Here is a 137,264-nt window from a genome sequence, read left to right as displayed (position 1 = left end):
TATCAAGAGTCCATCTTGATTGTCCCCCTTCTTTAATTTTTACATCCAAGTAGCTCTCAAATTACAATAATTATTCCTTTCCGTAATCCCCCTCATCCCTCCCTTCCCTGCGCTTTCCTTCCCCCTGCTACTATGCACCTGAATTCATTCTCTACAATTGCAGTAACATACTCACCCAGTGATTTTTTTCAACTCGTGGTAAGAAGATGGCTTCAGGACCATATTCATTTACTGAAGAAGTATCAGAATTTCTTGGGGGAAGTTTTAAGAACCATATAGAATATTCTCATTTTATTTTTAGGGAAAATGCCTACTTTGTCAGAATGTAAACTATAGAAAGTAAAACTTGATGAAATCTTCTTGAGTGATGGATCATGGTTAAAAATGGTAGTGAAACATTGCTCAAATTTAGAAATTCCTGAAGTGTGTAGTGCTTACATTTCGTGATGCTTAATGTGATGTTAGGTGGAGCACAAACACTTTAAATATTAATATGTATGTTTTTATTTTAAAGTGTATTAGGAGAAAATATAACATCAAACTCATAATGTCACTTATTGTTTATTAGGATGAAGCTGAAGCAAGTATTTAAGGTTTCAGAAACTGTGCACATTCAAAGAAAAAGTTAACAATATTGCAGGCAGAATACAGATATGTTAAGGTACTAGAATATCTGAAGTTTGAAAATCACTTTCCCTCCAGTGGTTTCCATTATAATATATTTGTCTACTAATTACAGATCAGTCTCATAGGAGCATTTTCATTTCTCTTTCCTGATGAAAACCTTCAGGGGCTCACCACTACCTGCCAAATAGTCAGTCAAACTATTAGCCTGAGATCAACGTCTTCTAAACATCGCTTCACCCTTCTACTTTTCCTCTACCTCAAGGGTCTCCCAAACAATGCTCAAAATATGGTTGCATAAGATTTAATAGATGCTCTAGAAAAAGAAGGTTTCATGGTCAAAAAAGTTAGGGAAAGTGCTACATACTATACCCCTCTGCAGTATATTCACAAGGAATTACACCACATTAAAGCCTTTGAGAAAATGTGAAGAAACCTGTTCATGTTTATCTATTTATTTGATCCTAGAACCCTTCTTTTGTGGAACCAATATTTGTGTTTCCCAGCTTATTTGGTCATCTTTGGCAGTAACCTTTCCTCATAGATTGTGCATTAATGTCTTGTGACTCTAGTGAACTACAGAGATTGGTTTGGAAAATGCTATTCTACATCCATGGCCCCTATAGCCCCCAAACATACCAGCCAAACTGAACCACCAGCAGTTAGTCATATAGGCATTTCACTTAACACCCCTGAGCCTTTGCTAATTATTCACTCTACTTGGGATGCTTTCTCTTCTCTGCCCTTGTTCTCTGAAATCTTTTCAATCAAACTAGCTGAGTTGCAGCAACAGAAAATGTTCACATTTCTGGGGTCTTACCACTACCTACTCTTCTAGCATTGCTTATAATAGGAATCCAATAAATATTTGTTGAATGAATAAATAAATGAATGACAATAAGGTGAAATTTTAAATAAGTTATCCATAGTAAATTATAGAATTGGAGTTTGAAGTATCCACATGGGGAGTAGTGTTAATGGGGAGGGATCTCTGAAAGGCTGATACATATATATGGTTTTTTAAAACAGCTTTATTAATTGACATAAAAGTGCACAATCTGAAAAACACACATGAATATATATACACACATGAAACTACCACCACAATCAAGAAAATGAACATATCCATCACCCCCCAAAATATCCTCATGCCCCTTTGTAATCTCTCCATCCCACTCCTCCCCACATCTCCTCCTTGCCCCACCACTGCACCATCTCACGCCCTTCAGGTTGAGACAACCACTGATCTAGTCACTAAACACTGATGTTCATTTCCTAGAATTTTATATAAATAGACTCATACGGTGTGTACTCTCTTTGGTCTGGCTTCTTGGACTTAGCATAACTTTTTTTTTTTTTTTTTTTTTTTTTGCGGTACGCGGGCCTCTCACTGTTGTGGCCTCTCCCATCGCGGAGCACAGGCTCCAGACGCGCAGGCTCAGTGGCCATGGCTCACGGGCCCAGCCGCACCGCTGCATGTGGGATCTTCCCAGACCGGGGCACGAACCCACGTTCCCTGCATCGGCAGGCGGACTCTCAACCACTGCGCCACCAGGGAAGCCCAGCATAACTATTTTGAGATTCATTCATGTTGTAGCATATCTGTTCCTTTATATTGCTGAGTAATATTTCATTATATAGCTATACAAGTTTGTTTATCCATTTAACTATTGATGGACATTTGGGTTGTTTCTAGTTTTGGGCTATTAGAAAATTCCTATGAACATTTGTACATAAGTCTTTGTATGGATATATGCTTTCATTTCTTTTGTGTAAATTCCTAGGAGTGAAATGGACAGATCATAACTTACTAAGAAACTGCCAAGCTGTTTACCATAGTGGTTGTACCATTTTACATTCCTACCAACACGTATGAGAGTTCTAGTTGTTCCACCTCCACACCAGCACTTAATACAGACTTTTAAATTTTAGTTATTTTAATTGTTATGAGTAGTATCTCACTGCATTTCCCTAATGACTAGTGATGTTGAGCATCTTTTCATGTGCCTATTTGTTACTGATATATCTTCTTTGATGAAATATGTGTTAAAACATTTTGCCTATTTTATAGTGAGCTGTTTGTTTTATTATTGAGTTTTGAGAATTCTTTATATATTCAAGATATAAGTCCTTTATTAGATACATATTTTGTAAATATTTTCTCCCAGCCCATGACTTGTCTTTTTATCCTCTTCACAGTTTCTATGAAGAGCAGACATTTTTAATTTTTGAAGTCCAATTTGTCATTTTATTCTTTTTATGAATTTTTGTGTGTCATATATATGTAATCTTTGTCTAGTCCAAGGTCACAAAGATTTTCTTATAGAGGTCTATGTTTCATTTTGAGTTAATTCTTGTACATGCTGTGAGGTATAGATCAAAGATTTTTATTTTGTTTTGTTTTGATTTTACACGTGAACATCCAGTTGTTATAGCACCATTTGTTGAACAGACTATGAATTGCCTTTGCAGCTTTGTCAACATGCAATTGTTTATGTATGCAGGCATCCATTTTTGGACTCTCCATTCTGTTCCATTCATCTATTTGTCTATCTTGACAGCAATACCAAACTGCCTTGGTTACTATAGCTTTATAATAAATCTTGATAAAAAGTTGTGTTTGTCCTCTGACTTTGTTCTTTTACAAAGTTGTTTTGGGTGTTCTAGGTCCTTTGAATTTTCATATGAACTTTAGAAATAGTTTGTTGATTTCTATTTAAAAAAAGAAATGCAAGGACTTGGATTGGGAAGGCTTTCAATCTATAGATCAACTTGTGGAGAATTGACATCTTAATAATATTGAGTGTTCCAACCCATGGACATGGTAAATGTTTGTCTTCTTTAATTTCTCCCAGCTATGTTTTGAAGTTTTAACTGTGCAAGTCATATTCATCTTTAAATAAATAATGCAGCTTTATTACTTATTTCATATTTTGATGCTATTGCATGTAGTATTGTATTTTCATTTCAATTTGCTAATGTATAGAAATATAATTTTTGTATAGTGCTCTTATATTCTATAACCTTGTTCAACTCGCTTATTCTAGGAGATTTTCTTCATATTCCATCAGATTTTCTACACAGATGATAATAGAGGTATACTGTCTGTGACTTAAGACAGTTTTACTTTTTCCTTTCTGATTTGGTTGCCTTTATTTCTTTTTCTTGATTGATTGCACTGGCTAGAGCCTCCAGTACAATGTTAAATAGAAGTGTTGAGAGTGAACCTCCTTGTCCTTCCCTTAGGGGAAGAGCCTTCAGTTTTTCACTAATTTAGCTGTAGGTTTTTCACAGGTGCCCTTTATCAGGTTGAGGAAGTACAATTCTATTACTACTTTGTAAGGATTTTTTAAAATCAGAAATGGATATTAGATTTTGTCATGTTCTTTTTGTGTGCTGATCAAGGTGATTGTACAGTTTTTCTTTTTTAGTTTATTAATGTTATGAATTACATTGACTGCTTTTTGAATGTTAAACCAATCTTACGTTTCTGAGATAAACTCTACTTGGTCATGATGTATTTTCCTTTTTATTTATTACTGGGTTTAATTTGCTAAAATTTTACTTTAAATTTTTGCATCTATGTTCCTGAGGCATATTGATCTGAAATTTTCTTTTCTTGTAATATATTTGTCTTGTTTTGATATGAGGGTCTCATAGAATGAGTTAGGAAATATTCTCATTTTCAATTTTCTGAAAGAGGTTGTATGGAATTGGTATTATATCTTCCTTAAATATCTGGTAGAATTTACTATTGAAGCCATCTAGGCCTAGAGGTTTGTTTTTTTTTTTTTTTTTTGGCCTAGAGGTTTTTATTTGTTTCTTTTGTTTTTGTAAGGTTTTTAAAATACAGATTCAGTTTCTTTAATAGACATAGGGCTAGTCAGGTATATATTTTTTCTTCAGTGAGCTTTAGTATTTTGTGTCTTTAAAGGAATTTTTCCATTCATCTAAGTTGTCAAATTTATTGGCATACATGTTCATAACATTCCCATATTAATCTTTTAACATTTGTAGAATCCGCAGTGATGGTATCTCTCTCATTCATGATATTGGTGATTTGTGTCTTCTTTCCTTTTTTTCTGATTAGTCAGGTTAGAGATTTATCAGCATTATTGGTCTCAGAAAACCAGGTTTTGGCTTCATTGGTTTTTCTCCATTTTTCTACTTTAATTTGTGAATTTAGCTTTATTATTTATTTTATTCTTTTCTTATGCCTACTTTGAGTTTAATTTGCTCTTCCTTTTCTAGTCATTGAAGGTAAAGCTTAAGACCATGATTTTGAGATTTTTTTACTTTACTTTTCTAATACAGGCATTTAATGCTATAAATTTCCCCATAATGCCTGCTTTAGCGGCATTATCCAATTCTTGTATGTTGTCTTTTTATATTCATTCAGTTTAAACTACTTTCAAATATCCTTTTTGATGTCTTCTTTGACCCATGGGGCTTTTTTTTTTTTTGGAAAAATGTTATTTAGTTTCTAAATATTTGGACATTTTCCAGATATCTTTCTGTTACTGATTTATAACTTAATCCCTTGTGGTCATAGAATGTACTTTGTATGACTTGAATCCTTATAAATTTACTGAAACTTGTTTCATGACCAAGGATAGAATCTGTCTTAGTTAATGCCCATATGCACTTGAAAAGAATGGATATTCTATGCTTTTTGGTAGAGTGTTATAGTAAATGCCAAACCAAGTTGGTTGATGATGTAGTTCAAGTCTTCGGTATCCTTTACTGATTTTCTGCCTACTTGGTGTACCAATTATTGACAACAAGGTATTTAAATCTCTGACTATAATTGAGGATTTGATCATTTCTCCTTGCAGTTTCATCAGTTTGGGGTCTTATATATTGAAACTGTTATTAGGTATATTAACACTTGGGATAGTTATGTCCTCTTGAATAATTGACCCTTTATCATAATGAAATGACCTTCCTTATGGTAATATTCTTTACTGTAAAATCTACTTTGATATTAATATAGATACTCCAAGTTTGTTTCTGACTAATTTTAGAATATTATTTTCCATTCTTTTACTTCTAATCTTACTGTCTTTGAATTTCTTATAGGCAACATATTGTTGGGTTTTGCATTTTTATCCACTCTGTCAATGTCTTTCTCTTAATTGGGGTGTTTAGATCATTTACATTTAATGTTGTTATTGTTATAGTTAGATTTAAGTCTATCACACCTTGCTATTTATTGGCTATTTGTCATAGCTGTTCTTTGTTCCCTTTCCCCTCTTTTTTCTATTGGATTATTTTTATGACTATATTATTATCTCCTTTGTTGGCTTGTTACCTGTAAATCATTATTTTAATTTAATAGTTGCTGTAGTGTTTATACTATACATTTTTAACTTATCTCAGTCTACCTTCAAGTAATATTATACCATTACACATACAGTATAAGAACTTCACAGTTCCATCCACCCCTCTTAGTCTTTATACAACTTTGGTCATACATTTCACATATATATATATATATATATATATATATATATATATACACACACACACATATATATATGTTATAAGCCCCATGGTACATTTTTTTTGTTTAAATAGTTGATTATCTTTTTATTTTTATTTTTCATTAACATCTTTATTGGAGTATAATTGCTTTACAATGGTGTGTTAGTTTCTGCTTTATAACAAAGTGAATCAGCTATACATATAAATATATACCCATATCTCCTCCCTCTTGCGTCTCCCTCCCACACTCTCTATCCCACCCCTCTAGGTGGTCACAAAGCATCGAGCTGATATCCCTGTGCTATGCAGCTATTTCCCACTAGCTATCTGTTTTACATTTGGTAGTGTATATATGTCCATGCCACTTTATCACTTCGTCCCAGCTTACCCTTCACACTCCCCATGTACTCAAATCCATTCTCTACGTCTGTGTCTTTATTCCTGTCCTGCCCCTAGGTTCTTCAGAACCACTTTTTTTTTAAGATTCCATATATATGTGTTAGCATACGGTATTTGTTTTTCTCTTTCTGACTTACTTCACTCTGTATGACAGACTCTAGGTCCATCCACCTCACTACAAATAACTCAATTTCGTTTCTTTTTATGGCTGAGTAATATTCCATTGTATATATGTACCACATGTTCTTTATCCATTCATCTGTGGATGGACACTTAGGTTGCTTCCATGTCCTGGCTATTGTAAATAGAGCTGCAATGAACATTGTGGTACATGACTCTCTTTGAATTATAGTTTTCTGAGGGTATATGCCCAGTAATGGGATTGCTGAGTCATATGGTAGTTCTACTTTTAGTATTTTGAGGAACCTCCATACTGTTCTCCATAGTGACTGTATCAATTTACATTCCCACCAACAGTGCAAGAGGGTTCCCTTTACTCCACACCCTCTCCAGCATTTGTTGTTTGTAGATATTTTTGATGATGGCCATTCTGACTGGTGTGAGGTGATACCTCATTGTACTTTTGATTTTCATTTCTCTAATGATTAGTAATGTTGAGCAGCCTTTCATGTGTTTGTTGGCAATCTGTATATCTTCTTTGGAGAAATGTCTATTTAGATCTTCTGCCCATTTTTGGATTGGGTTGTTTAATTTTTTTATATTGAGCTGCATGAGCTGTGTGTAAATTTTTGAGATTAATTTTTTGTCAGTTGCTTCACTTGCAAATATTTTCTCCCACTCTGAGGGTTGTCTTTTCAGCTCGTTTATGGTTTCCTTTGCTGTGCGAAGCTTTTAAGTTTCATTAGGTTCCATTTGTTTATTTTTGTTCTTATTTCCATTTCTCTAGGAGGTGGGTCAAAAAGGATCTTGCTGTGATTTATGTCATAGAGTATTCTGCCTATGTTTTCCTATAAGAGTTTTATAGTGTCTGGCCTTACATTTAGGTCTTTAACCAATTTTGACTATATTTTTGTGTATGGTGTTAAGAACGGTTCTAATATCATTCTTTTGCACATAGCTGTCCAGTTTTTCCAGCACCACTTATTGAAGAGGCTCTCTCTTTTCTCCGTGGTATATTCTTCCCTCCTTATCAAAAGAAAGGTGACCATATTTGTGTGGGTTTATCTCTGGGCTTTCTATCCTTTTCCATTGATGTATATTTCTGTTTTTGTGCCAATACCATGCTGTCTTGATTACTGTAGCTTTGCAGTAGTCTGAAGTCCGAGAGTCTGATTCCTCCAGCTCCATTTTTCTTTCTCAAGATTGCTTTGGCTATTTGGGGTCTTTTGTGTTTCCATACAAACTGTGAAATTTTTTGTTCTAGTTCTGTGGAAAATGCCATTGGTAGTTTGATAGGGATTGAATTGAATCTGTAGATTGCTTTGGGTAGTATAGTCATTTTCACAATGCTGATTCTTCCAATCCAAGAACACGGTATATGTCTCCATGTGTAGTAGTATCCTGCTACTTTACCAAATTCATTGATTACCTCTAGTAGTTTTCTGGTAGCATCTTTAGGATTCTCTATGTACAGTATCATGTCATCTGCAAACAGTGACAGCTTTACTTCTTTTCCGATTTGGATTCCTTTTACTTCTTTTTCTTCTCTGATTGCTGTGGCTAAAACTTCCAAAACTATGTTGAATAATAGTGGTGAGAGTGGACATCCTTGTCTTGTTCCTGATCTTAGTGGAAATGGTTTCAGTTTCTCACCATTGAGAACGATGTTGGCTTTGGGTTTCTCATATATGGCCTTTATTATGTTGAGGTAAGTTCCCACTATGCCTACTTTCTAGAGGGTTTTTATCATAAATGGGTGTTGAATTTTGTCAAAGCTTTTCAGCATCTATTGAGATGATCATATGGTTTTTCTCCTTCAATTTGTTAATATGGTGTATCACGTTGATTGATTTGCGTATATTGAAGAATCTTTGCATTGCTGGGATAAACCCCACTTGATCATGGTGTATGACCCTTTTAATGTGCTGTTGGATTCTGTTTGCTAGTATTTTGTTCAAGATTTTTGCATCTATGTTCATCAGTGATACTGGCCTGTAGTTTTCTTTCTTTGTGACATCTTTGTCTGGTTTTGGTATCAGGGTGATGGTGGCCTCACAGAATGAGTTTGGGAGTGTTCCGCCCTCTGCTATATTTTGGAAGAGCTTGAGAAGGTTGGGTGTTAACCTTCCTCTAAATGATTGATAGAATTCACCTGTGAAGCCATCTGGTCCTTGGCTTTTGTTCGTTGGAAGATTTTTAATCCCAGTCTCAATATCAGTGCTTGTGATTAGTCTGTGTATATTTTCTATTTCTTCCGGGTTCAGTCTTGGAAGGTTGTGCTTTTCTAAGAATTTGTCCATTTCTTCGTGGTTGTCCGTTTTATTGGCAGTTGCTTGTAGTAATCTCTCATGATCCTTTGTATTTCTTCAGTGTCAGTTATTACTTCTCCTTTTTCATTTCTAATTCTATTGATTTGAGTCTCCTCCCTTTTTTTCTTGATGAGTCTGGCTAATGGTTTATCAATTTTGTTTATCTTCTCAAAGAACCAGCTTTTAGTTTTATTGATCTTTGCTATCATTTCCTTCATTTCTTTTTAAATTTATTTCTGATCTGATATTTATTATTTCTTTCCTTCTGCTAACTTTGGGGGTTTTTTGTTCTCCTTTCTCTAATTGCTTTAGGTGTAAGTTTAGGTTGTTTATTTGAGATGTTTCTTGTTTCTTGAGGTAGGATTGTATTGCTATAAACTTCCCTCTTAGAACTGCTTTTGCTGCATCCCATAGGTTTTGGGTCATCGTGTTTTCATTGTCATTTGCTTCTAGCTATTTTTTTATTTCCTCTTTGATTTCTTCAGTGATTTCTTGGTTATTTAGTAGTGTGTTGTTTAGCCTCCATGTGTTTGTGTTTTTAACATATTTTTTCCTGTAATTTATATCTAGTCTCAGAGCATTGTGGTTGGAAAAGATACTTGATACATTTTCAATTTTCTTAAATTTACCAAGGCTTGATTTGTGACCCAAGATATGATCTATCCTGGAGAATGTTCCATGAGCACTTGAGAAGAAAGTGTGTTCTGTTGTTTTTGGATGGAATGTCCTTTAAATATCAATTAAGTCCATCTTGTTTAATGTATCATTTAAAGCTTGTGTTTCCTTATTTATTTTCATTTTGGATGATGTGTTCATTGGTGGAAGTGGGGTGTTACAATCTCCTACTATGAATGTGTTACTGTCGATTTCTCCTTTTATGGCTGTATTTGCCTTATGTATTGAGGTGCTCCTATGTTGGGTGCATAAATATTTACAATTGTTATATCTTCTTCTTGGATCGATCCCTTGATCATTAGGTAGTGTCCTTCTTTGTCTCTTGTAATAGTCTTTATTTTTAAATCTATTTTGTCTGATATGAGAATTGCTACTCCAGGTTTCTTTTGGTTGCCATTTGCATGGAATATCTTTTTCCATCCCCTCATTTTCAGTCAGTATGTGTCTCTAGGTCTGAAGTGGGTCTCTTGTAGACAGCATATATATGGGTTTAGTTTTTGTATCCATTCAGCCAGTCTGTGTCTTTTGGTGGGAGCATTTAATCCATTTACATTTAAGGTAATTATCGATATGTGTGTTCCTCTTCCCATTTTCTTAATTGTTTTGGGTTTGTTATTGTAGGTCTTTTCCTTCTCTTGTGTTTCCGGCCTAGAGAAGTTCCTTTAGCATTTGTTGTAAAGCTGGTCTGGTAGTGCTGAATTCTCTTAGCTTTTGCTTGTCTGTAAAGGTTTTAATTTCTCCATCAAACCTGAATGAGATCCTTGCTGGGTAGAGTAATCTTGGTTGTACGTTTTTCCCTTTCATCACTTTAAATATGTCCTGCCACTCCCTTCTGGCTTGCAGAGTTTCTGCTGAAAGATCAGCTGTTAACCTTATGGGGATTCCCTTGTGTGTTATTTGTTGTTTTTCCCTTGCTGCTTTTAATATTTTTTCTTTGTGTTTAATTTTTGCTAGTTTGATTAATATGTGTCTTCGCGTGTTTCTCCTTGGATTTATCCTGTATGGGGCTCTCTGTGCTTCCTGGACATAATTGACTATTTCCTTTTCCATATTAAGGAAGTTTTCAACTATAATCTCTTCAAATATTTTCTCAGTCCTTTTCTTTTTCTCTTCTTCTTCTGGGACCCCTATAATTCGAATGTTGGTGCATTTAATGTTGTCCCAGAGGTCTCTGAGACTGTCCTCAGTTCTTTTCATTCATTTTTCTTTTTTCTGCTCTGTGCTAGTTATTTCCACTATTTTATCTTCCAGGTCACTTATCTGTTCTTCTGCCTCAGTTATTCTGCTATTGGTTCCCTCTAGAGCATATTTAATTTCATTTATTGTGTTGTTCATCATTGTTTGTTTGCTCTTTAGTTATTCTAGGTCCTTGTTAAACATTTCTTGTATTTTCTCCATTTTGTTTCCAAGATTTTGGATCATCTTTGCTCTCATTGCTCTGAATTATTTTTCAGGTAGACTGCCTATTTACTCTTCATTTGTTTGGTCTGGTGAGTTTTTACACTGCTCCTTCATCTGCTGTGTGTTTCTCTGTCTTCTCATTTTGCTTAACTTACTGTGTTTGGGGTCTCCTTCTCACAGGCTGCCGGTTCATAATTCCCATTGTTTTTGGTGTCTGCCCCCAGTGGCTAAGTTTGGTTCAGTGAGTTGTGTAGGCTTCCTGGTGGAGGGGACTGGTGCCTGTGTTCTGGTGGATGTGGCTGGATCTTGTATTTCTGGTGGGCAGGACCACGTCTGGTGGTGTGTTTTGGGGTGGGGTGTCTGTGGCCTTATTATAATTTTAGGCAGCCTCTCTGCTAATGGGTGGGATTGTGTTCCTATCCTGCTAATTGTTTGGCACAGGGTGTCCAGCACTGTAGCTTGCTGGTTGTTGAGTGGAGCTGGGCCTTAGCGTTGAGATGGAGATCCATGAGAGAGCTTTTGCCATTTGATATTACGTGGAACCAGGAGGTCTCTGGTGGACCAGTGCCCTGAACTCAGCTCTCCCAGCTTAGAGGCTCAGGCCTGACACCCCACTGGAGCACCAAGACCCTGTCAGCCACAAGTCTCAGAAGAAAAGGGAGGAAAAAAGAAAGAGAGAGAGAGAGAGAGGAAGGAAGGATGGAAGGAAGGACAGAAAGTTATTAAAATAATTTTTTTTAATTATTAAAAATTTTTAAAAAGGAAGAAAGAAAGAAGAGAGCAACCAAACCAAAAAGCAAATCCACCAATGATAACAAGCACTAAAAACTATACTAAAAAATCAAACCAAACAAAAAAGAACCAGACAGACAGAACTGTAGGACAAATGGTGAAAGCAAAGCTATACAAACAAAATCACACAAAGAAGCATACACATACACACTCACAAAAAGAGAAAAATGAAGAAAAAATATATATATATATAAAAGAAAGAGAGCAATCAAATCAATAAACAAATCTACTAATGATAATAAACTCTAAATACTAAACTACAATAAACATAAAACCAGAAACAAATTAGATGCAGAAAGCAAACCCCAAGTCTACAGTTGCTCCCAAAGTCCACTGCCTCAAGTTTGGGATGATTCCTTGTCTATTCAGGTATTCCACAGATGCAGGGTACATCAAGTTGATTGTGGAGATTTACTCCACTGCTCCTGAGGCTGCTGGGAGAAATTTCCCTTTCTCTTCTTTGTTCACACAGCTCCTGGGGTTCACCTTTGGATTTGGCCCCACCTCTGCGTGTAGGTCGCCTGAGGGCATCTCTTCTTCCCCCAGATAGTATGGGGTTAAAGGAGCAGCTGATTAGGGGACTCTGGCTCACTAGGCCTGGGGGAGGGAGGTGTACGGAATGTGGGGCGAGCCTGTGGTGGCAGAGACCAGCGTGACTGTGCAACAGCCTGAGGCATGCTGTGTGTTCTCCCAGGGAAGTTGTCCCTGGATCACGGGACCCTGGCAGTGGCGGGCTGCACAGGCTCTGGGGAGGGGAGGTGTGGTTAGTGACCTGTGCTTGCACACAGCCTTCTTGGTGGCTACAGCAGCAGCCTTAGCTTGTCATGCCAGTCTCTGATGTCCACACTGATAGCCGCAGCTCGCACCCATTTCTGGAGCTCATTTAGGCGGTGCTCTGAATCCCTTCTCCTCGCGCACCCCGAAACAATGGTCTCTTGCCTCTTAGGCAGGTCCAGAGTTTTTCCTGGACTCCCTCCCGGCTAGCTGTGGCACACTAGCCCCCCTTCAGGCTGTGTTCATGCAGCCAACCCCCGTCCTCTCCCTGGGATCTGACCTCCAAAGCCAGAGCCTCAGCTCCAAGCCCCCACCAGCCCTGGCGGGTGAGCAGACAAGCCTCTCGGGCTGGTGAGTGCTGGTCCACACCAATCCTCTGGGCGGGAATCTCTCCGCTTTGCCCTCTGCACCCCTGTTGCTGCGCTCTCCTCCATGGCTCCAAAGGTTCCCCCCCACACCCCGCGTCTCTACCAGTGAAGGGGCTTCCTAGTGTGTGGAAACTCTTCTTCCTTCACAGCTCCCTCCCAGAGGTGCAGGTCCCATCCCTATTCTTTTGTCTCTGTTTTCTCTTTCTTCTTTTGCCTTACTCAGGTACGTGGGAATTTTCTTGCCTTTTGGGAAGTCCAGGGTCTTCTGTCAGCATTCAGTAGGTGTTCTCTAAGAGTTGTTCCACATGTAGATGTATTTCTGATGTATTTGTGGGGAGGAAGGATGATCTCCATGTCTTACTCCTCTGCCCAATTATCTTTTAAAGAGATTTAAATAATATGAAAATATATGAAATATGAAAATATATGAAATAATATGAAAATATGTCTTACATATTTGCCCATGTAAGTATCTTTTTCATTGTTCTTAATTCCTTTGTGTAGATCTATATTTCCATTTGTTATCATTTTTCTTCCTTTTGAAAGACTTCACTTAATATTTCTTGGGAACATTGGGGTGCAAATCTGCTGGTGATGACTTTTTTTAAATTAATTAATTTATTTATTTATTTTGACTGCATTGGGTCTTTGTTGCTGTGGGTGGGCTTTCTCTAGTTGCGGCTAGTGGGGGCTACTCTTCGTTGCAGTGTGTGGGCTTCTCATTGCAGTGGCTTCTCTTGGTGTGGAGCACAGGCTCTCTGCATGCAGGCTTCAGTAGTTGTGGCACGCAGGCTCAGTAGTTGTGGCTCATGGGCTTAGTTGCTCTGCAGCATGTGGGATCTTCCTGGACCAGGGCTTGAACCTGTGTCCCCTGCATTGGCAGGAGGATTCTTAACCACTGCGCCACCAGGGAAGTCCCGCTGGTGATGATTTCTTTCAGATTTTGATCTTGAAAGATATTTTCACTGGTACGGAATTCTAGCTTGACAATTTTTTTTCGGTCCGTACTTTAAATATGGTTCTTCACTGTCTTCTCATGTGCTTTATTTCCTCCCAGAAACCTGCTATCATCATCTTTTTTTTTAATACTAATATGTCCATTTTTCTGACTACTTTTAATATTTTCTCTTTATCATGGTTTTGAGCAATTTGGTTATGATGTATCTTGGTGTAGTTTCCTTTATGCTTCTTGTGTTTAGTTTTCATTTAGCTTCTTGAATCTCTGGGTTTTTACTTTTCCTCAAATTTGGAAAAATTTTGGCCGTTATTTCTTCAAACACTTTTTTTTGTCCCCACTACAATCTTCTTTCCTTTAGGGACTCAAATTATGTATATATTAGGCAATTTGAAGTTGTTTCACAGCTCACTGATTTTTTAAAAGATTGTTTCTATTGCTGTGTCTGCAAGTTCATGCATCTTTTCATCTGTAATATCTAATCTCTCATTAATCTGTCTAGTGTATTTTTCATCTCACGTATAATTTTCTTATCTAGAAGTCCATTTTGGGTCTTTTTATAGTCTGTGTCTCTAGTTAACTTCTTAAACATATGGAATACAATTATAATAACCTTTAATATTCTTCTCTGCTAACTTAATATCTGGGTCAGTTCTGGGTCAGTTTTGACTGATTATTCTTCTCATTATGGGCCATGTTTTCTTGCCTATTTACATGCCTGGTGATCTTTCTTTGGACGTCAGATTATATGAATTTTACCTTGTTTAATGCTGGCTATTTTTGCATTCCTATGAACATCCTTGAGTTTTGTCCTCTGATACAGTTAAGTTACTTGGAAACAGTTTTATCCTTTTAGGTCTTACTTTCATGGTTTGTTAAGTGGATCTAAGCAGGGTTCACTCTAGGGCTAATCCCCATTACTGAGACAAAACCCTTGTGAATATTTTACCGTGTACCTCATGAATTATGAGCTTTTCCAGTCTGGTCAGTGAGAACAGGCACCAGCCTTGGTGAGCACCAGACAGAGGAGTCTTTCTCCAGACTCAAGTAGTTTTCTTACACACATGCTGGTCAGTATTCTCTCCCCATACTTGAGGGGTGCTAATCTCTGGGGTCCTTTCTGTGCAGCTCTATCCTCTCTAGTAATCTGTCCTGTGAACTCCAGCCACCTTGGTCTCCCCAGATGCTCTACTCTATTTCCTCAACTCAGATAGTCCAACCTGCATGTTCTAGAAACTTTTTCAAAGCAATAACCTGGGGCAATCATGGGTCTCACTTTGTTTCTTTTTGCCATTTCTCAAGTCTGTTGTCCTGTCTCTTGAAAACCATTGTTTCATACCTTTTTTGCCTATGGGTTGTTTTTTGTTGTTTGTTAATTGGTTGGTGACTTCAGGCAAGAGGATAAATCTCATCCCTATTACTCCACCTTGTCTGGAAGTGAAAGTTTAACATGTCATTTTTTCCTGTTTTCAAGGCCACGGGATTCAACAGATCTAATCTGAGCTCTTTGAGAACTGTTTAGGCTCAGCTGATTCCTACTGATATGTATACATATACATATATACCATATATAATATATAGATACATATATCATATATAATATATAAAATATATCAGTATGTGTGTATACACATATACACATACATATATATACATATGATATAGAGTGAGAATACAGAATGTTTGGTCTAGTTAAAACTTGAAATCAGTCTGAAAGAAGTTAGTACTAGCCACTAGGATCTTTTTGGATAGAATGCTACTTATTTCAAAGAAGTCATGAGTATAGTGTTGAAAGTTTCTTAGATTCTAGTCTCAATTTCTAGAAAAAAATGTGTATTTCTAAAAGTAACTATGGAAATTATGATTAACACCTTCGTTTCCTTATTTAAAAATTAGAGGATAATGTATATAAAAATATGCAAGAATCAGAGGAAACTCACATATCCAACCACCTGGATGAAATTGTTGCTGCCGTCAGCATAACACCTAGAAAAATGCTCCAAAACAAGCTGCCTCAGACAGCACTGTTTCAGCCTCCTCGCGAGAAACTCCACCTCTGTGAAGAGAAAGCAAAGTCCTATTCTAGCAGTCATGAGGTAAGGAGCCTTTCTTTTTATACCTGTACTCTGGTAATTGAGAAGTAGGATACTTTAGGTTGCATTCCTACTCTCAGGAGTTTGGTACAAGAGAAAATATGACAGTGCCTTTTTCATAGTGTGAGTGGGTGTAGTACCTCAGGACTCCAAGCCCAGCACTTGGCACAGTCAACATTATGTTTGCTGAATGAGTGCACAAATGAAGAAACAAGTTTTCCCTGACCTCTGGCAAGTGTACAGTAGACTGACTGGTTGTGATTTGACCTACTACAGTCATTTTCCATCAATCAGTAAATATTTATTGAGCTCCTCCTGTGTGCCAGGTCTAGGCGCTGGAATACAGGACAAAGCAGATGAAGTTTCTGCTCTCATGGAGCTTATATTTCTTAGGCTCCTAATCTTGTTCTCTGCATACTTCTTTCCCATCTCTCTTCAAAGTTTTGTTCATTTACTCATTCATTCAATGTGTATTTCTCTACCACCTCTTATGTGTCAGACCCTATTTGTCCATTTATTCACAAAAATGTACTGTATGCCTAATGTGTGCCAGGTGCTGTGCAAGTGCTGGGGGCACAGATGGGAAAGCTACAGCCTCTGCCTCAGAGGGATTCATGGTCTGGTTGGGGAGATAGATGGATAATGGTAATCAGCATAAGTTCTGTGACAAACACAAGCTTAGGTGGTATAGATGCAAAGCATGGGGAGTGAGGGGAGGAGGGATGGGCTGGAGTTGGAGGAGGGACAGCACTTAAGGCATGCTTCTTGGGATGGGAGTTATTTGGGCTGCACTGATAACAGTACTTAGGAGCTGGCCCCAGGTAGGAGAGAGGACAATAGTGTTCTGGGCAGAGGTGGCAGATGGGCAAGAGTTGTGGGTCTGAGGGTGCACAGGCTGCTTGGGGAACTATATGGAACTATCTGGGGTGGAGGCTTTAGTTACACAAGGCAGCAAATGAGGTTGGATTTTGGATGGGAGCTGGGACCAGAAGGTGTTCAACACCCAGGAAAAGTTTAGATTTTCTTCTCAGGGTGCTGGAGACTGTCATAGGATTATAAGCAGAAGAGGGCCATGAGCAAGTCTGAGTGTCTGGAATGATCCCTCAGACCTCAGATAACTGGGTGGTGGAGGAAGAGAAGGGAGGTAAACTGGAGGAGGAGGGCCATTTTGCAGGATATTTGCAATAATCCTGGCAAGGGCCTGAAATATGGCAGAGTCACTAGAAATGCTGAGATCTTTTTTTTTTTTATTTGAAGTATAGTTGATTTACAATGTTGTATTAACTTCTGCTATACAGCAAAGTGATTCAGTTATTCATATATATACATTCTTTTTTTAATATTCTTTTCCATTATGGTTTATCATAGGATATTGATTATAGTTCTCTGTGTTATACAGTAGGACCTTGTTTTTTATATTATATATATTCTATATATATATAAATATATATACATTCTATACATATTAGTTTGCATCTGCTAATCCCAAACTCGCAGTCCATCCCTCCCCCAATCCCCTTCCCCTTGGCAACCACCTGTCTGTTCTCTATGTCTGTGATTCTGTTTCTGTTTCATAGATAGGTTCATTTGTGTCATATTTTAGAATCCACACATAAGTGATATCATATGGTATTTGTCTTTCTCTTTCTGACTTACTTCACTTAGTATGATAATCTCTAGTTGCAAAATGCTGAGATCTTTTGATAAGAATTTGGAAATATGAATCAATGAAACCTGGAAACTGGGGGGGACATAGGGGTTGGAGAGGCAAGAGTGAGCCAGAGAGGGGTGTGTGCAATTCCTGACTTAGGGCTCAGCCAGCCTGGGTGACCCAAGGCTTGTCAGAGCCCTTTGTTATTGTAATGAATACAGGAAGAAGAGCAGGATTATGGAGAGAAGGTGTGAATTCGGTTTTGAAGGTGTGCTTATTCATTATGCAGCAGATATTTATTTAGTACCTACTATGTGCCAGGCTGGGTGCTATGTCGGCCTCAGCTGGCAGCCTTTCTCAACCAGAGGTCTGCAAGAGAACTAAGCCTTAATGCCCTAAGGCATTTGGTGTATATATATATATATATATATATACACACACATATATATATAATTATTAATTTGTATTGGAGTATGGCTGCTTTGCAATGTTTTGTTAGCCTCCACTGCACAACAAAATGAATCAGCCATACATGTACAGATATCCCCTCCCTTTTGGACTTCCCTCCCATTTAGGTTACCACAGTGCATTAGGTAGAGTTCCCTGTGCTATACAGTATGTTCCCATCAGTTGTCTATTTTGTACATAGTATCAATACTGTATATGTGTCAATCCCAGTCTCCCAATTCCTCCCACCCCATCCCTTTCCCCCTTGGTATCCATACGTTTGTTTTCTACGTTTCTGCCTCTATTTCTGCTTTGCAAATAAGATCATCTATACCATTTTTCTAGATTCCACATATATGTGTTATTATATGATATTTGCTTTTCTCTTTCTGACTTACTTCATTCTGTATGACACTCTCTAGGTCCATCCATGTACCTACAAATGACCCAATTTTATTCCTTTTTATGGCTGAGTAATATTCCATTGTATATATGTGCCACATCTTCTTTATCCATTTGCTGGATAAAGAAGATAGACATTTAGGTTGTTGATAGACATTTAGGTTGCTTCTATGTCCCGGCTATTGTAAATAGTGCTGCTATGAACATTGGGGTGCATGTGTTTTTTTGAATTATGGTTTTCTCTGGGTATATGCCCAGTAGTGGGATTGTTGGGTCATATGGTAGTTCTATTTTTAGTTTTTTAAGGAACCTGCGTACTGTTTTCCATAGTGGCTGTATCAATTTACATTCCCACCAGCAGTGTATGAGGGTTCCCTTTTCTCCACACCCTCTCCAGCATTTATTGTTTGTAGGTTTTTTGATGATGGCCATTCTGACTGGTGAGAGGTGATACCTCATTGTAGTTTTGATTTGCATTTCTCTAATAATTAGTGATGTTGAGCATCTTTTCATGTGTTTGTTGGCCATCTGCATTTGGTGTATATAAAGAATTAACTTCTCTTCTATGCATGTAGAATGATATCAAAGCATTTTTTGTGTTCTGCCGTTCAGATGAGGAATCCTTGGATTCAGCAGTGAACAGGACAAACAGCTTGCCTGCCCTCATGGAGCTGAGGGGACATTGTAAATAAACCAGTGAAGTAGAGATTGTGCTAAGTGCTATGGAGGAAACAGAGTGGGCCTATCTTAGGTAAGGGAGGGCCTCATTGAGGAGGTGACATCTGAGCTGACACCTAAAGAAGAGAAGGAGCCAGCATGGAGGAACTCAGGGAAAGGAGTTCTAGGGAGAGGGAACAGCAGCCATAAAATTTATAAGTTTGGCATGAGCATGACTATGTTTGAAGTGATGATAGGAAGCTTCAGGCTGACATGAAATGTAGTTGGAGAGGCAGCTTACCTGCCTTGCAGGTCTAAGTTAAGTGCTCTAGGAAGCCTTAATGTTTTTAGGAAAATATTAATATGACATAATTTGCTTCTTAAAATACCATTCTTTGGTAATTTTTTATTTTAAAATACTTTCAGACTTATAGAAAAGTTACAAGATATACCAGTTGTTAACATTTAATTTATTTCTTTATTTCTCACTCTCTCTCTCTGTCATTATTTTTCTGAATATCTGAGAGTAAGTTACAAATGTATGATCCTTTACCCCTAAATACGTCAGTGCCTATTTCCCAAGAATAAAGGATATTCTCCTACATAACCATAGTACAATGATTGAAATTAGGAAATTGATATATATTATTATCTAATCTACAAACATTATCCATATTTCTCTAATTATCTCCATAATATCTTTTATAGAAAAAAAATCAGCCATGGTCCAATCCATGAAGTCATGTTGACTATAGTCAACAGTTAGAGCAGTTACTTAGGCTGTCTTTGTCTTTCACAATCTTAATATTTGTGAAACGTACTGTATTAGTCTGTTTGGGCTGCTGTAATAGAACACCACAGACTGGGTGGCCTATACAACAGAAATGTACTCCTCGCAGTTCTGGAGACTGGAAGTCCAAGATCAAGGTGCCAGCAGGGCTGGCGTCTGGTGAGAGCTCTCCCCTTGGGTTGCAGACCACCACCTTCTAGCTGTGTCCTCACATGGCCTCTTCTTTGTGCGTGTGGGGGACGGGGGAGAGAAAGGTGTCTCTTCTTATAAGTACACTAATCCTATTGATCAGGACCCCACCTTTATAACCTCATTTGACCCTAATTACAGCCTTAGAGGCCCTATCTCCAAATACTACAGTGAGAGTTAGGGCTTCAACATATGAATTTGGCAGGGGCCACAAATATACACTCCAATTATTTTGTAGAATACCTCCCAATTTGAATTTGTCATGTGTTTCCTTATGATTAGATTCAGATTATGCATTTGGGGCAGAAATCCCACAGACCTGACATAGGGCCCTTCTCAGTGCATCATATTAGGAGGTGTACGATGCCGTTTGTCTCATTACTATGAGGCTAAATTTGATCGCTTGGTTTAAGGAGCTATCTGGCAGATGTTTTCACTGTAGAATTATTATTCTTCCCTTTGTAATTAATATTTTGTGGGGAGATTCATTGATACTGTGAACATACCCTATTCCTCATTAAAACTTCACCCCCTAGTTTATAGCATCCATTGATGATTCTCACCTGAATTAGCTATTACTACGATGTTTGTCAAATGGTGATTCTCTGACTTCAGCATTCTTTCAACGTTTGTTTGTTGGCATTCTTTTTATGAGGAAGAGCTTTTCCTTCTTCACACTTTATTGTTCATTTATTTATATCAGTATGGGTTCAAGAAATCCTGTTTTACAAATATGTTACAATCCATTATCGTCATCAAAACTTAAATTATTTTGTATTTGCCAGTGGGAGCCCCTTCAAGCTGGCTTCTGAGTCCTTGATATGTTCCCATGCTTCTTTCTTTAACTTCTGACACAATAAGATTTTTCAGGTTCATCTTGTATTTCCCTGCTCCAGCTGTGGATTCAGGGAATGCTGGTTCCTCTTAGAAGAGAATAGCATTGATATTTAGACACCAAGATCTGGGTATTAAATACCCATTTTAAAATATGTATAGCCAGACTTACTGATCCTCAGAGTTGCATATTTTAATATTAAGAAGGTTAAGAAATTCAGGTAACTCAAGAATGATGTTGTGGGAAGAGACCTGGACTTTGCATCAGGGAGCTTGACTGTGAGTTCTGACTCTACCACTCGGTGATAAATCATCTCACCTCTCTGGCCTTACATTTCTTCTTTAAATTGAGGTGATCAGACTAGATTATTTCCAAGGCTCATCCCAGTTCTGAAATTGTCTTCCTACTGATACCTCTCTTCTGTCTACCTGCTACCCATGCCTGTTGGCTAAAGCCACTGGAACTGGCAGGATAAAGGTTGGAAAATCAAAAGGCAGTATCTGGACTACACATCCTAGTAAATATGAAAGCAGAGGGAGGACAGGCTGCTCTTTCTGTGCACTGGTCCCCGATGCAGGTAGTGAGGACCAAGGCTCTGATCTGGGAGGCTGACTCTCAGACTGCATATAGCCCTTCCTTGGAAACTTGTGGTTGGGACAGATTTGCCATCAGATCAGATCCTCCTCTCTTTTTGACAAACTGTCTACCTAGACTTCTCAATGTTTTCATCACTTCTTTCTTTCTCATACACTGTATTCATTTGCTGTGTGTCTTCAAGGAAGCCATTCCCTAAACTTCCTGTCTCTAGAGGCAATAAATAGATGTTTCCCAAAAGCAGAACTACAAAAAGCCAATAAACACATGAAGATGTTCAGCCTCACTAGCTTTGCGGAAAATAAAATACAAACTAAAACAAGGAGAAATGAGTTAACTGACAAATTGGCAAGTTAGACCCCAACTAGTGCTTGGCTCTGTGTAAGGGGCATTCCCTGCTCACACACCGTGCTGTAAGGGAGGTGTGGATGGAAGCAGCCTCTCGAGGAAGCACTCCAGAAAACTCTAGCAAAGCCTCAGGATTTTGCACATCGTTTACCCTATTGTCACGTTGGAATTCATTCTAAGAAAATGCTTATGGGGCTTCCCTGGTGGTGCAGTGGTTAAGAATCCTCCTGCCAATGCAGGGGGACACAGGTTCGAGCCCAGGTCCGGGAAGATCCCACATGCCATGGAGCAACTAAGCCCATGTGCCACAACTACTGAGCCTGTGCTCTAGAGCCTGAGAGCCACAACTACTGAGCCCACGTGCCACAAATACTGAAGCCCACGCACCTAGAGCCCGTGCTCCACAACAAGAGAAGCCACTGCAATGAGAAGCTTGCGCACCACAGCAAAGAGTAGCCCCTGCTCGCCGCAACTACAGAAAGCCTGTGTGCAGCATCAAAGACCCAATGCAGCCAAAAATAAATAATTAAATAAATAAATTTATATCTATAAAAAAAGAATGCTATAAAGAAAAAGAGAATGCTTATGGATATGAGCAAATCTATCCACACAGGATGTCCAGAGAGAAAAAATTTTAAAACAACCTAAGTGCTCAATAGCTATTGGTTGAGTAACTCACTTATAATATATCCATACAATAAGATACTCTGCAGCCATAAAAAATTATTATCATAGAAGATGACATGGAGAAATGTTCACAAATTTTGAAAAGTTGCAAACCTATATGTAGCTTATAAGCCTATTTTTAAAAGGTGAAAATATGTATAGACAGATTCATAGGAATGAAGGATAGAGAGAAATTTAGCTGCCTAGTTGTCTCTAAGAGGTGAGATGGCAGGTGATTTTTTATTTTTTTTACTCACCTGTATTTTGATAATGAGCATGTATTACTTTTGTAATAAGAAAAATGTTACTATAGGAAAAAACCACACGCTCCATCTTCCTTCATCACTATGGAGTGAGCACAGTGTTCCCCAGCCTCTCTTGCTAGGTCAGAAAAGCAACTGTCCTGTGGTCAACTGTCTGGGTATGCATTTTTTGTCAAGAGGAATGTTGTTTCAAGGTGAAAGTGTTTCTAACTCACATGAGACCTTTGTGGAAGTGCAGGTCCTTTGAGCTTAGGCATTGACCAGGGGAGTAGGGGTGGGGGGTGTACTGGATCTTCTGCTGGGTCTTTTCCACAACTCTGTCCTTGTTCTTACGGTTCTTCCTCTGCTTTGCCCCCTTCAGCTTTGTACCTCCCACCTCCTCTTTTGCTATTCCAGCTCTCTATTACTGTATCACACTCTAAGACTTAGTGGCATAAAACAAAAACAACCATTTATTTTGCTCATGAATGCACAATTTGTGCAGAGCTCAGTGAGATCTGGTCAGCTCTGCTCCATGCAGCATCAGCTGGGCTCAACAGGTGTGGAGAATCTGATGACAGGGTGGCGTAGTCCTGCAGTTGACCGATTGATGCTGCCACCAACACATTTCCATGTAGGCCTCTCCGTGGGGCCGCTTAGGCTTCTTCATGGAATGGTGGTTAGGTTATTAGTCTTCTGGGGTTGCTATATAGCAAAATACCTCAGACTGGGTGGCTTCAACAAAGGAAGTTTATTTTCTCACAGTTCTGGAGCCTAGAAGTCTAAGGTCAAGGTGTTGGCAGGGTTGATTTTATTCAGAGGGCTCTCTCCTTGACTCCCACTGTGTCCTCACAACGTGTTTCTCTGTGTGTGCCCATTCCTAGTGTCCCTTTCTCTTCTTACAAGGACATCAGTCATATTAGATTAGGGCCCCATCCTGACAGCCTCATTTTACCTTATTCACCTCTTTAAAGGCCATCTCTCCAAATACAGTTATATTCTGAAGTACTTAGGACTCCAATATATGAATTTGGAGGTGGGAGACACAATTCAGCCCATAACAAGTTCCAAGAGTGAGTAAAAAGTGGAAGCTGCCAGTTCTTTAAGAACTGGGTCTAAAAAGTGGCGCTGCATCATTTCCTCCATGTTCTTTTAGCCAAACGGTCATAAAACCCAGATTCAAGGAAAAGGGGACATAGACCACCATCTCTGTATGGAGGGAGTATCAAAGAATTTTGGAGCTGTATTTTAAAACTACCAGTCTTGCTTTGAGTGTATTGCTGCTCTAAGCTGACCTGGAGCTAGAATCCATGGTTCACTATTCTCTTTGTCCTGGCTCCAGATGAAAATATGCTTTAATCCCTTAATGAAATCTGTTTGTAAAGTCCTGCTGACCTCATTTGCTGTGCTAATATCCCAGCTGCTAAAGAAGGTGTTTGAATTGAGAACTAAAGGGCGTTATTTGAAAACTATCACCATTCGCCCACTTGTTGTGCCTGAATATGTAGTAGCTGTTCATTGATGGGCAACGTCTTTACTCCATAACGTTTTTCACTATTTACTATAAATTTAAATGTACTATAAATTTTACTGGTTTTTTAATGTATATTGTCTATTTCACCTGACCTGATGAATATCCTGCCATCCAAGACAGATCTTTGTTTTGTTCTCTAATGTATCACAAGTCCTTAAAACCATGCCCGGCCCATAATCAACACTCAATAAGTGTATATTGAATGGATAAAAATACAAGTTGATTTTGTGCTTTGCTGTCTAACTGGTGAGCCCATTTCCCTTCCTCCAGTATAAACAGGCTCTCCAGGAGCTTGTGCGCTGTGTGGCGCTGACAAGGATCTGCTATGGTGACTCACACTGGAAACTGGCCGAGGCGCATGTTAACCTGGCTCAGGGTTACCTCCGGCTGAAAGGTGAGTCTGCCTCAGGCTGAAGAGGATTGGCTGGTTGGTTTCTGCTCTTTTCCTCAAATTTGACTTAACTTTAGAAGGATCAGGTTTTCTTGGACATTCTCCTCTCTACACATTGAGAGCTATTTCCTCTCAGAAAGAGTCAATACGATTTTTTAATACAATATGTAAAAAAGAGAAGGAAGACTTTAGCCCTCTGAGCCTTGATTTTTATGATCTTAAAAGTAGTTCTTGGGAGATAATTAACTTGTTAGCTTTGAAGGCATTGTAGAAATGGCCCAGGGCATAGAGTTGGGGCCTAAAATAGGATCCATTCACGTATGTATTGATGGAAAGTCTCTTGCCTATAAGTGACACCCCCCCAAAAAAAATAAGAGGCTAAATCAAGCTGACAATAAACAAAAGGTAATTCATTGACCCATACACTTAAAAATCCAGGGGTAAAACTTACTGTAGACTTAGCCAGATCCACTTTTTCAAACAGTGTGATCAGATTTCCGTTCCTCCCTTTTCGTACCACTTGACTCTGTTTTTCTCTGTATTGGCTCCATTCTTAGCCAAACTTTGCCCACGTGGTGGCAGCAAGGTTGCCAGCAACTTTAGGTTTCCCTCCTCAGCATTCCCAGGAAAAAAAGAGTGTCTCTCCTCCAAAATCTCAGGGTTTGGGGATTCTTATTGGGCTGATGTGGGTTGTATGCCAAAGAAAAGAAAAGAGTCTGATTGGCTAGACCTGCCTTTTGGCTCCACTGGATCCTTGGGGAGAGGCTGGCCTTGGCTAAATCACAAGGACTGAGTGTGCAGGGGCTGGGCATCCTCAAAAGAAAACAGGGGAAGGGAGAGTGGATGCAGAGAAGGCAAAAACATGGACTGGCAACCTAGGACAAGAGGTACAAGAGTACATCTCTGTACTCTGTTTCTTTAATTGAAAAGTGATGATAATGATGATGATATGATGGCACTGACTTCCCAGGATTGGCCCAGTGAATAAATAAACAAACAGAAATGAAAAACACCACAATGCTAAGCACACAATTGCCACCCAATAAATTTAGCCAAATCTGATTATAGATTGCTCCTACCTGTTAGATCAAAGACTATTAGAGGGGCTTCCCTGGTGGCGCAGTGGTTGAGAGTCTGCCTGCCAATGCAGGGGACACGGGTTCGTGCCCTGGTCTGGGAGGATCCCACATGCCGCGGAGCAACTAGGCCCATGTGCCACAACTACTGAGCCTGCGTGACTGGAGCCTGTGCTCCGCAACAAGAGAGACCACGACAGTGAGAGGCCCGTGCACCGTGATGAAGAGCGGCCCCCGCTCGCCGCAACTAGAGAAAGCCCATGCACAGAAATGAAGACCCAACACAGCCAAAAAATAAATATAAATAAATAAATAAATTAAAAAAAAAAAAAAAAAAGACTATTAGAGCCAGAGGGGACGTTGGAGATCATCTAGTTCAAACCATACCCTTATACCCCCTATTTTCTAGATTCAGAGGAAACAACTAGTTTGAGTTGAAACAGCTTGCCTCAGGTCACACTGTTAATAGATAGCTGATCTGAGACTCAGACCTAGGATTTTGGTTGCCAGTACCAGTGTCCTAGCATCAGGGATTTTTTTTAATGATGTTTTTCTTCTACAGTCTGCTACCTTTCTGCATTATAGTCTTTCTTTCTCAATTTAAAGTAAGAGCAGTATCTACTATTTATTAAGGTCTTATTGAGTGCCAGGCACCATGCTATTTTCCATGTATAATTTCCTTCAATCTTCACTACAGTGCTATGAGGTGGGTAATGTTATTATCCCTGTCTACAGTCGAGGAAGCTGGGGCCAACATTTCAGGTAAGTGGTGGAGCAGGGAATTCACTCTGAGCAGTCTGATTTCAGAGCTAGTGTTCTTGAACCTCAACCCATGCTGCTTCTTGTAGATTGAGTTCAAGTTTCTTGAGGAAATGGACCAGAATTCATCATGTCTTTTATAATGTAGCATACATTATTGGCACTAATAAATTTCTGGTAGGTTGATTGTGTACTTTTAAAAAAAATAAGACAAAATTCTGTAAGTGTTCCTATAGGAATAGCATACCCTGGACTTTCTCCCTCAGAAAATATATTCTGTTTTATAGACATAGGAACAGAATGAATTTCATAATTTGACAGCTCTTTTTAGAGATTTGAGATACAATTCCATGTAATGAAGAACGTAAGACCAGGAGTATTAGGATGTGGGTGGAAGGGTGTGTCATTGTGGGGAAGAAGATGGGGATATGGGAAAATGAAAAAACCTGAGACCTAAATAGTGATCCTCAGTGTCACCTTTACCACAAATGAATATGCCAATGGAAGAACGCTGGAACGCACCGGGAATTAGTTCTTGGTAGTAACTGTTTTTAAACTTCATTTGATTCGTCTCAGTCTATTACCACATAGAAATAAGAGATTGTAGCACATCAGCCCCTTACCTCATTGGAATTGTTTGTCAGTTTTTATAGATACCATCATATTTGTATTATGTTAAAATAACTCTCTAAAGTTATGATTATGGATGGGTGAGCAGAAGATTCAAAATTTTTAGTATTTCATTAAGATTGCTGTCACAAAGCCAGGATTAAAATTCATGAATATTTTATTTCCTGCCCAGAATGCTGTAGTCTTTGTATTCCATTTGTTTTTTTATAATTATTCATAACATTTTACGTCTGATATTGGTGAAGTTTCAAAGCTGTTCATTTCCTGCTCATTCTGATTATTTCTAAAAAGACCATTGTGGGAAAAATTTTTTATCTTGAGTCCTAGGTGTGAAACACTTCTTTGTTTCTTATAGTCATGATCGTATTTCATGCTGTCCCGATATATCTCCATGTACCACTTGATGATATATGAAGGAGACCTCATCAGATTCCCTGGCCAGAGATAACTATATTCCTGTCCAGCTGAAATGAAAGAGAAACTGAGACTTCTTTTTCTTTGTCCACAGGACTGTCACTGCAAGCAAAACAACATGCAGAAAAAGCCAAAGAAATCCTCACCAACTTCATTGTGCATCCCTACAATGACAATACAGATGTTTTCAAATGTTCGGTTGAGTTATTCCATACCATGGGGAAAACCTTACTCTCCCTTCAAAAGTATCCTTTTGCCTCTAATCTTTACAAATAGAAATACCGTTCATAATGCTTATAGTTAATTTTTAAGGCCAAATCAAAAGATGACAGGTGACTCAGGAAGGGTGATGGGAAGTATGAGAGCCAAGGATGTCCAGGAACTAGGGCCCCAGAATGTAGCACGAAGTGTAAAGTTTCCTGAACACAACTCAGGTTTAAGGAAGCTTCAGAGAATTTGACAAAAGCAGAGAGACTTTCAAAGGAGCTGCTGCAATGTGGAAGGATTATAAAGGAAGAATGGATAGAAATTCAAACGCAGATCAAATTGTCATTTGCACGGTAAGTTTTCAGTTTAGGACTTTTTGTATACGTGATTCCTGGAGGTTCTTTGCCAGAAGACTCTGTCTTCAGGCAGGAGGAGATTCTGCATGGTGCTGTGTCGGTGGCTTCTCCATGGCCATTGTCCAGAATTAAAAGAGGAGGACGACAGTCACATCAGAGCAGCCACAACCAAGGCATGTACGTCAGTGGCACTCTTCACTAAATGTGTAGTGCTCTCATACCCAACCCTGGGTCCTAGAGTCCTGATGTCATTCTCTTGACTTCCTATTTCTTGCCTGCTCTCCCTGCCCCTCTCCTCCTGCCCTTGTTTCCTTCCCTCCCCTCCCCACACCCCCATCTTCCTTTTTTCCCCTACTGTTCTAGTCTAAGATATTTCAATACATTGATTTTACGATTAGGGACTCAAAGGAGAAAGATCTTAGAGATATCTGAATCCATGAGAATGAGAAGATTGTTCCTTGTTCTCCCTACCCCCAACCCACACTCACCAAATAAATCCCGGTGGAAGAGATATAGTGGCTGGAGCCTGAGGGAGAAGGGGCCTTGGGTAGTCAGCACATTTATCCCTCGCCAAAGGCCAACTCCAAGCCAATTCCCCAGAGCAGTGGGGTGACAGAGAATGTACCCACTCTTTGGAAGGATGTGTTTGTGGGAGGAAGAGGGCAGAGAAAGGTCTATTCTAGAAGAGGCAGAGAATCCCCAGCAGACCTACGCAGCAGCCTTTAACCAAGCCTGGAAGAATTCAGTGTAAATTAATAATCAGACTATACGTATAGGTTGATTCCCAAGAGAACTCAGGGACACAATGGACTCATTTTAAGAAGGAAAGGGCCCTGAAGGAGCACACCTAATGCTTCCATATGAATGGGAGCTGGGAAGGACTAACTTTGACTCATGCTTTTAAAGATATTTTTGTGATCATAAGTCCACTCTTGTTAATTTGTTTGTTTGGGAGTGTTTTTGGATATGAAGTGCAGAGAATTCATCAGTCCATGCAAACCTTTGGTACACTTTTTTTTTTAACATTTTAAAAAATTAATTAATCTATTTATTTTTGGCTGAGTTGGGTCTTCGTTGTTGCGCACGGGCTTTCTCTAGTTGCGGCAAGGGTGGGGGGGCTACTCTTCATTGCGGTGCGCGGGCTTCTCATTGAAGTGGCTTCTCTTGTCGCGGAGCACGGGCTCTAGGCACGTGGGCTTCAGTAGTTGTGGCACGAGCGCTCAGTAGTTGTGGCACGAGGGCTCAGTAGTTGTGGCTTGCAGGCTCTAGAGCGCAGGCTCAGTAGTTGTGGTGCACGGGCTTACTTGCTCCGCGGTATGTGGGATCTCCCCGGACCAGGGCTCGAACCCATGTCCCCTGCACTGGCAGGTGGATTCTTAACCACTGCGCCACCAGGAAAGTCCCTGATATGCTTTTTTAAATTGATTTTTTCCTTCCATCTCTGATCCTTACTCTCATTCTGTCACATACAGATCATAGATAACCTTTTTAAACGATGATTTATGTCTTTAAATATGTATCTCTGAATAATAAATAGCATTGTTTTCTGTATTTATATGTTTTAGGTTTATATAAATTTGCAGTATGTGTCTCACTCTGTTTCTCACTTTTGTCCACTCAGCACTGTTTTTAGTTGTTGCTGCTGGCTGCTTTGTTGTGCTCCATAGAATGCATCTGCCATCCTGTGCTTGTCTGTCCTCCTAACAGTGGGCATTCAGCTCATCCCCAGCTCCCAGCTCCCACAATGGTGCTGCCATGAACATCCTTGTGCAGCTCCACTTAGGAGGCTCAGAGAGACTTTTCTGAGTTTATACTCTAAGGGTAGGATTGCATGGTCACAGGGTACACTCATACTTCAAGTTCACCACACACTGACCAATTGCTACACCCATCTGCATTCCCACTTGTGGGGCACGTGGGTTCCTGTTTTCTCACATCCCCAACAATGTTTGGCATTGTTGGTCTTTCTAACCTTTGCCACCTTGATGCATATATGTACTATTTAATTACTTTTCAATTCTACTTATGTTTCTCTTATTAGTGAGTTTGGGTACCTCTTCATATACTGCTTAGCCATTGGATTCCCCTTCTGTGAATAGCCTGTTAGCATTCTTTCTCATTTTTCTTTTGGGGTTTCCTGTGCTTTTCTTATTGATAATTGAGATTTTCTTATATATTATAAATTAGCAATATTACGAATATTTTCTTATATCTATCACTCATTTATTAATTTTGTCTATGGTGTTCTTCATGGCATGGAACTTAATTTTTCTAGAGTCAAATCCATTAATTTTAACCTTATGATTTATGCTTTGAGAGTTTCCCACCCAAATATTAAAGATATTCTCCAAAATGTCCATGTGAGTCTTGCTTTAACCTATCCCACATGTTTTAACATGTAGCACTATCACTCACATAACTTAGTTTATAAATTACTCTTTAATCCAGATATTATTCAAATGATATGTGTTCTAGTTTGCATATATATGGGGTTCTTTCAAGATATTCTGATGTTACTGATTTTTAATTTTACTGCATTGTGAGCAGAAACATATTTGTATAGTATCAACTCTCTGAAATTTACTGACGCTTCCTTTGTGACCTAGTCCATAGTCAATTTTTGTGAATGTTCCAAGTATGCTACAAAAGGAAATTGTATCCTTTACCTGTTGTGTTTAAGGTTCTAATAAATCTGTATTAGGGTAACTTTATTAACTGTTACTCAGATTTATATATATTTTTACCTTTTGCCAATTTGATACATTAGCTTTTAAGGTAAGTGTGCTTAAATTTCGAACTATAATTATTGATCCATTTGTAGCTTCCCATGATTCTGCCAGTCATTTTTTTATATATTCTGATATATTCTGTTGGGTGGGAGCAGAATTAAACAGCCTGTCTTCTTAATCTGTTATTTTATTTGTGAGTATATATTGTTCTTCTTTGTCCCCTATGTCTGTATCTATTTTGCCTGATATTAAAATTGATATTTTAGCTCTCTTGGTAACAATTTTCCTATAATACCTTTTTCCATCTCTTAATTTTCAATCTCCTTATTTTTTTTGTTTTAATTACTGATATATTTGAGTTTTTAAATTTCCTTTTGTCCTACCAGTTTTATGTTCCTTGCTTTCTCCTTTCTTGCCTTCCTTTAGTTTAGTCAAATATTTTTGTCATCCCTTTCCCTATCTATTAACTGGTAAGTTATACATTATTTTATTTTTCTTCTAGTGATTACCATAGAATATGTCGCTTGTATCCCTGACCTATTACACTCTAATGCAATTAGCCAATTAACCACTTTCTGGACAATGTAAGGGACTTTGAGTATGTTAATTCTCTCTTCCCTTCTGCTTGATGCTATATTGTTTTGTACTTAAATCACCATATGTTTCATACCACAGACAAGAAGAAAGAGGAAGAAGATATTTGTAATACATATAATTGACAAAGGGCTCATGTCTAGAATCTGTAAAGAACTCCTATATATCAATGAAACAAAGACAAACAACTGAATAGAAAAGTGGACAAGAGACTTTTTTTTTTTTTTTTTTTTTTGGCCGGGCCCTGTGGCTTGCGGGATCTTAGTTCCCCAGCTAGGGATTGAATCATGGCAGTGAAAGTGTCAAGTCCTAACCACTGGACTGCCAGGGAACTCCCTGGCAAGAGACTTTTCACAAAAAAGGATACCCACATAACTAAAAAGATATTAAATGACATTCTTCTCATCAGTCACCAGGGAAATGAAAATTAAAGTCATAGGATACTACTACATTTCCACTAATATTGCTAAAATTTTTAAAAGCCTAATAACATCAAGCTGGCAAGTATATAGTGCTCTCATATGTTTTCTCATATGTGGTTGTTTAGAATATATTTGGTATAACTACTTTAGAAAACTGGCATTATTACTAAGTTTAAATGTTTGAATACCCTATGACCCAGCAGTATCACTCCCAAATATACACCCAACAGAAATGCATACATATGTTCACCAGAAGGCACAGCCAAGAATGTCCAAAGCTACGTGTTATTTGTAATAGCCAAGGACTGGAAACAATCCAAATGTTCATCAGCAGTAGAGTAGATAAATTGTGATCTGTTCATACAAAGAAAATGATGAAACAACTCCTATGCTTAACACGATGGATGACTCCCAAAAACATAATGTTTGTGAAAGAAGCCAGACTAAAAAGAATTCATACTGTATGATTCCGTTTATGTAACAGAGGAGGAAGGGGATAGTGACTGGGAGGGCCGACCAGTCCAGAATTTCTTCCTGCCCAGAAGTAGGTATTCTTCTTATATTGTAAAACAGAAAATATAAAGATATGAGGTCCAAGATATGATATTTGTTGCATATGTTGTGACCTAATGCTATAAGTACTTAATGTTGAGCACTTGCTGTAAAGTTGAGTAAATTATCCTCTGCCAAAATCCACCCCTCCTGAGTGCTTTCCAAATTATCAGTACCAAACCTTGTCAGCAGATGGCGGGCCTTGTACGCATATGTGCTGAATACCCAACAAGAATTTAAGTTAATGTTCCAAGCTGTCCTACAGTTTTGTGTTTAAGGGAGCCGTTTTAAACTTCACTGCTTCTTTTCGTCCTGATTCTTCACTGTAAGATATTCATTGGAACATGCATGTTTAAACTGCATGGTTTTCATGCAATCACTTTGTTTCCTCAGTGAAGTGTGAATATTTTGTCCAAACTGATCTGCTTTAGAAAGTAACAAGGCTTTGGTTTTGTACATTTCTACAAATATGCTCACAACCACAAGGGCTTTTTCTTTTGCCCAGTCTTGGAAGTGGAAGACCAGGATAATTTCTTAGGCAGCTCTCGCGGGATTTGTGTTTCTCTTAAAAGGGTATCTTTCAGTGCATCCTCTTCCTGCTCCTGCCTCGCCTTTTATGGTGCCCATCAGGCTAGGACAGTTCTCTTCTCCTTGGGCGGACAGTTCTCTTCTCCTTGGGCTGACAGATAAGGCCTGCAGGGTGACTCACGCTCCGTGCCTTCCATCCCTAACTGTGGCCTGAAGCTTCATTGCTTCTACCTGCCCTTCTCTGTTCCAGCACTACTTCATTCAGTAATTATTTATTAACTTTGGAGAGTGAATCCAAATCTTGTGTTCCTATGTTGCAGTTGTTTTTTCAAATGGGGCCAAGGTAGTCACTAGTGAAAGCAAGCAAATTTTTTCAGTGTTAAGGATTATTTTCTATCCTGGTTACTGGTAGATAGATTCCCCAGAGACAGATAGGGTCTTTATAAAGGCAGGAGTACACCATTGTGCACATACACACACACACACACACACACACACCTTTTAAAATAATCTTTCTATGTGGCATGATGGTTATGGCCTATTGAGACTGCTGCTCTGGAACATGTGACCTGTCCCCAGCTTTCTCTGTGACTGCTTGATTTGTCATCTTTGGAGTCCTCCACAGCTTACCCAGAGAGCACTTTGCCTGGCCTTGCTTGCTATGCTGAACTAGCTCTCAAGTGTGCCTGTGATAAGTAAATGCTCCTCAGAGCATCAACAGGACACCTTCCAGGTATCTCTAAGGTATGTGACATGATATATTTGACAATATGGACTTAGAATCAGGTCGCTCTTGGTTCGTGTCAGCATCCATTCAACCTTCCCAACTGAAGGACCCTGGGCAAGTCCTTCCTTCTCGTCTCCTGTTGAGGTGGGAATGATCAGCCCCCAGAGGGTTGCTGTGGTGATGAAATGAACCCTACATTAAAGCATCTGGGTATGTGGTAGGCCTAAAAAAGTAGCTATTATTATTGCTACTGTCTAATTGAGCATTTTCCTTTCTGCCATTTCATCCTAGAAATGATTTGATTTTAAAGTATGTAGTACCGACATCACAGAATAAGATAGACTGCCCCTGTCTTGCTATATTCTTTCCTGTACTTTTTTTTCCTATGACTTGAGAAAGCTGTTTTGTTTCATTTTGTTTTTTTGTCTTTGCTCTTACGAACCACCTAAGCTAAAAATCAGATATGTATATATCTGTATGTAGATATGTGTATATACATATACACATGTATATGTTTTAAGCTCGAGTTTGCTTCTTTGTCTTGCTTTCTCTAGATTCACTATAGTCACAAGATTTGGAAAATGATTCTAACACAAGTTTTCCAGAGAGGAAAGAACATGGGAGAGGTTTCTCCCTTAGCCAGTACTTCCTGGGAGGGGGTAGAAGATAATGGAGAAAATAGTGGCAAGGGGGGCAGTGTCTATATCTACCTGCCATCACCTCATTAGGATGGTGGAATTCTACTTAGTTCCACATGTTTCCCAGAATACATTCCCAAGGCTTTTATTGTGAATTTTTGATACTTTGGTAAATAGCCTTTGCTTTTACCATTGTCCTCCCTTAATTGGTCCAGTCAATAACCTCCAAATCTAGCTTTTGCTTGCTCTACTCAGCTTTTATTTTTTTAGTTCATGCCATCACCTAGAGATATGTTTCTTTTTTTTTTTTTTGGCCGTGTTGGGTTTTTGTTGCTGTTTTGGGCTTTCTCTAGTTGCAGCGAGCAGGGGCTACTCTTTGTTGCGGTGCGTGGGCCTCTCACTGTGGTGGCTTCTCTTATTGTGGAGCATGGGCTCTAAGCACGTGGGCTTCAGTAGTTGTGGCACATGGGCTTAGTTGCTCCACCGCGGCATGTGGGATCTTCCTGGACCAGGGCTCAAACCCATGTCCCCTGCATTGGCAGGTGGATTCTTAACCACTGCCCAACCAGGGAAGTCCCAGCGTTTCTTTAAAGAATCACTTTCTCTGCACTTATCTTTTGGGCATAAAGCCTCTGACAAATGCTTATGTGCTCAAAACCCTCCTTCTCCCTTTCCTACTTCCAGGAAACACCCCACTGCTCTCCAGAGGAGATATGTCTCCTGTCAGTTCCTCCCATTCAATGCTATGTGCCTAGAATGTTTTATGCTTATTTAACAAGAAGGAAATAATTTGATTTTTCCTGGCACTCTTTGTCATCCTGTATTCCTGCGATTGAAGAGACGCTCTTACTTTATACAAAATCTGTTTTTTTAATCATTTTTTTAAATGTGGGGAAGCAGAAAAACACATGGCACAGATTACTTTCATATACTTTATCTATTTTCTATTATTTGAATCCTCTAAAGCTTTACTATTTTTATTTTTGTTGAAGTATAGCTGATTTACAATATTATATTAGTTTCAGGTGGACTGAAACTAATTTCATAGTGATTCAATATTTTTATAGATTGTACTTCATTTTAAGTTATCACAAAATAATGGCTAAATTTCCCTGTGCTGTTCAATATATCCTGGTTGCTTATCTACTTTACACTTAGTAGTTTGTACCTCTTAATCCCCTACTCCTATCTTGTCCCTCCCCCCATCCCTCTCCTCACCGGTAACCACTAGTTTGTTCTTTTTATCTGTGAGTCTGTTTCTGTTTTGTTATATTCATTTGATTCTTTTACTTTTTAGATTCCACTTATAAGTGATAGGATAGAGAATATTTGTCTTTTGTCTTGCTCTGTCTGACTTATTTCACTAAGCATAATAATCTCTAGGTCCATTTCATGTTGTTGCAAATGGCAGAATTTCATTCTTTTTATGGCTGAGTACTATTCCATTGTGTGTGTGCGCACACGTATATATTGGGTTGGCCAAAAAGTTCATTCATGTTTTTTTGTAAGATGTTATAGAAAAATCCAAACAAACATTTTGGCCAACCCAATATATATGTATCACATCTTCTTTATCCATTCATCTGTTGATGGGCACTTAGGTTGCTTCTATATCTTGGCTATTGTAAATAATGCTGCTATGAACACTGGGGTGCATGTATCTTTTCAAATTAGTGTTTTCATTTTCTTCGAATAGCTTTACTATTTTAGAGCACTGCATTTTGGTCTTCCCCTTTTCTAATACTCTATCTGTATAATATACATTTCCCTTAAACAACTGCACTTAATAATAATGATTTTAAACAACCACACTAGCTAGCAATCCTTGATCACCTTCTGGTCTGGCTCTTGCTAAGTGCTTTGCAGACCTCATCTCACCATTTAATCTGCAGTCCTCCCTGTGATGTATGTACCCTTCATATTCCCATTTTCAAATGAAGAAAACCGAAGCTGAGAGAAGTGAGGTCATTTCCCGGGGTCACAAAGCTGGGAAGCAGCAGAGCAGAGCCAGGTCTGCATCCAACTCTGGTGTCCACACTCCTCACCACAGCACAGATCCCATTCACTAGCACAGAATGGAAACCTGACAATGCCCTCTACAGAGCACAGCTTTTACCTATGTGTGCCAGATGGTAAAGAGAGACCCAGATGTAAACCTTTTCTCCTTTTGACTCTAGAAAATCCTAATTTTCCTCTTCCAAGATTGATTTTTCATCAGATTTCCATAATCAGCAATGGTCCCACAAGGCTTCTGCTGTTCACTGGTGCTCAATATTCTTGCCAAATTCCTGAGCTTTTAAAAGGAAACCCTCTATTGCCTTAGTAATACCAGAGGAGATTGCACTTGTTTGTTGCAGGTTAAAACAAGTCTCCATCCCTGTGGGATCTTCTGAAACTCATCTGAGATGAGATAGTGTCTTGTCATGTGCTCTGTAGAATTACTGCAGATGTATTTTCATTCAATGAAATATGCTGTGGTTTAGTTGTGGACCTGCCAAATTAACATACTGCCACATTTTGTTGTTCAGAATTCTCTATCTTTTCATCTGTCCAGTGTGTTTCCTAAAGCTACCCAAACACATTATGGGCCCACTAGATAATAAATCCTCAAAGCATCCCTGGCAGGTAGATAGGAAAGGAAAGGAGAAAATGTGGCCCTCCCACACATTACTTATGAGCAAATAGAGACAGACAAGATTGCCTGAAATTGACTGATGGCTTTAAATGAGTTGGAAATGGAGGTAAGACTATAATTTAGTTATTTCCTGATGTAGTACTCCCCCAGTTCCTTTTTTATTAAACATATTGTGAAGCTAAAGTAATTTTATTTCCTATTTTGTCTTTTCTTTTATGTGAACAGTGTACCCTCAATGAGCTCCAGAATGCTCATTGTAGATTGCATTAGCTTGATAGCCTTCATTTCTGGCTGGTTAGTGCCAGGACCCTGGAATAGCATGCAACGACAACTTCAAAGGGTGAGAGTAGAAAGTGCCACATTCTCTGCACACGCTAAACAACAGAGTGTTGTATTTGTTCATCTTTTTTACCAAATATCTCAGGCATATAAAGCTAAAGATATTGTTACGCGAATACTCAAGTACACACTTCCAAGCTTCAAAATAGAACATTTCAGATAAGTGGAAGCCTGTTTATGCGTTTTTCTCAATCTCTTTTCTTCTCCCCATGTTACAGGTAATTGTGATGTTGAATTTAGTGTTTTTCATTCCTCTGAATCTATACATGTATAGCCATAAAAAATATACAGTATTCTTTTTCATTTTTTTACTTCATATGTATGTTTCCTTCTGTACCTTGCTTTTATCCCCCCATTACTTTTCTATTTTTGAGATGTATCCACGTCAGTTGATACACATAGTGCTAGTCTCTTCATTTTAAACCTCCATATTATGTTTAATCCATGTAACTTTCCTCTAATTTAATTATACATTCTGAGGGTGAGCACATAAATTGCTTCCAGTTTTTCACTATTATAAACACTATTTCCATGATCGTTTTTGTACATGTCTTTATGAGCATATGTGCAAGATTATCTCTGAGGTATATGCCCAGGAGTGGAATTGCTTAATTGACAAGTATCCACATCATCAACTTTACTGGGTTTGCTTTCCACCAGTTTATACTCTCACCAGCAGTAATTCCCATTACTCCATGTCCTCGTCAATACTTGATATTGTCAGACTTTTTATCTTTGCCAATCATATAGTTTCTTTAATTGCATTTCCCTGATAGTGAGGTTTGACATCTTTTCATACATCTGCTGGACATGTGGAATTTCTGTTCTGTGAAATGTCTGTTCCTTTCTTTTACTCATTTTTTTAACTGGGCTATTTGCATTTTTCTTATTAACTTGTAGACATTCTTCATATTTCTGATGACAAGTTATTTGCTGGTTACATATATTGTATGTACTCCCAATGTGTAATTTGCCTTCTCACTTTCTTTATGATGAATTTTGATGCACAGGAGTTTTTATTTTTAATGTGACCAAATTTACCTACTTCTTTCATTCTGATTTGTACTTTTTTATCTTATTTAAGAAGTCCTTCCCTACCCCAAAGTCATGGAGTTAATTTTCCTTATATTTTCCCTCAAACGTATCAAAGTTTTGCTTTTTAAATTTAGGCCTCTAAAAGTCACTTGGAACTTTTGTGTACATAGTGTGAGGGATCTAATTTTTTCCCTTTGGATAACTTAAGTGAGGAGGTAAATAGTTTTACCTACAGGTGAAAGAAGGACTCACAGCCTGAAGAGTTCTATAGGGTTTGAAATGTGAGACCAATGATAGGTTGACAAAAATCTTTTAAACTTAGAGAGTTCAGAAATGGCAACAGGTCACCTTCATGTGTGACTGCATCCCTTCAGGGCTGGGCATCCTGCTAACAGCTTGTTGGATGTCATTGGATTCATGAGGTCTGTGCCCTCATGTAGACATGCTTGTAGCAAGGGCAAAACTATGGTCAATGAAAACCATGTGTTTGTTCCTGCTGAAATTGCCTCCTTCCAGGTCTCCTTCTCAGCAGATACTCAAATTAAATTTCCAGGCAGTGAAGTAATGGAAAGTTACCACTTGGACTTGACCACAGTGTGATTTATAAAAGAAAAATTGGTACTTCCATATCTAACTAGCTGCCCTGGGTGAGTACACCCAGTGTTCATCTATTAGGGTGCTGATGAAAGGAAAATCTCTGAGCCTGGAGTCAGCCAGTAAGAGTGATTTAAACAACAGAAAGTTATTCTGAGATGAACGTGTGGGTGGCAATGTTTCCTTCGGGGGACTGTGAGGTGTTCCATGCCTCTCTGCTAACTTCCAGATGTGTACTGGCAACCTTTGGTGTTCCTTGTCTTACAGATGCATCACACCAATCTCTGCCTTTGTGTTCACACGGCATTCTCCCTGTGCCTCTGTGTCCAAATATCTCCTTTTTATAAGGATACCAGTCATACTGTCCAGTATGACATTTTCTTAATATAACTAATTATGTCTTCAACGATGCTATTTCCAAATAAAGTCACATTTTGAGGTACTGAGGGTGAGGACTTCATATGAATTTGTTATGTGGGGACACAATTCAAACCCTAATAGGTTCTTACAAAGTTTCTTTTATTCCGCCTTTTATAAAATTTCAATAATTTCTCCAGCCCTTAATTAGAGCAACAGTCTAATATTTTTGCAATTAAATCAATGTGAAAATACGTTCCTTTCTTGAAGATTTTTTCCCTAAAATTTATTCCAAAATCTGTGAAAATCAAGGTATGAACTATAGCCTCAAAGTCTCTAAGTCAGTGGATCTGCAGGTTGTTTCTTCTGTCTTCCCTCCTCACCTCACCCTCCCTCCTTCCATAGACAGCAGGCACCCACTGTGTGTCAGACACTGCAGGGTGCTGGCGATGTCAAGATGAATGCGGCAGCCTTGGACTCTGCTTTCTCAGAGTCCTGCACTAAAGGGATTGGTGCCAAGTCCCCAGGCACTTATAATTCAATGTGAGAGATGTATCCTGAATGGGGAGGTTCACAGTTCTGTGGGAGCACAGTCAGGTGTTCACAGAGCCGCCCAACCCAGCCTGGGATGTCAGGGAACAGAGCCAGCACTAGGATGAGGGAGCCAGGTGCCCAGACCACACCATTTAAGGAGGCGCTCACACTTGGATGCCAACCCTGCACCTGCCCAACGCTGAGAGTGATCACCTCCTTAAATGGTGTGTCCTAGGTGTCTCAATGGTCTCACTCCAGTCCTGGCCCTGGCAGGGAAAACTACGTAAAGGAGGAGACAGCTAAGCTAAAACTGGAAAAGGAATGATAGAAAGATGAATGGCAGTTTGCCAGGTAGAGATGGAATAAAGAACATTCCAGATAGAAAGACCAGCAAAGACCCAGAGAGAAGGTAGGCATGACACAACTGGGGGGCTGAAAGAGAACTGGCATCAGGGGAGCCAAATGGGAAGGTTTAGATGACTCCCGTGAGTCATCTGAACTCACCAAGTCGAGGGAAACTAGAGTCCCAGCAGAGCCACTGCCACCTATGTGCCATGTTTTTACACAACTGGGTGAGTGAACGGAGCCTTCGTGAGAATTAAAAAAAAAAGTCTCCTTTTCTCCAGGTGGACACAGGCTTGTATCCAAGCACACAGCTCAGTCAGCAGAGCCTGGGCTGGATTGAAACTCCCACTTGCCCCCTTGGGCAGGTTTCCATCAGGATTTAGGCAGAGGAAGGTGCAGGAGTCTGTGGGTGCAGAGTCGGGCCCTGAAGACAAGAGTTTGAGGCCCTTAGTGTTGGATCAGAGCTCCAAAACCAACCCCAGATGGCCTGGTGTGCTTCACTCAGCTCTGAGCTGGAGGATTGGCCTTTCTGTTCCAGCCCCATGTTGTCACATCGTGAATTCTGCTACTCTGGGAGTTGGGAGCTATATTGAATTTATTTTTCTTTTGTAACTCGCCGATCCTCAGGCTAATTTCCTTAACCACAGCTTAGTGGCTTGAATTGATCAGCCGAAGGGAAAAGACTGGATTTATCACCTATTTCTAAATTCTTCTGCATCTGGGATCATGATATGAAATATATTAACATATTTAAACTTACAGTATAATTGATTTACCAGAATATTCCATTAAAAATATTTTTGTATGGCTTTTCTCTCTATGAATTTACTGTTTCTCGTTAAGATTATACTTTTCATAGACCTAGGCATTCCCCTGGAGACCTCCAGGACTTAAAGCTCCTCAGGAGGCATGCCGACAGCTTTGGAAGGTTAGAGAGAGACCAGTAGCTCAGTGTTCAAGCCTGATTTATGGCATCCCCTTGGGAATGCCCACTCTGTTGAGTGTCGGGTGCAGCAAGACCCACAGCATTCTCTGTTCTCCTAACCCCCCCCAACTAAAACATGGGTAGGATCATCCAGTGACGCAACCAATTTAGAGCCAAAGCCGACATCTCTTTCTGACCTGCTTTAAATGAGCAAGTTAGGAATAGTGTCTGGCTCGCAGATGATATTAAAGTTAAAATAATTTGATTTTTGTTTAATAATTATTAATACAGTTATTTCTTTAAACAAAAATGACTAAGTTGGGCTTCCCTGGTGGCGCAGTGGTTGAGAGTCCGCCTGCCGATGCAGGGGACACGGGTTTGCGCCCCGGTCCTGGAAGATCCCACATGCCGCGGAGTGGCTGGGCCCGTGAGCCATGGCCGCTGAGCCTGCGTGTCCAGAGCCTGTGCTCCGCAACGGGAGAGGCCACAGCAGTGAGAGGCCCGCGTACCGCAAAAAAAAAAAAAAAATGACTAAGTTTATGGCTGAGTCTCATCTATATTTCGTTTGCTTCCAAATGTTCACAAACTTTTCAAAAATAACAGATTTATTTAGATATAATTCACATGCCATACAGTTCACCCAATTAAAGTATACAATTTGATGGGTTTTAGTATGCAACATCACCACAAACAATTTTACATTTTCATTCCATTAGCAGTCTGCCCCCATTCTCAAATTCCCAACCCCTGGCAACTACTAGTCTACTTTCTGTCTGTATGGATTTGCCTGTTAGGGACATTTCACGTAAATGGAACCATAGAGTGTGTGGTCTTTTGTGACTGACCTCTTTCACTTAGCATAATTTTTTCAAGGTTCATCCATGTTGTAACATGTATCAATTCTTCCTTTCTGTGACTGAATAACATTTTACTGAGTGGATATACCACATTCTATTCATTCATTCTTCAGTTGGTGCACATTTGGGTTGTTTTTACTTTTTGGCTCTTATGAATAGTGCAGTTATGGACATTTGTGTACAAGTTTTTATGTTGACATATGTTTTTGTTTCTTTTGGGTATATACCTAGTAGTGGAATTGCCAGGTCATCTAGTAATTCTGTGTTTAAACTTTTGAGGAACTGACACTGTTTTCCAAAGTAACTGTATAATTTTACATACCCACAAGCAGTGTGTGAGGATTCCAATTTCTCCACATCTTAGTCAACACTTTTATTATCTTTTTTAAAATCATTATTATTATAGCCACTGTCCTAATGGGTATGAAGTGGTATCTCATTGTAGTTTTGATTTGCATTTTCTTGATGACCAGTGATAATGAACATCTCTTTATGTGCTTATTGCATCTTCTTCAAAGAAATGACTATTAGGTGCTTTGCTCATTTTTTAATTGGGCTATTTATCTTTTTTATTGTTGTTGTAGGAGTTCTTTTTATATTCTGAATGCAAGTCTCTCATCAGAAATATCATTTGTAAAAATATTCCACAAACCATTTTTTTTCACAAACCATTTTTTATATGTCCTGAATATTTTTTTAAATATGTATTTATTCATTTATTTATTTGGCTGCATTGGGTCTTTGTTGTGGCACACAGGCTTTTCATTGAGGCATGTGGGATTTTTCATTGCAGTGCTCATTGCAGCACATGGGCTCTTTGTTGTGGCACGTGGGCTTCTCTCTAGTTGTGGCATGCAGGTTTTCTCCTCTCTAGTTGTGGCACATGGGCTCCAGAGCATGTAGGCTCTGTAGTTTGTGGCACACGGGCTGTCTAGTTGAGGCACGTGAGCTCAGTAATTGTGGCGCGCAGGCTTTGTTGCCCCGCGGCATGTGGGATCTTAGTTTCCCTACCAGGGATTTAACCCGCGTCCCCTGCATCAGAAGGTGGATTCTTTACCACTGGACCACCAGGGAAGTCCCTGTCCTAAATATTTTTGAAGATGAGTGGTCAATCAAACTTTATATGGCACCATTCAGCCACTAAAAGTGATACTATAGCATTTATTGCCACATTTTAATGTATGATTAAGTGGAAGAAGCAGGTTCTAAAACATTATGATCCTTTTTTAAAAATGCGTAGAAAATCATCTGGAAGTATATATATATATCAAGGTGTATAGCAGTCATCTTTGGATGTTGTAATTATATATTTTAATTTTCCATATCTTTTCTTACTTTTAGTGATGAATATGTATTTTTCTGATAGTAAATTATTCTCAATTTTTTAAAAAACCCAATTGTGTAAGAAAATGCCTACCTCACTTGCACATGAGTTTGACTGATTCTCCCTGTTATTTAGACTTCCCAAAATCTCATGCGAGTGGGAACAAGATGAGATCACAAATGAGCCCATTTCAATATAACAACCTGAAACTATGCCTCTCAGTTCCAGAGAGACCACAGGCTGGGAGGGGAAGGAGTAAAAGGTATGATTATGTATAGGGATTTAATATCAATCTGTATGGCTTGCTTCAGTTTGCAAAGCACTTTCAGCCATCTTACTTGATTCTCACAGCAACCCTATTGGACACCAGTGTTCAGATGAGGAAACCAAGGTTCAGAAACATTTTGTTTTTTCCCAAGGTTGTGTGGCCTAGTAAGTAAGTATGCTCAAACTACAGTCTGGGTTTTCTACTCCTGTTGCAGTACTTGTAACTGATTGCCCTGCCTCTCATACTGTACTCTTCTCTATAAAATTTTCTCTGAGAGTCGGATATTTGAAGGATCACTTTTTAATACCTGTAAAGATGCTGTGGTATTAACTTGGAGTGCTGTGCTTCTGGCTAAGATGGCTTCACAAACCCCCAAATACTTTTCTTTAGTGTTCTATCTCAGGAAAGGAAGAATTTTTGATACATGAATTAACTTATGCCTTGTTGTTGTTTACTTTTCTATTTTCTTCTCATTTATCAGCTTTATTGCTAAGCTTCGAATATTGCTTTCTTTTAAAATTGTTGCCCAAATGAGGACATCTTGGCATTTGTACTGGCTTTATTTCTCTTCTATGACTTTTACAAGCAGACTTGGAAACAAAGGATCTCTTCTTTACTTCCTTGGCACACTCTTCATCATTTATGAACATGAAAAAGAAAGATGAATTTTTTCCTTTGCTCAAATAACTATGGCATTGTCTGTGTTATTTAGGCTAAATTAGGTAGAAAAAAATCTGAAGTCATTTTAAAAGTACGTGACTTTCTGTAGATTCTAGACAAGAGGTTGGTTTACAAACATTTTCTGTAAAGACCCAGACAATAAACATTTCAGGCTTTGTAGGCTATACAGTGTCTGTTGCAACTCTTCAACTCTGCCATTGTAGTGCAAAAGCAGCCACAGACAATAAGTAAACAAGTGGGCCTGACTGTATCAATAAAACTTTATTTACAAAAGCAGTCAGTGAGTAGATTTGGCCCACAGGCCAGGGTTTGCTGACTCCTGTTTTCAATTATTTAATTTTTGTCTACCAGGAATCTAATTCTTTGGCTAAGTGATTTGTTACCAACCATATGTTTCAAAGCCTCTTTATATCACCATAGATGCTAGTGGGGTTTCTCTTAAAAAATAAAATGTGATACGTACAAACTCATTAAGAGTTAGAAGGCGAGTCCAGTATTACTAGGTTGTCTATTTACCTCTTCCTTTCCAAGGTTAGAGCTGCTGCAAGTTACAACCTGGACCCTTCTTGGTCCAGGAACATATCCCTGACCTCCTCTTGTGTTTTAACCCTCTTTACACTTATAGAAAGTATCCCAGTTCATAAGCTATTCAGTGAGCATTTTATTTCATTATGGCCATCTGAGCCACAGATCTGAAAAGTAACTCTACTTCTATCAGTCAATTCCTTTGAAATTTATTGGAGAGCAAAATAGTTGTGAAGAGTATCCAATGACTATGTTGACCTAAAAAAAAAAAATAGGCTGCCAGTTATTTCTCTAGGAAAAAAAAAAATTAGGTTCATTCAGGATCGGCAGAAAATTTCCATTTAGGGTCTGAAACCATGGTGAGCCAGGTGCAAGTCCCCACATGGCGAGGGAAGGAGAATGCTTTTATAGAAGGGAAAAGGATTTGGGAGAGCCATAGTACACAAAGAGTCCATGGCTTTTCATTGACTACGTTCTTGCCAGGAAAGAAGAGGAGTCTTTCTTCTTCCTGTTGGTCTCTGCTGTCCTCCCAGAGCAGGAGAGCTCCCGCTTCTGGGTTCCTGACTCTATTTAACTGAGGTTTCTGTTTATTAATTTTTTTACAATTGTTTGTAAGTTTTTACAATTTTTGCAATTGAAAACAAAACCTATTTTTGTGGTCTCTTAGTTACTTTCTCACATTATGTCTCAGTTTGGGGGTAATTTGGGAATCGTAAGACCTTTTTGTAGTAAAGATTCTGGGATGGAGGGAAACATAAGAAGGATTGATTTATTTTATTATGAATTTTGTACATAAAAATTTTCCGTGCGGGCTTCCCTGGTGGCGCAGTGGTTGAGAGTCCGCCTGCCGATGCAGGGGACGCGGGTTCGTGCCCCGGTCCAGGGAGATCCCACATGCCGCGGAGCGGCTAGGCCCGTGAGCCATGGCCGCTGAGCCTGCGTGTCCGGAGCCTGTGCTCCGCAACGGGAGAGGCCACAACAGTGAGAGGCCCGCGTACCGCAAAAAAAAAAAAATTTTCCATGCAAGAAAAGTTTCTAATAGTCTTCACAAGTATTTTTGAGAAGATTGTTTTTAAATGCCTGTTTCTAAACAATATATATAGATACATTTTTTAATATGAGAGAGTCTTACCCCAAGAAACTACAAGAATATTTTCCCACTGCCACCTTTAAATTAATTTTTAAAATTAACATATTTTCTGATGTAAAAGTAATATATTTTTGTAGAAGAAAATTTGGGAAATTTATAAAGCATAAATAAGAAAAGTAAAATCACTCACAATCAACTCCTTAGAGATAACTGTTGCTAACATTTTGGTGACACTTGGGTATCTCTTTATGCATATGTGTACATATAGATTAGATACAAAATTGATCTAATAAGATTATATAAAGTACTTTTGTAATCTGTCTTTTTTACTGAAGAATATATAGTGGATATACTTCTATGTTGATACACACAGATCGACATTAACTTTAATGGATACATGGTGTAGATGTACTTACTATAACCCACTTGGATGATCACCTATTGGGGTATTTTAAGTGCTTTATACTTTTCCACTATTACAAAGAATGCTTCAGTAAACATTCTTGTATATAGTATCTTCTTTTCCTGCCAGAGTACTTCTTCAAGATAAACTATTAAAAGTGCAATTAGCAGAAATACGTGTGTACATACATACGTATAATTTTGATACAGAAAAGTTTGTGCCCAAATTATATTCTTCCCAACAGTTAATGTGAGTGCTTCACACCCTCACCAAACTGGGAAATTTCTATAATTTCTCAACAGATCAGTTATCAGTATCATGGCATCCTTTCTGATTACTATTTTTGTTTTAATATTTTATATTTTTTAAACCAACACCTACACAGCACTTACTATGTGTCAGAGGCTATTCTAGGTGTGTTTTTTTAAAAGTATTAACTAATTTAATCTTTATGATAACCAAATGAAGTGGGCACTGTTATTATTCCTAACTCACAGATGAGAAAGCTGTCAAGCGACTTGAAGGTCCTGTATCTAGTAAGTGGTGGAGCCAGGATTTGAACCTTCCTGATTATCCCTTGACCTTCCTTATTATCTCTTGAACCTTCCTGATTATCCCAAAGTCTATCCTCTTGACTGCTATGCCCTGCTGCTCCTTGGAGGAAAGAAAGGCTTAGCTGCCTAGGAAATGAACCTGGCAACAGGGGTCAGAGAGCCAAATCCATCTATTATTTTCAGTATCTTCTATTTTAATTACTTTAAAGATAATCCCTTTGATTTTTTTAGGGTATATCAAGGTCAGAAGAAATCAAAAGAAGCTCTGCCCCACTACCAAGAGGCTTTAGAATATATTGAGATCAGTAAAGGTGAAAAAAGTCTTGAGTGCGTACCAACATTGAGGGAATTGGCAGGTGTAGAACAAGCCCTGGGATTTCACGACGCATCCATCAACCACCTTTTACAGGTAAGCTGCAACGTACTGGCCACCAAAGCTGTTCCAGTCCACTGCTTTTCACAGATACAGGTGGAATAGCAGCTCTGAGAATTCCTGGCTTTGTTAAGTGCTCTAGATAAGTAGAACACTTGGTCTGGAGTAGAAGTTCAACAAACATCTTCGTAAGTGGGCAAGTGTGGGATACTAGTCCTGTGTTACCTGTGCATCTTCCACAAACAGTCTGAGACTGCCTGAAGGTGGCTTTTCTCATATTAGGTGCATAATTTAAGTCTTGTTTCCCAGACAATGTTTCTTTAGTATTTAATGCTTATCTATTTAGAGCTTATGCTATCAAACTTATTAGGCTTCTTATCTACCACATTCTACAATCTTTACCTGAAGTCACTTAGAGTTGTCATCTGGTAGCTGCTGTTCTACTTTGTCATTAAAAGATTCCTCTGTGAGTGTATCAATTAGGGTTCTTCAGAGAAATAGAACCAATTGGATGTATACATAGAGTGAGAGAGAGAGAGAGATTTACTGATATTTTAAGGAATTGGCTCACAAAACTGTGGGGGCTGACAAGTCCGAAATCTGTAGGGTAGGTGGGCCAGCTGAAAATGCAAGCAGGGTCTCTGTGTTACAGTCTTGGAGCAGAATTCCTTCTTCACTGAAACCTCAGCCTTTTGCTCTGTAGACCTTCAATTGATTGGATGGGGCCTACTCATCCAATTATTACCTCTCATTGAAGGTGATCTCCTTTATTCAAAGTCTACTGATTATAAATGTTAATCATGGCTACAAAGTACATTCATAGCAACATTTAGACTAGTATTTGACCTAACAACTGGACACCATAGCCTAGCCAAGCTGACACATAAAACTAACCATCACAGTCAGTTTGATGTTTTTGTGTGGTATCATCTGCTAAAAACACATTTTAAATTGTTTTCTGAGAATTTTTCCCTGTTAAAGTTGTAAAATATAGACTAACTCATTTCTTATTTCAAATGAGATATAATGATATGGGTTCTTTATTTGGGTTCTTTATATGGGTTCATTTATAATGAGGGTTCTTTATTGCTATTTCTTTTAAAATTTGTATGACCATTTATACTCCCACACACAGTTTATTAGAGTGTGCCATTCTCTCACTTTCTCTGGATTATCTCCCTTAAATATTATTACCACCCCGTGACTTATTATTATTATTATCAGTTTATAGATAAGGAAGTCAAGAATTAGAAAGGTTGAGTGATATGTCCAGGAGTACACAGCTAATAAATGGCATAGCCCAGGTTTAAATGCAGTATTTTTTTTTTTTGAAAGGTAATTCTGGCTGACATGTACAGAGTAGACTAGGGAGGGTGTGCCAAGAGTGGAAGTAGAGTGAAGCACTGAAGGCTGAAGATGGTGGTGGCTTAAACTAGGGTGATGTTCATAAGGATGAAGAGAAGTAGATGGGTGTGACAAAGATTTAGGAGGCAGAATTTATGAGATATGGAGCTTGAGTGGATGCAGGACAAAGAGGGAAGGGGAAGAGTCAAAGATGACTCCCAGGTTTCTGGTCTGAACAGCTGAGTGGGTGTTTGTGACATTTACAGTGGGGGAGCAGGTGTGACTGGGTGATGGAGAGATGGTGAGCTCAGATTTTTTGTTCGTTTGTTTGTTTTTTGTTGTTGTTTTTTGTTTTTTTCGCGGTACGCGGGCCCCTCATTGTCGCAGCCTCTCCCGTTGCGGAGCACAGGCTCCGGACGCGCAGGCTCAGCGGCCATGGCTCACGGGCCTAGCCGCTCCGCGGCATGTGGGATCTTCCCGGACCGGGGCACGAACCCGTGTCCCCTGCATCAGCAGGCGGACTCTCAACCACTGCACCACCAGGGAAGCCCGTGAGCTCAAGTTTTGATGGTGAGTCTGAGATGCCCATAAGGCATCCAAGCAGAAATGACAGCTAGACAGTTATATAATCAGGACTAGAGTTCAGAAAATAGGTCAGCAAGTCCTCCACTTATACACAGTAATTGCCTTGGGAGAGGGTGAGATCACCCAGGCAGGGTTTATGGAGGAACTTTGGTATTCATTGGTCAAGTAAAGAAGGATAAATCGGTAAAGGAAAAAGAAGAATTTGCCAGATAAAAACAAGAAGAAAAGAAAAAGATATTCTCATTGTCACCCCTTTGGATACCTTTTGCTGTTATGGAGGGCATGGAGCTGTCGGGAGAAAAAATGAGTTCATATTTGTAAAGTGTTGAGCACAGTGCCTGCTAGTGCAATATATGAATTTTTGAAAAGTTCTCCCTTTCCTTTTCTTGCTTTTCTTTTTCTTTCATTGATGACCTAGTTGAGGGAAACATTGAGGCACTGTTGAAAACAGAATCCAGATTGTACTGTGAGTGAGATATGAGGAAGCAAAGGTAGTAAATGCAGGTGCCTGCCTCAAAACATACTAAGAGGTGGGGAGGACTGGCCCGGGCAGGGGGCAGAGTACATGGAAAGGTCTGAAGGTAAGACAAAGTTTGACGCATTTGGGGAACTGCAAGAAGTTCCCGATGCCTGGGCAACGGGAATGGGAAGGCAGTGGGTGGGTATCATTCAGATGGGGTGTGGAAAGTCATGGTAAGGAATTTGAGCTTCATCCTAAGGGCAGTTAAGGGTTTTCGAGCAGGGAGATTGACATCACCAGATTATCAGTCTAGAAGGGTTGCTCTGCAGTATGGAGAAGGGACTGGATGGCAGAGAGATAACCAGGAAGGCGACTCAGTAGGTGGCTGCAACAGACCAGGTAGGCATGGTGACAGCCCGGACTCAGGCAGTGTCGTGAGAACGGAGAGACACAGACAAGAGTAGAAATGACAGGCCTGGGAGTTGTGCAGATGTGGGAGAGTGAAGGAGATGGAGGAGTCCAGCTTTAGACCAGTTTTCTGCGTGTGGCTGGTTGGGACGTTTACTGAGTGAAGGAACACTGTGGATTTGCAATTTTTTGTTAGTGTCAATAATTCTGAATATTCTTATTTTTAAAAATGTTTTTTCTTTTCTTGAATTATATGCTGATACACATTTCCAAAAGTTAAGCTGCTGAGGTAAGATATGAACATTTTTATACCTCTTGATTTTTGTTGACATTCTGCCAAAAGGTTGTTTTGAGTTACCTGGCCACCAGAAGTTGGCTTTTCTTTGCTCATAATTGAGCCAGTTTCACACCAACTTTGCGAACTTTTTTATATTATTTTATTCCCATTTTACAAATTTTATAAATTTGAGATTAATCTCAAATTTATTTTAATTTAGAATTTTTGTTTGTCTGTTTTTGGTTTTTCTTGCGGTACGCGGGCCTCTCATTGTCGCAGCCTCTCCCGTTGCGGAGCACAGGCTCCGGACGTGCAGGCTCAGCGGCCATGGCTCACGGGCCTAGCCGCTCCGCGGCATGTAGGATCCTCCCGGACCGGGGCTCGAACCCGTGTCCCCTGCATCGGCAGGCGGACTCTCAAGCACTGCGCCACCAGGGAAGCCCAACAGTATTAAGGCTTTCAATCCATAACCATGGGATAATCTCTTATTTCTTTAGGTCTTCCTTAATTTCTTTCAACCATGTTTTATAGTATAAGTTTTGCACTTCTTTTGGTAGATTTATTCCCAAGTATTTTGGAGTGTTTTATGTTATTACAAATGGAAGTGTTTTCTTAATTTCCTTTTCTTATTGTTCATTGCCTGTGCATAGAAATACAAACGATTTTTGTATGTTAACTTTGTATCCTACAACCTTTGTAAATTTGTTTATTAGCTCTAGTTTGTGTGCGTATGTGTAATGTTTTCTGCCATGCAAAAGTTTTCTTAGTGCTTTCAAGTTTTCAATCTTTTATTACATTTAGATTTTGACTCTGAGAAATATTTCTCTGTATACAGGTTATTGAGGAATTCACTCATTTTTTTAATGCTTCGTCAAGTTTAATAGGTGACTTTTATTGTTTATTCTTGAGGTTAATAAAGATTAGAGAGTGCTTAAATAAATACTTGCCTATGATTATTAAAGAGATAGCTTTGTGAAGTCAAGATAGCATTGGATTTGAAATTAGAAAACTTGGGTTGGAGTCCAGACTCTTCTGTTTACCATTTGTTTGATAATATAAGTCATTTAGTCTCCCAAAAAAAAAAAAAAAAAAGCCTACAAAAGACCCTATCCACTTCACAGAACAGCTCAAAGATTCAAAATGGAAAGTGCTTTGTGAACAACTTGGCATGTTGCCAGTATAAGCTACTTTTATTTATTAACAGTAATTGTTAAACATTTATCAAAGCTCCCCTTTTCTTTAGCAACTTTACCTAAAATACAGAAAGGTATAGCTCTCCAAGGGAGCCCATGCCTAAAAGCCATTTATTAATTACACACAAAGGAAAGGGGTTTTGTTATTTCCCCTCTTGTTTTTTCACTCTTCATTCCTTTGGAGTGAGAGAAACACCCAGGGAGAAAAGACCTTTTATTCTCTGTAGAATGTATAAAAGTTCCAAAGTATTTTAGGAACTAACCCATTAAAATGGAGAAAACTAAAGCCAGCCCCCCAGAGCCATCACAGAGGGAAGGCAGCAGTCCCAAGGACTGATGAAAGAGCTGTCATCAGCCCTGTGGGTCCTCTGCAGCAGGGTTCTGTGAGAAAACCACACAAACGTGATTGTTTCTGAAACTCTTTGTGGCAGATTTTGGCACTAGAACCTTATTTTCCTATCCAAAAGAAAAATCCCAGGATTTCATTTGTGTGAGCAATAGCATGTTTGTGGGTGTGTGCCTTCAAGGAGTACATGTTAACACCGCGCTAGCTTGGATTGCTTTTTCACGTCTCTGACACTGGAATCGCATATCTCTCTTTTCAGTTTTCAGGGCAGCTCTGCCATTCAGCAGTTCCCAAATTTAGAGAAGTTTGATTTGCAAAGTATGATGAAATAATTTATCAGTTACTCTACCTAAGACTTTAAGATCAGAAAATCTGGGTTCATGTTCCTGCTCTGGGTGAGTTATTGGCCTTGGTCAGGCCTAGGTGGTGGCTGATAGGTGCTCACATGTGACTCCTGGCAGGTGCAGACTATTCAGAAAATGGCAGCACTTCTTATTGGCTCTTGTTAATTGCTGTGTATTTACTATAAAGTGTCATTCATTTATTATAAATAATCAGATGAGTGCTATTTTTAATTTTCAAAATCTCTGACAACACTAGCCTATTTTGTTTAAAATTAGAAAAGATGCAGAATGCAGATATGATTTTATACAGTATAAACCTTTTCTAAGAATGACACAAATCATGGTGCCATACTGCTTCTTTTGAAAAGACATCTGTTTTTTATCATAATGATAATGCTTTTTATAAAAAAACAAATCGAGCCATACAGAAAAATACGGAGAAATGGGCTACAAGTCATCTCAGCCCTCCTCCCCCATCCTAGAAGTACTCAGTGTTGTGACACTTGTCGGGCATTTTTCCTCTGCAGGTGTGCAGATAGCTATAGATTGAGAGACAGAGGGACGAGAAGAAAAAAGAGAAAGAAAGATTGATAAACTTGACAGCATAAAAATGAAAAAGTTCTCTATGACAACATATCACAAAGTTAAGAAATAAATGTCAAGGAGGGGAAAGTATAGAAAGAGTTCTTATAAAATCTAGATGAAAAAGACAACTCAATAGAAATATGGACAAAAAACAGAAACAGACATTTTACTGAAGAGGGAATACAATGGCCAATAACCATCCAAAAATAATCCCTAACCTCACTTGTTATTAAAGAAGTGCAGTTTAACCAAGGAGATGCCAAAAACGTTTGGTGCCACTCCATGGTGGCAAGGGTGTGGGGAAGCAGACATCCTCATGCACTGCTGGTAAGACTGGGAATCAGCACCATTTGGGGGGAAAGCAATTGACATTCCCTCTCCAGTTTTATAACACACTGACCCTTTGACCCAGCAATTTCACTTCTAGAAACTTACCTAACAGATAGATGTGCACAAGTGTGCAAAGAAACAGGGTTATTAGCAATAGCAAAAAATTAGAAAGACTCTTAAAACCCACTAGTAGGGGACTGGTTATAAAGCTATGATCTATCCATGTGATGGGATACTGTAGAGCCACTAAAGAGAATGAGATGGATGTCTGTGTTCTGAAGAAAGGTGTCCAAAATACATTCTTAATTTTAAAAAGCCAGATGTAGACCAGAATATTCTGTCAGTCAATGACCAATTAAAGACTACATTGTGCTGGGCAGAGTGTTAGGCCTGGGACTATGATGGAAGGCTCGGATGTCAGAGGCCCTGCCCTCAAGAAGCAGCCTAGTGAGTGAGACAGACCTTAGTGAAGAATCACACAGATGAATGTAAAACTACCACTGTGGAGTGCACCACAGGGGGAGGTACCGGGTGCTGCGAGAGCTCCCAGCGAGGCAGCCTGAGCTGATGTGGGATCTGATAATGAGACACCCCAAAGGTTGAGGAGAGGGGAACCACTGTGTTGAGAGCCCAGAATGGGTGGCAGGAGATGAAGCTGAGCTGAGAGGGGGACAGGGCCAGGCTCTGATCTCATATGTGTGTGTGTGTGTGTGTGTGTGTGTGTATAAGCACATCAGTATTTCTGAGAGGATATGCAGGAAACTGTTGATAGTGGGTAGCTATAAGAAATCAGACTGGAAATGGGGAGAAGAGGGGTTGAGGCTTATAGACACAAAGGACAGGGCATTAAAATTTTTAATTGCTTATTCTTTTCTACTACTTAGGATTTTTAAAAAGTTATATGCAGGTACTACTCTTATAATTTAAAAATATAATTAAGTTTTAAGAAAACACACAGAACAAAAAGACAAAAATATAAGGCCCCAACATGTCTATTTTGGTGCTAACTCTTACAGCGAGTAGGGCCTTTTCTCCCAGCCCTTTGGAGGAGCTAAAATTGACAACTGGAAAGCTGCCACAGAGACTTTCTCTGACTATTAAAAGAAACTGGCTCAGTCTGGGGCCCTCAGAAATCAGTTTTTGAATGCCCTCTGCACCCAGTTACTTCCCTTGCATCTATTTCTCCCGGGGATTCCCAGCTCCATCGTTTTTTTAGCCAGTGCCCTCCAGCCGCCTCAGTCCCCTATGGTGTGTGTGGCCATGGAGGACTTCCCTACTGGGCAGAGATGGGAGAGGAAAGGAAGTGGCAACCTTGGGCTGCAACATGACCCTGTCTTGAACAAGGATGACAGTCAAAGCCTAAGGGTAGAATGGCCAGCTCTGGCAGAGCTGAGAGAGAAAGCTATGCAGTCTCACAGCTGGTCAGTTATAAGAGAAACACAGCAAGCTCATACCTCATAGTGACAAGTGGACTTGAGCTTCTGTTGAATTAAGGCACAAATTTGAATCAAAGCAGAAACGGAGCCACTTGGTAGAAGGCACTTTAACGTCTGCTCCATCTACCGTCCACTGCCTGACCCCCTCCACGGCATCTCTCTACAGCCAGTGCTCAGAATTCCATGTGTTGGCAGCTCGCTCTTTCCCTAGCCAGTCTATTTAATTCTGGGCTGAGTCTAATTCTTAGTAACTATTTCTCTGACTCTTAAATAGTTCTTCATTACATTGACTTGAAAATTGCCTTTCTGTGACTTCTACCCTCTTGATAACCAGGTGTTAGATGAGAAAAGCATGCAATTTGAAATCACACGCCCTAGTTCAAATCCCTGTTCTGCCATTGACCAACTATGTGACCTTCAGACAGTCGATTACTCTCCTCGAGGCTTCATTTCGCCATCCGTAAATTAGGCAGTTAACATCACTCTCACTGGTCATTTTGAGATTAAGCGGAGCTGGTGTATATCGATGTTATTTCCCTCCTTCCCTCAGTCCCTCCCTATGCTAGCCCTCAGCTTTACAAAGAGATCCTGGAAATTATTAATTATTTTAATTATTAATTATTTTAATATAATTAATTATTATTATTGTCTTCTCTTTGAGTGTTCTCATCTCCAGGGTAAATAGACCCAGTTTAAGTCCACAAATGTACTTTGAGCTACTTGTGTGCTCTTCACTATGCTATGGGAGAGGAGATTTCCCTCTGAGTCACTGATTCCCCTAATCATTATCAAAGCGGGAAAAAAATCTCTCTCTCCCTCCCCACAAGAGCTGGGGTTCCACACTCAGAACCCACCCAGTGTTTTAAGTTGAGTGTTCATGTGGTGGGGTCTGCCTGCATAAATAGAAACATCCCTTTTAGTAGTCATCGAGTTTTCTCTTCAAGAACTGTTACACATTTTACAAATCCAAGGGGACAGGCCCAGTTAGATAAGAGTCTGCCAGCCCTGGCTCTGGCTGTGTCTATTGACAGCTGGGTTGGCACTGAGGAATCCTTGGTTTCCCCCAGAAACACATAAGAGGACCAGAATGCAACAGCTGCTCTATACCTTGCCAGGGCTTGAGGCAGTTGGTCTTGTGAATGAGTTTTTTTCAATTAATGACCTTACTCCATGTGGGATATTAAAGGTGTTTTTGTTTTTAACCCAGTACGACATGCTAGCAGCTGAAGAGATTTAAGAATATTAAACATTCCTCCTCAGCCTCAAGATGACAGTTGATAAACATATAACCATAAGATATCAAAAACTTCAAAGGATGGGAGGAGAGATGCAAGCCCTGGGGTGATTAATAAATAACAAGGAGTGAGCGTAGTCAAGCCGCAGATCCCCAGTGGGGCCTAGTACTCGGGCCTCTGTATAAAGCCGGAGAGGCAAGCAGGACTCCTGTAATTCTGTTCACCCTAACAACTAGTCCTTAAATGCTCTCAGATGTATGTAACAGGGATATTTATATTATCTTAGCAAACAAAGTGTTGTTCCAGAATTGTGAACAGTGGTTTAGCTTGGAAAGATTGGGTAATCTAATCACTAGCTTTGTCAACTTTCTCAGTACTCACTCCCTCAGGAGGCCTCCTGCATGGTGTGGTACTGTGGTTGTCAAACTGTGTCACCGCCAACACTCATTTTCCAAGGAGGGTCTTTTGGGGGTGGCTGGATGGAAGCAATTGGGTGGGCTTCCCAGGGTCTCTCTACCTGCTTCAGTGAGAGCAGCTCCACACTTACCTGCTTTGTATGTTAGAGAACCATTCTGTTTGGTATAAAAGGGATTCTTTTGCTTTAAAATCAGAAACTTGAAAAGCAGTGGCATCATGATGTTTGCATCCTTTCATAAGTTGCTTTTCCACTCAGTGGTGTGTTTTTGAAATGTTAATACATATAGATAGAGTTCAATCATTGTATGAATAAACCATAATATATTCGTTCCCCTGCTGATGGATGTTTAGATGGTTCCCCGTTTTTCACCATCTCCAATAATGCTTCAGTGGAGTTGAGGGCATTTTCCGTATAGACACTGATGGGTGGTGCCCTCTAAGCTGGACCAGAAGGGAAGGGACAGCAGGAGGGGTGGATGGCTAGTGAGATGTGGAGAGTGGACAGAGGATGAGAAGCTGCATGGATGTGATAGAGCCAGGATGCCCCAACAGTCAAACAGGGTCTATGAGCTGCGGGATCCAGAGGTAGCAAAGATTAAGCTATGATGAGGCCCAGAGCATCATGGGGGACCAGGTGGCTGAGGGTAGGGAGGAAAATAAGCCTGTCAAAACCCAAGAGGCCAAGGTGTTAGCTGGGTCATTCGCTGGATGTTTTAGTTTGCTCTTTTAGCTCCACTCTGCATCCCTCACTGTGCCCACTTAAGTACAGTGTCAGTGGGCCGCCTTGCCCTCTGGCTGGGAGGCACACAGCCTTGACCTTAGAAGGAGAGAGCACAGCTTATTTATTCCCTCAGCTCCTCCCAGCAAGGTCAGTGCAGGTGGTCTGCATCCATTCACTGAAAGCTACAGCTCCCTCCCCTATAATTCATCTTTCCAGTTCCAGCAAATTCTCCCTCCTTTGCTCTGCCTGTGATGTTAAAGCAGCCTGTTTGGGGTCCTGCACTCTCTTCCTTAGGTTTCCTCTGTGCAAACTTCTTTTCCTCTATTCATCTGTTAAACTGTGCCATCTCTTTCTTGCCCAGTAGGTGCAGACTAATCTTAGGGATACTGAAATCACTGAAAATGATAACAGGAGGAGGGGTAGAGAGGAAAGTAGTGAGCCGGGTGCTAAAACCTAGTGAGGGGCAGTGTCTGTGAGTTTAGGTAAAATCAAACTACCCCACATTTTTGTAGTTCGTCTGTAAGCTCCTTTAAAACCAAAAGCCCTGCCTAATCTTTATGTGAATTCCTAGGGTTTGAATAATATCTGGCATGTAGAAAGCATTTAAAAATTAAGATAAGTTGAATTGAATAGGACTGAATTAAATTTTTCTGAATAAATGAGATTGCACATTTTAAACATCATGGGTTCCCTTCTCCACTACCCTCACCCCCCACTCCCACATATGGTTTTTAGAAGCTTTTCAAACATCAAATAACAAATTAGATCAGAGACTGAGTTTCTGAAGTGAATAATGAATATTAATGTTTGCTTATATTAGCATCTCATACAGCAAAACATTGAAGGTTTTGTGATATGTTCAGATCCCCATTAGATTTCAGGATCCACTTTCTTGATAATATGAACATTTTTGCTCATGGAAAACTTTGCTTCCTGTTTCCAAGACAAAAGGCAACTTAGAGAACTCTCAGAACATGTTAATAATTCATTTGAAAGTAATTTTGATAGAATGCGTCTTTTACATTGCCTCGAATTATAATATTAAGTGGAAACAACATATGAAATCTTTTTGAATTTGAATTTTAATCAATCTAAAATACTGTGTGTAAAATGTCTTTGTAACAAGATGAGTTAAATCTCTTCTGGCATCAGAGGGTGCTCTCTTCAAAAGTGGATTCTAGAGATAGTTAACCCAGGGAACAGACAAAGTAAACATGATCCATTTGCATTTGGGGTGGGGCAAGCTTTTCCTCTCTTTTTTCCTTTCCCTGAGCACTGAACATTTGATCCTTTCACTCTAACCCTGTGTCCTAGTTGAAAAGCATTTCCAGTCAGAACTTCAGGCCAAATCGAGGATAATGACCAATTTGGGGGTTGCCAAAATCAAGTATTCAATTTATCTATATCCTGTAATACAGGGGTCCCCAACCGCCGGGGCACAGACCGGTACCAGTCCGGGGCCTGTTAGGAACGGGGCCGCACAGCAGGAGGTGAGCGGCAAGCAAGGGAAGATTCATTTGCCACCTCCCCATCGTTGGCATTACTGCCTGAACCACGCCCCCCCACCCCCCACCCCCACCCCACCCCTGGTCCGTGGAAAAATTGTCTTCCACGAAACCAGTCCCTGGTGTTAAAAATTTTGGGGACCATTGCTGTAATAAGAAAAGTCATTTTAAAACAAAAGATATTGTTAGCATTTACAAATATGAAATCCTGATTGTTCTAACACAGCAATAAAAGTTATTACCAGCAGTCTTGATTTGGAGTAGCCCCTATCATAAAAAGTCTAGATCTAGTAACTAGTGGATTTTAACATATGACAAATGAGGGGACAGTTTAGAGTCTACCCTGCTTATCATCTCAGAAATGCATTAAGCTGGTCATCAGAGGAGCAAGTCTCTATGGCTTTGCTGTCTCACTGCTTGGTCTGGACTAGAAGGTTCTAGTGGTATGGCTTTATCTAGTCTAAGATTTAGGCTGTTACTTTTCATTTCTTTTTCATTTGCGATATCGATTTAATATTTTTGACAATTTTCATTATCCTCATTTTATAGATGAAAAAACTGAGGTTGCTGAGTGGGTGATTTGCCCAAGGTACCTCACAGCTAATAAAGGATGGAGATAAGATTCTGACCTTGATGCTCTGCCTTCAGATTTGCTGTTTCTACCATGTCATGAATGCTGACATTCCTCCTGCCCTGGTGCACACTGCCCAAAGCACCCCGATTCTTTCAGCCTCCAGGAGCTATGACTAATCCATGGGATTATTTACTTGTTTGTTTGCTTAATATCTTTTTATTTGAAGGGATGTAGTTTGTATTTTATTTGAAAGGATTATTTTTATTTTATGTTCATAGGATCATACGGTGGTTTTTTTCCCCTTAAAGAATTTTTAAATGGGCTTCATTTTCAAGGAACTGAGCTGTTTCCTGTGTTCGGGCAGCTCCTGTGGTCCAGTTCGCCGAGGTTATAGGCAAATGGGCTTGGCGGACCAGGCATGGGGGTGGGGTCGGGGTTTCTGTGGGTGAGGCTGCTGACACTGGGGGTAGGTCCCCCTCTCTGGGCTGACCAGTAGGTAGGGTTCTGTGCTTGCCCACTTCCCCTACAGCACAGGCACTTTTTAATCCATCTCCTTCCTCCTGGAAACCCTCCCCCATCTTCTGCTGACACTGCACTCATGGGAGCATAGACTTTTAAATGATTTACTTAGAAATAAGCCCTGGCCACAGCATCGAGCTATCTGGACTCAGCGTCCAGGGCTTGGTGCTTTCTCAACTACACAATGCTTTTAAAACCAAGCTCTCCCAAGAGTTGATTGTGCTTCCACATAAATCATATTGTTTAGCTTGCTAGAAATTTCCTTGGCTTTCTGCTTATCGTTCCAAGAATAGTTAGTTCCCTGCTGCTGCTGCCAAGCATGTAAACAAACGTGTGTCTTCTTTCCATGATGACAGGCGCATCTCATCGTCCTGAGCAGAAACCCCTCTCAAGAGGAGGCAGCCGTGTCCGCACACTCCATCGCCTGTGCTGCTGTCACTTCTGGGAGGCCTGAGCACCATGGTGAGAGCGAGAGCGAGCCTTCCGTGGGGGACAGCAAGGCCTGCTCCCTGCCTGTCGCATGTGCATCGGTGTCTGTGGGCTAGCTGCCTTTGGGATGGATGAACATGTGGATGGAGCTGGGACAGACCCTTCAGAGAGCCTTCTCTGTTAGCTTCACTAGAGTCCAGGGTCCTTTGGTTTCTATCTTTTTTCAGCCTTCCTCTAATCTTTTACTCTCAAGTACAGCAAATCTTCATCCAAACATAGCTATCAGAGCCCCAGAGAGTTTGTGCTGGGCTTACAGGGAAATCTACTGGGCTTTCAAAGGTGATCTATTTTTAAAGGTTGTGGAGCTACTGTGGCAACGGATCTGACCTGCTTGAACTCCGGCCTCCAGACTCTCACAGGGCTGAGCTTTCAATCAGGATGAACTTACACGGCTTCAGGATTCCAAAAGGAAGTTGTCATTTATGAGTCATATAGTTTTTCTTAGCCCCACATAATAGGTAGAGCAGTGAGCTTGGGAGTTCTTTAATCCTCCATCCTGGGCTCAGAGCATACAATATGCCTCTATTGATGGAGAACATGCATTCTAGTGACTTTCTTTGTTGTTGCTCAGAATATTCATAAACAGAGTATAACTCATAAAGAAGACAAGAGGTGTATTCCAAGATGTCAGCTAAAAATACTTATGCATTGTAGGAAAATAAGGTCCAGTGTGCCATCAATTTGAAAATCAGTATCTGGAAGGCTTGAGGTTGGGGTTCAGGGAGTAGGAGCTGGGCTAAGATGAGGAGGCTGGTGGGGGGAGAAGATGAAGGAGGAGCCTCAGTGAGCAGCCTGGTCTGCAGAGGTCCCTGGGCCAGGCAGGGGCTCCTGTCCAGGGAGGAGCTGGGGAAGGGGATACCAATGTTAATCTTTCTGTCCATCCCACCTTAAAGATCCTTCATTCTGGTCTCCCGGAGCTTTGAGCACCTTTTCAGAGCTGGAGGATAGAGAAGGCAGGCGACCTTCCTTACCCTAACTCCCTAGAACACTCCATACATAGCAATCAACTTCAAAACCTTCAAAGAGCCAACATTTTAACCAGTTTATTGGCGGCTAAAATTCCTTTAATAGGGAAAAAGAACCTTCCATGCCACAAGTATTAATAGGATACTTAAAATGCAAACATGATGGAAACCCCTAGATTAGCAGGAGTCACAGATCTAAATGTCTATAGGAACCAAGTAAGCAATGTGAGTGAAGCGAGTAGTCATTAGAAAACAGTAGCAGCAGCAAGCATAATTATAAATGGCAGCTAACTGTTGGCTGTAATCTGAGAGATGCAATAGGGAGTGGTGAGGACTGTGGCAAACTGGAGAGGCCCGTCCCCTGTCGAAAGTGAGCAGCTATTATTCAGCTCCAGCCCATTACTCTCATGTGGAAAGCAGGCTTGTATTAGCAGGTCTGCTTTTTCAAGAGAAGGCAGAAATCTGAATTTTTATGTGAAATCAATGAATAGTTGATGGTCACCAAGTCAAATATGTTTCAGGCTCTGAGGGAAGCAAAACAAGTGTGAGGGCTAGATCCCTAACTTCTGACCTGGGAAGCATGAGTATAATAAGTGGTTGTCAGGCCCTTCCTGTTTTTCTTGGGGGGCTCATGGGTTGAGAACTGGAAGTTTCTGAGCATTTAAACTGCTGGGGTGTGGGGGAGGGGGTCTACTCCCAGAGAATACCAAGCAACTACAGGAGGCTAAGGCCAGAGACCATCTTTGCCTAGAGGGATTCCGGTTTGCCAGCATCTCAGCTAGTGCTCAGTGTACACACCTGATGAATGTATGGATTAGGTGGGGAACAATAGAAATCGTGTCCCTAAAATACTTGTTTCTTGTAGCTGCAAAGTTAGACCATTCTTCTTTGTGTAATTATAGAATCAGAAACAATCCAATTATGTATTTTTTTCTAAGTTTTCCAGTCTAAATATGGTGTTGGTATAGCCTCCCCTGTAAATAGAGAATGCCACTAATACCTACTTGATACAGATAATTAGGTCTGTGAAAATTTAATGACCTCACACAGTAATAATAGCGAATTCTTACATAGTACACACTGTCATGGTTCTAACCGTGTTATATTTATTAACTCAGTTAATCCTCACCACAGCTCTGTGAGTTTGGTACAAGTGTTCCCAGTTTTCAGATGGAGAAACTAAGGCACAGAGGGTTAGGTAATTTCCCAAGAGCCATAGCCAGGGAGTGGTAGACTTGAACCTAGGCTCTTGACCTCCATGCTATATTATAAGGACTGGCACTGCACATGCCCTTTTCCCTTCTTTCCCCTCCCAAAGAGTGTGTGGCTTTGGGGAGAGAAAGGGACTTGAGAAGAGCAACGGTGGCCCAAGGAAACCAGTTTGAGTGCCGTCTGGGAAGGGGCCAGCCCAGGATCGTGCACAGGCTCTCAGTCCCCCATTCTGCCCCATGTCTCTTTGGCAGCTCAGACGGTTTGGTGACCTGCACCCAGAAAGCCGACTTGCCAGTCAGTATCTGAAGGGGGAGGAGAATGAATAGGGAAGGATAAGAAAAAAACTCCCCCCAAGAGCAGGGAGTTGGACAGTTGCAACTGGCTTTGCAGATTAGGAAGGGGGTCGCTTCTGCCTGAGGCCTGGAGGATCGACTGCTTGAAACATATTGACTGACAGAGGCCTCAGGAACCCGAACCAGCAGGAATCATAACAACAATCATACTAGCAATGATGACAACAGCAGTAGCAGGGGTCGAGCGCCCGTTGTATGCAGGTGCCGGCACTCTCACGAACATGCCCATTTAATCCTAACAAGCCTTGGAGGCAAGATGACCTCCCATTTTACAAAGGAGCTAACACAGCCAGCTCTCCATACCACCAGCACCATCAGTCAATATCCCCTCTACTCATTGCTCTACAAGAGGGACAAAGCCCCAGTCAGTGTAAGGATGCTCCCTTCTCAGACTCAGCTTCCACTAATCAGAAGACACTGGAAATGTCTATCACCTTGACACCAACGGGAAGAGAGTTTACTGAAGGCTTGAAGGCGAGTCAACGCTAAGTGAGGAGGCTGGGCAGAGAAGCTGTCGGAGCAAAACAGATGCTGGTGCAGAGGCAGCGTGAAGCCCTGGAGCAGGGGCAGAGAGGCGCACCAGCCCTTGCCCCTAAGGCCTCAAGCCAGCCATCGAAGTGGGCACATCAGAAAAGAATCAAAGCAAAGAGAAACCACAGACTATTCCTACTGTGTTAACAAGCTTGAATGTGCTGCCGTGGGAGTCTTTGTTCTCTTGGTGACAAACATGGGGAAGACTGTGAACAATGAGCTGTCCGGCTGGCATTTTAAGATAGTTTGTTCCGGCTCTTATCTGCTAAGCTCAGTGGCCTGGGCCCAGAGGGTACAGCCGTGTTCCATGCATGGACTCAGCTTCCCCGAAAAAGCGGGAAGGAGCGGGGTCCCCCACAGCCAGGAGCTGCAGTGGCAGTGGGCAGGCGCCTTCCCACCGTCTTTCAGGGGGCCTGGTTTTCATGTCCCTGCTGTCCCCTCACACACAGCCAATGCGGTAATGAGAGAAGCCCACCCAGGACTGAGGTTTCTCCAGGCCTCTGCTACCTCCTGGAAGGGGAAAGGAAAGGCAGGAATTTGGAATTTATCTTTGTCTGACAACTAAGGGGGGGACCAGCCTCCCCACCCTAGCTCTCACCCAGGCAGGACTCTCTGGCCTGGACTTTGGTCATTTGTGGTTCAGAAGTCCCAGCCAGATCTCCTGGGAGCAAATCTGCACGTTCCACTGAGTGCCAAGGGATCCACGTGCACGGGGATCTCAACTCTGCTCTCCTATGCTTAAACTAGTCTGTGCCAAGTACAGTTTGTTTGTTTTTTAAAGAATCGTTAATAGGAAAAATTTCTCATCTAGGGATTCTCCATAGCCTACTTGCTAAATGTCCATTGAAGGCATTGCCCTCGGACAAACAAAACGCCACTGGCCAAGAAGCCAGTGTGTTTCAGGCTGCACAATCAAACTAATCCCTTTGCTCTGTGCCTTCCTGCATTCCTTATGCAGACAAAACTGCCTTAGAAGTCACGAAGGATTGTGATTGCATAAGGGCTCCCAATTCAGGCTTGTAGAATGTCACTAACCTGAGCCTGGCCAGCTTCCCGGAGCAGCCATAGACAAACTTGGTATTAACAGCTCTCCCAACCCTGCTAAGTCTCCGGGCATTGGCCTTGTGTTTATAACTCTTCTCCTAAAGGATATTAAAATGAAATGGGCTGAAGCCAAGTACATTTCAGTGTAAACTTTTGAGAGGCAGAGCCCGCTGAGCACGGGTGGCCTTGTTTGGAAGTGGCCCCATCTGTAGCGTGGGCTCCAGCAGGCCAGGGAGCTCTGTAGGTTCCAGAGACAGCAGAAGGGAATGGGCTATGCCCCTGCCCGCCTTGGGGCAGGGGGTGGAATCCCTGGCTATATGGACAGACTCATGGGCATGGGGTGCATTCCCAAGATATAACTCCCTATGCACGGATACGTATGTCTCCCGGGCCCCCACTTGTCCTGGTCTCTCCCCTCCTTTTATACAGTACACACGAAATATGTAAGTATCTGAAGGTAGGCTCTGTATCTCCATGGAGTCTCCTCTTTTTTACCACCCGCGATCACCGCTTTTCTCAGCTCTTCCTCTGTGGCCTGCTCCTCAGCTTGCCCCATGCTGGGCCCTGCCCCACCCGCAGCCTACTCCCTGCTCATGGGGTTACTGATGCTCCTTGAGCCCCATGTGTCTCAGAGAGACTGGAAATCAGACAGACGCACCCAGCGCCAGTGGGCTCCTGACAGGTAATGTGGCCACCTGGGAACAGCCACGGTAAGGTGGTCTTCACCTTCCCATGGCCCTCCTTGACTGCCTGTGCTGCCTCTGTCGCCCACCTCCAACCTGAGGCCTCCAAGTGGGGCTTGTGGTGCAGGCCTGCAGTGGGAATGAGTGTAAGCTGCTGCTGGCCACACCCACCCACCTCTCCCTTCCTCCTCACTATTCCCCTCTCCCTCTCTCTTCCTCCTCGGCCTTCCCACCCACCTCAAGTCCTGTGTGTTCTGAGAGACGCTTCCTCAGCTCCTACTCAGGGCCCGCTTCTTATTACAAAATGCCCAGCCAGCCTGAGCCTGGTGCCTGAGCTCCCCAAGCAGCTGTCAGCTTCCATCCTGCTCAGTGCTCCACAGGCCAGGTAGGAAGGGGAAGCAGCAGAGAGAGAGTGGTGGGTGAGGCCAGAGAAGAAAAGGGAAGCCTCTTACCCTGTTTTCCACCATCGTTAGTAGGACACCCTCTCAGAAACCTCTGGAAGGCACCTTAAAGCACATCCCATGTAGAGGACTGGAGTCCAAGGTGTGTCCAGCGTCATGCTGGCAATTAGAGACAAAGCAAGGCCTTAGACAGAGGCCAGGCGCTGCCTACCTGACCACACTCCAGAGCCAGAGAGGTCGTGGCTCTGAGGGTGCTCTGTCCTCAGAGGTCCAGGGAGCCCGGAAGCCCCAAAGGTGGGGGCAGGTGTGGGCTACAGGGGTTGGCAGCTCTTGAGACCAGCAGAGGAGTAGAAGATGTGGCCTTTTCCACCCCAAGTCTGTGCTGTTGGTCTCTCTTCACAGAGGGACAACCTGTGGCAGAACTGAAACCTCACTGAGCTTTGCTTACAAACTGCCTTTCATCTTTGTGTCTGAGAACAAAGTCTGCGGCTTTATCCCTCTCCTAGGGAGGATGGTGGGCTCTCTGATAACCACTTTTATGAGGCTCTGGTGTTTCACTTTTGTGCTGGATAATAATTTATATTCAGAACTTCTCAGAAACGCCTAAGTTATTTATACCCTGACTTGGCTTCAAAACATATTATTAGGGCAGCTTATGGAAATGACATATACTTCACCAAGACAAGCAACTGTGGCAATAGGCCTGAGGCGCTGGGCACCTGATCACTACTGGGTGGCCCCAAGTGGGACTCTGGGTGATGTTGGGGGTGGAGGGAAGTCCTGATCAGCTTCCTGGTGGTGAGGACACTCAAGGCAGGCAGTCCCTATGGCGACTGAGCCCAGACCAGGCCTGTGGGCACCAGGCACTATGCAGACACTTCATGCACACTTTGCTGTGTGAGCATCACCCAGCCTGCCGCCATCTTGGTCACCTTACTCTACTGATGCAAACCTGCCCTCAGAGATGGCCATGGACTTCCAGGGACCACACAGCTCAGGAGCAGCATGTCTACTGCTCCCGGATGCCCTGTCCAGGCCCTATGAAAACATTCCTCTTGAAGGTGGCCTCCAGTGTGGACCACTGAGGGCCACGCAACGAGGAGTCAGCCTGTCCAGGGCTTCGTCTGTCCTCAGGCTACTCTGTGGCCCCCACAAGGCTGGCGGGCAGCCTCAGGGCAGCTGCCTGTGAAAAAGCCCCGGGCAGCTCCCAGCAGGGTCTAAACGGGTTCAATCCATTTGTTCGCTGGGTGATAGCGCTCCTCTGGGTTAATGCCAGGCTAGGATTTGAGGCTTCCCATACTCAGATCCCCTGGGGTCCTTAATGCTTTCGCAGTTAGTGCAGGGTACAGTTTCTGAAGACTTACAAAAGATAATTGTCACATTGTACACACAGGCCTCCCTCATAATGAGAGCTGTCCTCACTGTTCCAACTCTTGCCTTGGGACAGCCTCAAGAAAATGAGCCCAGGGTCACTGGAATTTATTTTAATTAAAAGCCTCCAGACCTCCTGGGTGCCAAATCGTAACCCCACATTCCTCTTGCTCTTTGAATGGAGCCCTGTTTTCTTTTGCCTGTATATGAACATACAGATGGAATAGAGTTTGAAGGGGCCTCCGGGAGACATTAAGCCACCTTGCCCGCTGGGCCACACTTACCCCCTCACCCTAACTCACAGACAGCCCCGACATTCTGCGGGAATGAAAATGGGAGAAGATTCATGGCCTTGGAACACTTGTGCCACTAGGGCTCAGATTTACAAGCTAAGTCATGCTCCTTTGCTTTAGAAAATGACCTCATCTCTTGCCGAGGCCACCAGCATCAGGTTGCCGAGGCTGTTTGTGAACGCACACCCAACTTCAGGCACAAGGTCTGTGACAAGAAGTGGCATCCCACCCCAGGGGCTGTGACCTCCTGTCCCTCTGGAAACCCCACTGTCACTTGTGTCAGGTGGACCTCCTGGGGGATGCCCACTCCCAGGAGAACCAGCTCTGCTTCTTAGGGAGTCACTCCTTAGCCGTAATAATAATAGGACAAATTTCTCTCCCCTCGAAGACTAATCATGGGATTCATAGTTCAGAAAGCTAATTTAGGGGCCTGGGGGATGGGGGAAAATAAGACAGGGTCTTGCAATAAAAGAGCTTTCCTATATCCCAGGTAAAAATAAAAGTGGTTTCAAATTTACAGACAGGGAAGACGCTCACAGTGCATGCCCCGGACCTTCCACTGTTCCCGAGCCCTAGGCTCTTCTCATATATAAGGGTCCTGACATGATGCCTGACATGTGGTCCGCTTGTATGTGACAATAGCTGTCAGAGACCCCCCCTCCCTGGCCTTGCCCCCCGGTGACTAGAGACCTCCCAGGAATGGAAGTGGAAGAAACTTGGACCTTTTGAGAAGCTGAGGACTCTGAAACGGGGAAAGGGGAGCAGCAACCTTAGGAGCTGACCCCATAGGGCAGATTCCCAGTCAGGGCCTGTCTCTGACGTCTCACCACAAAGCCTTGCTTTTTTCCACTTCAGTAGCCATGTAACCTTAGTTTGAGTAATAAATTCCTTCCTTCCCCCAACCCCTTCCTTCCTCCCTCACTTCCAGTCCCTCTTCCAGAGATCCAAATATGCTAACAAGCACCATCTTTGGAAAATGTGACTAGGCCTCCCTGAGTTAGAGGTTTGAGCCATTTACACACTAGTATGAGTTAGGCCAAGGAGCTTCCTTTCTCCCAGCATCCTGTGAGATCAGGTACACAACGGAAAGGGGCATCTGGCACTAAGCTCTATGGGACCAGCCAAAATGGGGTGGTTTTGTGGGGGGAGGGGGTATTGGTCAGCATGTGACTGCCAGGGGAAGGAATACTAAGAGGTGGGAGAACTTTACCAGAGAGGGGCTGGAAAGGGACAAAGCGTAGCTATGTCCACCTGTGTCTGAGAGTCCAGCTCCTTACCCAGGAAAGGAGGGAAATGCTTCCCATCCCTTTTGATCTCTTCCTTTTTCTGAGCCTGGCACCACTTCTTCTGCAAAAGCCCAGGGTCAGAAACTCAGTTCTTACCTGTGCAGTCCCAACTCCTTCCTATGCCCTTTACAGCTACAGGTCTTCAGAGCAAGGGCTCATCTCTGGGGAATGAGGCTGAGACTCGGAAAAACTTCTACTCTTCAAGAAGGGCTCAGTTACATTCTTTGGTTAATTCCCAATTAGACAGAAAATTAAAATATCAACAGTACTCCATTCCTGAATAGACTTGTTAATTTTTAGACATGGAACATACATCTCTGTAATGCTTTTAGAATCAACAAAATAAGTGCCACATCATCCCCACATTTGCTGTCATCAGATTCTCAAAGCAACCAAAGTTAATACATATTCTGAACATTTAATCTGTAATATTTTCTCCCATGAGCCAGCAAGGACTAAAGAGATGTAACATTTTTCCTGTACAGTAGTAAAATTTTCTCCTACCAAGAAAAAATTTGAGTAATACTCTAGAAATCCATCAGCTGGTCTGGCAGTGGATAGACCCCCATTGAAAGAGTGGAGCAGGGACTCCAGTTCAATAGACTCCTGTCTAGTCACAAAGTCTGGGGCCAGTCAGCACAGAGACCTCTCTGAAAGGCAGCACCTCCCAGCCTAATTCTCGCTTCTATCTGGCAACTGCCTAGATCCTAAGCAAAGTAAATCTTGCAGATAGATGAAACTTACTTGTTTTCACACCTAAGTCTTCTTTAGGTTGCCTGGATTTGACAGACACATTTGCCAAGTGTTTACTTCTCTCCTTTCTACAACAGATCACACGGGATGTACTTGAATCGTTTCTGGAGACCCACCGTGCTCATTGTGAATTTCAGGGCTGGAGCTCTTGAGGTGTACAGAGCCGTTTATCCACACATGATCCCAGGCTTCTGTGCCTTTTGACCACTCTGCCTGTTTTCCAAGTGTTCCTGTCCTCTCCATGTCCGTCTCTGCTTCCAGTGTGCCTGCTGGTCAGCCTAGTATGGATGAGGGAGGCCCATAGCCACAGTGATCGAAACTGTCCCTGAAACTAAAATGGTTAACAGTTACTGAGCACTGACTAGGTGTCAGGCACGTCATCAGTTGTGTGTGCATTAACCCATTTACTCCTTACAACAACCCTATAATGGAGGCGCTAGCCTAAAGGTTCCTCTTTGAGGTGAAAAAGCCGAGGCCAACAATGGAGGCGCACAGCCAGAAGGCGGCAGCGCTGGAGCCTGACGCAGGCAGCCCCTGACCTGCAGAGCCTGCCCTCCTTCCCACTCACTGCCGCCTCCAGAAGTGACAACAGTCTGCGCAGCCCGGCCCCTACCTTGCTCCTCCATGAATTCTGGAGCCCTGCGTTCATGGAGGCCTCTTTGGAAGCACCTGGCATTCACACCACAGTCTGAGAAAAACTAATTTGAGGGCCCACTCTTTGGAAGAATATCCAAATAGATAACACACTGTCCTGTCTAATCAAGAGAAATGGGGAGAAGGCACAAAAACAATATTAGAGGTGAGAAAGGGAAAATAACCAAATACAGAGGAAGTCTAAAGAAGCCAAAGAAAACATCTGATCTTTTTGCTCATGTGTATTTGTGCTACATAGTACATATGAGATGTCCAAATGGAAATGTTAAGTAGACCATTGTATGTATGGTTCACAATCGTCCCCAACAAACTTTATATACTGTCATGTGTCCCCGTGAGGTTGTCTCCAGCAGGCACTTCAGGGTGGAGGGGGGAGGTGTCCCACGTCCCTGAGGGAGGAAGACAATCACATTTCCCTCTGCTAGAGCAGGGGTCAGCAAACTTACGGTTCACACGCTAATGCAGCTCCCCACCCATGTTTGTAAACAGTTTTCTTGGCACACAGCCAAGCTCCATTTCACATGTCACCTCTGGCTGTTTTTGTGCTGCAGTAGAGACCATTTAGTCCTCAAAGCCTAAAATATTTACCATCTGGTCCTTTACGGAATAAGTTTGCTACCCCTGTGCTGGAGTCCTATAATTTTTCCACTTTCAGGCTAGTTTCTACTTTATAGACATTCTTTTTCTTATATTCTTTTCCATTATGGTTTATCACAGTATATTGAATATAGTCCCCTGTGCTATACAGTAGGCCCTTGTTGTTTATCCATCCTCTATATAATAGTTTACATCTGCTAACCCCAAACTCCCAGTCCTTCCCTTCCCCACCCCCAGTCCCCTTGGCAACCACAGGTCTGTTCTCTATGTCTGTGAGTCTGTTTCTAATTCATGGATAGGTTCATTTGTGCTATATTTTAGATTCCACATATAAGTGATATCATATGGTATTTGTCTTTCTCTTTCTGACTTATTTCACTTAGTATGATAATCTCTAGTTGCATCCATGTTGCTGCAAACGGCATTATTTCATTCTTTTTTATGGCTAAGTAGTATTCCATTGTATATATGTACCACATCTTCTTTATCCATTCATCTGTCAGTGGACATTTAGGTTGTTTCCATGTTTTGGCTACTGTGAATAGTGCTGCTGTGAACATAGCAGTGCATGTATCTTTTTGAATTATAGTTTTGTCTGGGTATATATGCCCTGGAGTGGGATTGCTAGATCTTATGATAATTCTATTTTTAGTTTGGAGTAAAAACAGTTTGTAAAACTGTAAAACAGTTTGTAAAACTAAGTAAAAACAGTTTGGAGACAGAGCTTGCTAGGAATGCATATTTCTCTTTACGAAATGTCTCAACAGAATTCATTAATAAATGCTAATAGCTTCTTTTCAAAAGACATCTTAAGATTTTGTACTTATTCTATCGAAGAAATGGTCTGACTTCTTAGTATCGTCCACATAAAATGAAAATGAACTATGTTTAAGACTTAGAGGAAACAAGGTAAGTGGGCTTTTCTTTTTTCCTAAGTGGTCCACAGTTTCCACCATCTGCCAGGCCCTCTGATGTTTTTTTCCGAAGAAAGAAATAGCCCTGGGGGATCCTAGATGCTTCTTGCCTTCTACAGCTTTCCCAACATCCTCTCCTCCACCAGTGTTTTTTTGTTTTTTGGTTTTTTTGAGCTTGGCAAGACTCAGCATAATAAATTAATATGAAAAGGTGGAAAAGAATTAAGTGCTAGAAGTTTCTACACTGAGTAACAGTGAGGAACCTCCACACTGTTTTCCATAGTGGCTGCACCGACTTGCATTACCACCAACAGTGTAAGAGGGCTCCCTTTTCTCCACACCCTTTCCAGCATTTGTTATTTGTAGACGTTTTAACAATGGCCATTCTGACTGCTGTGAGGTGATACCTCTTTGTAGTTTTGGCTTGCATTTCTCTAATAATTAGTGATGTTGAGCATCTTTTCATGTGCCTACTGGCCATCTGTATGTCTTCTTTGGAGAAATGTCTATTAAGGTCTTCTGCCCATTTTTCTATGGGGTTGTTTGGTTTTTTTGTTGCTGAGTTGTATGAGTTATTTGTATATTTTGGAGATTAAGCCCTTAGTTTCTACTTTATTGGTTCAGAATTTCCAAACCAAGGGAATTCCCTGGCTGTCCAGTTGTTAGGACTCTGTGCTTTCACTGCCATGGGCCTGGGTTCAGTCCCTGGTCGGGGAACTAAGATCCCACAAGCTTTGCAGCACAGCAGGAAGGAAGGGAGGGAGGGAGGGTGGGAAAGAAGGAAAGAAGGAAAGAAGGGAAGGAGGGAGGGAGGGAGGGAGGGAGAGGGATGTAGAACAATTTAAAACAAAAAAAGAACTTCCAAATCATGTAGGTGGTGCAGATTCAGCCCTCAAACATGTGCATGCCTCACGTGCAGTGTCCCAGTTTCTTTCAGATGCTCTTTTTCTAGCCATGGCCTCTGGAGGGACAGCCTTGAGGCTTCTCCTTGGACCAGCGCAATTGTTCTTATCTCAATTTTAGGGATTCCTGGCTATACTGGTTTTCTTTTGCTGCATAGCAAATTATGGTTGTTTAAACGCCCAGTTTAAGGTCACAATTCTGTCAGTCAGAAGTCTAGCATGATAAGGCTGGCGTCTCTGCTCAGGCTAAAATCAAGTTGTCAGCCAGCTACATTCTCATCTGGATCATGGAGTCCTTTTCTAAGCTCATCCCTGTTATTATCAGGATTCAGTTCTTTGTGGTTGTAGGACTGAACTCCCCATTTTCTTGCTAACTATTGACCTCTCTCAGCTCCTATGGGCCACTCTTGAGTCCTTGTACCATGGTCCCCTCCATCTCAGCAATGGAGAACCTCCTTTTCAAATCCCTTTCATGCTTCGAATCTCTCTGCCTTCCTTTTCTGCCTCCAACTGAAGAAAACTCTGCTTTTAAAGGGCTGGTGTCATTAGGTTATGCCCAAGGGGTAATCTTGCTTTCTCACAGTCAACTGTGCCATATAACATAATCTTATGACAGGAGTAATATCTCAGCATATTTATAAGTTCCACCCATAATCAAAGAGGAGGGCATAATCAAGGTTGAGGGTCATTTGGGGACATCCTAGAAATCTGTCTATAACACTGGATTTTTGCAGGGAGCCCCATTCCAGCTTCCTACCACACAGAGGCCTCAGGCTTCATCTCCAGCCCTACTCAGGCTTATCAAACCCCATCTTGGAGTACAGTACACATTTTTCCTAATCCCCCCCTGAATCCCCATTCAGCTTCAGCTCCCCTTCCCTGCTTTGGCTTTTAGTTTCCTCTTCATTTTCCATACCTGAGATTTTCCTTTTTTTGCTTTCAAGATTTGCAAATATTTCAAATATTTTTGTTATATTATAACCAGTATGTCTAAGTGTTTGGAATGGTTGAGGTTTTTCCTTTAGCAGCATGTCAGCCATACTTTCCAGAATTTTAGGGTTATCAAGCTACATTCCAAGATTACAGAGTCCACTGAAGTCAGTGGATCCTTGGAGTCCTAACCCCAGTGAGGAGCAACCAGAGTTTTACAAAGAATTAATGGTTAATCAATCTGAAAATTTAACAATGTGTCAGGTCTAGGGGATAGTTTCCCTATTTGCATTAACTTTGCTTACTGTATCACTGGGAAAGGGAAGATGTATGAAAACCAACGAAAATAAATTGCAGTATCTTTCTGAGAACTAGACCCTGTCTAATAAAACAGTCAGATTAATTGACAAAAGACAGTTTCCTTAACTGGGTTATCTTGTCCAATTACTTATTATTTTCATATCATTCACCATGACTAAACACATAGTTATTCTGTTTCCATTTCAAATCTGCAAGCTGTTTTCAAAATTGTTGTTGTGATGCTTTTCTTCAGATGTGGCTGAGCAGTATTTTCAAGATAGCATGGCTAATCTTAAGGATGCTGAAGGGATAGGAAAAGCCAAATTTCTTTCAATTCAAGATGATTATTGCCATTTTCTACAAGTCACTGGACAAAAAGAGGTAAGTGAGTTTGGACCACAGCTGACTAGTTATTTACCTGGGCGACCCAGTTGATATCCAAAGGGCTGCTCCTGCACTCTGAAAGCATTAAGCATCTACCATGTGCAAGGCATGTGCCAGGCTCCACGGGGAGAGGGATAAATAAAGCCAGGCAGCCACTCTTGGGCAGCTCCCAGATATTCGCTCTCGGGAAACAAAAAAGTTCATGAGAATGTAGATGCCATGTCCACCTGCAGAGTATCTTAAAGGACTAGAAACCTTGAGAACCCACTAGACAGACTCTGCTTACCGCAGCCTGTGGTTCTGGCTGGCATAGAGGGTGGAAGTTAGTGTGTCTAATTCCTCTCTTACTATCTTACCTAATGGATGAAATTTGCATATCTCATAAGAACTACACAGTGCAGAAGTTACGGCTCACTGTCCGTTGAACCATACAGGCATGTTTTCCATGGCTTGTAAAAATGGAACCAGACCCAGAATTTATATTCATTGGTAGTTAAACCCTTGGGAACTTATTCCATAAAAAGCCTAACAACTACCAGACACCCACATGCTTCATTTATACAGATATTTTTTTCAACTCTAACCTGTCAATGGGACCTCCCTGGTGGTCCAGTGGTAAAGAATCCGCCTTCCAATGCATGGGACATGGGTTCGATTCCTGGTCAGGGAACTAAGATCCCACATGCCGTGGGGCAACAAAGCCCGCACACCACAACTACTGAGTTTGCGCGGCTCAACAAGAGAGCCCACATGCCGCAAACTACAGAGCCCACGCACCCTGGAGCCCGTGTGCCGCAACTAGAGAGAGAAAACCTGCATGCTACAACTAGAGAGAAGCCCACGCGCTGCAATGAAAGATGCCGCATGCCACAACTAAGACCCGACGCAGCCAAATAAATAAATAAATACTTTTTAAAAAACAAAAAACCTCTAACCTGTCAAGGCAAATCCTTGAGATGAAAACCTTTTTATTTCCTCTGCTGTTATGTAGACCTTCTCCCCGACAGCTCTCTCCTAACCCTTAATCCTTCACCCTTCTCTCAGTTGATGTGAGCTTAAGGAACATAGGTTTTTAATCTAGATGCACGATTTGGCCTGTTCGTCAGGCCAAAGTCGGGCTACAGTAACCATAACAAATGGAGTTTCCATATTTTTCTGGATCACCCAACCAAGTAGAGAGGGGCCTTCCAGTGGCCTCAGATTCTAGAACATCTCTAGAAGTTCTATGTGGAGTGCTCAGGGCAGAAATCTGAGGGGAATTCTGCCCCCATCATACCTCACCCCTTCCAGCTCATCAGTCATTTTTACCTTCAAAATGCCCCTTGAATCCATCCATTGGTTGCCATCTCCACCTCTGTCAGTCATCATCTCCCACCTGGACCTGTCTAACAAACTCTGGGTCCCCAGCTGCTGCTTCCACTCTTGCCCTTTTCTAATCCATTCTGAATAAGGAAACCATGGTGATCTTTGCAAAAAGCACATCTGATCAGTGGACTCCCATTTGTAAAATGTAGCTACGCTGGCTCCTCAGAGCCCTTAAGATAAGCCAGAATCCCACATTGCCCACAATACCTTGCACGTTATGAATTCTGCTGACATTTCCAGTGTCATTTTTGCCCCCTGCCCTGATCTGTGTTCCAGCCACAGTGGCCTTTTCTAATCCCCACTTCTGGGCAGTGTCAGCTTTTGTCTCCTGCTCTTGGAAGGTTCTTCCTCATTGATCTCCTGGCTAATGCAGATCCATCCTTCAGGACCCACCAGCTTGCCTGATTCCCCTCCCTCAGTCTTCATTAGATTCTCCCCACTATTCTTCATCATAGAATCCTGTCTGATATAATTATATAACAGAGTAAAGTATTACAATAATATATTGTGGACAGTTACTGTCTCTCCCTGACTAGACCAAATTCCATGACAGCAGGGACTCTCTTATTCGTGGTGAGGGAGCGTTGAGCCAATGGGTGGATGGATGCTTGGCTATGGGCTGTCTGACTGCTCTGGCTGCCACAGGGCACCCACCCTCTTCCCCATTCCTGTCTGGCTTCCTGCCCTGGTGTCTGTCATCACAGCTGCCACACCTCACTGCCCTTGCCCAAGTCACCCAAATCAGTGGCATTGATCTAAAGATGTACCTCACTTCCTGAGGCCTCCCCTGGAGATTTTAGCAAACTGGCTCTTTTCATTCTACAGCCCCTGCGCCAGCCCTTCTGGTGCCCTTATAAGAATAGACAAAGCTGCCTCTTCCTCAGGTGGGTGCAGTCCGTGCCAGGGCACATTGCTTAGAGAGCAGAACACGGGCCGGACTTCAGCCCTCCTCATTCTCCTGCCAGGCACCCTTGTGCGTGACACAATCTGTCCAACCAAATGTGTCACCTTGTGTTACGCTCACTCTTGGTTACAGACCTCACCGTGGGCTCCAGCAGGAGCTGGCCAATGGGGCCGGGCCCAAGGACAGTCCCAGGCACGAGCACAAGGATGTGCTCAGACCACCTCAGATGTGTCACAGCCTACATGTGGGCTAGGACCCTTTGCCAACAGGAAGGTGATCCTTGGGAAGGAAATGCCTTTTAAGGTAAAATGTAAGTGAAGTTTACTTTGCCACAGGTTAAAAGATACTCCGTGTTAAGATACTCTTCTAGTTGTGGTGCTCTGCTGCTCAGGAAGCTTCTCTGACTTCTTATTCCCCATAAGAAAATCTAAACTCCTCAGCCTGGCATGAAGGTCTCCACCACCAGCCCAGCCCGTGGCTCCTGCCTCATCTCCCTCTGCTCCTCTTCCTACTTTCTCTGCTATAGTCAAATTAGTCCCCTCACTGGCCTTGAATGTGCCGTGTGCTTCCCCCAGCTCCCACTGTGCTCCCAGGTTCCCATGCCCTCTTCTTGGTCCACCTAAATCCTACTTATTCTTCACTTCTCTCCATTAAGCTTTTCTAACTCTCAGAGACTGTCACTGTCTCTTTCCTTTAAACCCATATCCATGTGGCATCTCTTCCATTGCCATCTCGACTTGCCATTCAAGTTCCTGCACATCTATCTCTAGTTTCCCCAATCAGGCTGTAAATGGCGTTGAGAGCTTCATTTAGGAAAAGGTGTCTGGCTCTTCTTTCCATCATTGGCTCCTCCAAGCCTGACAACCAATTTTCATGGAAAAATTGCCAAACCCAACAGTTGCATCACAGACACTGGAAAGGGACACGACAGGCTTTAGCATCAGGCAAGACCCATACCAAGGTGGGTCACACACATCACAATTTACAGTTTCTCTTCCCCAGCAGTGATTTATCTTTCCATCTGAGAAATTGTTTCTGCCTTAACAGTGCCTTTTACCGTGGTTCCCTGATCCCACCCCCAGCACTTAATTCATATTCTTGCCAATCAACTGAGTAAAGGCCTTGCGAACTCCTCTATCTGGGGAGCGCCAGCAGGATGCCTTCAGGGCTATGCGGTGGGCAAGGCTCCTTCACTGGTTCCTGCTTTATTCGGCTCTATTTTCTTTTAAGGTCCACTTATTTCTCCCATATATTTTTTTTAAAGATTTCCTTGATGTGGACCATCCCCAAAGTCCTCAATGAATTTGTTATAGTATTGACCCCGTTCCGTGCCTTGGCTTTTGGCTGTGAGGCATGTGGGATCCCAGCTCCCCGACCAGGGATTGAACCCGCACCCCCACACACACTGGAAGGCGACGTCCCAACCACTGGACCAACAGCAAAGTCCCTATTCAGCTCTTATATTGGACGTTTGTGATCTCTACCTGTAATCATGCTTTTATGTAGAAGATCGTAGAAGAATTTCAGGAGAAACATGGGAGACCGACATACAGGGCTTTCCCTCTGTATGTCTTGGTGTATGACTGAAGAGATTAATACCTGCTCATATTTTGTATTCCATGTTGGTATAAATAAATCAGATAAACCAAACAAGATGTCAAATATATTTAACTTTTCACCATGTTGGAATGTTTGCTTTTGGTTTCTTGAACTATTTCTTGTGAGAAATGGAAAACCCTGGAATATGTTCTGGATGTTCTGTAAGTAGATAAATGCCAGGAAACTCTGTAGTTTTCACTTACATAAGAACATCACTGTGTACAGAGGGAGAAGAGCCTGCAACTAAGAGGGATTAAAACTGGCAGGATCCAGATCCTAGTTCTGCCTGCCACTGATGGGCTGTCTGACTCTGAGCAAGTTTCTTGACTGCTCTATGCCTCAGTTTCCTCCTCTGGCAAACAAGGATTAAAATTGTCCTTATCTAAAGGAGATGGTGCAAGTTAAATGAGCTCACACACATAAACTGTTTAGCACGGTTCTTGCCGCATAAAGGACACGATGCAATACATGTTAGCTTTTCTTCTTACTACTCAACTAAAATGGGTTCCTGTAACATCTGAGATGGCTTTTTCTCCAGGGGTCCTTTATGCATTCTCTCTTCAGAGTTCAAACCATTCCTGTCCCCCGCAACACCCCCTCACCCCATGTATATTATTTCCTGATTCCTATTTAAGGAGGAAAGTAGGCTCAGCTCATGAGACACTCTACGCAAACTCATTCCCCTAAAAAGTGAAAACACATGCCAGTTACATCATTTTCTTAGGAGGCACTGATCTTTATCCAGCTTTGAACATTTTATTTAACCAGACAGCTTTTTGTTCCTTTCACAGAGAGCTACCTCCATCCTGAGGGAGTCCCTGGAGGCCAAAGTGACAGTGTATGGCGATCTCAGTCCTGAGGTGGCAGAGACATACCGGCTCCTGGGCGGGGCTGACCTGGCACAGGGGAACAAGAGCGGGGCCCACAAGAAACTGAAGAAGGTAAAGCTGCAGCCCAACTAATGTAGAAAAAAACCCTCCCATCCTTCCCCACAGGTAGCTTTCTCTCCCTCCACAATGCTCTTTTTAAATGAAACTTTACAAGTGGCTTATTTATGTAAGATGACATCACTTTTGCAGTTGATCTCAGCTCACACTTTTTGGGGTAAAAGGTACAGTAATCCTCTTATGCACATAGATTTTTAAATAAATTATCAATTATTCTTTACTATGAAAATAATTTTTAATTTGTACATAGCGTAATTTATCAATCTTTTTTTTTTTTTGCGGTACGCGGGCCTCTCACTGTTGTGGCCTCTCCCGTTGCAGAGCACAGGCTCCGGACGCGCAGGCTCAGCGGCCATGGCTCACGGGCCCAGCCGCTCCACGGCATGTGGGATCTTCCCGGACCGGGGTGCGAACCCGTGTCCCCTGCATCGGCAGGCGGACTCTCAACCACTGCGCCACCAGTGAAGCCCTCAATCTTATTTTATTTTACTCTTTCTGTACACCCAGTTTATAGAGGAACTCTTTGTGTGTTCTTCTACTACTTATGTTTATTTTTTTTTAATTTGGAGTTTCTGTGGATGGCATGAGGTATGGATCTAATGTTATCTTCTTCCCAAATGGCTGCCCAGTTGTCCAGCACCATTTTATTAGGGAATCCATCTATGCTCCAGTGAGTTAACACTTTCGTCACATACTACATTTCCACATGTACTTGAGTCTATTTCTGGATTTCTTTCTATTCCACTTTTCTCTTTGTTTATTTGAATCCCAGTACCTCATTGCCTTAATTATAGAGATTTCATAGCATGATGTACTACCTGGTAGGATTAGACTCCCCTCGTGGGTTTTTTTTTCTTTTTTGGCTGCGTTGGGTCTTCATTGCTGTACGTGAGCTTTCTCTAGTTGCGGGGAGTGGGAGCTACTCTTTGTTGCGGTGCGCGGGTTTCTCAGTGCAGTGGCTTCTCTTTTGGAGCACGGGCTCTAGGCGTGCGGGCTCAGTAGTTGTGGTACACGGGCTTAATTGCTCCGTGGCATGTGCGATCTTCCCGGACCAGGGCTCGAACCCATGTCCCCTGCGTTGGCAGGTGGATTCTTAACCACTGTGTCACCAGGGAAGCCTCCCTCGTGGTTTTTATATATCAGGTTTTCTAGATATTCTGGCATCTTTATCTTTCCACATGAATTTTGGTATCAACTTATCTAGCTCCATAAAAAGTTTGTTGGTGTTTTTTGGAGAATTGTTTCATTTGTAAATGGACATTGGGAGGATTGACATCATTATGATGTTGAGTCATTCTACCAAAGAACAAGGGATGTCTTTATATGTGTTCATGTCTACTTTTGTAACATTCAGGCACATTTTAAAGTGTTCCTCATATAGGTTTTGTACATTTCTTACTAAGTTGATTTCTAAGCATTTTATCTTCTTTAATGCTACTATAAATGGAGTTTTATCCACTGTTACACCTTTTGACTGGTTATTTTTGTGTATATGAAGACTATAGGTTTCTCTGTGTTAATTTTATATTCTGCTAGTTTGCTTAATTCTTTTCTTGCTTGAGTTAATTTGAGCACCGATTCTCTCAAGTTTTCCAGGTGTACTATTACATCATCTGCAAACAGTTTTACTTTCTGTTTTCCAAGTTTTATGCCTCTGATTGATTTATTTTGTCTAATTGAATTGGTTCATACCTCCAGAACAATAATAAATAATGTGGAATAATAGGCCTCCTTGCCTTGTTCCTGATCTTAATGGAAATGCCTCTAGTTATTCCTCATTTAATATATGCTGGCTTTGGACAAAGATTTATATATATTTATCATGCTAAGGAAGTATCCATGAATTTCTATTCTCATGAGTTTTTTTTTAATTAGAAATAATTGCTGGGTTTTTTTTTTTTGTTTTTTTTTGCGGTACGCAGGCCTCTCACTGTTGTGGCCTCTCCCGCTGCAGAGCACAGGCTCCGGACGCGCAGGCTCAGCGGCCATGGCTCACGGGCCCAGCCGCTCCGCGGCATGTGGGATCCTCCCGGACCGGGGCACGAACCCGTGTCCCCTGCATCGGCAGGCGAACTCTCAACCACTGCGCCACCAGAGAAGCCCTGCTGGGTTTTTTTAAAATTAGAAATAATTGCTGGATCAAAGGCTTTGTCAACATCAATGGAGATAATCAGATGATCCTTCTTAGATCACTTAATATGGTACATTTTATTATAATATTGAACCAACCTTGCATTCCTGGAATAAATCCCCTTAGTTATAATGAATTATTCTCAATGTGATGTTGATTCTGTTTGCTAATATTTATTTTTTGCAAATATTTTGCACCAATATTTGTAAGTGATATTTGTTTAAGTATCAATGTTATTTTGCTTCATAAAAATAATTTGGAAGTTTACCTTTATTTTCTATGCACTGAAGGATTTTATACAACATTAAAACTATCTAGTCTTTGAAAGTTTGTACCATGTGTAAAACTCTTTAGGCATGGTGCTTTTAGGGGGGGAAATTCCTTGACAATTTTCTCTATTGCTTCTACAAACAAATTGGTCTGTTGAAGCTTTCTATCTCTAACAGGGTCATTTTGGTAAACTGTGTTTTTCTAGGTAATTATCTATTTCATTCACATTGATTTGCATAGAGATTTGCCAAGTAGTCTCATGGATTTTTCAAATTTCTACTTTTTTAATAGTTATTTTCCCATTGTAATTCTTAGTTTTTTATTTGGATTTTCTCACTTTTTTCTTGACTGAGTTAGTTAGTGGTTTGTCTATTTTGTTAATTTTTCTAAGAAACAGGATTTGAATTCCATGGATAAATTGCCTTCCTATTCTCTGTTTCATTAATTTCTGATTTTATCTTTATTCTTTCTTTCTTTGTAACTTATTTTGTTTTACTCTGTTGGAGTTTTTCCTATCTTTTTGAATTGGGAATTGAATTCATTTGGGTTTTTATTTTTATTGCTATAAGTGTTTTAGGCTGTGAATTGTCCTCTTATTATTGCTTTAAATGCATCTTATAAGTTCTGGCATGTTGTGTTTTCATTACATTAATTAGTTTTAAAATGATGAAAACCTGGGAACCTTTAAGTAATATAACTGCCCAAACCAAAAGAATTAACTTTAGTTCTGAGTGGGCTGTCCTATAGGTCAAGCCTTTTTTTCTCTTTTTATGACTTCTGATTCTGCTGCAAAAAGCACCAGATTTGGTAATATGTGTGGTGCCTATTTTTTAATGAGATAACATATATTTATTATCAATTAGTCAACAGTAGTTATTGGATATCTTCTATGTGCCAATTACTGTGCTAGGCAGAACTGGGGAAAGACAATGAATAACCAAGATAAATATGCTTCTTGTCTTTGTGTGACTTTCTAGTCTAGGCAGGAAGATATATTAAACCAATCATTTCATATAATTTTAAACATTACACATGTGCCAAAGACATTACGGTGAGGGAAGAGGTGAGAAAGGTAGCTGAGGGTGGCAGTTGCTCTGGGTTTCTCCATCCCCCACTTTTAAGCTAATGCTTATTGAGTGATTGTTATATCCCTGGCAGTGAGTTAAATGATTTTTATCTATTAACTTATTTAAGCCCTATAGTAACCCTAAGAGTTGGATACCTCTACTCTCTGTTTTTGCAAAGAGGGAAACTGAGGCTGAGAGGATCATTGTCTCAGCCTTGACTGCAAAGCTAGGAGTCATCAGAGCGGGGATTTAGCACCAGGCAGTCCATATTGTGCAGTCTACTCTATGCTATCATCTGTTTTACAGCTTGGGCTTCCACGTAAGATTTTGTTTGAACAGGGGCTTCTTGTGCTTTAAAAAAGTTTGAAAACCAGTGGCACAGTGGAGAGAATGCCAAGATAAGGATATGTAGGAGTCTTTGGGTTGCCACTGACAATACAACTCAAATTAGCTCAGGTATAAAGGACTGTCTATTGTCTTACGGTTTCCAAGAAAGCACTGACAGGCACATGATTAGCAGGACAGGAACACAGTGGAGACTTGGGAGAAAGTGCCAAGGCCAGACTAGAATGCCACCAGGGCTCTCTCTGCCCAGGAGTCCTGCCTGCTTCTCTCTGCACCTCCCCCTACTCCTCTCTCATGGCAGCATCTCCCCTCAAGATGGAAATCACGGTGACCAGCCCCCCAGAGTTTTACTTCCTACCCCTGCTGCCATTTCTCAGTCACAGCTTGGAAGTCCTCAGGGAAAAATTGAGAGGCCTGGCTTGGATCCAGTGCCCACCCCAGATCAATCAGCTGAGGCCAGGGGTGTGGTAGGGAGTAAGAACATGGTGCCTTCAAGGCTGATGGGTGGCCCACAGTGGAGGTGGTGCAAGAAACACGGTCCCATAGTTAGAAGACCTGGGACAGGGTCACTAGAGCCCCTCCCTATTTGGGGGCATGTGCATTGAGTATAATAGGCATGCCATAGCCCCTTCCCTTAAGAGAGTCCCAGTAAACCCCTAACTCTGATATTATGTGCTCAGTATTGTGCTACAGGTCCACACTGTGATCAACGGGAGAAAGGGGATTAGGGAAGGTGTCCAGATAAGTATTCCTGAAAAAGAGCATAGCCTAGCAGAGACAGGAATTCCCATGTTGGAAACGAGGTGGAAGAGGAGACTCAGGGGCAAGAGAGTGAAGCCTGTTTAAGAAGCAAAAAGTGGGCTTCCCTGGTGGCACAGTGGTTGAGAGTCCGCCTGCCGATGCAGGGGACACGGGTTCGTGCCCCGGTCCGGGAGGACCCCACATGCCGTGGAGCGGCTGGGCCCATGAGCCATGGCCGCTGAGCCTGCGCGTCCGGAGCCTGTGCTCCGCAATGGGAGAGGCCACAACAGTGAGAGACCTGCGTACCACAAAAAAAAAAAAAAAGAAGAAGCAAAAAGCAGTTGGGGTACCTGTCTGCAGAGGAGCTGGGAATGACCTCGCTGCCATGTTTGCAAGTTAAGGGGCTGAGACTTGATCCTTGAAGCTAGGGTCCCAAACGTTGGCCTGCAAGCTGAATCCAGCCCACTACTTGTTTTTGTGTGGCCCCTTAGTTAAAAATGGTTTTTTACAGATGATTATAAAATCTGTAATCATTTTACAGGTGATCATAAATTGATTTGATAGAGAACACTGACTTTGAACCACAGCTAAGTGAAATTTTATCCTCCCCCCAAAAAAAGAAATCCATTATTTTCATTAGTAGAACTAGATTACCCCCAAAATATACTTATTATTATTATACTTTAAGTTTCATTGACAAAAGTTTGTGGACATTTGTTTCGTTTCCTCTCTTGCTAAGTTAAGTACCTACATAGTAGCTCGATTTTTATCTCTTGGCCCACAAAGCCTACAATATTTGCCACCTGCCCTTTGCAGAAAAAGTTTCCTGAACCTGGCTCTAAGCATCTGGAAGCCACTGAGGGAATTTTAAGTAGGGCACAATAGGTCTATATTTGTTCTTTGGGTTTTTTTTTTTTTAATCACTGTGAGGACAGTGTTGAGAATGGAATGGAGTGGCCCAAGAATCAAGGCAAGAGGCCTCAGTTTTCTCATCTGTAAAACAGAGAAAACAGCAACCCCAAGCCCTCCTTCACTCCCACATTTGTTCTGAGGCCAGTATGAGGCAATGTGAGTGGGGCTGCTTTGGTAAGTGCCAGGCCCTGCCCGGGTGCAGAGTGCAGGCCGCTGAAGGGCCCAGACGGAGGAAAGGGAGGAGCTGTCCTGGCCAAGGCATACCACCTGCCCTTGGGAGTCTCCACTTAGCTTCTTCTTCCTTGTTTCTCCCCTGAGGAGGGTAGATGGAATATGGAAAAACTCTTCTGAGGGTTCAGCCTAGACACTCAACTCCAGGCAGGGTAGGGACCCAGGAATAGGGGAGGGGGGCAAATGTTAGCAGACGTGCAAGAATTTGAGTTGGAGCCACACAAACCTTCATATGGCCCTGCTGACTCCAGTGGGGCCAGGCTGGTTCCACTACTGACCACACACTGGGGGCCAGGCTTACTGCTGCTATGGCAGCTCATACATCATTCCCAACCCTCACAGCAACCCTCCAGGTCAGACCTTAGTAGCTCTGATTTACAGACAAGGGGCCTGAGGCTCCTAGAAGTGAATTGTCTATGGGTAAGTTACTGTTAAATAAATCCCACATTTTCCTTAATGCCAGTGGTTTGCCAAGCGTGGGTCTTAAACCCCCTGCATTAGGTGCACCTTCTGAACCAGAGTCTGGGGCAAAGGGCCAGGGGCCCAGGGACCCAGGGACCTGCATTTTAGCTTCCAGGGGGAAGTTGAGAATCACTGCTTTGGGCCCCAGGCCCACCCACGGGGCTGAATATCAGCTCAGCTTCAAGAAACTCCAGGTTTCATCACTTCCAGAGCCTGCAGTGGAAGTTGGTGATGTTTTTACCTTTCATTTGGCCTCATTAACCAATCAGTCCTAAATACAATGATTGACATTTTAAAGCTATCTGGCCACTTGCCAGAGTCAGAGAGAAAAGGGTAGAAACGTGTATGTCTGCAGGTCATGGCCGCTGTGGTACACACAGTCCTCATTTCCACTGGTCCCCACGTACCCACCTGAGGACAGGGCTGGCCGCTTCATGAACACCAGGGCACACACAGGGCTTTAAACGTGCCTCTCACATCTGTTCCTGAGCTGGACTTTCTCAGATGCCGTATTTAGTGCTGGGCTCTGCACAGCCAGCAGCAGCAGCAGCAGCTCTCAAAAGCCACTGGCCCAGCGTTTCTCTTGTTTTTATCACAACAACAGCTGCATCCCCCAAGTTTTCAACTCTGGAGCAGGAATCCATTGAATACTGGACTTTCCAGATGTGCTCTCCTGTGCTGAATGGCCCAGGCATGGTTCTGTGGGCATGAAAAACAGGAAGGCACGAGAAACAAAGCAGACAGTGGGATTAAGTTACTGAAAAGAAAACCATAGTATTGCTCTTTCTTTCAAAGGCATCTGCAGGGGAACGTTGGAGAACTCTGTTGGCTCCAGATGGAAATTTCCACTGCAAAAGTTCCCATTTTTGCAACATGGAGAACTAGATTTTCATCCAGGTAAAAGGCTGCAAACAAGAATTCGCAAAGACTGTTTCCTAGGTCAGAAGCATCTCAGGACTAATCCCAGACCCAGTTACCAGGGTTGGGTCCCATCTTAATCTGGCCTCCCTGTTAGGTACTGTCATCATCAGGGTTCCATCCACCGCCTGATTACTTTATAGCTGTGAACATAAACATTTTCTATAAAAGAATAACAATTTTATGTGACCTCTCTCTCCAAGAAAGTCAAAGCCCACTACGATGAATCATTTGAAGAAAGGCAAAAGAAAATGGTTTTTATTCATAGGTTGACTGTGAGAAAGCCAACGCTGGACAGGTGTTACGTGGCCACAGGTCAAGTCTCTAGAACAGACTGTCAGGTCCTTGCTGTTCCTCCAACCGGCAAAACACACAGAGCCTTCTGCAGATGGCTGTATTTTATACATGATTCATGTACTGTCATTCCATCAGCGGCCCGCCTAGTTTCACTTTCCCTTTAAGCCTTTGTGGTGTTTTCCTTGTTGCCCTGGATACCAGGCAGTCCTGGTTTGGAGTCCCCGCAGAGCCCTGTGTTAGCCCTTACCGCTTTCAAGGGTAGAGTCTCATTCGTCCTTGATCCCTTGATCTTGATTTTTCTAATCATCTTTGATTAACCCACTGCTGGGCTGCAGCAATCCACCTCAGATCCTTTTTGAAAGAAAGGAAGGTCATAATGACATTGATTTCATATACAGAATCCTGTTCTTGGTTTGAGAAGTGTGCTTGAAGACACTTCAAGCCCTCATTAGTTACTTGGAGATGTTTGTAAATTGGTTATATAGTATAAGAATGGAAGCTGATGGTTAAAGGGGTCAAGGGCTTAACCTTCTGTGGGGAAAACATGGAGCCTCCCTTGCCTGCTACAGACAGGGTGGAAATCAGAATTCCAGGTCTCCTGGCAATAGGATGCCCTATGTCGTCATCTGCCAGGAAGAGTTGCTCTCCTTGGGGTCGGGCCCCCTAACTATGGCAGCCCAGGCACAGCGCCTCCCACCTTCCCTGTCCCTTAGAAAACATATATAGGCGCTGAACACAGACTGCCCAGGACAAGGCTACATTTGCTATGGAAAGCTCCTCCAATATGGGAACGCTTACCGTGGCTTCGTGGGTGCACAATGCCTCAGGAGTTCCTAAATTGGCATCAAAGTCTGGAGGGTGCAGAACTGTGGGTGTGGACAGACCATCCTGGCCTGAGACCTTCTGGTGTTTGTCAAAACCTCATTGGATGCAGGAGAACTGTGAGTTTATGGGTGGATTGCCTGGGACGGAGAGAAAGGCAAAATCTCCTACCACATAAATTCAGTGTGACCTTTAGCAAGTGGAAAGAGTGATGCTGGGAATGGCAGGTGCTGCTGCACCAACTCAGGAGGGACTGGGTGGGATGGCCGAGCTCCACATCAGGAGGGAGCTGAAAAGCCTAATTTTAAAGGGGGCTCGATTTCTTGCTCTATCTGGCCCAGAAATAGGCAAACCCAGCTTTTCTACAAACAGCTGGCTGTCCACTCTAAAAACAAAGCCTGAATTTATATGTGGGTATGCAGCAGGAGGCCCCTCCACAGGAAGTCCTGCTGATGCATTTGTTCTCCAAATATTTGTGCTGCAGTTATCCTGGAGAAGGATGATGGTAGCTTTTGCTCCAAGACAGTGGCCAGGGGCTGGAGCAAAGTCGTGGGGGAGTCAAGGACGTCAGTAAAGATATAGAACCCATGGCACTTGGCAACTCAGAGGTGACGAGTGAGGGAGACAGCAAGGATTGACACCTCGACTCCAAGACAGGCATCGTAGATACTCAGGGAGAGCTTTTCAGACGGGCCGCTCTGAGCAGCTCTGTGAGTGGCAGCGCCTGGGCCTCCCTCCCTTTCTCCCTCCTCTCCCATTTCCCTTGTCCCGGGGCCCCTGGTCCTCCTCTATCTGTATTTCTTTCATGGGAGGCTTCCTACCCACCTGTGCAGCAATCCTTGCATCTCAGAATTAGTGGGCTTCCAGGTAAGGGAGCTACAGGTGTGTGTTTAAGTGTGTGTGTGTGTGTGTGTGTGAGAGAGAGAGAGAGAGAGAGAGAGAGAGAGAGCGCGGCTGGGTATGCTGCCTCAGACACTTGCCACTCCTCCTGCCTGGAACCCCCACCACCTCCCCCAGACCTGGTGCTCTTCACGTGGCTGACTCCCCGTCCTGCAGGTTTCAACCCGAATGTCACCTCAGAAAGGCCTTCACTGACCCAAGTACCCTCTTCCACTACTGACACCACCACCCCTTTCTTCTTTCATAACCCATGTTCTTTTTTCTTTTCCACAGCTCTTATCATGAGTTGTTATGCTATGTTTGTTTACACATTTTTAAATGCCTGGCTCCCACACTACACTGGAAACCCCCATCGTCTGTTCCATCACTGAGGTGGACTCAGGGTTGGTGTCTGGCAGGGGCTCAGCAAACATCTGCGGGAATGTGTGCCTGCAGCAGAAGACGCAGGTCCAGAGGACAAAGCTGGTTTCTGAGGGGCTTGGGCAAACCAAGCCCCACCCCCGTGTGACCCTGTTTCTATAGGACAATGCTGTCTGATGAACTGTATCTTGGTTTGTCCTTTCATTTCCCCAAGTAAGTGATCATTTCTGCTTGCCTTGTAAAGATTAGTAAATGAAAAGCATATTTGTGTTTTTCTAAACATTTAAGACATTTCATACTTCCACGTAATTTGGCTTCTGACGTCTTCTTTTCTTAATACTAACCTTGAGAATTGACATGAAAATAGCAGCACAGTTCATGTGTTCCTGGGTAACTTCTCCTCCAGGGACATACTCTAGCATCAGATAATATGTATAAAGAAGAGTAGTGATTTCAGATTCTGAGCATTAGAATCATTTGAAATATTTTACCTTTCTCTGGCTTTTTCATTTCATGTAAAGACAAAATACACAGGCTTGGCACAGACCCTTCCCAGGCAAGAAAATGTCTTTCTCCATTTTCCATTATTGAGTTGCATAGCCTTGCAACTGAGATGGCTCTTTAGCTGCAGCCTGGCTGCAATGCCTCTGTTAATAAATAGGATGTGTCCCAGCAGCACTTTCATTGTTGGAAATTTCCCAGTAGAGATGATGATGTGATTTCAGGACTTAAGACTGAAGGTTGAGGAAGAAAAGGAGGGCTCAGGCACCCCAACCCACTTCTGCAGGGGCGTTGCCATGACTAGAAATGGCCCTGAGTACCAACTGTAGATTTTCAGAGATCCCCCCCAAAATCAGAAAATATGCTTCCTTGTGAGTTCAGGTTTTCTAAAACTGTTGTGGTTTTCTAAAGCCAGAGTAGACTGAGTCAGCTAACCTCCAAACCGCAGCTGCCACTGAGCCCTGTCCACACAGGGAAGGGTGCAAGCTATGTCCACACATACGTCCACGCAGGGAAGGGTGCGAGCTCTGGGGCACAGAGGTGGGCTGCAGCCAAGACAGCAAGCCGGTGCCTCCTATCCCAGATTCCTTGGCTCCTGGGCTCCTTAGAAACCTAACTTTCAATACTCAAAGTCATGTCAAATATAATTTTTAAGGTTCTCATCAAATGCTTAAGACTGTGTCTTAACTCCCCTGGCTTTATGAATGACACCTAAGAGAAAGCAGCACCTGGGGGAGAGCACTCTCTTTCTGCTATTGAACGTGCCCAGATTATGACGGTGGAGGTCTGTAACGCTGCACCCACAGTGGAGCTTCCCTACCAGAGGTTTCAGTAGCCGTGTGGTCCAGCCATGTCCTAAGGTTGTCATATAAGAATTTCATCAGTTGACCTTTTGCTTTACTTACTTATTCATTCATTTAGCAAATATTGCATCTTAGGTGCTAGGGACTGTGCAAGGCCCTGGGACACAAAGGTGAGCAAGACAAACATGGCCCCTTTGGGGACAGCTTGCAGGCTGCTGTGAAAGCTCGAGTTCCCTTTTGTCTTCCTGCAGGGAGAGAGAGGAAAGCTCCTTGTTTGGTATCTAAGGTATAATAAAAACACAAGTGACTTCTCCCAACCCCTGCAGGTAAAATCAAAGAGAGCACAAGCAATATAATGGCTTCCTAAACTTCATCTGGATCCTCAAAATTTGTTTTTTGTCCACTCAAAAGGAAAACGAGAAACACCCTTTGGAGGCTAATTTCAGACCAGAGTGCACTGGCCTCCTTGGAAGAATCTGGAGAGTACAGAATACCTTTATTTATGATGGAGAATGTTCTCCTATCGAGGTTTGAGGAGTTCTTTACTTAGTTCAGCGAGATGTTTACAATGCCTAGCTCCCAGTAGGTTCAATTAACATTTATTGACTTTGTCTCTAATACCTGTTTTTAACAAAATCTACCTCACGCAAAAATGCTTAAACAAATTTAGCTAAGAGCCACAGAACACTGAAAAATTCAATTTATGTTTCTTAGATAAATATATAGCTATGTAAGGTGTTGCCTAGTAAAAGTCAGTAATGGATTATTACACTTTTTAAAAAACGTAGCATTTGGGGCTTCCCTGGTGGCGCAGTGGTTGAGAGTCCGCCTGCCGATGCAGGGGACACAGGTTCGTGTCCCGGTCCGGGAAGATCCCACATGCCGCGGAGCGGCTGGGCCCGTGAGCCATGGCCGCTGAGCCTGTGCGTCCGGAGCCTGTGCTCCGCAACGGAAGAGGCCGCAACGGTGAGAGGCCCGCGTACCGCAAAAGAAAAACCAAAAAACAAAAACATAGCATTTGAAGACCAGTTCAATTACTGGATGAACCACTTTTTCCTGTCTCGGTGCCTGGTATGGCCTCCCTGGGCACTGTCATCACAAAAGGGATTGGGGCTGAGGGTCTGTTTCCCTCTCCTGGTTGACATCCCTTTACATCTCTTCCCTCTTCAGCTACAGTTTTGGGCAAAGTCCCTTAGTGAGTATAAGTAGCCTTAAAAAAAAACCCTAATAGCACCAGAAAGAGAAGAGTCTTGACTGCTGGGGCATAGGGGGTAGGATGGGGATGGGCTCACCTCTCTGTGGGCTTGATTATTGAAAAGGGCTGCTTTACCCAACCACGACCCTCTCTCCTAACTCCACTCTCTCTACTATCATAACACCCCCAGTGAAAATGAGCAACAAGGTCTGGGATAGATGTGGTTATAGCAGAACCGGTGAGAATCCGTGTAAGTCCTGTCAGGTGCCATGTCCTTTTTCCCAGGAATTGTGAATATTCAGCTAATAGTATAATACCTCCTTCCCTAGAGGATGAGGGGCCAGGGAGAAGAAACTTCAATAACCAAAGGAGCATGATGGAAATTCCTCCTGAGTTTCAGATTTTGGAGGCCACCTCTTAAGGCAGAGTGTCCTGAGACCTCAGATTTTCTCAAATAATCGTTATAATGTCAGTAAAATTCTAATGCTTCAGTGAATGAATTAACACCATTGCATGTCAACATCAGCTCGTCTCAAAATGAGCTGCATCTGAGGCACTCATAAATATGTAAACAGGGAAGTTTGGATGGGTTTAAAATTAGACCTGATCTTTTACACTGAGTGAAGGTATTCCTGGCCAGGTAGGAGAAAATGAAGTCTGTCTGGCAAGATGTGTTAGCCCTGGAGAGAGGCCTCTCCCCGACTAACATGGATGAGGGAGAGCAGGCTTGCTTCTCGCTCGCTGTCCACATCTGAGCCTCCTCTGCCGGGCTTTGGGTGGTGAGTACCCAGGCTCCCAGCAGCTGTGAGCCAAATGGGGAAGAGTGCTAGAAGAGGTTACATCAATTGTCATCAGTGTCCCTCTCCATCTTCTTCCCCTCAAAGCAACACAGAACTTTCTCAAGGTTCCTAAATTTCCAAGGTCACAACAAACTCTCTGTGGATTAAAGCAACGCTAGCTCAAACCCAGGGAATGAGCAGCACATTGCCTAGGCCAAGCCAGGGCCCCAGTGCAGATTCAGAAAGTCTGGGGATTGCTGGGCGGAAGGGCTAGGATCCTTGCCTTTACAGAATTTGGATTATATACTAAATAGAATAACAGGAAAATGTTTACTCCTTTTTAGGTGTTATATAATTCAGCTAAGAAATAATGAATATTTTGTTATATAAAAAATCTTGCCATATTTTCATCTAATATTTCCTTCTTCCAAAAGACAACCACATTCTCAGAATCCAGAATCACATTCTCAATTCCTCAGATTGAACCAAACATTCAGATGGTCTTCATGTTTTCCACAGCTCATAAAGACAAAGTATTTTGGCTGCCTGTGTGTTAATTTTCCCAAAGACCTAAAAACAGTTGGCCAATCAGAATGAATACAGTCTTCAGTATGATGTCCCCAAACCCCAAAACTTTTGTGACTCGAGCTGTTACCACGTAGAAAAACACATTCAATCTTTTAAAAATATGAAATATTTCAGATATAAGGAAAAGTACGAATAATATAACAAACACCTCTGAGATTACCATTCAGTATAAGAAATAAAACGTGACCTATCCAGTTGAAGCCCCCTCCCCACCCCATCTCCAGATAGCTACTATCCTGAATTAGATATCATTCTCATCTTTATTATTTTACTATGGTTTTATTTTACATACAAATATGTGCACACATATTATATGCATTCATCTGCTATTTTCTTTTTCTTCTCTACAATCATGAGATTCATCCATGTGGCGACATACACACATCAAAAATTTGTGTGGTATCGTGCATAAACAATACACATATATCACAGTTTACTTATCCATTACTAAATATTCCCAAATTGTTCTACAAAAGATTCCCAAATTGGTTGTACCAACTTTAACACCCACTATCAGTGTATAAAAGAGTTCTTGTTGCTTCGTATCTTTGACAAAGCTTGGTGTTATCGTTATCAGACTATAATTTTTGCAGTTTGGTAGGTGAAGGGGCAATCTCATTGGAGTTTTAGTTTGCATTACTGATTACTAGTGAGCTTAGGCATGGTTATTAGCCATTCTGTTTTCAACTTCTTTGAATATCTGTTTACATCTTTTGATCATTTTTCTGTTGGTAGGCTTTTTTTCTCATTACCTTGTATGAGTGCTTTATGCTAATCCTTTTCCAGTTTTGTGCAAATATTTTCCCTCAGTCTGGTTTGTCTGTACCTTGCCTAGGGTGCATTTTGGTGCACAGATGTTTTGAATTTTAATATAGTTAAATTTCATCAGTCTTTTACTCTTGATTTGTCTGGATCTTGTCTAAGAAATACTTCCCTACCTCAAGACCATAAACGTATCCTTCAATATTTTCATCTATAAGTTCCAAGTTTTAATTTCACACTTAGTTCCCCAATCTATCTGGGATTAATTTTTGTGTTTGATATGGGGCAGGGATCCATTTCCTTCCATTTGGAAAACCAGTTCCATTTACTGACTAGTTCAGCTCTTCCTCATGGACCCTTCAGGGCCACTTCTGTCAATCTATCAAGTATTAGACTCTCTGCCATGTTTTGTTGATATATTTGTCTGTCTCTGGATGAAAACCACACTGTCTTAATTACTCTAGTTTTATAAAAGGTCTTGACATTCAGCAAAGCAAGCTCCTCCATCTCATTCTTCTTCAAAATTATTTTGACCATTTTGGGCACAACTCTCATGTCTCTCCCTGGCCCAGTATAAGCAACCAAATGGCAGGACAATAAGCAGAAGGGAGAAACCAAGCCAAAGCCAGTCCTGGATAATATACAGCTGAATATTTAACTCCTAAATAAATCAACTCCTAAGAAATTGCTGCACAGTAATGAATATAGAAAGCCCATATAAGATAAAGCACTTCTTTACAAAAAAGCAAAAACATTTTAAAAAGAAGAAAAGTTTTTTGGGCTGTAGCAAGGGTCATTTAAAATTAGAAACTAGAGACCCCTCCTCTGGTCGGTAGAAATGTTCTTGCCTTTATTTTCTAGAAACATAACTTTTAAACATAGTTTTGCATACGGATAGTCACAGAGAGTTCTACAAAATAGTGCTAAAACTGTACATTTGTTTCCTGGATTCCTCAGGGCATCCAAATTGAAGGTCAGACTGTTCCTGGAAGAAACTCAGAATACACTAATTCCGTCATAGCATGGGTCTATGAATGAAGTATTCTCTCATTTAAGGGAGACTTGATTTTCCTGCAAAATGCTCTCAGTGACATTTCCATAACCTCACAATTACTACTTGGTGTTCTGCAGTGTCTTCAGATCCAGACCCTCTTATATGGACCACAGGACAAGAGGACTCTGGCCACCCAGCAGACCATGGATGTCCTGTCCAAGTGAGTTGGCCTCCCCTCACACTATTTCCCCTGCAATCAGAATCTCAGATGAAGCTGGTTCTGTAAGGTACTACGGAACTTTCCGTGGAAAGTTTTACTGACTTCCCCATAACTCATAAACTATGCAAGCCCAGTTCCTTTGAATACCCAGTTGTGAAATATCTTCTTGCCAGATACTAGGAAGAAATTAGCTCTTGAAGAATGTCAGAAACACAGCCTGGGATTCGTCCTCCTGCAGGTCATCTCACCTGCTGGAGGGCAAGGGCACAGAGCCCTGCTTGGCCTGCGGGAGCCCTGCCTCAGGCTGCCCCTGAGAGCCCTCTGACTTCACCTTGACGGCCGGCCTTCTGGTTTTCACTACGGCACAGCCTGCGTACACCCAGAGCCCGCAGACTGACGGCCAAGGCCCTGCTCAGGGAAGTGCCGCAGGCGGGACACAGCTAGCGGGGTGTGGCGGGGGGCTGTCTCGGAGCCCACCCGCTGGGCCCAGGCCCCTTTAGCAGCTGAGGGTTGACTGTGTCAGCTCAGCAAGAATGGTCACAAGGAATTCGAAAATGGGAGAAGAAACCTTGCGTTTTCTCTTCCTGTGCCATGAGTCTCCTCTCATTTACAGTCCCTCCTGAAGCTCCTTCACGAAACGTAGCTCAGCAACCGCCAGGCTTGTCTTCACAGCCGCGAAGATTGGGCGCAAAACGCGGGCAGGTCGAGGGGCGCCCCACTCACCCCACCCTCTACTTGTTCGCAGGGCCCCCGAGAAGGCCGTGAAGCCTCGGCAGCCCCCAAGAGCCAAGGCGGCCTTCTGCACCTGTGGGCCGCAACACACCGCGCTGGGGAAGGCCAGGCCCAACGCAGCCGACTGAGCCCACCCCCACCAAAAGCTCTGCTCATGCCTGGGTGCTGACACTTAGGGTGCTCTATAAATCTCTCTCCAGCCAGAAGGTGGCCTTCAACAGTCATTGGCAGATTTTCTAGGCTGTTTGCTCCAAATGCAACAGCGGTCCCATAAACTTCCCATGGGCCACCTTTTGACAGTGGATGCCCTTCCCGGTGATTTGGCGCTGCTATAAAGCATTTTTCTTTTTACCACCTTAGTGGTTTTTCTTGCCAGCAAGAATTTTTACCCATCAGCACTACTGTGGCTGAAAGGCTTCTCTTCAAAAGTTCGAAACTTCCTGTGTAGGAAAGTAGACTCAACATCTGATCGCACACACACACACACGGTGTAGAGCCCCTTGGGCAGGCCTGGAGTCAGATCTGGAGCAGTAAGATTCTGGGGAAAGCCCTTTCTTATATAGGAAGGTAATAGAATAAAATGCTACTAAAAGGAAATTTGGAAGTCCTGGGGTCAGTGTTTGTAAAATGAAGTCGCCTCAGAGCTCCTCAGAGCCTGGAAAGGGGCACCGAGGGAGCTTCTCCTCACTCATGCACTCAGGCACTTATTGAATCTGGCTGAGCACCCAGGATGTACCAGGCGTGTGCTAAGAACTGAGGGCACGACGACAAACAGGACAGACACACTGTCCCCATCGTCTCAGAGCTTGCCATCCAACATGGACGCTAGTCATTAAACATATAATAGTGGAGTTGGCTGATGACAACTGAGGGAAAGAGCCCGGTACCACGGGGTAGGTGATAAATGGCCCTGACTTTTCCTAGAGGTCAGGGGAGGCAGGTGTAAGGGAGTGAAGGGAGCTGAGCAGGAGTGAGGCGGGCACGGAGGAGCTGCAAGGAGGGATGCTGACTCCCTGATGCTGCCAGCTGTGGCCTCCACTCCAGGCAGGAGAAATGTGGCCACCACTCTGGAGAGCTTTTTTTTTTGGAGTTGGCACAGCCCTTGGTCCCCTACTCTCCCAGTTGTGTTCCCATGTAGGTGGTAAGAGGGTGAGGTGGGATGAGTGCTCATGTCCACAGTGGTCTTTAGTCTCTTGGAGGGGAGGCCATCGTCATTCGAGAATGGAAAGATAGAGGGACATGTTTTGAGCACCTCTCTCCATGCTGTTGGTGGTGAGGTCCCGTGCCGGAACGAGGTGAATGAGCGCACAGAGGGTGGGAATGGGAGGTAGGCAGTGTTGTTCCTTCTCATCCCCACCCTAATCCCATGGGCTGGGGCCCAGCAGGGCTGCAGGCTGCAGCTAATATGGCAGCAGGATGCAGCACGGCCCCCTCCCACTCCAGCACCCAGTAGGAAAGCCAAAACCACTCTGGGTCCATTTGTGCTGGCCACCTTGAGAACTGATGGGGGAAATAAACCAAAGTTTCATGGCAGGGTGGAGGGAGGCTGGGTCCCTTGTCCTCGACAGTGTGACAGCTGACTATACAGGCCACCCCTGCTAGTACGCACCCATCCCAGATAGGCCTGTGGGCTGAAGGCACCATTCAAAGAAGGCGTGAGATGTCACTACTCACCAAGTGTTCTATCTAGTTGAAGACACGGGTTTTGATGTGGATGGTGGAAAAGCATTTTAAATATGATATCACACGGAGTCTGCCTCAAAAATGTTTGTGCACCTCAGAAATTCCTATGCTGAAGCCCTAAAGCCCAATGTGAAAGTATTTAAGCTGGGGCCTCTGGGAAGTAATTAGTACATGAAGGTGAAGCCCCACAAATGGGATTAGTGCCCTTATAAGAAGAGACACAAGAGAAATGATCTTTCTACCATGTGAGGGCACAGCATGAAGGCAGCCGTCTACAAACCAGGAGAGGACCCCCACCAAGAATTAATCCACCAGCACCTTGGTCTTGGATTTTGAGCCACCAGACCTGTGAGAAATAAGTGTCCATTGTTTAAGCCTCCAGCCTGTGGTATTCTGTTATAGCAGCCTGAGCAGACTAAGAGCCCACGCTAGGTTTTTGAAAAAAACAAAATGTAAATTATGATGTTACTTCTTCCTCTATTTCTTGTAGGATATAGTATTTTGGAATCACAGAAACTAAAACGCTTTTTAAAATTTAGCCACCACCCTGAGAAAGAATGAATTTAGGAATGTTCCATCAAATGTCTCCCATCTATTAAATGTTTTAACTTCAAAATGAAAGGAAGAGTCTAGCTATTCATGTTGTGTTTTTGTACAATGCTACAAACAGGTAAGAGTATCTACTCCTTTGTCTCAAACTAGCGCACTTTTTTCAAGCTCCTAAGAGATGGGCATGATTAGCCATTCCGGTTTGCACTTAAGGTTAGTAATGAACCATCATGGTGTGCTCAGGACTGTTCTCATTTTAGCACTGAAGTCCCATGTCCCAGGAGACCCCTCCATTCAAGGCCAAACGGGATGGTTGGTCACACTACTGTCACTAGCCTTCCAGGATGTCATGATGACATTCTTACCACAAACTGTCCAGTCTGTTTGGATACAAGCCAGTGGTTTATGCTCTGTCTGCCATGCTTTCTAGTTCTGTGCTAACAATATCGAGTTCTAATTCAGGTGAGGAATTAAAGAACTGGGACTTTTCACATATATTCTCCCCAGTGATTCTGTGCCACCATAAAAAAACATGCACATAAACACATATATGCTTTAATTAGAATTTAAATAAAAACCACAAAAAAACCTACTGGAAAACATTCATTCTCTTTAGGAACAATGTGGGATTTTTTCTTAGATTTTTATTTTTATACATTCTTATGACATATCCCCTCAAAGGTGGTTAGCAAGATCAGCTTTTCAGATGATTCCATTCTAAATATACATTTTAAACAAACAATATCAAAACAGCCAGTGGGAAGGTGAAAAACATTCCATTAATACCGTTTTGTCTACACAAAAATAAATGTGAAAAGACTGGTTGTGTCCTTACCCTGTCCCACCACACAGTTGACTACTATTGTCTCCAGAGTGACTGGTTTTAAAGGACATGGAGCTGTGGCATGACCTGTCACAGGGTCAAGGGCACACCCTGCTCCTGGGTGTTCCAGAGACTTAGTAACCAACAACAGCTCATGACTCCATACTGGTAAATACTCTTGTCAGGATACTTCTTAAAGATATGCATTCCAACACGGAGATAAAAATTAAGATCTAAGACATTTATTTTCCAATGGAGGTCGGTCATGACTTTAATAAACCTATTCACATTAGCCCTCATTTCCAAGGTCACAAGCTAGGAGAGTGGCATTAAACTAAGCCTACTTAGACACACATAACAGACTCCCGCCATCATCAGTCTGTCTTGCCATCAAACAGTAGGCTGTCACCTTGACCGAATTCTCACCAATAAATAACTTATACAAATCATTACCAATTACAACTAACGTAAAATCAACTCATCTTTTTATTAGAAACAAGAAGTCTTCATTGGCAAAGCCATCACCACCATACCAGTTTCTGACAATCACTAGTGCATTTGGCAGATAACAAAGGTTTACACTTGCAATTCAAATCAACTTTCCTTCTATACCCTGCTTCACGGTGTTTTAAAAATAGATCACCCTGAAAGCTGTGCTGCATTGATCCTCCACTTCTTGATTAGGAAAACGCACTCTCCCTAAACTACTTGTTGTAGCCATTCCTGGCAGCTGAGGAGATATGCGTTGTGGAGGTCTGAGGGCCATCAGTAAAACCTAGAGGGAAGACCCTCAAATTCCATAACCGGCCCCCATCATCATGTCCTACCTGAGGATGACAAAGTTAGGGGCAGTACAGTTTCGACAACATTGAGTGAAAGAAACTAGTTTGGATTACAATACTGTGCTCCTAGAGATACTATCTTTATGTGAGGCTACACCTTTAAAGAAGGAAGCTTTAAAAACAATACCTTTATGTAAAATAAAATAAATCCAACAGAACACACCCATTCTAGTATCTTAAACTCAGTGGTGTATATCTACAGGGCCACACTCTGTGGCCCAGAAGAGTAGGGCCTCTGCCTTCCTCCAGGGCCCTTCCTGGGTGCTTCAGGGCTGGGCGGTGGGAGAGGCACCCAGTTCCCTCCCCAAAACACCTTATTCTATTTAATGTATTATTTGTTTCCCTGGACAAAACACCGCCACTGTCATGATTTCTGTGGAAAGTGCAAAAACCTCCATGAGGTTGATTGCCGTTTTTCCATCTCTAACTCTTTGCGCTCAGAAAGGCCTCCACCCCATCATCAGTGGGTTGGAAAGGGCTTCTTTGGGAGGCACAGCCCACCTGGGCTTTCAACTTTACTGTGCATGACCATCCCACAAGTCCAGCTACAGTCTGCGCATCAACGTTCTTTTTACTGTCTTCAGGGTCTACCTCCCATCAGTAAAATTAAATGTTTAGAGGCTAAAGTGCAGAAAAGCTCAAGTATACCTTGGTAAGAGCTGGCTACTCCAGAACTTAGGTTATAACAAAAAAGAATATTTAGACTGTGCACTAAACAACCTAGTACTGCAAAAAATTGGTACTGTAAGGCATTCCCAATAATCATCCCCCCAGCCCCTGTCCCTGCCTGGACCCAGTGCAGCGTTCCAGGAACTTATGCAAACGTACCTAGTGTGCTGACCTGATATACTGCAGGAGGCTGGAGCTGTCCTCTCCATAAATAAAATACTATATTATTTAAATTTCTGCACATAGAAAGCAATTCATTCAAGTCTTTAAATGAATTTAACTCTACGACAAATAACTTTTTCCTAAGATGAAATCATTTAGCTTTTTTAAAAATCTGCTTATTTCCTATGATTTCTTTTTGAAAAGACTTTGGAAAGAGAAAAATGTATTCATTTTTCCCTTAAAATGTTAGTTTACTATTCAATGTTAGCACATGCAAATAAGATTTACTCTTAAATATATTACTTTAACCTCATTACCATTTAGGCATCTTACCTAGATATAGTTTCAAACAGATGTGAGGCATTTCTGTGACCTGGTGCAAGAATGGTAGAGTAGAAAGAAAACTCCAGAACAAGGAACTTTTAAGACTAAAAAGATAAAAAATATTTTTGTCAAAGTTCCAACTCAATAAAATTCCAAAGCCTTTTAAGGCATGAATTAGTTTGAAATCTTTACAGATTATCAAGTAAATTGACATTGCCTGGAGCACTCTTTAAAGAAAGTAAAAAAGGGGGGAGGTTTTAATAAAGAGTGCGCCTCCCTCCCCTAAAGGAAGTAAAGGCCTTTGTGTGTCGGTATGTTACCCAATAAGATGGCATTTAAAACAAAATATGTTTATCAAAACCAGTGTCCCTCATTCTCCTCCTCCTGATTGTCTAGATAGAGGAGGGCAACCTTCTTTTCATCCGAAATCACCGACCTTTGGTCTACCATCCTCTGCAGCTGCACCATCTTATCAAACTCGGCCTGCTCCTTGCCCTTTTCCCCGGGGGCCTGGTGTTTGTCCCCAGCACAGCCCTGAAAGCTCACGCCAGCTGCCAGGTCATTCCTACTGCTGGCATCTCTCCAAGCATCACGGTCAGACACACTATGAGCTTCTGCTTCTGTCCCTGCGGGGAAGAGGACTGTGGCCTCTCGGGTCCAGCGGGGGGTCGTCTCTACGTTACTCACGTCCATCTGAAAGGTAAACGAAGTTTCTTTGGGCCCCAGGGCAACGTGCCTTAGTGTTCTGCCACTGTCTGCGACCTCGCCTACCTCAGGGGAGTCCACCGAACCAGCAAGTGCAAATGTTTTGGAAATGGGTCCGTGGAAGACAACGTGTGCAGAGGTGTTGGTTTCCGCAGGACCCAGCTGGATATGCCTAAAGGATCTGCTCACACCTGATGTCGCTTCTGCCCCTGAGGTGTCTCCTGAACTAGCCTCCTGAGGCGATTCAGAAACGGCCCTTTGGAAGGTGCTCTTTTCAGTCATCAGGATTTTCCTACCCACAGCGTAACTATGGGTGGCCTGGGTCACATCTGCCGAGTCCTCTCTGTGGGCTTTGCTTTCTGAGTCACTAAATTTCGAGGGTGGGGGGACTATCTGCTCGGTGCCTTGATGCCTCTGAGGCACGGTCTTGATGTGCCTGATGGATGTGCCATTCCCTGACCACACTTCCGTGTGCACAGAAGCTTCTCTGACACCCAGCTCCATTCTGTCTGAAAGGGGGGCTGTGAGCTGGATCTGCTCACTGAACCCCTCCCTGAGGCCTAACTGAAGGTGCTTCACAGAAGTCTGGGTACCCACTGACTCTTCTGAAAAATAATCACCAACCTTCCCTGCCTCAGAAGCGGGAGTCTGAAAAATAATTTCCCTCTTAGAATGAAACTGTTGGGAGCCAAAGGGGCTGTGCCTCCCCGATCTGTCAGGATCTGTGGAAACCTCTGCCAGGCCAGGCTCTTCTGAGTCCCCTGCCCCCGGACAGGGAGAGTCAGGCCCTGGGAAGAAGACTTCTTTGGACAATTGACTTTGATCGGGACCCAACGTAAGATGCCTTGTAGACAAGCTGGCTTCCGCCGAGCTTGCCGCCCAACTCAGGTCACCTTCCCCACTTACCTCCACCACCTGGGCGGCGGATCCTTCAGGTGAGACTTGCTCAGCCCTCCAAGTTCCAGGGGGCTCTATTTGAACGTGCCTCACAAACTGACTGACGTCCTCCAGCACGTGTGACTGGGCAAAGCCCCTTGGGCTGGTGACTTCCACGGTGGCCAACACGGGGCCCTGGGAAATGACCAGCTCCGTGCGGGGAGAGGCCTGGCCGGCGTCGGCCTCCTCACCAGAGGGGCTGTACAGCTCCTGGGTGGCCCAGCGCTTGAAGCCGCGGCTAGCAGCCGGGGCCTCCATTCTGGCCTCCCCATCTGGGCTGCCAGGGGCTGGGCTGTGCTGCCTAGCCAGGCCGTCTCGTACCACCGACTCCACGGCCTTCTCGATCTCACCCGCTTCATCCCTGCTCAGCTCCTCCAGGTCTAACTGATCGGCATCCACCGTCTGCGAGAAGTTGACTTCGGCCACTAAGGTCACAGCCCCGCCACCCGCGGTCTGGACTTTCTTTACATCAACGGAACCACCCCTGGGCCCGCCCTGACCCTCTCTGGTGAAGGTGGACAGCTCTTCCTTCATGCGCTCCGGAAGGCTCTCCTCCAGTTGCTCAATCACTTCCACCAGCTGGTGCCTGGGCTCCTTGAAGCCTCCCTTAATGGATGTGTGGAATTCATGTGGTATTTTAATTTCCTTTTCAATGACTATGGGTTCAGCATGAAATTCACCACTTCTCGCTTGTCCTTTCCAGTGAGTAGAACCCATGTCCCCCTCCAGAGATGCTTCTGGAACATCCAGTGGCTTCACAACCTTCTCTCCCAATGCATCGTCCCTCTCCATTCTTCTCCGAGACCCTGGCACAATTTCATCTTGCCAGGAGTACCTGATGGTGGATTCCTCTTCGATGTGGATCTGCCCGTACACAGGGCCTTCATCTCTCTCATGGCCACCAGGGTATTCGTCCGGAGTCGACACCAAATAACTCTGCTCTCCCTCCAAGTCACCTGCCTCCGTCACTTCTTCAAAGTGAGTTATGTTCTCTTGGGGCTGCCTGGTCTTTTGACCTTCATTCCCTGAGCACGTGATATCTGTTTCTCCATAAACTTCCTCCTCAACAACAAGCCCCTTGGAGCCCGAAGACACGTCATCGACCTCCTCCACTTCGAATGGTGTAGAAAACTCATCCGCCTTCTCACCACTGACATAGCTCACGGGCTCTTCAATGATCTCCACGTTGACGACCTTTGCTCTCCCCTCTCTCCCCTTCAGACCAAGACTGATTATATCTCCGATCAAATGCTCAGCTGATTTTCCTTTCAGCTTCACCTCCTTAGCATCCTTGCTTAACAGGTAGTCCAGGCCAGCTTCGTCTGAAATGTCGACCTCTTCAGTCAGTTTTGACTCCACGACTATCTCAGTCTTTGTTTTCCTGTCACCGGGAAGCTCTTTCCTGTCCACGTAAGTGACTTTTGTGTCTGGAAAAGAATCAGCAGATGCTTCCGTCTCGGGAGAGTGGGTAAACTGCTTCAGGATACTGGAAACGATGTTCTCAGCTATGGTTTCGGTCGTGGTATTACCTTTCAGAGAGCCTGCAGTGTCGCTGGTGCCCAGCCCAAGCCCCGCCTCTCTCGTTTCCACCCCTCTACGTGTTCCATCACCAGCATCCTTCTTTAGGGGTGTCTGGAGACCTTGGGGGGCCGCCTCTGCTGTGCTGTCCTGGGATACTTCTAGACTGATCGGTATCTCTCTCTCCCTCACACTTTTCTCCTTCAGTGACCCCTCTTTTGCCTTTTCCTTCATTTGCTGGCTTTCTCTCTGTCTTGCTTCTTTATCTAACTTTGTAAGTTCTTCCCACCTTAAGTTTCTCTCCTCTGAAGCCTTCTCTTTAGAATCAAAAATTTTCTCTTCTCGCTTTGTTTGGATGGTTCCCGGTCTGTTTCTCTCCTGCTCCCTTGTGGCTTTAGCTTCTATTTTCTTTCCCAAAATGACGGTCCTCTCATTCGACCAAGTGCTCTCGGGAGCACCTGCCACCACATTGTCCCGGCGTTCTTGGTAGGACTCTTGGGCAACGGCGGACTCTTTGGCTAAACTAGTGGGGGGGCCCTTTATACCTTCGGTTCTTGGTCTATCAGGGAATGTTCTGACTTGAGCTTCAGTATTTCTTAAAAGACCAGGGGCTGGAGAGAAACGTCTGAAGTTGGTTTGACTGCTGGCAGTTTTTTCATAAGAGTTTTCCTGCCGGGCAGTGATAAAGGAAGAGTATCTGGAGCCCAGGAAGTCTCTTCTGGCAGCGCTTCTAACAGCCGTCTGAGAACGTGGCACCGGGCTGTGACTGAAGCTCGCCGAATGTGCTTTCTGCCTTGGAAACAGATTTCTTTCGTTTTCCCTCTGTAATACTGAGGTGGTATATTGATAGGGCTTGTTTCTGAATTCTGTAAAAATTGAACAGTGCATTAAAATGACAGTCATCATTACCTTTTTTCATCTGAAAAGCATCACCACAGATCAAATCCCATCCCATCATAATATACACTATTACCACAGGAGGGTCATTATAAATGAGATATTTTCAACCCCCAAATTATTTTTTTCTGGTAGTTTAAAGAAACCTATGACAATAAAATATAGCCCTACGAATGCTTCCACACAACACTTTTCTCCGATTACTGATCTTAAAATATTCATGCATCTTAAATATATCAAACGTGTGATCGTAAAGCATGGCACATGTGCCAGAGACGTTAGGGGCGCTATTTATGTGGCAGAAATTTCACAATTTGGAATCCTTCATTTCCACTTTGTTGAGATAACTTTATTTTACTGATTAGCAGAGAAGAGCTTCATAATTACTACAGAGTACATAAATACTAAACACTGAATGGCATAACCCCTCCACCTTTTACTATGCTCTTATTTTTCACTGATTTCCATGTTGGGCCAACAAATATTGAAGAATTTGACTTTTTTTTTTTAATTCCTGATTTCTTCTATTTTTATACTTTTTTTTTTTTTAATACAAACATCTCATTTGAAAAGGTGCCAAAGCAGGAAGCCAACCAACCACCAATACTACAATCTGTCTTAATGTCATGGTCCTGGGGTTGGGAGGCGGTCCATGGGGCTTCCTGCTTTGCTCTGGACCATCCGCAGACATGCCACCCTGGGTACCTGCTCTTAGGGGTGGCAGCTGGTGGCAGGAATGTGGCCCGGCCAGGAGCATCATCCACCCTGCAGGCACCCCTTTGTGCCCACCCACACCCACCTGCTGAGCTGGGCAGAGGCTTCTCGCCCCCTGGGTCTCCCCCCATGGCAGCCAACCAACCTTACTCTCAAATTCAAAAGCAAACTTGGCTGGACACTGAGACCAAATCCCTTCCAGTCACAGATGACTGGAACCAAAATTATTCTGAACGCAGTAACCTGTCAATCTGTGAAGTGTCTAATAGGAATGCTGTTTTTGAAAATAAAGATGGGGAGTGTTTTTTTTTTTAAACTACCACCTATCCAGATTGACTGTTATAATCACATTCTCCTGACAGCAGTAACCAGTACATACATGTAATCCCGATGTACCATGATTTTGAACATGGCAACACTCATGGAGCCTGAAACTACACAGAGTAAGGTGTATACAGAACATACTGCACATAATGTAATTTGCCCTTGCTTAGCCAGAAAGCTTTTTAAGGTTTTACAGGACTGAGAAAACTTTAAAAAAAAAAAAAAGAGTTATCCTACAGGTTCTCCGGGTCTTTCTGATGAACATTAACTCTCTAATGTCAGTTCAGCTACAGGAAATACAGGCTTCGTGCTGCAGCTTTTGGCCCGAACAGAGGCTGACTTCAGGGCACTAGGTGACACTGCCGCTCACACCACCCTGAGCTGCCCACGCAAACATAGGCTGGTGGAAACGGTGTAATCCTTCCCACCTCTCCCGCCGGTGGGGTCACGAGTTCCAGTGTTCACTGCCTGCTGTACAAAGTAATACCTCCCTAGGTTTGGGTTAAGGCTGTAAGTCTTTGGTCCGTAAAGGGTGTTCCCTCCACAGGGTGTGATGAATAAATCCATGTCCACCTCTCACCCTTCACACTTCCCAGCTTTCCATCAGCCCTCTCCTCCCTCACCACGCTGGGTAGGAAGCACCCTCAAACACTGGCTAGATGAACAAATGAGTTAATGAAGCCCTTTCCCACACAATTTCATTTGCATTATTATTGAAACTATGGCCCATTAAATAAAATCTATTTGATACTTGAGAGGGACAAATGACAGGTATCTGAAAACTCCTATCTAACCCCAACTCTTCCAGATAAATGATGCTTTACTCTTTATCCATGGAATGAACCTGCTCAGATAGACAGCATCTTAACGTTAAATGATAAGCTTTCCTTATATTTACCTTGTGGTACATTTTCAATGCGCTCAGTCAAGATCTGTATCTCCGGATTACTTTCTCCTTCCAGTAAGGCTCTGTAAAAATTATTTTTAAAAACCTCATTAGGAAATAAAAGACAAGCAGTGCCTCTGTTAGCTGTCGATCTGGTCAGTGATACACTGTCCCAGTGTCATGTGTCTGCAGATGCTGCACTACTGCGATGCAAGCCCGCCCCAGCAGACCTGGCTGGAGAGAGCGTCTCTCAGCTAAATGAACAAAATGAGGGGGCCAGGGCTTCAGAAGGACTGGAGAGCCAAGGCCTTCTAGAAAACCCTTCCAAACCCAGGGCATGGAGGAGGAAGAGACAGAGGGATGTGGGCCCAGGAAGGGAGGTCGGGGGTCTGGCTTCCCTGGGAAGCAAGGAAGGGCCCATGCCTGGCAGGTCACCCTGGGCTACAGGGACCCAAAACAATTACTACTACCCCACTGGGGTCTCTCTGGAGTCACAGGTCAGGGGCTGACTAAGGGCAGAATAAGGACTGACATTTGTTTGTAAATAAGGCAGCCAGACTGCATCTGCAGTTTTCATACTGGGTTCCATGGGGACATCTTAGAGATGAAAAAAGAGGAGAGATGGAAAGGGCAGGCATAAGAGGAGAAGGAAGAGCTGCAGACCACCCCCCTCCACCACCATGGCCCCCAGGGGTCTCATTCCAGGCGGCATCTAGGTATCTCCTCTGATAAAATGGCAAAATGCACTGGACTAGGTGGTTTCTTTGGCCATGTCTAGCTCCCAAAGTGTAAAACTCTAGAGTTTTCATTAAGTTGTTATTCACGTCTATGACTCAGAGCCCTGAGGAGAGAGCAGAGGTCAGGCCCCATAGCCCCAGCACACCACAGTGGGCCAGTGCGGGATGTCCATCGCTTGGAGACCCTAGGACATGGGCTGCTGTGGGCACACCAGTTGTTCAGTTGCTAGGGCAATGTGTGAGGTCACTAACGTCAGTTCCAAGAAATACACTGCATATGGCAAAGGGCAAGCAGAAGTAGGGTCCACTTGGAAATGCTGATCTGACCACTGAGAGCCAGGCAGCCAAAGAGGGAAGGGACGCCGGAGCTGGGTGGGGACTCTCGGATCAGGCAGACCAGGGCCAAGTTCTATTTCCACTGATTCAAATGCAGTGATTCCCACAAATGCGAGAACCCTGTGCGCAGGCGGAACAGAGCAAGGAGGCCCCCCTGAGGAAAAAGCAAAGACAAGGATGAGAGGGATTCCAGTCCAGGTGTGCACAGGAGGGTTCTCCTGGAAGCTGCGACTGCAGTGCGCACGTGTGGACGCAGGAAGCCGAGGGGCCGCGTCCAGAGCCCTGCCCTCCACGCCAGGCGAGAGCCAGGAAACAGGACACCAGCCCATTAATCCCACACCCTCATGACCAAGCATGTTTGGTTCCAGGAACACAAATAGCATCCACTGCCGAGAAAATCCCGAGGTCTGTATAGAATAAAAGGAACACGTTCAAGGTTAAAGTCAGCCTGTGAGGGTCTGTGCCCCAGGATGACAGTAGCAGGAAAGGTAGCATCCTACAGCTAAGGGTCCACGGCGGGCTACTGAGAAGCCAAGTCCTATTTCAGATCTTCTCTCTGCCTGCTTGGGAGGAAGGCTCAGGTACCACAGGGCTCCCACGCTAGCTGCCCAAGGCAGGACAGAAAGTGCTTGCAGGGCATCCAGGTCAGCAGAGAACTGATGACTGGGGAGGTGGGGTGGGGGGGCGGTCAGGATAAAGAAGATCCCCTTGGGGGAAAAATTTCTTCCCTCTCCCCTCAAAGGGGAATGGTTTTGCTTCTCTTTCAGGGAAAATCCAAACCACCACCAAACTTTTACTGAGTTCAGGACCCTGAGTCAGGAGGGGGCACCAGACCCCGAGGGGTGACACAGCACTAATGCTCCTGTGCCCAAGGCCTTCACCAACCCTAAGACTGAGTACCAAGCAGGCTCTAACCCTCCCCTCTATCTCACCAAGTCCTCCTGGCAACCCCACACTGGGCCGATGCTGGGCATCCTGGCCCTACAGGTGAGCAGACTGGAGTGCAGGCCTGCACTCCTCAGCGAGAGAAAGGGAGCCCAGGCCTGGGCACTCAGCCGCCCCGCAAGCTGCCTGGGCCTCCCTGCGGGGCCAGAGATGGTGCCATTTCACATACATTTTAGAACAAATCCTGCAGACAGACCCTCCAGACCATATTAATGAAAGCAGATCCAACGTCTCTTGATTTCAATCAAAATGTCCCTACAGGGAAGAGCAGCAGCTCCCACTAGGGAAGCACTCAGGTCCACAGCGACTCCTCCTCCCAACGGCTGATCCAACAGGCAGGAGCCACCTTCTCGACCTGGGCGCCCAGCAAAGGGCCTCACAGGCATGCTGGGACACTGGTCCCTGAATCCATGCCTTTACGAACCCTCCACCCCCACCCCCGCAATGACACATGACAACCCGTCTCCACCAGCACAGCTCACAAGACTAGGCGGCAGAGGCATAAACAAAGTGCCTGGGGCAAGGCCAAAAAGGGTTAATTCCCTCAAAAGCTCTCAAAGGAAGGTTTTTAAGGAACAGACTCGTACAACTTGAAGGAGCAGGTCAAGCAGTCTCTGGGGGTTTGGGGAGCGGTGGAAGAGAACTGCCTGGGACCCACCGTGCCAGTGAGAAATGCCAACCGCCTGAATCACGGACTATAAGTGAACATCTTACACAGGCCCACGGGTTGGCAGCCTCTCGAAAAGCAGGAAAACAAGCAGACATGTGCTGGAAAACCAGGTCCCTGGCCTCATTAAGGCCGCCGAGGCAAGCCCACAGGTTGGAAGGGAGCTCTAATGCGGCCCCTGGCTGGGTGCCAGGCCCTAACAGACCACCCACGGGCCAGCCAGCAGCGGGGCTCCCGTCTGGGATAGATCATCCTGACGGCAGCTCAGGGCACATCTGCCGCTGCTCCATGCAGTGGGCACAAGGCGGCCGCCCTGCGCGCCCACCAGAAACAGGGACAAGCGTCAGGGAGGAGGCAGAGTCGGAGGATGTTTCCAGAAGCAACGCCAGTGGGGGAGCCTGCCTGGTCCTGGGTGGAGAGATGTTTCACGTGATGCTTCCTGGCAAAACGCGGGCTCTTGGAGGAAAAGGGGGAGGGGCTGGGAGAAGGAGCTTCTCTGGGCCCCAGCTCCAGAGAGGACAGGGGACCCACCGCCTGTCACTCTAGACTGGGGACTGGAGTGGGAAGGGAGAAGAGAGGGGCAGAAGTCCATCCACAGGACCAGCATCACCATCTGGTTTGGAAAGGGTCTGTCCTAACGCAACAGGCATATGAAAGACAACAAGGAGGCAGTGGTGCCAGGCAGCCTCTGGTCATTCCCTCTGTGCTCGGGATGAAATCACGTAAGGAAAGCCCATTTGTCAATTCCAGAGACAGAAAAAAAAAGACTGACATAAAGAATAAGATTACTAATAAAGCAGAAAGAGGAAGCACAGGGAGTGGTTAACAGAGAAGCCTCCAGAATCAGGTTACCTGGATTCAAATCCTGCCACTTCCTAGTCCTATGACCTTGGGCAAGCCGCTCAAACCCTCTGTGGCTCAGTTTCCCCATTTCCGAAACAGGGAGCACTCACAGGTTTGCGGTGGTAATTAATAAAGTGATTGGAAAGTTCTTGCAACAATGGCTGTTACAGAATATGTGCTCGATAAACAGCAGCCACCATCATCATCACCTACATCATCATCCATTGACCTCAGGAGAAAGGTGATTTTCCATTAACCAAAGCAGTTCAAGAAGGGAAGAGATTCTGGATTACCTAAAGTCATGGTTAACTGAGGGCTAATTCATTTACGCAATGATGTGGGTAAGGCTAACAACCAAATGTATCCGTTGATCCTAATTTTCTATCCTTAAAACTACAAGATTTTATTAACTTCAAATTTTTCACCTAATAACCAGGTAAGTCTCGGTGTTAACATATTTTTATAGGTTTTCCCAAAAATAGGATTCAACTTTAAAAAAACAAAATGGGGACTTCCCTGGTGGTGCAGTGGTTAAGAATCCACCTGCCAATGCAGGGGACACGGGTTCCAGCCCTGGTCCGGGAAGATCCCACATGCCGCGGAGCAACTAAGCCCGTGCGCCACAACTACTGAGCCTGCGCTCTACAGCCTGCGAGCCACAACTACTGAGCCCGCGTGCCACAACTACTGAAGCCCACACGCCTAGAGCCCGCGCTTCAAAACAAGAGAAGCCACTGCAATGAGAAGCCCGCGCACTGCAAAGAAGAGTAGCCCCCGCTTGCCGCAACTAGAGAAAGCCTGCGCGCAGAAACAAAGACCCAATACAGCCAAAAATAAATTAATTAATTTTTAAAAAATGTATTTCTCCAAGAACTTGAGAACTTCCCAAGAAATGTTCTCCTTTGAACAGACACATAAAAAGGTACAGGTGATCTTAAAAACAATGGAGCAACCAGAAACATCATTAAAATGATGAAATTAGCAATGTTAAGCGTTATCTGTACTGCTTCATTAGCAGTCTAAACCTAGAGACTGAATATTCTCAGTTAAAACCCGCCACCTCTGCCCACTGCCATCAGAAAGAGGAAAGGGGGGCTCTGCACGTCCTCCCCCAGCACAGACATACAAAGAAACTAACCTTTTAAAAGGACTTTGCCATAAAGTCCCCAGGCAGGAAACCTTTGCACTACATTTTCCTATCTGGCCAGGCAAGACTCCCTTTAGTGTTTTCTGTCTGAGAAATCCTTTGGCCCTGCTTTCCATTTTTCCAGGTGAAACTCAGAATTGTTATATTCTCCACCCCCAAAACATAAAAAAGCCTCTTTTTAAATTCTGATGGAGATTTCATCATCTGTCCCCCAGGTAAGAATGGGGGTTCCAGGATGGGCCCCTTCTTACCCTCAGGTTTGTGGTTTCTGGACTCAGTTTATTCCTGGGTTATTTTTGCATTTTTTTGTTTCAATTTTGACTATCTTTTTTTTCCAGTATATTTTCTAACAGCTTACTCCTGATGATTGTGTTCTGTTCTCTTTTTTTGGGGGGGGGGGATGGGGGCAGGAGTGCTCTATTTATTTTTTAACTGTGTTTCTGCAAGTTCTCAATCGATAGCTTTTGGGCCTGATCTTTATGTCAGCAGTGGAGGGGTTTGGGACATGGTGGGTTCTGAATACTGTCAGTTTCACCATCTTCAGATTATACACTAAGTCTGAATAAGCCCACTGAGCCCTCTCCACCTGCTTTGTGGAAGGGGCTCAGTGTAGGGTGATCTAGTTTACAAGAGTGTGTGCCCAGCAGCACATCTGCCCACGTTCCTACCCAGAAACCTCCTGCTCCCGGCCCCTCCATCACTGCCCCCACCAGCCCTGAGCAGAGGCTCCCTCGGGTACCTACCTATGTCAGGTCCCGAATCTCCGACCACCACATGCACCTCCCGAGGCCTCCGCCCCCACCCACAGACACACATACCCATTCCACCCCAGGCCCAGACCCTCCTGCACTCCACCTGCCAGCAGCTGGCTCCCCTCTCCTCGGCTTTGGCCCTGGGACCGCCCCATCTCAGTGGCCTGGCAATGGAGGCCCCTGCAATCTGCCTCCTTCCAGGCCTCTGCTGATTCATCTTGCATTCTCCTTCCTCCACTTATTTTCTTATCCTGACTTGTGCACCTGGAGCTCCTTTCTGACACCTTTCTGCCAGTCCAACTCCTATTCCCCACTTTCCCTGCCCCTTCAAGGCCCAACTCAAATCCCACATCCCTTGAAAATCTCTCTTAATTACCTCGGCCTGAAACTCTCCATTCCTTCTCCTAACCATCTTTATCAAACTCTGTTCATTGGCAGTAAACCATGTACAGTATTTTCTTGGAACACACATACTGTTATTTTAACATCTTGTTTGACTTTTCACCTAACCATACTTCTCCCTCCCTCCTCCCATGCCACCCCCCACTTCCCACCTCCCCCCTCTTCTATGTCTGTTCAAATCTCTGCCATCCTTCAAGACCCAGATCAATCTCATCTCCCTCTAGAAAACTTCTCTGATTCTCACAACTCCCTTCTGATTCCAGAAAACTTGCACTTGTGTGTCTTGGGGGACAAGTCTTGTCTCCTATGGTGTAGGAGGCTGCCTCGGTCCGCGCAGCCTTATCCACAGCACACGATCCTCAGCACCCGGCTGCACGCTTCTGAGCCCCTCTGAGCAGGCATCACACCCTGCATGCCGAGCATCTCCAGAGCATCCTGAGAGCACAGACCCTACCCAGCTCACAAAACATGGCTTCACGGGTGTGGCTCTCAGCCACCCAACATACATGGCCCTCAATGACAGCCCCCAAAACCAAGCTACCCAGGGACGCCCGAATACTCGGCATTGCCACAGATGCCACGCTACGTCGGTTCCCAGATCCTCACTCAGGCTGCCCCCTCTGCCTGGAAAGCCCTTCCCACACGGTCTCTTCCTGGCTGCCCTTCCTTCAAGACTTGGCACTGCCTCTTCCAGGAAGCCTGCTCTGCACACTCCATCAGCCCCCCACAGCACCAGCCCCCCACTCAGCCTGCCTATCCTTTGTCTTGTCCTCTAGGTGCTGTGAGACAGGCTTAGAGCTTTCTGGATGCCCGTGGGCTGCTCTGCAAACAAATCACCTGGGATCTTGTGACAAGGCAACTTTGATCAGCAGGTCTGGGGTGGGCCCAAGGTTTCCCACAAGTTTGAGATGCCTAGTGATGCCGACACTATGGGTCTGCAGGCCCCTGTGAGCAAGGCCCTGGACCAGTGTTTCTCTTCCCTGGACGCATCTGACAATCATCCTCGGAGCTTTAGCACTACCATGCCTGGGCCCACCCTGTGCCAATCTAGTGGGAATATCTAAACCGGGTCCAGGAGCCGATGCTTCATCAGCTTCTCCCGGTGATGCCCACGTGCAGATGCCGCTGAGAACCACGCCCTGTCCTGTTTCCGAGAACCTCCCCTTTCATCACTCAGCCCCTCGTATAACAAGCACTCACATGTCAGGAAAAACCTCAAGATGACATATCAGGCGGATAAGCATCTCCAGCCCCAGGTGACACCACTGGAGACAGGCAGACAAGAGCGAGCACAACTGTGCCAGCCTGTCTTCTCCCACACTTCCCCCTTCTCTCAGCATCCTCAGCCCCAGTCCAGCCCCACAGCTTCTGCCCATCATCACCTGCAATGTGGGAGCAAAGGGCTCATTCTCACATTCACCTGCCAGGCCAGGCGCCACGGTCTCCCTGGCCACCAACTGGCCAACTTAGGTTTGGTGAAATCCACCAGTCCTAGACTCTGAGGTTTGCTTTGTTTTAATTTTATTATTTTGTTAAATTATATATTTACGTATAAACTGTAAGTCTATCCCTATAAATTATGAGTTGCACCATTTTATTATTACCTTAACGTTTCTTCTTTAAGGTTACCGGAAAGGGCTAAATATCTGGGTTTGGAAGGGCTCATGATACTTGAGACCTGGCCTCAGCACAGCCCACAGAGTCCAGCCGTGCTGCGAAGTGCTTTCAGCTTTCCAGAGCCACAGCCCTTCTCTTCCATGTGCGGTGTGTGAGCAGTGGCTCACACATCTCACATGTCTGTCTGAGCAGTGCTAGAGGAGTGGCCCGAAACTTCGGGGAAACACAACCTCAGCCATGGCGGGCAAAGCAATGCCTGCTGCAGCACTGGCCACCTCAGCCCCTCTGGACAGGGCTGGTGAGCAGTCACACTGCACAGGACCCTGGAACGTGGTCCCCACGGAGCTGACCGCCCCTGCCGCCCTCAGAGAGGCAGGGTGTGGGAAGAAGGTCAACTTCCCGGAGATGGAAGGTCGAGGCCTGTAAAGATCAAATGGGCACTTGTGAAGAGGAATTTTCACACCTGGCCCCAGAATTTGGGCAGCAGCACAAAGTACTGAAAGAATCACGTAAGACATGACAAGGGTTTACCTTCAGGACACTTATCAGTGATAAAAAATGCTAGGCTTTTGGCTGATACAAAGAAACAGGTCATATGCTACCGCCTCTTTGTCTTTTAGACCTGCGGGCATCTCCCAGACTCAATCCTAAGCACTGGAGGGCAGGGGGGCGGCAGCAGTTCTAACCACAGAGGTTGGGGTCTGGAGCTGGGCAGCACCGGGCATATGCAGGCCCCTGGGCTGGGCTCCCCATTTTCCCCACGCAAACTTGGACTTCAGGAAGGCACACAGTGAAATCAATCACTCACTTCCCAAAAAGGACTGATGCTTCCTAATCTCCTAGGAGACGGCCAAGTCAATCCCTAAATGGGTTAAAGAAATGCCCGGCCACAGACAGGAGTAAACTCTGTCCCTGCTGACATTGAGTGAAAAAGGCTCGCAACCAAGAGAAAAGCTAGAAGAAGCTAAGCCTTGAGGAAAGCTAAGCTGGTAGGGTTGTGAACACCTACCAGAGAGGTAAGGCCCCGGCCTCTCAGGCAAGATGCCCACCTGTGCCCTCTGACTTTTCATGACAGAGAACTGGGGGCAGGACAAAGCAAGGAAGGAAAGGGCTCAAAATCCCAGAGAGATGAGGCATAAAATCAAAGTCTCCTGACTCCGACCCAGCCAACTTTTACAAAAAGGAAACAGAAGATCCAACTGCCTCTGTAGAGAAAAGACCTCACCTGACACCAGGTGTCGCCTAACAGGGGCACAGATGCGGGTTTTCTAGGCTGACCCAGCATCCGCTCTAGAACGATGCCTGGTTTGGGGTACCTCCCACCCGAATCTCAGTCCATGTGACTCATGGGAAGCTAACCCCTTTCAAGCACTTTGTTCCCCCAGCCAAGGATGGGCACATGACCCAGCAGAGCCAGAGCAGGTCCAGGAGTCCTACTAGGATGGTGGGAAAGAGCCCCCTCCTCTGACCACAGGATTGGGGGTTGCAAGGACAAAAGCCTGGAGCTGCTTGGGGCCCCTCCTGCCACTGTGGGGGCAGAGCAAGGAAGGAGGGGCCAGAGCAGGCAGGGACAGACCGCCAACAACCCCATCCGGGCGCCGGATGAACCTACCACGCCCAAAACTAAGGACTTTTTCAGTTATATGAGTAATAAATGCCTTTTTTGACTTGAGCCAGTCTGAGAAGGACTTCTGCCACTTGCAAGTGAAAAAAATTCTAATGCTTCCTTCCTCCAAATAAAGCCCGATTGTTTTGAAGTTTTCCTTATTAGTAAAGCTCAGCTTATCTCACTCAGCATTTGTTGCAATACCCTACCAATTTAATTTTGCAATTGTTCACCCTATGAGATTTCCAAGAAGATTGTGGAGATGGACCTTGGGAAAGACAGGCTGGCAAGTGCCTCCTCTCCCCTGCCCCCATGCCCTGACCAGCATCCCTTCTGCAGGACTCAGGCTGCATAACTCCCAGAGCAGGGACCCAGCAAGGCCCCCACCAGCTTGGCCCTAGGACCATCCCTCAATTCAGCCAGGGGCTCCACCAAGGGCTGCCATGCTCGGTGGGTAAGGCACAGGCCCTCAGCAGCCTGGACCCCTGCTTCCAGGCCCCTTCCCTCACCTGCAAAAGGGATGTGTGGTGTCCACCACCAGAGGGTGACTATGGGCAGTGAGCAGCTGCGAAGGACTTAGCACTGCGTCTGGCAGGCAGTAAGTGCTCAGTAACACAAAGCCACAGCCACTCCATGGAGGCTGCAGGGACTTCCACACTGCCAGCTCCAGCTTGGTGGACTCAGCACAGCATCCTTACCTATAGGTTGCCACCTCCAGGCTGAGGCCAGTCTTCACCTGCACGAGCTCCTGATAGTCCCGTAGCCGGTCAGCCATGGCCAAGGTAAGGGCCGCCTTCTCATCCTCCAGGCAGGCGATCTCTCTCTAAGGAGAACAGAAGGTTTTGGGATCAGAGGACTGGAGCTTTGCTGGGTTGAACTTAAGGTACCAAGAGCTCAGGACACAAAAAGAGATGAAAAACCTCCAAGTTTATTAAAAATGCAGTCATTGCAAGGATGATTTTTATTTATTTTTTTAAATAAATTTTTTTATTTTTGGCTGTGTTGGGTCTTTGCTGCTGCACGCAGGCTTTCTCTAGTTGCGGTGAGCAGGGGCTACTCTTCGTTGCCGTGCGTGGGCTTCTCATTGTGGTGGCTTCTCTTGTCACGGAGCAAGGGCTCTCGGTGCGTGGGGTTCAGTAGTTGTGGCACGTGGGCTCAGTAGTTGTGGCTCGCGGGCTCTAGAGCTCAGGCTCAGTAGTTGTGGCACACGGGTCTAGTTGCTCCGTGGCATGTGGGATCTTCCCAGACCAGGGCTCGAACCCGTGGCCCCTGCATTGGCAGGCATATTCTTAACCACTTAATCATCCCAAGGATGATTTTTAAATACTATATTTCTCCCACCTGGAAGGTTTTTTTTTTTAATCAGCTCATAAGGAAGATGTGGCTAGGACATAGGCTTCTCTGTTCATTCTCCCTAATAATAATGAATGCTTGTAAAGCATCTCTACAGCTCAGACATCAGTCAGCTTAGGGAAGTCAATACATGACACTAGTGAAGTAAGATGCTATTTAAAATAAGCCAAGACTAGGGACTTCTCTGGTGGGCCAGAGGTAAAGAATCCACCTTACAATGCAGGGGATGCATGTTCTATCCCTGGTCAGGGAACTAAGATCCCACATGCCGTGGGGCAACTAAGCCCATGCACCACAACTACTGAGCTTGCGAGTCTCAACTAGAGAGCTTTCATGCCACAAACCACAGAGGCCACGCACTCTGGAACCCGCGTACCACAACTACAGAGCCCACACGCCCTGGAGTCCGCGTGCCCCAACTATAGAGAGAAAATACGCACACCACAACTAGAGATAAGCCTGCATGCCCCAACGAAAGATCCCGCATGCCTCAACGAAGATCCCACATGCCGCAACTAAGACCCAACGCAGCCAAAAATACATTTAAAAAATAAATAATAAATAAATCTGTTTAAAATAAAAAAAATAAAGAGAAGTTTAAAATAAATAAATAAATAAAATAAGGCTAGAAAGCAGGGGTTTTACTATATTTAAAACATAAGTTACTCAGATCTGAAACAGAATTTCCCCCATACTCATGATACAGAGTTCTTTGTTTCACCTAGAAAAGCCACTTTAAAATCATCTGGGAAGAAAAGTTATGTTAATGTGACAAGAATATATTCTGGGCATAAATGTCAAAGGCCAGACCTGGATATAAACTTTTATGACTGCTCTCGTGTAGTTTAATAAGTGCTCCCTGGGCATGTGTTCACATCGCCCCCATAGCAATTCCACTCCCTCCTGGTTAATTGCATCTGTCCATGTCCCCAGCCCTGGCTGGGAGACACTGCAAGGCACAGTCTATCACTGCCTCATGCATCCCCACAGCCCCTGCCTGTAGAAAAATGCCCTTCACATGCAAGTCACACAGCACGCAACCGGTGAACTAGATTTAAAATGAAATGATCAATATAATATTACCCTCCTCAAAATGTACTGTTTTTTTTTTTAATAAATGTTTTTATTTATTTATTTATTTTTGACTGCGTTGGGTCTTTGTTGCTGCACACGGGCTTTCTCTAGTTGCAGTGAGCGGGGACTACTCTTTCGTCATGGTGGGCATGCTTCTCATTGCGGTGGCTTCTCTTGTTGCAGAACACGGGCTCTAGGCATGCAGGTTTTAGTAGTTGTGGCACAAGGGCTCATCAGTTATGGCTCACAGGCTCTAGAGCACAGGCTCAGTAGTTGTGGCACACGGGCCTAGTTGCTCTGTGACAATGTGGGATCTTACCAGACCAGGGATTGAACCCATGTCCCCTGCATTGGCAGGCGGATTCTTAACCACCGCGCCACCAGGGAAGTCCCCAAAATGTACTATTTTCAATCGACAATATATTTAATAAACACAATGGTTTCATTTGTACCATTTTACAGTTTTGCCCTACTCTGCATTACAGTTTTATATAACATTTTATAGTTATGCTGGGGAATAATTAACTGAACAAATATTTAAACTTTGAATAAGTCCATATACTTTACCTTTTGGTTTGCAATGGAACGTAGCATTATTTCTGAATACAATTAACAGGATACATTTTTAGACATTCATCTTTGTGGAATTTAAAAATTATAAGACAACGGGAGAAGGAATCTATTTTCATTTCTCATGTAATCCCTCCACCAAAGGCACCTGGCAATATGCTGGCGGCCCAAAGTAAATAGGTAATGTTTATGAAACTAAGGAATGACTGTAACTAAGATCCCACACTGGATTTACCATCTAAAAAGATGCATGAATGATCAGCATGTAAATAATTCTGCTTCTCATAGTAGCTCTATATATCTAAGCTAATAATTGTTGTTAGGTTATTTTTGTCTATATAAAGTATGCTAAAAACAAAAACTGAAGCCACTTAGCTTTTAAAGCAAAGGAGTAAATTTAAAAACCGCTAGATAGTATCCCAGGGTGGGTAAGTGTAAACACCCTCCAAAACTGGCATTATAAACAGATAAAAAGGTTCATCAAAGCAGACCATTGGCCAGTCTTGATTTAAGTGACAGTTGCCAGAATTTAGTCCCAACATTCACACATTCTATAGTTAAGTCTCAGTGTTAAAAGCCTATGTTCCCCCATTTTAGAGGGAGTATAAACTCAGGTACAAGGTTACAGTATAAAACATTCTGTAAACATATGACTCCTTCCTACTACAGGCAATTCTACCTAAATATTAAAGTTTGACAATGTGTAGTAATGCCTTCTTCACAAAAAAGCTTGATTGCTGTTAAAATGCTTAGGAAAAAAACAATCAAACACATTCAATTCTCTAACTACACGTAGCCTTCTAAGCAGGTCAAGATCTCCCAGCTATGCCAAGGAGGTAACAGGAAGATTCTCTCCCTCCTGGGGGTGAAGAACATTTCTGCACCCCGCAAAATAAGAGTAGGAAAATCAAACTGTGTTTAAGTTAAAATAAGCGCAGTTCCAACCACATTCCCATGTGAGTCAACTCTTCCTAAACTGTCAAAGGAAAATTTGTTGACTTCTGGAAGCAGGAATGTAAGAATTACTGGCTCCCAACAGTCTTCACAGAAATTGTAACCGATCCTGCTGGTTGAATAAAGCTTCAGACTTGGCCTCCACTTCTCCAGAAGTTTTCAAACCGTGGGCCAAGCCAAGGCACTGGAGCCTGAGACACAGCAGCTAATTCTAACCCAAGCAGGAGCAGTTTTGCCAAACGTTAGAGCTGGGGAGAAAGGTCACCTTTCTAGTTGCTATTTAGAGAACATTTGGGCAGCATCACAACTGATGATGAAATGTAGGCTACACCAGGGAAAGCCTGCTGCCCTCATTGTCCAAAGAATTCACTTTCTCTTAACCAAACTTGAGCAGCTCGTTGCTGAGCAAGTCACCCAGACACAACAGGAAAAGCTTGCAAGTGTCACGGTCATGCACTGAGAGTCTTGAACATTTAAGAGCTCGAGGGGATTTAAATTCTGTGATAACCTCATTTAGATGCAAAAACTAGATGTGTTAATAACAAGCATTGACTGGATGCTAACTAAGTGTTTATAGCTCTGGCCCATACAACACCATGAACTCCAGACCCATCATTTTATGTTACAAGACCAGGTGGGTATCTCAGAGGCATTTCAAACTGAAATCTGCTCTCCCACCCAAGCCTGCCTTCCTGCACCAAACCCCTTCCTCCAGCTGCTCAGGCCCCAGGCCCTGGAGCGGACTTGATTTCTCCCTCTCTCCCACCACATCCAATCCATCCACAAACCCCATGGGCTTCAACTTCAGGGTAGATTCCTGCCTCTGCCCTTCGCTGCTGTCCCTGGCCCAAGCCTCCAGCACCTACTGCCTTGACGGTGGCAAGTGTCTCCTAAAGAGGTCTCCCTACTCCCAACAGGTGCCCCACACAGTCTATGTGTATCACAGCAGCCAGGGAGATCCCATGAAGACTCGGGTCACCACCCGCTTCTGCGCAGAGCCCAAGCCCAGGTCCTGTAGAGGCCACCTTCGCCCCCTCGCCCCAGCCACGCCCACTCCTGAACACTGAACTGTTTCCACCTCCAGACCTGTGCAGTCAAGGACTTTCTCTGTTTTGTTTCCATTATGCTCCCTGCTGTACCCCCAGCTCTTAAGAGGCAAACTTGGCACACCAAGTACTCAATGAATGAACTGAATGGGGATGCACCCTGTGGGCCATTTTCATTACCCCTAGTTCACAGGTGGGGAAACGGAGACACAAACAGTGGCAGAGCCACAATTCAGACCCAGGTAGGGCAGCTAAACCAGCTCCATTCCAATCGAAAGAAAGTTCTCATTCAGTCATGTCTTAGGAGCGTGGAAGCTGGCCACAGGCAGCCTCTAGGCTAAGAGTGCACTTTCACAAGCCAAAATCTCAACGTTTATGGGCTAAGGCTGGTGTAAATCACAAACATCTTACAGTTTTTGTCTGAAGCCCCTTTCTGCAGACTGGGAGACAGGGTATATTAATTAGGCTTCAAGTGATCTGAACTACATATAAAATGCTGGGAACTTGGATGTCAGTTCAGCAAACTCTTCTCTGGCAAATCTGAGGTGAGGGGCCTCCCAGAGAGGTCTAAGGCATGTAGGCCATCTGGGAAGGCCCAGTTTTCCCAGAAAGAGAGTCCCAGTGAGCATCTTTCCCCCTCAAGCTGCAGTGCCAGCCCAGAGCCTGGGCACTATGTGGGTGCTCCTGCCTCCAGATGAGGGAGAGGGGTTCCCATTAAAACCATATGGCACACGTTAAAAAGTAAATGAGGGCTCCCCTGGTGGCGCAGTGGTTGAGAGTCCGCCTGCCGATGCAGGGGACATGGGTTCGTGCCCCGGTCTGGGAAGTTCCCTTATGCCGCGGGGCGGCTGAGCCCGTGAGCCGTGGCCGCTGAGTCTGCGTGTCCGGAGCCTGTGCTCCGCGGCAGGAGAGGCCACAACAGTGAGAGGCCCGCGTACCGCAAAAAAAAAAAAAAAAGTAAATGAAAGACTTAACACTAAAAGTATTCTGACAACAGCCAGCTGGAAGGGTCTGAAAGCATTTTAGGACTGTAGATTAACAGTCTTCCCTTAGGAAGAACACTGATCATTGTTCTATGAAAGCAAACTGAATACTGGTTTAAAGTTCACCTTTAATAGAACAGGTAGAAGAGAGGGAATATTGCCCAGTGGTTAGCTGCTCAGGCAATGCAGCATGAATCAAACCCAGGCTTAGCTACTTACTAACTAGGTGACCTACGGACCTCAGTTTCATCATCTGTAAGATGGGGTAAATGTTAGTACCCACCTCCTAAGACTGATGTGAGGACTAAGAGTGAATACACGTGTGATGGGCTCGGTACCTCTGGTACCTGCCACACAAAAAGCTCCTGATGAAGGCTAACTCTTAGTAATGAAACTTCTATTACAGTAAATTAGTTAAATCAGGTTTTATGATATTTTCAGTCTCCCCAGGCTAAGCTTCTATAGAATTTGAAAACATCAGAGGCTTGGGGTTAAATCATCAATACTTATTCTTTAACAAAATATCTAGCATTTTTACACTTCTTAAAAAAAAATACTAACGCTTGGTAGTGAGTCTTTTGGAATGCAACTTAAAATATGGTTGCTTTAAGATAACTGGTGAAAGATTCAGGCTATGGATAAGGAAACATTCAGTACAATGAAACAGCCACAAATTGGAACTGAGAAATATCCAAGTCCTTATAGACATTTTCCGTACTCTTTACTTTCAGGGGAAAGAAGCAAATTCCAATAGGAGAGATATCACTGGACAGGAGGGTGGGATCCTAGTTCTGGGGCAGGTGTGACCCCAGGGAAGGGCCCTGGAGTCCCTGTGTCAAATAAGGTGATTTTGAATGACACTTCAGGTCCCCACCTGTCCTGGAATCAGAGGAACTCTGCTTTTATCTGTTTCATATCTGGCGGTGCACTTAAGAGTTAACTGGGGGGGGGGGGGGGGGGGGAAGGGTTCTGCTGCTAAAAAAGAACACTGAAACCAGAGCTTCCAGGTCCAAAATGAGCCAAGTGAGCTATGACTGCAAACGAATGGTGGGGATTTAGCCCACAAAACACGCCTCAAAGAAGCCTTTTCCAAACCTGCTTGCACAGCAGGGACCCTTGAGGTGGTAGCAGGGGTTCCCTACAAAGGGGTTCAGTGGGCAGTGAGTTTGGCAGGCGCTTCTCTTTGGTTAAAAGCTCTGTGAAAGCTTACATTAAAGACACTTTTTAACTTTCACTCAACACAGAGCATGGGGCCCCATGGAACTGGCATCCCTGGCCACCATCGTTGCAAAGGGAAGCGCTCTGGAGTCTAGAGTAAGCTCCGGAAATCAGCACATACTTCACCGGCCCCTGCCCTTGTCCCACCTACAACCCCAGCAGAAGGCTTTTGAAAATTATGAGGCAGAGACCAAACAAAACCTAAGATCCAAAAGATTAAATTCCAAACAACTTTGTACTGTATTGCTTTATATGATTTCCCATCCAGACTCTAGTTCTTTGAAGAGTGAAGCCCCAGTACAGTGCTAAGGACCAGGGGTAGTCAACAAATAACTGCTGATTATTTGTGGATGCCTGTGAGGTCACAAGCCTCTATGCCACGACTGCCATGTTTCCTTTACTTCTAATTTTTTAAAAAGGCACAAAATCATCACTCCAACACAAATTTTTAACTTGAAGCTACAAACTGTTCCCTTTAAAATATTTCTGAATTTGTGTGGATGTTGTCTTAAACTGTCATCCTAAGATGACAGTTTAAGGATTTGGGAATACTTCCAATTCTGGCCCAGACTGGGCAGGACCAGGGCTAACCCTGGGACTGGGCTAGGTGTACAGACAATAAATCCAGCCACAGGTGTCACCGTGTCAGTGTCAGAAGTCTGAGCTCTGCTTCTCTGAAATAGGAACTGTTTATATTACCTGTACTTGTAATAACATCCTGCCATAGGGACCTGCGTTACCACAGCTTTTACACAACCCAGAGATCAGACATCAGCTTGTACTGTGAGAAAAACATCTCTGATCTTAATGCTCTTTTCTGCATTAAGATTACTGTCCCTCCTAAGAACAAATGAGGCAGTGGCCCAGGGAGCCACCACCAGCTGCTTCCAACTGGGAAATCATCCTGGCAAAATAAAAACCGATTTGTAAAACAAGTTAAGGTTTCCCCAGGGGAGCCCTAGTGCCAGCGGGGCTGCCATTCTGAACGGCTCACGATAAGGACTTGGCCATTGCCTAGAAACCTCCCAACACTGAGACTTGTCTGAGAAGGAAGGAGCTGTCACCTCTGGAAGTCACTTCTGGGACTTCTTGGTTGACTTTTAAGTGAACTCGGTCTTCGAAGCACAGGAAACTGAAAGAGAACCTAGAGCTTGACGGGGTCATTTGTCAGGATGCACCCAGTCATGCCAAGGGCCAAAGAAATTGACAACCAAATAGGAGGGCAGGGACGGGTCTATCCAGCGGGACCTGCCACTTGGCACGCGCCCACTGAGTCGAAGGGCCAGGGGTGGCGAGATGCCGGGACCCTGAGGCCCCACTGCAGAGCAGGGCGGTCCCTTCGGTGCCTGGGTCCACACCGGCACCCTCTGGGCCGGCCCCGCCCGTGGGCGACGTCGCGCCTGGCATGAACGAGCCGTGGTCCGGGGAGCCCCACCGCTCCCCCGTAGCCCCCACCCGCAGGGCGCGCGGGCCTGGGCTGGGGGCTTCCCAGCGCACTGACCTGCCGCTCCTCTGCCTGCAGCTCGTACGCCTCGCGCACCCGCAGCAGCTCATCCTCCAGCAGCGCCCGCAGCTGCTCCAACTCGAGCGACTCACGCCGCAGCGCCTCCGCCTCCTGCGCGCACAGCCGCGTCTCCTCCTCGGCCTCGCGCCGGCTATCCTGGCCGCGCCGCAGCGCCTCCTCCAGCTCGCGCACCTCGTCCTCGTACAGCTGCACGGTGTCCCGCCACGACTCGGCCACAAGCAGCGCGTAGCCGTTGTGGACCTCCCGCATGCGCGGCGGGGGCGCGGTGGGGCCGGCAGCGCGGGCGCGGTAGCGCAGGGTCAGGCCGGCGGCGCGCGCCCGCAGCTCCCGCACGTCGCGTTCGTGGGCCTCGTCTAGGCCGCGGCGCTCGGCCTGAAGCCGGCCCAGCAACGCCTCGAGGGCGGCGCGCGCGCCCAACTCCTCCTGCAGCTCCCGCCGCTGCGCGTCCAGCTCGGCGTCCAGGCGGCCGCGGGCTGCGCGTGCCTCCCCGCCCAGCAGCTGCAGCTCCCGCAGCTCGCGCCGCAGCGCATCGCGCTCGCCCTCGGCCAGCGCTGTGGCCCAGCTCAGTTCGTCTAGCTGCTGCCGCAGGCTGCGCGCCTCCTTGGTGAAGCGGGCTTGCGCCTCGGCCCACAGGCCCTCGTACCCATGTCGGCCGCGCAGCTCCTCCTCCAGGAGCAGGTTTTCGCGCTCCAGCTCCCGTACCCGGCACACGTAGTCGTACAGCCGGGCGTTGAGCTCCTGCAGCTCGGCCTTCTCGGAGCCCGTTTGCAGCCGCCAGGACAGCATCTTGATGGTGTACAGGTCTCTCCCAGCCGGCCAGTTCCCTCCTACCCTGGTCTTGTCCCCTCGGCTGTGCCCCTCCTGCCGCACAGCTACTCCGGAGGCCCGCAGACTGGGGCGGGAGCTGGCGAGAGGCTGCACTTAACAGGCCTGGAGGGCGGGAATGGGCGCGGGCCACGGCCTCCAGCCAATCAGAGCGCGGCCCGGCGCGGCCACTGTGGCCGGACAGCGCCCCCTGCCGGACTGACAGTGGCGCCGCGCGGCTGTCCAGCCCAAGGCGTGGGCGGTCGTGAGTCCTCGTCGCCGGCTGTCGGATAACGGCGGGCAGGACTCGCAGAAAGAATGCCGAAGAAGTGTACCCGTTACTGTCCTTCTCCCATTCACCCAGGTGCACATCGTCACCTGGCCGTTGTTTATCAGGCCACACAGCTGCTGTGATGTCAGCACCCAGACCTGTATGGAAGTCCCATCAGTACGAACGTCTCTCGGACCGCACTGGGGCATCCATCGGGTTCTGTAGAGCGGCTCACGGTTGCCTGGACTCAGCCTGCAGCCATTTGTTCTCAATTCTTTAGCTCCCCACGTTACCAGGGGTTCTGCTGTCCCACCTCTTCCAGCTTGGCAGGGTAGGAGGGCCTTCTCAGGGACCAGTGGATCTCCCAGCAGGATGCTTTGCTCCCATTCATTAGGTTTTCTTTGCCCCGATACCCTTCAAGGTCTTGGATTTTGGAATTTATGCTTTTCCCCCTATTTATGCTTTAAATCCTGTCCTGAGAAACATCTGCTACAGAGTGTAGCTGCCCAGTTTGGAAAAGAGTTGTAGGGCACCAGGAAATAGCAGGAGGAAAAAATTAAGTACCACTGGTTAATCTTTCAAAATCATACCATACTGCATCATACTTAATTCTCACAAAACTGTAGCTCAGAGAAGTTGAGCCCAAGGACACACAGTTCCTATATTTAGGAATAGAAGTATTAGAAGTTGTGACCCCAGAAGCAGACTTGAGCAGGAAGGGTCCAGCCAGGAAACAGAGATACACTCAAAGGGAAGGGAATGATTAATGGGGTGTGATGAAAGTAAATTCTTACAAAGGGGTGGATGTGATGGGGAAGCACTAGGAACCAGCAAGAGCAAGAAGCCAAGAAGCCATTAACCCCCTAGAGGCAGAGGAAAGAACAGTGTTGGCTGAGCCTGGAGGAACAGGAGCTGCAGGATGCATCCCAGGACAGAGCAGAAGGAAAACCCAACCCTTCCCTCTTGCTGCTCTCCCATCTCCTGCCAGTGCCTGTCACTGTGGAACCCAGAAGTCACTGGGGCCTGGCAGTGGTGTGCTCGGGCCAGATCCTAATGGCTTGTGAGAGCCAATTGTTAAATTATCAGGAATTTTGTGAGCCAGTTGTTAAAAGCTATTGTTAGAAATAACAGCCAGCTACCATTAAAAATTAAATTATGTATGTTTACCATTAATTATACAAAAACAAAGGAAATAAATACTTATATCACTTCCTAGTTATTTTACTGCATTTTACTATTATCTGTTCTTGAAGTTATGGATGTCTAATATCCCTGCAGGATGGAAATGCTATATAACGCGTGCTACTGAGTGTCTCTACCCAACTCCGCGTTCTCTGACTTTGTGTTGGTAGCTTGAGTATTCAGACTGCAGAAATCAGTAAATGGCTTGTTAACTGTCAACTTGACTTATTATTCTGTTGATTGTCTAGACTTAAAGAAGTGATGGAGAACATGTTAATAATGCAGATGAAACTTAGTGTGTTGTGTCTGTAGCTACTGAATTTTGAATAGCACAAAAATTTCAGGAAATATCTTTCTAGTGTTTCAAAACTATTATCCGAGTTAGCAAAGAAGTTGCTTCCTGTTGAGAATGAAGTTTCTTAGTTATTTCACCTTTGTCCTTCTTGTTGAGGTAAACAAAAATATCAACCAACATTCATGTCATGCTACACTCGTTTGTCAATTACAATCACAGATTGTTGAGGGACACCAGAGTTCTGCAAAAATCACTGAAAGCATTCTGCAGGAATCAATTTGCTGTATGGAATTTATTATAAGTATTGTATATTTTATTATTCTTTTTGATAAAAATGTAAAATTGCCCCGACGTCGCTACCATATTAACAAATACACTTCTATATTAATAGCTTAAGGCCAAAAAAAAGTCCTGCAGCCCTCGTTTTATTATTGACATATTGGCATTCTTCTATTCAATATAGTGGGTAATCTAAGCTGTAAGTATGTGTATATATGTGTGTGTGTGTGTGTGTGTGATTAAATAAAATCACTTTTACTTTGAAGTTTTAAAATTGCCCGTAAATATTTTTTCTAGAATTGGTCCAATATAGAAGAAATTGCTCCCCACTACAGTGAAACAATGGTTTAGATTTTTCTTTTAACCAGAGCCCCCCTGACAGGTTAAACACCTCCAGGACTATCTACCTCACCTGTTACCAATTTGCAATAAAAACAGAACTCAGGAATATCAGAGAATTGGCGAGAAGAACTTTACATTTTAGCCCCGCTTACTGATTTCAGGAGACTAATAGATGCTTGTCGTCAGCTGTGCAAATGAAGCGTGGTGGGATGAGGGGTTCTCTGCGGCTGTGAGCCGCGAGCCCTGAAGGAGAGCGAGAATTTTCCCCAACCTCCCGGCAGGGGGCGCTGCCTGAGGATGGCGAGCCCAGAAAAGCCTCCAAGCGCCGCTTCAAGCAAGAATCCTAACACATATATATGGAATTTAAGAAAAAAAAATGTGAAGAACCTAGGGGTAAGACAGGAATAAAGACACAGACCTACTGGAGAACGGACTTGAGGACATGGGGAGGGGGAAGGGTGAGCTGTGACAAAGCGAGAGAGAGGCATGGACATATATACACTACCGAACATAAGGTAGATAGCTAGTGGGAAGCAGCCGCATAGCACAGAGATATCAGCTCGGTGCTTTGTGACGGCCTGGAGGGGTGGGATAGGGAGGGTGGGAGGGAGGGAGACGCAAGAGGGAAGAGATATGGGAACATATGTATATGTATAACTGATTCACTTTGTTATAAAGCAGAAACTAACACACAATTGTAAAGCAATTATACTCCAATAAAGATGTTAAAAAAAAAAAAAGAATCCCTTCCTCCACCCTGCGCAAGAGGCACTGCGGATGGGCGAGAGCCGGCGCCCAGGCAGTTTCACCGGAAGACCCAGAAGCAGGAGTGCTGCGCAGGGCTGGAGGGACCAGTCTTTTTCATCAGCCCCTGGGCTAGGCTGGGGAAATGGGAATGGTTGGTCTTTTCTCTACTTGGAGAACCTGGAGCCGAGTGGCCAGTGGCCCACGGGCCCCCCAGCATGGTGGAACAATTCAGGGTGGGGGAGGGAATAATGAATGGATTTCCCCCCAAATAGTTCATTCCCCCCCCCCCCGCCTCCAACCCCCATCCATTGTGTAAGTGGAGGCAGGCAGAAAGCCAGGCCAGATAGGTATTCCTGACTTTGATCTTATAAAAATGCAGGTTTTGATGGCTTGGAGAGGACTTCTGTCTAGACAAAATGTTAGGGAGGAAATCCTGCGGGACGGCAGAGCAGGAAGCTGAGGAGAGTTGGGTTTCCAGGGAGATAAAAAAGGATTCCCTTAGATAGGAGATGGGGAGAGTGATGAAGGGGAGTGATGAAAGAGCACAGTAGTTCCTGGAGAGGTTCTAGAAAGGGGAGCCTTGTGCTCCTTCCTGGGCAGAGCCCCAAGGAGACAACAAAATCCCAGCTACGTCGTGGCTCCAGGAACAGTGGCCTTGTGCTGGCTTCCCCAGTGCACCCTTGGGGAGTTAGCAGGCCTGAGGGAAAGAGCTGCAGCCTAGGCCAGGAGGGCATTTCTGAGGTGACCACCCCCAGCATGAGTGAGGCCAGGAGCCCAAGCACCACTCAGAAGCGGCAGAGGACCTAAGGGAGCCATTCAGACAGGGATGGGGTGACGCCAGCAGGGCCACAGCCAGCTCTCAGATGCCTCTGTGCAAATTAGAAAAAGGTAGATGAAGGAGCCGTAGGTACATGGCCTAGACTGTGGGTGTTGGTAGGAAGCAGCCCTGTACCTACATCCACAGCTTAGCAAGAACAGCACAGGCTGGATTTCAGTTTCACTCATTCAGGTACGTTTGTACAGTGGAGAACCCACTCGACTGTCCATAGGGGCCCACTGTCCCAGCCTCTGCCTATGTGGATGAAGACCACGGGCTCTATGGAGTGGAGTGGAAGGCTAGTGGATGCCAGCACAGAGAGGTGACATAAGGTCCAGGTAGGTCCCCAGCCCCACAGAGCCTTGGCTCTGTGTAAGTCTTCTAGTGCAGCCCTGAGGAAGCTTAGAACCTCAAACTGATATTGAGTTTCCATCACCATGGTGGAACTTGGGGCCCTAAATAGGTGGAGATATAGAAAAAACAAATCTGCCGTGATTCCCTACACACCCAAGTTTGTGATCTGGGAGGCACATCTGCCGCCCAGTAGGTTTGACCTGGTAGCAGATGAAGCAAGTGGAGGAAGGGAAATGCAAGGCGCTGACTGGAAGGTCCAAGCTGGGCAGGCTGGCACAGAGTGAACAGAGCTGCTTTGTGCCCTGGCACCTACCAGCAGCATGGCCGTGGGCACAGCATCTCGTCTGCCTTACCCATGTAACAATGAAGACAAAATAGCACACAGAGGGGCTTCCCGAGGGGCTTCCCTGGTGGCGCAGTGGTTGAGCGTCCACCTGCCGACGCAGGGGACACGGGTTCACGCCCCGGTCTGGGAAGATCCCACATGCCGTGGAACGGCTGGGCCCGTGAGCCATGGCCGCTGAGCCTGCGTGTCCAGAGCCTGTGCTCCACAACGGGAGAGGCCACAACAGTGAGAGGCCCGCGTACCGCAAAAAAAAAAAAATAGCGCACAGAGAACCCCCGGGGTGGACAACCAGAGTTAGTCCTTGCAGGGCCCTCAGTGTGTGCCAGGCACTGTTCTGAGCTCTTTACGTAGATTAACTCACATGATCAGCACAGCCACCTAGGAAGTAGGTACTAGCAGCTCTATTTCAGTGATGAGGAAAAGGAGGTGCAGTGTGGTCAGCTTGGCCAAGGCCAGGCAAGCAACAAGTGGCAGGATTTGGGCCCTGGTCTCACCCACTCCCCACACTGCCCATTGTACTGTGTGAAGCTCGTCGTGCAGTGCCTGGGGCACAGCACCCAGGAAATGTTGGTTGTCCTCATAGGTGAAGTTCCGAAGCCCAGGAATCACACGGAGGCTCAGGAAAGCCGGAGAAGATGCTCAGGACCCAGGGGACCAATGCAGATGACAGGCAGCTCAGTGGGGTCCCCAGGAGAGTGGGGCTAGCGAGCAGGAGGGCAGGCCTGGACTAGTCCTTGAACCTTCCACACCCAGGTTCCTTGTTGGTAGAGTGAGGATAACGCCTCCTTCACTACAAGATCTAAAGGAGAAGAGAACATAAGGCCTTCAGGACACAGCATCTTTATGCCCTACCTCATTTGAAAAACTGAATCCAGCCACTCTTGCTTAGAGCCCAGAGCGTTCCTCATGTTGTCACGGCTCTTCTGGCTATTTCGAGAGGGCAGACCATTTGTTTATCACTGTTTCATCGGAAGACAACAGGTGTCTCTTGGGGTAGAGGCTGCCTGTTTTAAAGGTGCAAAAATAGCATTTGTAGCCAGGACATGGAAGCGACCTAAGTGTCCATTAACAGATGGATAAAGAAGATGTGGCACATATATACAATGGAATATTACTCAGCCATAAAAAGAAACGAAATTGAGTTATTTGTAGTGAGGTGGATGGACCTAGAGTCTGTCATACAGAGTGAAGTAAGTCAGAAAGAGAAAGACAAATACTGTATGCTAACACATATATATGGAATTTAAGAAAAAAAATGTCATGAAGAACCTAGGGGTAAGACAGGAATAAAGACACAGACCTACTAGAGCATGGACTTGAGGATATGAGGAGGGCGAAGGGTAAGCTGTGACAAAGTAAGAGAGTGGCATGGACATATATACACTACCAAAGGTAAAATAGATAGCTAGTGGGAAGTAGCCACATAGCACAGGGAGATCAGCTAGGTGCTTTGTGACCACCTAGAGGGGTGGGATAGGGAGGGTGGGAGGGAGAGAGACGCAAGAGGGAAGAGATATGGGAACATATGTATATGTATAACTGATTCACTTTGTTATAAAGCAGAAACTAACACACCATTGTAAAGTAATTATACTCCAATAAAGATGTTAAAAAAAATAGCATTTGTCGTATGAAAAAAAATGCGCAGTAACTTAACCTGCACAACCTCCCTCTCTTAATTTGGAAAGTCATGACATATACAATACATTACAAATGAACTTGGGAAGGGCCCCAAGTGGTAAAGAGACATCCCCTGGTTAATCTTCCCAACAGGGACAGAACAAGATTCACATTTCATCTTAAGAACTACAAAAAGAAGAATCTTCCATCAAAGAACATCATGTTTGCTGTTACTGCCCTGAACACATTTTCCATGGAGTTCATCAGTGGTGGCCATGGTGGGATAATTCAAAACCAGTTACTGAGTCCCTCCTCTGTGCCAGGGGCAGGGCTGGGCCCTAGGGACACAGAGCAGAAGGGGACACAGCCCCTTCCTCATTGACTCGGAGTCTGGGGAGTACAGGAGGCTTTGGGAGGATGCTGTCTTTCCTCAGTGCTGCCTCAAATGTGTGTTGCCTCTTCTCTCTGCTAATCACCAGTCACTCAGCAAGACTTCTCTTCACTGTGTATACTTGGCTGCTCCAATCTCGTGGCTTTGAATACCAACCATATACCAATGACCTTCAAATATGTCAGTCCCAGATTGTTCTTCTAAACCCACTGTGTCTTGGGCCAGGGCTCTGTTTAGGACATGACCCTGATATGTCCCTACTCTTACAGGAGAGTCAGGAGGATGCTTTGCGTCCCTGAGCATCAGCGTTAATTTGAACCTGGTCATGGGTACGCAACTGCTTTGGAAAGAAATGGCTATTCCCTTTACCCCAGTGTAAATGGTTGTCCTCCCTTTGGGGAAGGCCCTGGAGATCATATCTGTACTTACTCATCATGGAGGTGGTCAGGTTCTGCCTTCTGTCAATGGGATCTGAGAACTGACTCAGGTCTGGTAATCAGTCAATGACCTACCATGATTATGTATGTATTCACGATGTTTTCGTCAGCAGCCTCATTTGTCTTTCCGCAACAGCACCATGTTCTGCGAGTCATCTCTGTAGATCCCTTAGGTCATCTCTCTTACCCCGGGTTACCATTCCAGGGTAGCTGCTAATCACAGTAGTTATACTCATCTTGCTCCTGATGCCTACAGGCTGCCACCTGCCCTCTGCTAGGCCCGTATCCAGTGGTTCTCACCAGTGTATCAGGGTGCTCGAACTAGTGCCAACAGCACGACCTAGGAACTTTTTAGAAATGTACATTCCCCAGCCGTAAACCCAAACCTGCTAAATCAAAAACTCTGGCTTTTGACAAGCCCTCTGTTTGAGTTTAATGCCCATTAAAGTTTGAGAACCACGGCTGCCTTAACCCTCCAGAGAGGCCCCCATCTACCACCACCCCCTCCTCCTGCAGAAGAAGCCACCCTGGAGCTTCTCAACAATGCCTCATCCCCTCACCTGTGGGTGCCTTATCAAGTTGGTAGATGGCGTGTCCGCACAGCCTCCCAAGGAACATGGCCAGCCAGGTGGGTTTCTGTCTAATGCCCACTTTTGAATCTTTTGTTCCATTCCTCCATGGTTTGCCACAGAAGTTCTGGTATCTCTATGTCATTTAATGTGGGCCGGCCCAGCAGCATACCCACAGTCACCCAGGGCTCTGTCACACACCAGACAGACTCCCTGACCCAGCCCCCTCAGAACTCGCGCAGGCCTGCTGTTCCAGTCACTGCTGGTAGCCAAGCTCTGTAGCACCTTCAGTGTGTAACTTCTGTCCATCCTGTGCAGACCCAGCACTCCCCCACTTGGTTTGCTGAGGTTTCAACCTAAATATAGGTCTGGGGGTGGTGGTCAACCCCTAAAGGCAAGCATCATCCTGGAAGGTACCTGCCCTATTTGTGGCCTCCCCAAGGTCTTCTTGCAGGAGGCAGGAGGGGGCTCTGTATTCCAACAGGGGGAGAAGGTCACTTCTGCAGGCCCAGGGGAATCTGGAAGTCCAAGGTTCTCACATGCAGCACCCAGATACCCCGTCCCTAGTCTCTGAGTCCTACTCCTTCCCCAACAGGGACCTGAGTTTGACATAGGAGACTTGCCTGGTGTGAGAACTCAGCCTTCTCAGAAGTGCTGCCTCTCTTACCCTTAGAAAGTACTGTGCCTGGACTTCTGTCCTCTCTGCCTTGGAGAACAATCAAGTAGCTTCTCTGACCCTCACACTTTGCTTTATATTGCTGACCAGTAAGGCTGAGATCAACATTTCCTTTCTTAAAGAATCAGGGGCACTTAGCAAATAGTCATCTGATTCCACAGTTTTTCTAATTGCTGTTTCCTCTAAAGTCCACACCGTTGTACAGTAGTGCATCCCCTTCTGCCTGTATCCTGTCTTAATTCATCAAGGAGGAAAGTCTTAGCAGTCACATATGACAGCATACTGGGAACTTCTCCTACCCAATCGAAAAATGAAGTTAAGAAAACAACTCCATTTACAATGGCATCAAAAAGAATAAAATACCTAGGACTAAAGTTAATGAAAGAAGGGTAAGACTTGCACCCTGAAAACTACAAAATATTATTGAAACAAGTTAAGGAAGACCTTAGTAAATGGAAAGACCTCCCATGTTCATGGATTGGAAGATTTCATATTGTTAAGATGGCAACATACACACATACATACACACATAACCCCTGTATACACACATATCTGTATTTATTTTTCTATCTACACACAAACATGGGTGCATATGAATGCCTCCAAATCCCATCCACAAGGTTCATTCTAGCCTCCCTTCTCCCTTTGCTTATCTGTAACTTCTTTCTCTGACAGTGAGAAGCCTGGGTCTCATTCTCTACAGTATATTCACTTATTTGTTCAACTCTAGTATACATGTAGTTTCTCCATAGTCTTTTTAAAGCCCAAGTCAGATCACTCCACTGCTGAAAACATTCCCACATCTTCCCATTTCACTCAGAGTAAACCCTAGTCCTTGACCTCCTGTGGCCTCCAGGGCACTACCACATGTAGACCAGTAAGACATATCGACCTCCTCTCCCTTGTGCTTCTGCTCCAAACACCTTGTTTTCTTGTTGCACCCCAGAGGCAGCGATGTTGGGAGGGGATTAGACTGAAAACAGGGAAATAAGCGAACTTGTTGGGGATAGTACAACTATTCCATATCTTGACTTTGGGGGTGGTAACATGACTATATACATTTGTCAAAATTCCTTGAACTATACACTTAAAATCAGTGAATCTTATTGAATGTCAAGTACCCCTCAATAAAGTTGATCTTTTTTAAAGAAAGACCTTTATACCAAGCAATAAATGGTCTTTTTTAAAAAGACCTTTATACCAAACAAGTATACCACCCTTTTGAAATGTTTGCTGTGTTTCTCAAATAGTTTTAAAAAAAACGTGTAACTAGTAAGATTTTCCATTCTTTCCTCCACTTCTACCTAAAATCATGTCCCCTTTCCCCATGGTATGGTCCCTATGGTGAACACTGTTGGGTTTTAGCAGAGGATCCAGTGTGATTGGTTGGATTTGGCTGCCTTTCTCTCCTCTCATATTGGGCAAAATTGTTATCCATCAGTGGCTTTCAAACTGTTTTGGTAGTGGCCACAATGAAAAGGAAGTATAGTTTACACTGAACATATGTCCAAGTCACAGAAACAAAAGTACTACAAATTATTACTTATCCCCTCAATATTTTAATCTTTTTTTAAATGCCAATTTGGATCTACAAATTTAATATTATGACTCATTAATGAGTCTTAACTAATAACGTCAAAATTCTTCATCTAAATGATGTCATCTACAATTTTAATCAAAACACTGGCCTGGCATTCATGAACACGTGGGTTTTCTAAGTGCGATGGGCACGTACTGTAACTGACCTCTGCTGATCATCCCTCTGCCCCCACCTTCCTGAAGGTTCCTGGCCCATGCCTGGGAAATGCAGCCCTCAACCCTAGGCCACCCTTTCTCACCTCTTACCACCTCCTCAATAGTTAATTGCCGAGATCAACTCACAGGTGGGTAAATCAGTGGGCAAGGATGATTCTCCAAAACGAGCAGACATCAACTTACCAACTGTACTTCATTTGTTTTCCACTGAATTTGGGGGTTGTTTTGATGACACAGACAGTCAAGAAGCTGCTTTAAGGCAGTAGGCATGTGAGGCGGCGGCGAAGAGCCAGAGGAGGGGCATGGATGGGGGAAAAGAAGAAGAAGCTGCTTTATTTCTTGATTACAAAGTATCAGCTCCACTAGTAAAAAGAGCAGTGGCAGCTAAGGCAAGTGGAGCTCTCAGAAAAACTGCCACAGTCCTCCTTCCGGACAGCCCCGAAGTTTAATCGTCAGTAGCCAAGAAGTGATTCAGATGCAAACCTTTGACTAATACTGCTGTGTCTGAACCTCAAAGAGTTAGATTTGAGGGTAGCTGAGTCACATCATGGACTCTCAGCCTAAGTCCCCTATTCATCATGTTGTCAAAGATCTACTCCAAGGCCCAACTCAAATGTCCCTATATCCACACGCCTCCCACACGGTGCCTGTGGGAGTCGGGCCTTCTCTTGAAACTCTTGTGGCCATCAGTTGTAAGTCTCTGAGGAAATGTGCTGGGAAATCTCTTTCAGGGTACCCTGCTCTTCACCACACCTGTGATCTCCTGAGCAGGGACTCCAGTTGTATTCTTCACCCTGGAATCTCCACGCTGCCTGGCCTGGTCTTGCTTTTGGTAAGCACCTAGTAAGTAAAATAAGTACCTGCTGAATTGAAATGTCCTAAAATATGGAAAGCCCACGTACAAGTCTTGGTTTGATCTTGGCCAGCTCACCTCACCTCTCCGGGCTGCAGCTTCCTTGGCTGTAACTGAGAGGATCACACTGTGTTATCTCTGGGGTCCTGTGGCAGCCGGCCTCCAAGGTGGCCCCAATGACCCCACCTCCTGTCATTCCCTCCCTCACACTACCTGGGAGAGTGGGCATGACACTTGAGTTTGGGTTATAAAAGACACTGCAGCTTCCTTCTTTGTCACTCTCTCTTTCCTTTGGATCACTCACTCGGGGGGAAGGCTGATGCCACGTCCTATGCAGCCCTTTGGAGAAGCCGAGGCAATGAGGAACTCAAGTCTCAGGCCAACAGCCTTCAAGAAACAGCCATGTGGGTGAGCTTGGAAGTCATCCTTGAGATGATTGCAGCTTGACTGGACCTCATGAGAGACCTTGAGCCAGGACCACCCAGCTAAGCCACTCCCTAATGCCTGACCCTCCATAATGTGAGATAATAAATATTTGTTGATTTGAGATCCTCTGTGACACAGACATAGATAACTAATACAGGCCACTTCTGGCTCTAAAATCCTATAAGCCCAAAGTCCCCGAAATATATTTATCACTTTCAGGGAAAGCCTGATTTATAGCAATTGTCAATCTTCCCCCTCCCACCCCCAGCAAGAATCCATAAAGAGAGAATACAAAATGTGTCAAAATATATTTTGGAGTAACTATTTATTTTATTTGTGTTTGTAAGCGTTCCCAAAGCTTTCTTGATTTTGCTTCACTGAACCTTTTATTTCACAAATGAAGGTGGAAATACAGATAAATTAGGTGATTGGAATAATGCAAAGGTTTTTCACAACATTTGCATCTCTTCAGTGGTGAATAACAATGAGGTACAGGCTTGCTTGGTTTCGCTCCAGCTTCATCTTGAGAAATGTGTCATGAACAGTGGTGACACTGGCACATATATTCCCAGGCAGCTAAGGGCCCAGAGAAATCCCAGGGCGGGGAGGGGTGGGGGGGTGGGGGCGGGGCTAAGACAGGGCAGCCGGCGACAAGAAGGGAGCCTGCAGTGTGCTAAGTCACCTCCAGAGAAGTAGCTAAAGGTTGGACAGAGGGACAGTGGGCAGTGGAGCTGCCACGTCAGCCTGGGTTAAGAAAAGACTTTCGCGAGGACAACAAATGACAGGAAGTGATTTTCTGTTTAAAATGAGACCATGGTCCCATGATAAACAGGGGGATGGGAAGGAAATTAAGAGCGTGGAAGGTTCATAAAGGAGGATCGTGTCTCCTCTGGCCATGGGCATGAGCCTAGGTAGCCCCCAGACAGAAACAAATAGCTAATGACCTCAGAAATCTGGGTGCAGTAATGAGTTTGGGAAGAGTGTAAAACGTGGCCAAGAGGGAAAGGAGAATGCCTGACTCTGATAAAGCACATAGAGAGGTCTGTTTTACTCATTCATGTATCTGTAGATTTGGTACCTCCTGGAGGAGATCATCAAAATAGATTTATTGAAAGGACACAAGTAAATGGGAAAATGAAATGAGGAAAAGAGGCATAGATGGGTGGGAGATGACCCTGGCAGCATAAAAGTGTGTTCCTCTGAAAGCATCTGCTTCACCAAACAGAATATCATTGCAGTATTTTCTCATTTGGGTAATATTGGGAATTAGAGAAACCCCATCTTGAACTTATTAATTGCCTTGTGGATCAAAGAGATCTAAACGGTCTTAACTGGATGGGAATTTTTGGACCTTTCGGTATTGCTACCAAATAAAGCTGGAGGTTGGACCAAAAATAAGAGATGAGAGCCAGAGGGAGAAGCTGATGGGATGCTCAGCCTGTTGGTCAAATCTTTCAGGGGACTTAAGACCCCAACGGTGCTTTGACTGGGCTGCACACCTACTATGGATCAAGCAAATCTTGCTGCTTCACGAAGATCACCCAAGCAGATTTCTTCCTCCCGTCAACACATCCCTTTCAAAATCGTAGACCACTTGCAGCTGAACACATTTTTGCTCCTCTATATGAATTTTTCCTTTGTTAACGGAATAAAGACGTGTTTGGGAAATGAATAACGGAAAAGCCTATCAAAATGGAAATACTAGGGAATGGAATTCTGAAAGATAAAGGAACTTGGGTATTTTTTAGTGTATTAAAGAGCAATCTCTCCCCCTTATATTTGCACACAACATGACGATGAACTTTTCTGAAAGTGAGTCTCAGGGTAGATGTGATAATAGATGTGAAAGCGTCTTGTGTTCAATAAACTGTTGTTGTACTGGTGATGGTAGCACAG

The 137,264-nt window shown here is 44.0% G+C and overlaps 2 protein-coding genes across 3 annotated transcripts; one reads left to right on the top strand and one right to left on the bottom strand.

Moving 5' to 3' along the window:
* Window positions 1-15,575: 15,575 nt before the first annotated feature.
* On the top strand, window positions 15,576-95,862 carry TTC23 (tetratricopeptide repeat domain 23). Its single transcript, XM_022598838.3, has 10 exons — window positions 15,576-15,997; window positions 24,620-24,743; window positions 27,714-27,864; window positions 28,054-28,179; window positions 47,070-47,247; window positions 59,847-59,952; window positions 73,422-73,549; window positions 78,212-78,361; window positions 93,583-93,665; window positions 94,411-95,862. The coding sequence occupies exons 1-10, from the start codon at window positions 15,818-15,820 to the stop codon at window positions 94,523-94,525; spliced, it is 1,341 nt and encodes a 446-aa protein (XP_022454546.1). The 5' UTR covers window positions 15,576-15,817; the 3' UTR covers window positions 94,526-95,862.
* On the bottom strand, window positions 94,541-124,149 carry SYNM (synemin). Of its 2 annotated transcripts, XM_022598837.3 has the most exons (5): window positions 123,181-124,148; window positions 115,180-115,304; window positions 105,442-105,512; window positions 101,061-103,474; window positions 94,541-100,142 (listed from the first exon to the last, which is right to left on the bottom strand). In XM_022598837.3, exons 1-5 carry the CDS (start codon window positions 123,988-123,990, stop codon window positions 99,804-99,806), a joined length of 3,759 nt encoding a protein of 1,252 aa, XP_022454545.2. In that variant the 5' UTR covers window positions 123,991-124,148; the 3' UTR covers window positions 94,541-99,803. The 2 variants fall into 2 exon arrangements, with proteins under 2 accessions (XP_022454545.2, XP_022454544.2); XM_022598836.3 differs by having other exon boundaries at window positions 94,541-103,474; window positions 123,181-124,149.
* Window positions 124,150-137,264: the final 13,115 nt, after the last annotated feature.

This window comes from Delphinapterus leucas, chromosome 2 (genome assembly GCF_059928025.1).
Source record: "Delphinapterus leucas isolate spDelLeu-1000000601 "Yukka" chromosome 2, BTC_Dleu_Yukka2, whole genome shotgun sequence".
NCBI classification, from domain to species: domain Eukaryota; kingdom Metazoa; phylum Chordata; class Mammalia; order Artiodactyla; family Monodontidae; genus Delphinapterus; species Delphinapterus leucas.
The sequence above is the reverse complement of the archived record's forward strand: the minus strand, read 5'-3'. Positions and strand labels throughout refer to the sequence as shown.

Coding starts and splice junctions, on each gene's coding strand:
- SYNM (XM_022598836.3), bottom strand. CDS start 123,990: ATGCTGTCCTGGCGGCTGCAAACGGGCTCCGAGAAGGCCGAGCTGCAG. Junction 115,305..123,180: donor TGCAGGCAGAGGAGCGGCAG/GTCAGTGCGCTG, acceptor TGTTCTCCTTAG/AGAGAGATCGCCTGCCTGGA. Junction 103,475..105,441: donor CATTGAAAATGTACCACAAG/GTAAATATAAGG, acceptor CAATTTTTACAG/AATTCAGAAACAAGCCCTAT.
- TTC23 (XM_022598838.3), top strand. CDS start 15,818: ATGCAAGAATCAGAGGAAACTCACATATCCAACCACCTGGATGAAATT. Junction 27,865..28,053: donor ACCTTACTCTCCCTTCAAAA/GTATCCTTTTGC, acceptor AACACAACTCAG/GTTTAAGGAAGCTTCAGAGA. Junction 59,953..73,421: donor TGGGAGGCCTGAGCACCATG/GTGAGAGCGAGA, acceptor GCTTTTCTTCAG/ATGTGGCTGAGCAGTATTTT.